This window comes from Amia ocellicauda, chromosome 7, assembly GCF_036373705.1.
Source record: "Amia ocellicauda isolate fAmiCal2 chromosome 7, fAmiCal2.hap1, whole genome shotgun sequence".
Lineage (NCBI taxonomy): Eukaryota > Metazoa > Chordata > Actinopteri > Amiiformes > Amiidae > Amia > Amia ocellicauda.
The window spans coordinates 18,278,348-18,422,526 of NC_089856.1; the positions used below are offsets into that span (position 1 = coordinate 18,278,348).

General features: G+C 41.9%; 5 protein-coding genes across 14 annotated transcripts; 4 read left to right on the forward strand and 1 right to left on the reverse strand.

The window, feature by feature from the left end:
* The first annotated feature begins 43,066 nt into the window (after positions 1-43,066).
* emc10 (ER membrane protein complex subunit 10) lies at positions 43,067-48,746 on the forward strand. 2 transcript variants are annotated; one of them, XM_066708795.1, is made up of 8 exons: positions 43,067-43,497; positions 43,835-43,892; positions 43,993-44,102; positions 44,200-44,316; positions 44,417-44,598; positions 45,509-45,602; positions 45,869-45,963; positions 48,308-48,746. In XM_066708795.1, the coding sequence occupies exons 1-7, from the start codon at positions 43,396-43,398 to the stop codon at positions 45,953-45,955; spliced, it is 750 nt and encodes a 249-aa protein (XP_066564892.1). In that variant the 5' UTR covers positions 43,067-43,395; the 3' UTR covers positions 45,956-45,963; positions 48,308-48,746. The 2 variants fall into 2 exon arrangements, with proteins under 2 accessions (XP_066564892.1, XP_066564891.1); XM_066708794.1 differs by lacking the exon at positions 45,869-45,963 and having other exon boundaries at positions 43,068-43,497.
* A 17,101-nt stretch (positions 48,747-65,847) lies between these two features.
* Positions 65,848-75,067, reverse strand: LOC136753021 (uncharacterized). Its single transcript, XM_066708797.1, has 2 exons — positions 74,637-75,067; positions 65,848-71,314 (listed from the first exon to the last, which is right to left on the reverse strand). The coding sequence occupies exon 2, from the start codon at positions 68,871-68,873 to the stop codon at positions 68,016-68,018; it is 858 nt and encodes a 285-aa protein (XP_066564894.1). The 5' UTR covers positions 68,874-71,314; positions 74,637-75,067; the 3' UTR covers positions 65,848-68,015.
* Positions 75,068-76,244: 1,177 nt separating this feature from the next.
* On the forward strand, positions 76,245-84,265 carry LOC136754052 (tripartite motif-containing protein 16). 2 transcript variants are annotated; one of them, XM_066710399.1, is made up of 5 exons: positions 76,245-76,366; positions 81,903-81,935; positions 83,205-83,261; positions 83,484-83,623; positions 83,750-84,262. In XM_066710399.1, the coding sequence occupies exons 1-5, from the start codon at positions 76,345-76,347 to the stop codon at positions 84,191-84,193; spliced, it is 696 nt and encodes a 231-aa protein (XP_066566496.1). In that variant the 5' UTR covers positions 76,245-76,344; the 3' UTR covers positions 84,194-84,262. The 2 variants fall into 2 exon arrangements, with proteins under 2 accessions (XP_066566496.1, XP_066566497.1); XM_066710400.1 differs by lacking the exon at positions 83,205-83,261 and having other exon boundaries at positions 83,750-84,265.
* A 2,496-nt stretch (positions 84,266-86,761) lies between these two features.
* med25 (mediator complex subunit 25) lies at positions 86,762-103,434 on the forward strand. Of its 5 annotated transcripts, XR_010817379.1 has the most exons (21): positions 86,762-86,970; positions 87,318-87,490; positions 87,611-87,656; positions 87,756-87,880; positions 89,986-90,084; positions 90,535-90,655; positions 90,981-91,137; positions 96,383-96,522; positions 96,606-96,681; positions 97,115-97,362; positions 97,548-97,646; positions 97,930-98,015; positions 98,160-98,217; positions 99,318-99,425; positions 100,092-100,253; positions 100,511-100,615; positions 100,794-100,877; positions 101,014-101,196; positions 101,299-101,422; positions 102,766-102,998; positions 103,185-103,434. XR_010817379.1 is itself a non-coding variant. In XM_066708798.1 (20 exons), the coding sequence occupies exons 2-20, from the start codon at positions 87,351-87,353 to the stop codon at positions 102,849-102,851; spliced, it is 2,247 nt and encodes a 748-aa protein (XP_066564895.1). In that variant the 5' UTR covers positions 86,762-86,970; positions 87,318-87,350; the 3' UTR covers positions 102,852-103,434. The 5 variants fall into 5 exon arrangements, 4 of the variants coding, with proteins under 4 accessions (XP_066564895.1, XP_066564897.1, XP_066564896.1 ...); XM_066708798.1 differs by having other exon boundaries at positions 102,766-103,434; XM_066708800.1 differs by having other exon boundaries at positions 101,302-101,422; positions 102,766-103,434.
* Positions 103,435-108,521: 5,087 nt separating this feature from the next.
* On the forward strand, positions 108,522-129,315 carry lrrc4ba (leucine rich repeat containing 4Ba). Of its 4 annotated transcripts, none has more exons than XM_066708802.1 (6): positions 108,522-108,720; positions 111,839-111,964; positions 120,249-120,850; positions 122,735-123,005; positions 123,931-124,524; positions 124,745-129,315. In XM_066708802.1, exons 3-6 carry the CDS (start codon positions 120,584-120,586, stop codon positions 126,121-126,123), a joined length of 2,511 nt encoding a protein of 836 aa, XP_066564899.1. In that variant the 5' UTR covers positions 108,522-108,720; positions 111,839-111,964; positions 120,249-120,583; the 3' UTR covers positions 126,124-129,315. The 4 variants fall into 4 exon arrangements, with proteins under 4 accessions (XP_066564899.1, XP_066564901.1, XP_066564903.1 ...); XM_066708804.1 differs by lacking the exon at positions 108,522-108,720 and adding an exon at positions 108,983-109,136; XM_066708806.1 differs by lacking the exon at positions 108,522-108,720 and adding an exon at positions 108,983-109,124 and having other exon boundaries at positions 111,843-111,964.
* Positions 129,316-144,179: the final 14,864 nt, after the last annotated feature.

Below are 144,179 nucleotides of genomic sequence, written 5' to 3' on the forward strand. Positions count from 1 at the left end.
GTGTATGCCACCTTCAACTGGTGTATTGAACTTTGGCATCATTGTCAGGGCTGTTTCAACCTTTCCATTGCAATATATGGCTGAGTCTTTGAAATCTTGTATTGTAAGACCATTCAACGCTGTTACCCGACTTAACGCTACATATGCTTGTCCTGGTGCAAATATTCTTCTGAGTGATACAACAGCTTTTTCAACTGTTAAACCTTGTACTTTGTGTACAGTACATGCCCAAGCCAATTTTAATGGAAACTGTCGTCTGACACCACCACTGTTTGTCACTTGATCTTCCTCTGGCTCAATAGGGGTACTGTTGTCTGGTATTCCTGGCACATTGTTCTTTATCCCATGCAGTTTTTGTCCAACTTTTGGATTATCAAACAGTACACATATCACAAAAGGAAAACATTCTCCTGGTCTCAAACATATATCAGAAACTGTTCCAAAGACACCATTTACTAGTCCATCCTCAACATCTATGTTTTTGAGAAGCATGACACGAGCACCTGCAGCCAAACTGACTGTTTTTGCCAAACAACTGTTCAACACTTTGTAATGATGACCATCTTTTTTTTCTAACTTGCCACTTTTTGGATTCCTGGAAAAGTCTTCAGCTTTAATATAGATAGGCTCTGGGCATATTGAATGCAGCATTGTTAGGTTATGTCTATCAACTTCTTCATTAGTTGCAAATATGTGAATCTCTTGAGATTCTTCTCCAGTTTCACAACTTTTAAGAATGGTGGCATCATTTTCATTCAATTGGTCACACTTTTTCCGGGTTCTTAATCGGTTGAGCATCTGTGCAAACTCAGGATCTGTCTGTCTCATGATTTCAGTCAGTTCTCCTACACAAAACTCATCATTCCATAGATTGACTGCCCTTGTGTCATTATACAGTGCTGTTCCTTTCACTGGTGATAGCTGATAGAAATCACCCACAGCAATGATGCTTACTTTTCCAAACAATGAATGGTCACCAGTTTGCTTAATCTGTCTTAATCTCCCATGAATATAAGAAAGAAGTTTGTGGTCTACCATCGATATTTCATCAATAATCAAAACCTAGAGATTTCCAAACTTAGACCGGAGAGTGTTTATCTTTTCCTCACCAAGTGGCTGATAGAGTCATTTTGCATCTATTCCTATTGCAAATGTACTGCATATAGTTGCAGCTCCAATATTGTATGCAGCTACCCCTGTTGGGGCTGTCAATAGAACACAAATATCATCAGGATTTGGAGCAGCACGAGCAAGAATTCTTGATGACTTGTAATACAATGCTTTTATCAAATGGCTTTTCCCGGTTCCAGCTCCACCAGTTACAAATACACGCAATGGTTCTGGATTGTCACCAAGCGATTTAGTCACACACCACTGACGGATTTTGTAGAATATCTCACACTGCTTATCATTTAAAGACCTCAGCAGATACTCAGCATCTTCCTTAGATATTGTACACTGACAGTTTTCAACCCGAGGAACAACATTCTTGTCTTTTAAAAGCAAGTCTGGAATGTCTTCATCAGTATCTGATGCATCAACTTCAGTGTTGTTTTCTGTTGATTCAACGCACTCTAACCGTTCTAATTCTGATTCAGGACAGATTTGAGCCCATGCATCTTCCAATGGACCAGTAGCTTCAAGAAGTTCCTGTGCTCTATCAATATTTTCGGCTTCCTTCTGAAATGCAGCTCTGTTGTTGTCAACTATGATTTTTACTGGTTCCACTATTTTATCTGCACACTTTACAGCACCTACTTGATAGAAATTTTCAAATGTCTCAAAGTCTGCAGGTTTAAGTTGAGAGTCTACATAATAAGGCAGGAAAAGTTGCAGTATACTTTGATAATATTTTTCTGGATCTTTAGTGGGGGATAATCTGGCATACCTCACAACTGCTGGCTGAGTTTGTGATCTTCTCTTAACATATCCGAGACCATTGTTCAATTCAACTGCTGTAGTATTTGTCTTGTTTCTTGATATTTCAGATTTTGACAGCACTCTGTATTCTGAACAAAAGCTAGCAAGGCATAGGTTGTGAAATTCTCCTCCTTTAGGTCTATTTTTATAACGATCTACTATACTTGTCATCCAAATGTTGTCTTTGTGAATGTCATCAACTTCACTTTTGTTTTGTAGAATGTGTAGTGGCAAACTCATTTTAACAGGATGTTCCCCAGTAGGAATGAACTGTACCTTACGAGATCCTTCTTTCAGCCTCATGGTGGCAACTCTATATACAGCCTCTGGAGCACTAACTTCTCTATTGTGAAGATACACACCGCCAAGTCTTTTCAGAGCATGTTTTGCATCTGCATTTCCTTCATTTGTGGCTTCTTTCTGAGCATGATCCAGTAACAAACCCATTTCTCTTGCTGCTTTTGAAATGTAGGAGATAATGTATACTACACAAGAGTAAGCATCCACAACAAACTGTATATCCATATTTGCATTCCAGCTTCTCAGCAGATCCTTATTGTACTGATTTACCCAGATATTGTTAGGGTCTCTTTTCAAAACTACACTTGTTTTCTTGGCTAATATAGCACAAGCTTTTTCAAAGATATCTTGTGATATACCAATACTGTCAAACAAAGATTCTGATGATGCAAAATGTATATCAGAATTTGATACAGCGTTCTTGATCACTTCTAAGATTGCTTTTGCGTCTTGCTTTGGTATTTGTGTTGTTTCACATTCTGTACCAGAACCCATATTCTCATCAAGTGCATCATTAGATGAACTTTGACCTTGTGCATCAGCACTACAGCTCTCACCATTTATATTCTGCTCTTCTGCTGCCAGATTCATTTCATCATTCTGTGCAGGTCTTGAAATGAAAGTCTCCTCAGATGGTGGGCGAGGGAAGTTAAATCTACAAGTGGTGCTTTTTTTCTTACAAGTCTTTGAATGGTTCGTGCTGTGCTATTGAACACTGTTAACTATATCATTCAATTCCTTATCATCGTCTGAAGATGGGATTTCACAAGTGACATATTTGTCAACAAATTCTACAACTGCTGTGTCATCATCTTTGTCAATTTGGGGTGCATCTTCAACCAAGAAAAGGCAATGGACGTGAGGAGATCCACGTTGCTGAAATTCCACTCTGTAGAAATAATCTTTAATCTTTCCAACTGGAGCTGCAGGTGACATTATAACCTGTTTTAAGAAACAGTGAAATCTGTGATCAAACATTCTGGCAGCTGTCACTGGATTATTTTTCAGTATGGCACATTTGGCACACCAGTCAAGCTCTTCAGCGCTTTGTTTACTACCTTCCTCTTTAAGGACAGTTTCTATACATTCTTTCCATCTCATGTCTGCCGAAGAAAATGAACAAAACCATGTTGGAATTCCCAGCTGTCTCAACATTGCAAACAGATCTTTTTGTGTAGCTTGCCAAAAAGGAGGTGTGCCCCGAATAGGTTTCAAAAACTTGTAACTGTGACATCCTCAAGGACCAAAGGAAAGGATCCAAGTGCAGGCTTAGATATGAAGCAGATAATCCGATAAGGGCAAAACGAGAGAGAGAGAGATAACAAGGACAATCCAAGGTCAATCGATCAGGCAAACAGGCTAGTAGGGAGATCCAAAAAGGGGTAAACGAGAGAGGGTAGCAAAAGGTCAAATACACGGTTAAGCAAACAAGAAACAAGGCTCAGAATTGATCCAAAAGAGAATGCAAGACTTCGCAAAGAAGCTAGGAAACAGAGGGGTTTAAATACTGTGTAGCAAAGAGGGTTTGAACTAGGTGAATGAATGACTAACCAATGACAGGAGAGGAGGACAGAAGAGGTGCACCTGGAAGGAAAGAATGTAGAAGAACTGGCTGAACTGGACAAAGGAAAGGAGAAGCACTAGAGTTAGTATTTGGGAGAGGGAGACCTCTGGTGGTGAACTAAGGTAGAAGCAGGGGAGACTGTGACAGTAGCGATTGACACATTGGACACAATTTGATTCACTTCTGACAAATATTGTGCATAAAAAATAAAATCAGTGTTACTAGCAAACCTACCATCGGCATTTAGTAAGTGTGTATGAAGAGATCGTGCTAATGTTATCTTTTGCTCACATTTATCATGAAAAGTAGGTCCTCCTGTAGGAAACAACACCGGAAAAGACTTTGGTCCATTACTCACATCCATAAGCAATTTTACAGGACTGTTTCCTTCTGCAGGTGCAACACACATAATGCTGTCAAAATGCTGATCAAGCACTTCTTGTGCAATATCAACAGGCTGTAAACATGTGTCCAAAAACATTCCATGATGGTTATTATCATACTCTGACTGAGCATTATTTTGCTCATCTGTATCCTCAATGTCTGGATAATTTGACAAAGTGTCATTGTCTTGGTCACTGCACTGTCCACTCTGCTGTGCACTTTTTAACAATGGGTTTACCCAATCGTGGTTGAAATGCACATCCTCATACCACATTTTATTTTTTGTCAGGTATTCTAAGGCATTTTTCACATGCTCATTGCTTACAAACTGGTATTCATAATGACCTTTATAGGTAAGCTTCCTCTTTAGTTTTACTCTGATCATCAGATCATCTGCTTCACATCTTGGAAGAACACTGGTCACTTTATCAATGCTGGATGGAACACATACAACAGGCCCATGAACTCCATTCTGTCCCCCTTTTGGTAATGCAAGCATTTTCATGAATGGAATATGTTGTGCAATGAGATGTTGTTCAAGAGAATTTAAACACTTTAATTGTGCTGGAATAGGTTCCAAGTGGAGATTATTTGCTACACTTTCTGCTGGAATTTTCCCATCAAGAAGTTTTCTGTGACATGTATAGCATATCCATAGTGTAGATGTAGGACCTTCACACAGTGAACAATCAGTAAATCACACATGAATGTAAGTATCTGTTATACACTTATTAGCAGCTGAAGCAATATGAGTACCTTTGTGTGAATAACTCTCTCTATTGCATGGAATTACTTGTTTTTCGAAAAGCCGTCGATGACAAACTGAACACACATATTCTGGCCCATGAGCAATTGCATTTCTGAAACACTGAATTACATTATCCATTTGTTTTTGTTCATTGTTCCTCTGCATTCTTGTTGCCCAATTCCTTTTTTTCAGATTTTCTCTGTGTTCTTCATCTTCTCTGTACTTTCTTACACTTCTTTCTTTTGTAGCTCTTTTGTGTTCCTCATCTTTTTCATATTTTTCGATACTGTACTCTTTCACTGCATTTCTGTGCTCCTCATCGTTGTCATATTTTTTCATACTGTACTCTTTCACTGCATTTCTGTGTTCTTCATCCTTGTCATATTTTTCGATACTGTAGTCTTTCACTGCATTTCTGTGTTCCTCATCCTTGTCATACTTTTCAATGCTGTACTCTTTCACTGCTTTTCTATGTTCCTCATCTTTTCCATACTTTTCAATACTATGTGCTTTCACCGCTTTCCTGTATTTTACATCTGCTTTGTACCTTGCCATACCTGCTTGCTTTTTCTTCTCTCTAAATTCAACATTTGTTCCATAACGCTCCCGTTCTTTTTCTGATTTGCTTTTCTTTACAACATTTTGGTCACCACTTTCAGTAGACTGTTGTGCAGCTCTTTTACATGTCCTTTCTAGAGTTTCATCTTTTGATTTACATTGATACGCATTATCATGTACCTCATTTGCTTCAAGCATCTGCCTTTTCTGTGTAGATTCACAATTATGCCAATATTTCACTTCAGACTTCTTTGTTCTTTTCCGTTTTAATGCTGTCATATCTGTGGGCTTACCGCAAGTACTTTCTTTGCACCTTTTGGCACACACACCCTGCATATCTCTGACCTTTACACATTGTACAACTTCATAATGACACTGACCACAGTTGTTTAAGTAAATTCCAGTTTCACTGAGCCCCCTTGTGGCCAATTCACTTTTAATTTGACACTTTGCATATGTTAACCATTCATTACCTGTAAATGTGTGAATATCTGTTCCAGCAGCTGCCAGTATTTCAACTTCAGTTGCCCATGTTCCCACATACTTCATTCGTGAGTTTTCCACATATTCTTTAACTGATACTTGTCCTGATCGTAAGTGTGTCAAAAAATCTGTTGCTCTTTCACTAAGGTGTTTAACAACAGCTAATCGCACTTTCCTGTGGTTATTTTCTGTACCACAAATTGCAAATGATAAAGCTCTGAAGAAACAGTTCCCATCACCTTTTATGGGTTTGTTTTGACACGGTTCACCCATTGAATTAACATGCTCACCTTGTAATACATTGCCACTGTATTCATTTTGCAGACACAACTGAGAACATAACTCATCACACTGCTGTAATGTCAGAGGAGAAAATGACAACCTACAAGGCTCAGTTTGCCCAACAATAAGTACATAATTTGATTCAGAAGTGAATGCCACATTGGAGATTGTTTTGGAGATTGTTTCCATTACATTAATACCTGTGACCTCAAATTGACCATGTTCACTTGTGTTTAGAGATGAGGCCAATCTGCAACAGTGTTCATGTACGTCACTGACAGTTTGCAAGTAAAGTACTATGCTTGTACCATTTGGCACTGCCATACCTTTAGCATTTCGTGAATGGGCATCAAATACTGCAAACTTGTCATCAGCCTTGATAACTGCAAATGTAGATGCTGAAAATGTCACAAAACATGCATCAAACTGTGCCATTGTTATCTCTAAAGCATTTTTAAATGGTACCAGGAAGTGAATATCATGATCCACATTAGTTGTGTCCATTAATCTAGTTAAGGATTCACCAGGTGTTATGGAGAACACTTTGTCAAACACATCAAGAACATTCGGCAGATCCGACACTAAAAGATAGTGATCCTGTACTGTAACTGACTTTTGTATAAACCCATACAATTAATTCCCTATGTGGAGAATGTTATCAAGATCTTGTGCTGCCCATGAAAACACATTTTTCATTTGACTGAATAGTTTTGCAGCTAAGCTGTTCACTACACATTGCCTTCCACTGTTTTCCAAACACTGAGGGTGCCCTTGATGAAACCACCCTCGTATAGAACTCACATTTGGTGGCAGTGTACACTTTTCTTGCAGTTTATCAATGTCATGTATTGCATTACCTGTCAGTTCAACTGTCCTTGATCCATTTCCCAATACAGACCTATTCAGATGATCTTCAGTTTCACATGAATTCAATTGCAATGATTTCAAATATGTGCCTTTCGGCGAATTTATTTGCATTGTTTATTTGTTCATATTTATTAGCATTATCAACAGCCATAGGCAAATTGTCCTTGCAGGGTGGCATGTTGGCCTCAGTAGGCAGCACGTTGGCCTGAGTGGGCAGCACGTTGGCCTGAGGGGACGACACGTTGGCCTCGTTCAGCAGGTCTATAAGGGCATCATAAAAATGTCCCTTCTTTACCACAGATTTTCTCCAATTTTTCTTCCTTGGCAACTGAAACACAAACACAAAAAACAAGACAGTGTTAGGAACATTATTATTCTCACCCATCACTAAAAAGCACCTACCAACAGTGCTCATTAGGCTCTATCATTGGTATAATGTGCAGTCTATGTCCACAATATCTGTTGTAAATAATCTGATCAGTATGTGAGTATTTAACCATTAAGTGTCCCAGCAATTAGCAGAGAAACATATGTCTACTAATGAAAGATTATTAAGCAGTCGTAAAGCTACTTAATCTGATAAGAACTGATTAAATTGCCCATTTTTTAATACACTGTAAATTATAAAGCTGGTGAAGCACGAAGGGAACTTCGAGCACATTAACTTCCTCTGCTATTAGGACATTTCTCAACACCGACTCCATTTTTATTCTGTTTGATACTGTACTTCCAATGCCAAAGCTGTCCACCCACCGTCTGCACAGACCGTGATGTCACGTGCAGACTCCTGCAGACTCCAGCACAAAACTGTTGTGAACGCAGCCAATAAGTAACCGAAGGACTTGACCTCTATCACATGGCTAAAACCAAACATACGGGTCACATTTGTATAGCGCAGTTTCCCGCAGTTCTGTGTAGAAAATCTGGGCAACACGAACACAACTGTTTGCTGCCATTTTGCTTAAGAACGTCTCACATGGTCATATACCTCATTACGCTACCTCCATATTATTTTGTGTATATGTTGACTGTTTCTGAAATATGACACATCCAATGTAAAATTTGATGACTTCAGGGTACTAGTCTATTAACCTCTAAACATAAATGGCACACATGACTACACCGTTAGCCAAAACACAACACAATAACATGTTCTCTGAACACAGACTTTCCTGTTTTTGCAGTTTGTGTCTACTGCTTTGCAAAATAACATATGCTATCGCAATGGTCTTAGCCCAATTGTATTTATGTATTTCACATTTGCACATTTTTCTTTGTATTCTCCCCTTCAGTCCCTGTGCAATGCAATGTTTAATTGGGTAATTTAATAAAATAATTAAAGCTCCTAGTGTCTCCACTTACAAAGTCGCCACTACCAGAACAGTGCAGGGAAGAGGACAGAGAGGAGCTATTATAGAAAAGGGATTTTGTTTTTAATCGTCACTGCTTCCTTTCTTCTTTACTCGCTGGTTGATGTGTGTGTTTTTTGATTTTATGTATTTTAATCCATTTAAAATATTTGTATTTTTCTTGATTAAAAATAAATATATTAATAATAACAAAAAACGTTTACATATGTAAACAGTTTGTCTGCCCAATCCCACAGCGCACCATGATGGCATAAATGCAGCTTTGGAGGAACCAAATACAATCTATCGAAACGTTCCAAACATCGCATCACAGTGACATCAGGTGGCCAGATGGTGCACAATAAAACCAGTGTGGCAGGCAGAGTAGAGTTGATCGAAAAATTTGTATTGATAAAACTGCAGAAGTAATACATGGTTCATTGTACCAGACAGTGGTACAAAACATCACATCCGATACTAAGCTACACTGTCAGATCAGATTTGTACATCACAAATTATTTTGCAGAAAGCATTTGTGCACTTTTGGTTATTCAATCAAAGCAAATGTGAAATAGCCTAGTAATTGATTTCCTGTTAAACTAGGAGAAACATTTGCTTAATTGCGCAAATAACAGAATGCCTATTCAAGAAAAACAATTATTGTATGTAATTATATTGGCTTGGATCTGTTACATCTACTCTAATGTTGTTTGATTTCGAATGTATACATTTGTCACAGATCGGGGATCAGAGATAGGATTTCGTATCTTTGATTTACCTGTTATTTTTGGACAAAATTTTCTAATCTCAGATCATCCGCTTGTGCTTAATTTCTCCTATGCCGCAAAGGCTGCAATGCATTTGAAATGTATCGAAACAGTATGCCGTAATGAAGTTTCATTCAAGTACCCACGTTATTTTGTCTTATTGATACAGACTTCGGAGCAGTGTGCAGAAACGCTATACTTTAAATTATTAAAAACAGATTCAAATCAGTATTTCGAGTCTGACATGAGTAGCTCACCTCCCCTCATTCTCATCCAGTCACACCCCCGCCGAGGTCTTGAGTGGTACACTATGTATATAAAACCAGTCGTCATAGGTCAATGTAATATTTGTCAAGTGAAAGGCATTACACTGGGCTATTAAACTCTAAACATCAACATTGTTCAACAAGGTTGTAAATGACATAAACTGGCCAATTTTGAAGTTTACAAATATATCGACCTAAATAAAACTGCTGCTTATTTTGTGATGTATTAAAATATTTATAGATTCTACCTTTACTCTTAAAAAGTGTTCGATTTAACCCATCCTGAGTTTCTTCAAACACTACACAGTCAATTAAACCACAACACTATACCATGTATTTCACATGATAATGTGGTCTCCACAGACACACTTGTGTTAAAAAATACACCTTATTGCATAGTATTTTCCTAAAGAACATGCCACTTTAAAATCGCTTTTGCCCTACACTACAGCTATGACGGGGTGAAAGTGCATCTTTTGTAGGGTACATCCACAATGTGAGCCCATTGAAACTTTCCACCCAAACATGCACTAAATATTTCAGCGCGACTTTGCAGAACCAGACCGACTTCAACAATGTTGTCACCTTCTGTCCACAAAGCCATTCTGACTTCATGAATGCAGAAAAGCATAAGTAAGTGTCAATTTAATTTCTCTACTTAAATCATATATTTCACCTTACATGATCAAACACATTTGGAATTATACTTTTACATTATACAATTTTCTCCAGAACCTATAACACTAACACTACCAATAGCCATTCACAATTCTCCCTTCACAACAACTATATTCTTGCAGTGGCAATATATTGATGTTATATTTCTATGCTGCATCACTGTAAAACTTTGTTGTATTACTCGCTACCTCCAATCTGTATATACACTTTTGAAACTGTTATATAATTATCTTTGTTTATACCTTAAAATACACTCAAACAAATCACAATCATTTTAATATATTACATGTTATTTCCTATATTTGTTTTACTATACACATGATAGTTCCGATATTAAAGGTAAAAAAAAACTGTAAAAGTCACATGTATATAGCACACACACACTATCATTCTATATATAGATAGATATAATGTGTGCGTGTGCTATATATATATATATATATATATATATATATATATATATATATATATATACACTCACCTAAAGGATTATTAGGAAAACCATACTAATACTGTGTTTGACCCCATTTCGCCTTCAGAACTGCCTTAATTCTACGTGGCATTGATTCAACAAGGTGCTGAAAGCATTCTTTAGAAATGTTGGCCCATATTGATAGGATAGCATCTTGCAGTTGATGGAGTTTTGTGGGATGCACATCCAGGGCACGAAGCTCCCGTTCCACCACATCCCAAAGATGCTCTATTGGGTTGAGATCTGGTGACTGTGGGGGCCAGTTTAGTACAGTGAACTCATTGTCATGTTCAAGAAACCAATTTGAAATGATTCGACCTTTGTGACATGGTGCATTATCCTGCTGGAAGTAGCCATCAGAGGATGGGTACATGGTGGTCATAAAGGGATGGACATGGTCAGAAACAATGCTCAGGTAGGCCGTGGCATTTAAACGATGCCCAATTGGCACTAAGGGGCCTAAAGTGTGCCAAGAAAACATCCCACACACCATTACACCACCACCACCAGCCTGCACAGTGGTAACAAGGCATGATGGATCCATGTTCTCATTCTGTTTACGCCAAATTCTGACTCTACCATCTGAATGTCTCAACAAAAATCGAGACTCATCAGACCAGGCAACATTTTTCCAGTCTTCAACTGTCCAATTTTGGTGAGCTTGTGCAAATTGTAGCCTCTTTTTCCTATTTGTAGTGGAGATGAGTGGTACCCGGTGGGGTCTTCTGCTGTTGTGGCCCATCCGCCTCAAGGTTGTACGTGTTGTGGCTTCACAAATGCTTTGCTGCATATCTCGGTTGTAACGAGTGGTTATTTCAGTCAAAGTTGCTCTTCTATCAGCTTGAATCAGTCGGCCCATTCTCCTCTGACCTCTAGCATCAACAAGGCATTTTCGCTCACAGGACTGCCGCATACTGGATGTTTTTCCCTTTTCACACCAGTCTTTGTAAACCCTAGAAATGGTTGTGCGTGAAAATCCCAGTAACTGAGCAGATTGTGAAATACTCAGACCGGCCCGTCTGGCACCAACAACCATGCCACGCTCAAAATTGCTTAAATCACCTTTCTTTCCCATTCAGACATTCAGTTTGGAGTTCAGGAGATTGTATTGACCAGGACCACACCCCTAAATGCATTGATGCAACTGCCATGTGATTGGTTGGTTAGATAATTGCATTAATGAGAAATTGAACAGGTGTTCCTAATAATCCTTTAGGTGAGTGTATATATATATAACAGTGAGAGACAGAATAACAACAAAAAAATCCAGAAAAACATTTAAAAAAAGTTATAAATTGATTTGCATGTTAATGAGTGAAATAAGTATTTGACCCCTTCGACTTAGTACTTGGTGGCAAAACCCTTGTTGGCAATCACAGAGGTCAGCCGTTTCTTGTAGTTGGCCACCAGGTTTGCACACATCTCAGGAGGGATTTTGTCCCACTCCTCTTTGCAGATCCTCTCCAAGTCATTAAGGTTTCGAGGCCGACGTTTGGCAACTCGAACCTTCAGCTCCCTCCACAGATTTTCTATGGGATTAAGGTCTGGAGACTGGCTAGGCCACTCCAGGACCTTAATGTGCTTCTTCTTGAGCCACTCCTTTGTTCCCTTGGTTGTGTGTTTTGGGTCATTGTCATGCTGGAATACCCATCCACAACCCATTTTTAATGCCCTGGCTGAGGGAAGGAGGTTCTCACCCAAGATTTGACGGTACATGGCCCCCTCCATCGTCCCTTTGACGCGGTGCAGTTGTCCTGTCCCCTTAGCAGAAAAACACCCCCAAAGCATAATGTTTCCACCTCCATGTTTGACGGTGGGGATGGTGTTCTTGGGGTCCTAGGCAGCATTCCTCTTCCTCCAAACACGGCGAGTTGAGTTGATGCCAAAGAGCTCGATTTTGGTCTCATCTGACCACAACACTTTCCACAAAGTTCTCCTCTGAATCATTCAGATGTTCATTGGCAAACTTCAGACGGGCCTGTACATGTGCTTTCTTGAGCAGGGGGACCTTGCTGGCACTGCAGGATTTCAGTCCTTCACAGATGTGTATGTTAAATAAAACCGTAGTGTATTAAATTGCACTAAATTGTCTCAATTCAGAGTACATGTAATTATATATGTGCCCCAACAACAGTACTGTGTGATATGGGTTCCAGCCATTCAATTTGTGCAGAACAAGACGTACATTGACTCAGATACAGTGCTGTGTTGGGGATGGGTTCATGCCATGTGATTTATGCAGACACCTGTCTGTCTTGTGCTGCAACCAATGGCAACTTCCTTTATATCTTATTGGCGAATGAAGCAGTAGAAGCAGAATTTACAAGAAAATGGGATGGTCTTACAGAAAACAAGTCTAGACTTGATCTTGGGATTGTCTTACAGATGCAGACAATGTACATTTGCAATAAGGCATATACATAAATGTACACACTGTCGATACATTTACAGATTTACATGTAATATTTTTATAATTTTTATTCAACACTATTTAATCTAAACATCTCAATTTTTATTATTAAAACAGTAAAAACTGTTTGCACTACTGACCATTATGCAAAAACATAAAACTATACAGATGCACATCATATTTCCACACATATATCTAAAATGCCTACATAAACTTGCTTAGAAGCATTACAGGCAGCACTGTGGAGTAGTGGTTAGGGCTCTGCACTGTACCCTTGAGCAAGGTTCACTTGCAATGCTCAAATAAAATATCCAGCAGTATAAATGGATACAAGTGTAAGTCACCCTGGATAAGAGTGTCTGCTAAATGACAAATAATGAAATATATGCAATATCTTGTGGATTACAAGAAGGAAAGCGACTTAATGTTTTGTTCTACCTTTTTAAAAACAGATTTACTAACACCCAACAAACCATATTGGTAAGATGCTCTACTTGATTGATAGACAGTTTCTTTGTCAAATCGTAGTCCTACCACCTGTCTGTGGGCCTTACTGAAGAGGTGCAACCACAAAAGTTTTCAGTGCCACCCAACAGACCAAAATGGCTGCTTGAATACCCAAAACACAGAACATTATATGAACCTACTGGATAGAATGCAAAACAAGAACCTATTTTAAAATTATTTTTACAAAATGTACTATTTAATCTCTGTAATAATAGTATTTGTCATTACAAAATAACCTTTATACCCTATATATAACCTTTATAACACAATGCAAGGTTATATGTGTAGAATTAAAAAGCATGTACCAGATGTTCTATTACTGTCAATACATTCTGTAGTAATCAAAAATAACAAATTTTTTAATTGTTTTTAAATAACTCCTTAAAATAATAATAACAATACAATTATTAAACCCAACTCTCTTGAAAAAGAACATTCCTTGCTCAGAGTTACATTCCCTAACTGAATACATGTTTTACATTGTTTTGAAAGGCTAAGGTTTGTACAATTGTACAAATGTACAACTCCATTATTACAGAATTTTCAGCAGAATTTGCCTTCTTCTGCACACTACTCTTCCTCCATCAGAATCCCACAGAATAAGCCACTTTTTGAAAGATATACAGAGGGAAAAATATAAGCAACTCCAAAAAAATAAAATAACAAAACAATGAGATGTCAATAACATTACATTACCTAATTAGACTGCCAGTAACTAGTGTTTTCCATTTAATTCATTTGGAACCACCTTGTTCAACAATCTCTATCGTCTATTTTTGTATTGTTTGATGTGCTACTACTGTCATGGAAGGGACAAAACTAAACTGCTTAACTTTGCCAACACAATCAGTTACCCATAGAGGCAGATTTAAAATGAAGAGAGGCAACATAGCGTTACTTCAAAAACTACAATTGGAAATGTATCAGCTAAACACAGGGCACAGGGGGATGGGGGGCACAGAAGTACACAAATCTTCACGAGAATGGCAGCAAATTATATTGTACTGTGTGTAACAAAGTCATTGAGCACATAAGGAAATCAGCAATTGATGATCATCTCAAATCAAAGCAGTACTCAAAGCAAAAGTCCTCCCAGCATGAACAAATGTTTAAATGCCATCCTTGACGACAACTATACATGAAACAGTGATTTCTGAACACAGAGAAAAGGTAAATATTGTGATTAGTATGTTAACAAATACAATCCAATAGCTTAGCTAAATCATTATCAGTGTGTTATGCATTACAGTTGATACTATATATTCCAAGCATCCCTGTGTAGATGTGTACAACCTGTGTCATCAAATGAAAATTATATTAAAGTTACCCCAACCCCCAATTTATAAACAATGTTCACAAGACATGTACAAACATTAAACATGTAGCTTATGCGTATTATATTATGCAGTCACAATAGTCTATTTTATAATAGAGATTTTAATTAAAAAATACATAGCTTTTTTATAGACAATTATATGTACAGCTTTCCCATTATTCTACTTCATAAGAACCTCCTTTACCTATACATTCCAAACACTTGTTTTCCATTTTGTTAAACCTAGTTTAATGAAGTAATCTTTTCAAAATACTCTACACATTTCACACATACATCTTAGAAAACCAAACTTCTTAAAAATACTGCTTACTAAACCAAACCTTCAGGTACTTCATACATTACATTTTACTTCCAATTATTCTTTCACTTTCAACTCATACACACCAGTGAATAAGTTGTTAGCACCAATCCTCTATTTCTCATCTACTTACCACATAAATCACACCTTTGTCTCCTTCACTTTTAACACACACTATTAATACTACAAAACTACACTCTAATATACCATACTTTTCCCCACACACTTTCTTCAACTGCAATACACATACTGACACTTGAAATATGTAAACTCCTTGTACACAACTTCCAGCTCCAACCAACCAACATTTCACCTGCAATGTGTACATTTGGTGACAGCTATACATCACCCTTATTAAAGATAAAGATAATAAATAATAAAGATAATAATAATAATAATAATAATAATAATAATAATAATAATAATAATAATAATAATACTTACTCTACTTACAGAAGCCAGGTAAAACTCTCATCAGTGGACACAGTCATCTCACGCCAAGCAGCAAATTTGATATGAAATTCACATCACGGTCAAGGCTTACCATTGTGCAGACCCTTCACTTCAAGTTTGACACCACCTTCACGCAACAACAGACGACCTGCACAATCAACCACATTATGCATAATGTGTCACTATTCCAACGTGTAAGTATATTTCTTATTGTATTCATGATCACATTTACATTACACAAATATAACATAAGAATATATAAGTAAAATGCAACCCTAGCCCTGCAGTATAACAGTTTCTGCTATTTGTGCTCTACCCTTGTATCTTACTTATATATAAATAAACTAACAACTGAAAATATTTTAATTGTAGCATTCACTTCACTAGCTGACTCAATTCTATCATAAACCATTACACTTACACATATGTGAATACCAGTGTATATAAGCACCTTACTGCAACCATAGTTTATAAAACAAACACCACTACAACTATATATCTTATTAGTAGATTACTGACACAAAAAAAAACGATTCATATTTTGTTTTATAATTGTACATTTCACATTACAAACACAACCTTCAAAAACAACCTTAATTGTAAAACACTCATTTCACTAACACAACAACACTTTTTTATCTATTTCATTATGCAATGATTCAATTACCTCAATATATTGCCTGCCTTACTGTACTAACACTAAAACAAAACTGTTTGTCTTTACAAAGCTCTTTTTCATTTTTTCATTATAGATCAATGTCATCGCAAAAATCATCGAAATTCAGACTCCAATATCCCACACCTTAAACTCAGGACAAACCCTACAAAAACACACACCATACAAATAGCAATATGGGGTAACCATATTGCCAACATACACCCCAAGAAAACATACCACTTCTACAACATTTCTGTTCGTGAATTCAATCAGAAAAAGAGCCTAACCACAACAGCAGACACAGACATCAAAGAGGTCGAAGACATTGGCAACACAGCCCAACCACTGGAAGACGACAAAACCAGACTGGTCACAGGATCCATTTTTCAAGCAACCTGCACCCGAACACATTTCTGTTTCTGTAAAAAAACACTTCCAGACATCAATACCCAGGCCAAATCAATAAAATGCTCTAATTGCAACATGAGAATAAAAACAACGAACACCCACATTCAAATACAAACACAAATAACAATCAAATCCACCACTGGCACACTGCACAAATTACAACTACCATCACACCTTTTACAGACTCTTATACCTCATTATAGCCTCCAAAACACTGATGACATTGAGGAAGACTTGCTTGACATCACAGAACACACATTCAAAATCTCCACCTTCACTGTTGTTGGAATAGTGCAAGAACAGTCCACCTCCACATCAACTGTACCACCACAATCTACAAGCTCCCACACTCTCTCTACACCATCCACAGCCACAGCTACCCTTCTCTACTACCTTCCTGTCACTGTAAACCCATCAACACACACATGTGAATCTATCCTTACCATCTCTCCATTTTCCTCCCCTCTACCATCTTCTTCTCTATCCTCATCACCACTTTTCTCTGATCACCTCTTGTCAGCACCACCATCACCTTCCACTGCCAACACACCTGACATTAACAAACATACCACAGAATAAATCCACACACTACCCCCCCAAACACACACACACACACTTTGACTTTTCACTGTCAATCCACTTCCTATAATAACACAACAATAATCATTGACGTAATTTTGATAAATAGTTATTTTTAAAATTATTGTTTTACTTTACTGTCTAATTAGGTTTACTTTCACTGTCTTATACTTACTATTTTACTCTTTATTATAACTAGTTATTTTTTATTTTTCTTTCTCTTCTCATTGTACTTCTCCCCTCTTTATAAATAATACATTGTTAAAATTGTTTCAATTGCTCTTTTCTAAAATTGTTCTATTTCACACATTTTCCATTGTCTTTATGTACTGTCACTAAACTGTTGTTCACATATATGCCACACAACATGTTGTTTGAATAACAGTTATACACTACATCACCCAGATAAGTGTAGTTGCCATTCCAAGAAGAAGATTGTTTTTTGTTAGTGTTTTGTTACTCTTTTCTCTGTAAATAAATCCTGCGCTTACAATTTAAACATTTGTGTTGTGGTCAGTCCTGTATAGGGTAACAAACCCAAATATCAACAAGCTGCTGTATCCTTTCTTACAAAATACTACATAGTACATAGTACTAGTACTACATACATCCCTGAGACACAGCTCAGCAGAGAGGTCTATTTATATTTTTGCATAACCCATATGGAATATACAGGCCATATGTCATATGCTGTATATCAGTGGTTTTCAAACCGGTCCTGGAGTACCCCCTGCCCTGCTGGTTTAAGATTAACTGAGTTCTTAATTGGAACAATTAAGTGAATCCTTAATTGACCTAACAAAGCAATATACCATTCAATTAAGTAATTAAGACCTAGGTTGGAACAAAAACCAGGAGGGCATGGGGTACTCCAGGACCAGTTTGACAGCCCATGCTGTATATCAATATTCAATGAAATGCCAATTTTGGACAATCTACACATATCAATCAATCACGTTGTTTATCAGCCAGATTGGATTGGCCACAATATGCTTTCAAACAATGTGCACATTGTAGGAATACAGTGTAACTTCTATGCACAGGAGCTGCACATAACACTGCTAAATAATGCTTAAGACAGTGAAGTAACAAATTATATAACTGAAATGTACATTATTTTCCAGTTTTTGGTAATCTCAACTTTTTTTTTAACCTCTGGCAGTTTACCACTTACCTTTCTACCATTTCAGGTTATTCACTGGACTGCACTTAAATTTCAATAAAAACTGGAAAAATGGGGGTGTTCTAAAACTTTTGACCAGATGTGTAAAAACCTTATTCTCTGAAACCACTGGTCCGACTGATACAAGATTTTGCACAGATGATCTTAGCTAGCTCCTCTATCAGATTTGTTCAAAGCAAGTTGATTGAAAAAACAAGATGGCTGCCTTGAGCCAATACAATGTCAGAGATGGTTAAATTGCATAAAGTTGCATATAATATAATGTTGAACTATAGTAGAATATCTTGAACTCAATCTTACTTGACAAATGTAGTCCCAATGTCAAAATGGTGGTCATAAATCACATGGGTAGGCGGCAATTTTAAATTTGAAAAAATATTAAAACTCATGAAACTTCATAAAATTGTACAGCCATATGTAACAAGGGCTGGTGGCCAGATTTGTTTAAGTTACACATTTTGGACAAACATCAAACGTCTTCTTCTCTAAAACCACAGGTACAATTGATGTGGAATTTTGTACACATTCCCTTGGCTAGATCCCTCATCAGATTTGTTAAAGGCAATATGATTGATGAAACGAGATGGTTGCCATGAGCCAATCAAATTGGAAGAATGTTTAAATTGCATAAGGTGTATAAATGAATAAATGGTACTATGTAGATGTGTACTTGGCCCCCTGCATTGCTGCTTGCAGCTATATTTATTATTAGGGGGCCAAGCAACGAAGTTGCTGGAACCCTATTGTAATTGTTAGGATTATTATTAGGGGGCCAAGCAACGAAGTTACTGGAACCCTATTGTAATTGTTAGGATTATTAGGCTTCCATGCACTAAGTGCTGGAAGCCTATTGTTTTTGTTAGGATTTGTATTATTATTATTATCTTTTTTTTTTTTTCCTTCTGCCAAAATTTCTAATGCCCCTAAAACGCTCATACATGCATTAAAACTCATGATACTCACAAGTGTTGTAGACACAACTTATACCTACAAATGCAGTGAAAACTACACGTATCGGTCACATGGTGCCGCCGCCGTGTTGCAATTAGTGGCGAAATTGTAAAATGCTACAAAAATCTTCTTCTCCAAAACCAACGGACACATGCATATGCCACTTCATACACATGCATACCTTATGCCCCACTATTATGCTTGTTCATCAGAAGTTGCTCGGTCTCACGCTTTGTCCGCCAGGCTGCGTTTTCTGATTCAAGCTTTGGAGCCTTATAATCCATGCCACTTATACCCACTGTGCCACAAATTGGCATGCATGACTCTACTACAGAGTACTACCAAGGTTGTTAAAGGCGAGTTGCCCCAGTGAAAGACATGTTTGCTGTGGGCCAAAAAACGTACGCACCGCTTCAGACAAGTTAAACATTTCCTGCACACTGGAATGCAGTACACACATGAAACTTTGTGGGGTACACGGTTTAGTTGTAATGTTGGATTTAACATGAATCCGCGTGCGAATATGAAAATGGCTACTACTCCATAATGATAAAGCCCAGTGCCCTAAAACTGTGGATGTATTACACAGATACTGCAATCTATCAAATGTGCAAATGGCAAGTGCCTGCGTGCAAAAACATGGCAGCCACAAGCAAATGACTGAGCACGTATGCAAAATACACGTATTTATAAAAGCATGAAATTTGACCCCAGAAAAAACCCATGAGCCATATTCAAAAACTCACCAAACTTGGCACACTAATCAATTACAATATTATGCTTGATTGTGGTGAGTTTTGTCTCCAAAGGTGACATAGTGCACTGGTACCGATACTGAAGGCCATGTCACATGCAGCATTGAATATCTATAGCATAGTTAAGCCTACGGTGCTTAAATTTTCAGTGATTGACACTAGTACAAACATCTGTCAAAGTTGAAAAAGCCAAGTTGATTGGACAAATAAACATGACTGCTATACACCAATGAAAATGACAGCCTCAACCATATACTGACATTTGTTATGTAGACCTCTACCTCCATCATGAGGACAAACTTTGAAATTGCATTCTGTATCTTCAATGCAGAAAACTTGAAACATTCAAATGTCCATAAAATGCTTATACATGCATGAAAACTCACGAAACTCACAAGTATTGTAGAAACCACTTATACCTACAATGGCCATAAAAACTGCACATGCTGGTGTCATGGTGTTGCTAAAAACTGTAATAGGAGTCTAAATTGTGAAATGCAATAGAAATCTTCTTCTCCAAAACCTAATGACACATGCATATGCCACTTCACGCACATGCATACCTTATGCCCCACTATTACGCTTGTTCATCAGAAGTTCCTCGGGGGCACGCTTTGCCTGCCATGTAGAATTCTCTGATTCCAGCTTTGCTGCCTTCTAATCCATGCCACTTATACCCACTGTGCCACAAATTGGTATGCATGACACTAGTACAGAGTGAAAAACACTGTGGGCTGTGGGCCAATGAAAAATAAACATATGCATCGCTTCAGACAAGTATCACATTACCTCTACACTGGAATGCAGTACGCACATGAAACTCAGCACCTATGTCTATGACTGTACATTGAACATAAAACCTGATAATTAAGTTTGTGAGGTACACAGTTAAGCTGCAATGTTGGATTTAACATTTGTCCGTGTGCGATAATGAAAACAGCTACTATTCTGGAACTCTGAAGCCCAGTGCCCTGAAACTTTGCATGCATTACATAGACACTGCTATCTATTACGTCTGCAAGAGACTGTGTTCAACAACATGGCAGCCACAAGAAAATGACTATGAACGAATGCAAAACACACATATTAACAAAAGCATGATATTGACCCCAGAATAACCTATCAGCAAAATTCAAAAACTCACCAAATTCTGTTACATTATGTCACTTATGACAGCAAATATTTTCAGAACTATAGCCTAATGAACTTAAATTGTCAGTGATTAAACTAGAAGAAAGATCTGTCAAAGTTGATGAAGCCAAGTTGATAGGACACAAAATCTTGCTGCTGTACACCAACCAAAATGAAAGCTTCGCATGTCAGCCACAGCATGACATTCCTTATGTAGACCTCCATCATGAGGCCAAACTTCGGAATTGAAGTCTGCATCTTGAATGACACAATGAAAACTTCACATATATGCTAGAATTAAGTGAAAAATACAATGGCACCTTTCAAAATTGATGCATGCAATCAATACATTAATATTATACTTCACTGACATTGAAATACACACTTCAAGTGACAAAATATTGAAAAACTCAAATCTATACTACATTGAATTAGAATTGAAAAGTACACATTTAATAACACATGCATTTAAACTACAAATGCCTGTTCAAATCTGAAACCTACTGATACAACATGAAAGCCTTAAAAGTTGCATGCAACTTTTAGTTATACTTGAAATCGAGCACTTCTCTCATGAACTTTGAGCACAGAGCAGAGAACAGCGAACAGAGACCACTGACCAATGGCAGTGCTCGAGTCCTGTGTTCATTTTCAGAGGTTCAGAGGTTGAAGGTTAGAGGTCGGTAGAACATGATCATGGAATGCACTTGAATGCACATAAACATGAATTAAATTGTTAGTTTCATGACTGCCTGAAGTCTGGAACCCACAGATATCACAAGATGTTGGGTTACTTTCGTGGTGATGCTCTGCCAGGCATGTACTATAGCTGTCTTTAGTTCCTGCTGGTTCTTGGGGCATTTTATTAGCATGACAACAATATTGCCAAAGAATTACATAAATTATAATCTCTAAAATACAATATTTTAAATAAAACAAATATAACCCCCCCACCCTCACACAGCCCAATTATAAACAGAACAGGTCACTTTCTATCCAATTGTATATGGACCTACCTATAATTAACTAGTAACTCTGTGCTGCATTTGCAAGGAGGATCATAATTTTAATTACAATTTATAATCTATTCATTGTTTGAAATCACTGAACCTGCTCAACTTCTATTTCTGCTAACTATAGCCACCAACCTGTGAACCTCGTCTCTGTATGCTTATTGCTCAGCTGTTTCTCTCCCTGGCTGAGCCGCTTGTTTTACCTTCTTTAGGGTTTCGGAACAATTTTCCGACTTTCTATTGGACTTGTATTGGGATGTACATTAGCTAGGCTTATAATACTGATTGGCTGCACGGATTAACTTTATTTCTAGTGAACAGCAACACACTACTAGTGCTGATGGGTCATGCAGATTGCGCTACTCTAGTCTCTGCGCTGTGAAATCTGATACAGACATGACCATAGATATATATGTGACTATGGACACGATCAACCAATCACAGCTGGCACCGCGAGCAGACGGAGCTTCTTGCAGCTTCTTGGATCTTCCTTCATATTGTATTGCGCGCAATATGGAAAAGGACCATCATTCTAATTATTGTATTAAAAAACAAAATATTGTGTGTAATTTAAAATAATAATAATTGGACCTTCAAAAGGTTCGGGGCTGGACCAAAAAGATTTGGGGCTGAAGCCCCAGAAGTCCACCCCTAATGATGCCACGGGCAAGAACTTAGAGAGCAGTGAGCGAAAACGCAATCAGCAGACGTGACCAGGAGTGACTGTACTGTGAACCTACTGTACCTCCAAGAAGTGCGGACTTTTTCTAAAGCCATATATTTCCTTCCTCTCAGGGCCCTCGCTTCAACAATTTACAGTTTAAACTACACAGCAGATATTACATGCTTACACTACTTCTCCCATGTATAGGCTCGCAGTCTTAAACTGCTCGCTACCAAGCAAAGCAGCCTTAATAAATGAGACCATAACTGACACACACATAGATGTACTCACCTTAGACAACACTATTCCATTAGTAGAAGCCTCCCTTAATGGTTTATCTTAATGCAAACGGGCCACGGTGGGGGCCTAGCCACTATGTACTGCACAGACCTGAATCTTTTGAAATTCACCAAGTAGAATTTAGACTTCATCCTCTTCAGCATATAGCTGTTTATAGGCCACCAGGCCCCTATTCAATTTTTAAGACTGAATTTGTGATCTCCTATCCAATTTAGCAATAAAATATATGGACTTTAACATACAATTTGAAATAAAGAAGACACTTTACTCGAGTTTCCTGTTCCTACTGGAGTCTGTAGGCTTTACTCATGCATGTGTAAGGACCCACACAATCACTCACTTGATCTAGTTATTACCCGTGGGGTTGAGAATCATAACTTAATAATATCACCCCAAAACCAGACGATCTCTGACAACTGCCTTATTATGTTTGAGCTGCTTGGAGTAGCAATGGACACAAAGGAGAGGAACAGAACATCTTGTTACCTAATTCCTACTGCTATTACTAAATTTACCACTCTGTTGCCTACTGGTAGCGTTATCAAAACAGGATCTGTAGATTCATTAATAAATAACTTCAACAATACACTAAGCACTGCTTTAGATATAGTAGCTCCATTAAGGACCAGAGTAATTAAACCAAAGAAACACTCACCCACTCACTGAAAACAGAATGCCATAGATATGAACGTAAATGGAGAACTACAAAACTAGAGATTTTGCACATAGCATGGAGTGACACCATAGTAAGATACAAGTAGGCCCTATCCTCTGTTAGGTCGGCATACTACTCTAATTTAATAGAGCTGCATAAGAATAACCCGTGCTTTCTTATTAACACAATAGTCACACTCACAAATTAGCAGGTAGAACCTTCAGAGGTCATCCCTCCTACTATCACCTGCAATTACTTTATGGATCATTTCAATATCATTAGAAAACAGACAGAATTGGAAATGTACACAAATCATCAGGAATTAGTCTCCTTAATTACTAAAATGAATACCACAACCTACGCACTAAACCCTATACCCACTAAGCAATCTCTGCCATGAATTATCCACCCAATACATAATATTATGAATGCTTCTTTATCCTCAGAACCCTTTTAAAATAGCTGTAATTAAACCACTTCTTAAAAAAATCCAATGCTGACCCTAATTTACTTGAATACTACCAACCTATTTCAAATCTTCCCTTCCTTTACAAGGTTCTAGAGTAAGTAGTTGCAAACAAATGCCAATCGGGCTTCGGCTCTGGTCCCAGTACTGCAACGGTCCTTAGTGCATATCACTGAAATTATTTTACTTGACTTAAGAGCAGCAAATTCAAAACAACAACAAACAACAAACAACAAACAAACAACAAATTCTTGTTGGTCTAACTCACCATGTTCTGTCCTGCATTTAATCATACCTAATAAACAAACTCCAATATGTACAGACTAATGAAAACTGCTCAAATTTAACTGAGTTTAAGTACCACAGGGCTCAGTCCTTGGACCTATACTTTTTTCATTCTACATGCTCCCTTTAGGTGATATTATTCAATGACATAACATTACATCTCATCAGAGCTACGCAGATGAGACACCATTATATTTGTCTGTAAATCTGAACAATACCATAGCTATAAAAACAAATCTAAATGTTCATCATGCACTGACAGAACTAAGTAATGATAACCTTAATTTTAGAGTGTCATCTGTGACCATAATCTATCCTTTGAATCACACATTCAGAATGTGTCAAGATCTTCCTTGCTCCAGCTTAGAAACATTGCTAAATTAAAACAATTAGAGCTATTTCCGCACTTCAGTTCAAAATGCTGCAGCAAGGATTTTACTTAAAACAACACATCACTCCAGTATTAGCGTCTCTTCACTGGCTCCCCATGTGCTACAGGATAGATTTCAAAGTTCTCTTATTAGCATTTCAAGCACTAAAGGAACTGACACCTCTCTAATTAAAAGATAATCTTATCGAATACACTCCAGGTCGGCCATTGAGATCCCAGGGTCCGGTTATTTAGAGGACCATAAAATACACAAGAAAACCACAGGTGGTAAGGCATTTACATGTACATTTCTATTTTATTCTGAGCAATAAAAAACATGCATTACATTTCTAATAAGTATTGGAGTAACCAAATTTGCCTACCTGCTGACAGATGCAGAAACCTATTAATTGTATTAGTAGTTTAAAAGAAACGCCATTTTTCAGTATTTGTACATAGTTCAGTGAAGAATATTTTTAACATAGTCATGTATTTTAATATTGCTTTTGAATTAAATAAGAATGCTGGGAGTTTTAATGGAATGTGGAAACATTTGTCTGAAGAAATTAAAATGTGACACATGGAATGTCAAAACTATTTTGAATACACTGCATGTTTTTTCAACTAAAGTAAAAAAAAAGGTCGATTTTTTAAACTTGAAATCTTTATAGCTTATGGGCTTAGGCTAGGATTAAATATAAACTTTGATCCACCCGCTAACTGAACAAATGTACCCGGTTGCGGACTTATTTTGAGAAAGATGCTACTTTCTTTGAATCAGAAAAGGAACAGCTATGATATAGGCCTACATATTTATAGGTTGCTCTTAGTGGGTGGGTCAAAGTTTTTATTTAATCGCTCATTTATTCTTTTTTGTATAACGATAACCTGCCCATTTCTATGTTGTGTGTTCAATGTCTTCCTTTTTCTGTCACTTCAGAGACCACACACCTGCATTCAGAGAAGAAAAATTGTATTTTTCCAATGCCTGGAATCATTTGAACTCAATATATTAAATAAGATAGGCCCTTGTATGCAGACAATCTGTCTTCAGAATGCACAGTAGTCTCACTACAAGAAAATGAACATTAATTTCAATGTGAAACACAAGCAAGGCTTTGACACAATAGAACAGGGATCCAAAGGCTTGTTTCATTAGTATTCCAAGACAGGGACAGGTTTCACAATGTAGAACTCATCACTGTAAGACATTTCATCAACCCATATAAGTTTTATAATGTGATGAATAAGAAGTAGCCCCACATAGTTATTGTCCGCAACTCAATGTTTTAGAAAATAGCAACATAAGAGAATCATGAGAGAATTTATTAAACTATAAGAAGAACATGCAGTCACACCAGCACACCAGAAAACTTGGTTATCAGCAGCTCACATTCCTTTCTTGCAACGTATTATCTGCAAAGTACCTTCCAATGCAACTGGCAATGTAGAGGTTAATGATTATTATTCATGAGTAATAATCATAATATTGATAAGATGGGAAGGCTTAGTTTAGAATGCCAATGAAATCACTGCTAGTTATTAGAAATGACCATTCAGACATGTTTGTAAAATGTTAAGAACCCTTGGGCATATGTCCCAGAGGGGGTATAAAAGCTTTGTTCTGTCTCAAAACTTTTGGGGAACAGTGTCATGCAAGCCTAAAATCCTTTGGGTTCTGTGTTGCTCTTTTTCGAAAGGGGGGGCTGCGGGGGATTTGACCTTTTGACCTTAAACTTGAGTTGAACTCGGGGGGGGGGGGGCTTCCTAGGGGGTGGGGGGTGCTTGTACCGCGTCACAGAATAATTACCATATTGATGGGTTCCGAAGGAATATGCAGGGTGGTGGGGGTCTTCAACTGTTTTTCAAACCCACCAAAAGATTTGTCTTTAAGCCAGACTGATTCTTTAGTAAAATAGCTATTTTTCTCTATACGTGTGAAGCTCCAAAAGAGCGCTATGTATACCCTTCAGATTCTTTAGAAAACATAGACATTTTTCCCTACGCTAGTGAAGCTCCAAAAGAGTTGTATTTAAGTCCTCCCGATTTATTTAGTAGAATAGCTATTTTTCCCTACGCGAGTGAAGCTCCAAAAGAGTTCTATTAAAGCCCTCCCGATTCTTTAGTAACATAGATACTTCTACTTAAGCGAGATCCGCGAGGCTGTCTCTTCAACAGGGCCAAAGCTGTTACCTCTTTCAAATGGACAAGGGTTATGTCAGTCTGGAGCTTTTTGAACAAGTGGGGGTGGCGAGGAGATGTCTACGTCTTTAGTAACCTCGGATCGGTGAAGAATTAGTATATTTGGGGGTGGAGTTGACAGGGCACTGAAGAAATAGCCTATCACGTTAGAGTTTGGTTTGAATAATTTAAATATTTGCGGGCGGAGTTAACAGGGCACTGGTGACAGGTGGGGTCTGTTTTCAATTTAAGAAGCGGCTCTGTTTACGTTTGAGGCCTTGGGCCCCCCTAGCCCCGGATAATGGAATGTGGCGAGAGATAGCGATCTGTAGAAGCAGTGGGGGCTGTGGACAGCTTGAGAGACACAAGATGGACTGAACTTTATAAAATCCTGAATATGAGCAAAATGAAAAGAAATGTAATACAGAAAATGTAAATTAAAACTTTCAGTAATCAGCATAATCGCAGTAAATACTACACCAACCCAAGACCAATATTTTCTTGCATTTCAGAATATATATCAAACGTATTATTTAAATAACAGATACAATGTAAAGATTGAATAAATACAATTATGAAGTTTTAAAGGTGTGTGTTTGTGTGTGTGTGTGTGTGTGTGTGTGTTCACAACAGCGTGCAATGTACATGAAATGTAACGTTACTAAGTTAAGAAATCCTTAAATATAGAAGAGTTATAGAATATATATGTTATATAAGAAGCATAGACTATATATGTAGAAACTGGGAAATTTCAATACAACTCAATAAAATCAGCATTTGTAATAATATTAGTAACCAAACATCAAATTATTTAAAATAAATATGTAATATAATCCATTCATGCATTAAGATTAAGTATGTATGTATATTTATATAATTTACACATTAGAATAGCTTGACAATATCAAGTTTGAACAGCCTTCAGTACATTTAAGTAGTATCATTCTTACAGAGGGGTGTCTGTGTGTGTGTGTGCGTGTGTGTGTGTGTGTGTGTGTGCGTGTGTGTGTGTGTGTTTACATATATACCGAGTGCAAGCTGGAGATCACGGCCCCAGGTTTCTTTTCTTTTTCTTTTTCAGATCCTAATAAGATTCAGCCCTTCCTCCACTTTGCACAGATTTGTACTAGATTGCAACTTTTATGTACATAGCTAAAGAATGATAAGTCAGGCTAAATGGTCTAAACTTTAGAAAATCCTGAATATGCACAAAAGTAAAAGAAATGTAGTACAGAAAATGTAATTGGAACTTTCAGTAATGAACATAATATCAGCAAATACCACTCCTACCCAAGACCTATATTTTCCTGTATTGTAGAATATATCAAACGTGTTATTTAAAGAAAAGGTAAATGTAAAGCTTGAATAAATACAAATATAATGTTTTAAATGTTTGTGTGTGTGTGTGTGTGTGTGTGTGTGTGTGTGTGTGTGTGTGTGTATTCACAACACCCGGTGATGTAAATGAAATGTAACGTTACTAAGTTAACATAAGAAATCCTTAGAAGAACCATAGAATATATATGTAGAAACTGTGAAATTTCAATAAAACTCAATAAAAGCAGCATTTGTAATAATATTAGTAACAAAACATCAAATTATTTTTAAATAAATATCCAATGTAATCCATTCATGCAATAAGATTAAGTAAATACACAATATGATTTAAGCAAAAATCTATGTGTGTATGTATATTTATATAATTTACACATTATAATAGCTTGGGGGTGCAGTCTGAAGACCTTAATGGTCTTGGTTGTATTGACAGTAAGACATTTGAACAGACTTCAGTACAACTAACTAGTAACTTATGTACAGACATAAAGAATGAAAACACAATTTAATAACGATAGTAAGTAAATGAAACTAAACCACACTTATTTAACTTAAGAAATACAGTATATAACCGCCATTTAACTGAGCACAGCTCTCTTTTTGCTAGTTAGATAACTCTCCACGGTCAAACAGAAGCCTTATAGTAGTAACTTTCTTAGAGAAATAAAGAATGCACCCCATGATGTTAAGAAAAAAAATAATTAAAAAATACGAAAGTAACTTTAGACATATTAAATATGTATCATTCATTAAGTATGTGTCTATTAAAACAGTAGATTTATACTTTTTCTAGAAAAATAGTCTCCAGTCTCAGCATCTCAGGGAGTGAGATCGACCCAGCAGCACATAAACAGAATAAAGACAGAGGCCAGAGGGAGCAGCAACCTTAGAGAGGACAGCGAAAGACAAGCACAGGGAGACACAGTCACACTAGAGTCACACCGGATCATGCGTGAATCCAGCAGGTCTGTAGTGAGATAGGGTTAACACAAAACAATCAGGCACAGAAAAAGAGAGATTGGCTAGAAATAGAGAAAACCGATAAAAAATAAATAGAAAATACATACATACATACATACATACATACATACATACATACATACATACATACATACATACATAAATAACCATAATAACAGGGTGAGTTATAAAGACCAAACTGACACAGTTGAATATTTGAACGTTTTATTAAGAACTTGCTTCACCGAAACAGTTCACACAGTCATCCCACTGATACCCTGACAGGATCACACTGCAGTGGAGGGGCTTCGCAAGCAGCACGTCCTGCTCTCAGCACCGCGGTGGGGGTTTGCAGGAGCGGCAACAACACAAAACAGACCCCCTAATGACTGAGAATTTATCACCAGAAAACCTGTACAAATCCAGCGGTCAGGCATTTCTACCCTGTCTGAGTAACGTGATTCAGTAACATCTCTAAATGATATTCTGTATACATTTTATGTAGTTCTTATCTGGTTGTCTGATTTTAAGTATTCCTTTTTATGGTTTTAAACCATTTTTGCAATTAAGTGATATTGTACAGATATATGAGACGCCAGATGTATTTCACTAGTTTTGCAAACTGCTTTATGAGACTCATTGTCTGTATCTAAGTAATGTACAATTGTGTTGAAACATGCACAGTGTACTGAAATACATGACATACTGATGTGATAGAATGTACTATTTCGCTACAAACGTTGAAATTTGGGAAATGCTTTATTATTATTATTATTATTATTATTATTATTTATTTATTTATTTATTTATTTATTTTTTTGGCAGACGCCCTTATCCAGGGCAACTTTCAACATCAGTGCAATATAAAATGTATTTTCTATATCAAAGTCAATTCCGGTTGTAACAAAGCACACATAGCAAACAGAAATAGTCAATACTTTATATTCAAAATACTTTGTGGGCTTATTGCATATATCGATTTTATTATTTTTTATTACACATAGGTCTCCTCAAGAGGAGTTTAAGCGCCGCTGTATGGGTTGGGGTGGGGGGGGGGGTCTGAGCTCACGCATATCCAGAAGCCTTAATGTCCTGCTCTGTTTCAAGAGCCAAGTTTAGCCATGTGGCATTCCTTTTAACTGTATGTAGTCTGGTGATAACATAAAGCTGTTTTTTATGTTTACACATAGTGACAGACTGACAGACAGACACAGCATCACCCTGAACAGATCTGTCAAATCAACAGCTAGGACCTAACAGCATATAGCTTCAGCATCTAGGGTTTAAAACAGCATCGCAGATTCTCAGTCACCCGGCCAATAGTTTACTGATTATCTTTGAAACGTGAGCAGAAACAGGACCAGCGCAATTCAGATTAATATTCTATACATTGAGCTGATGTAGCATCATTTCCTTCCTTCCCACCTTGTGTATGTTATTAACAATAAAGAAGCATTTCATAAAATAGATACCTCTCTGATTCTTATTTTGTACAAAAACATGTTCTTACCGGCTTGTGTCTCTCTCTGCTAAATCTGATTTCGCTTTACTGTACAACTCGTACCCCAAATAACGTTCAAAATAAGTAAAGTAGTTAAAAAGACAAAAGTTATGCACATCAACCTATTCGATGTGTCTCTGTATACAAATTAAAGAAGTATTGTTTTAATGACCTCCTTGACTCCTGTACACTCTGAGTCATCCAACGTTAATTTCACTTTACATTTGTATTGATTTGTATTACAAATAACTTCAATAATAACTAAACTGACCACCCACCACCGCCTGTCTGTGAGCGCACTAAAGACAAATTAAACTTTCCAAATAGTGACATTAAAAATACACTAACTTGAAAGTGTAAAGATTGCATCTAAGAGGGGTTTAAAATTAAATGATTGAGATTTAACAGATTAGTAACTGTAAGAATAAGTAGCATCTTAATGGTTACCTTGAATTCAGGACAATTCAGTTAATGAACGGGCAGGGCTATTAAGCCCTAAGTTATTAAGTTAGTTATTAAGTTATTAAGTTATTAAGTTATTAAGTTAGTGTATTTTTATTGTCACTAATTGGAAAGTTTAATTTGTCTTTAGTGCGCTCACAGACAGGCGGTGGTGGGTGGTCAGTTTAGTTATTATTGAAGTTATTTGTAATACAAATCAATACAAATGTAAAGTGAAATTAACGTTGGATGACTCAGAGTGTACAGGAGTCAAGGAGGTCATTAAAACAATACTTCTTTAATTTGTATACAGAGACACATCGAATAGGTTGATGTGCATAACTTTTGTCTTTTTAACTACTTTACTTATTTTGAACGTTATTTGGGGTACGAGTTGTACAGTAAAGCGAAATCAGATTTAGCAGAGAGAGACACAAGCCGGTAAGAACATGTTTTTGTACAAAATAAGAATCAGAGAGGTATCTATTTTATGAAATGCTTCTTTATTGTTAATAACATACACAAGGTGGGAAGGAAGGAAATGATGCTACATCAGCTCAATGTATAGAATATTAATCTGAATTGCGCTGGTCCTGTTTCTGCTCACGTTTCAAAGATAATCAGTAAACTATTGGCCGGGTGACTGAGAATCTGCGATGCTGTTTTAAACCCTAGATGCTGAAGCTATATGCTGTTAGGTCCTAGCTGTTGATTTGACAGATCTGTTCAGGGTGATGCTGTGTCTGTCTGTCAGTCTGTCACTATGTGTAAACATAAAAAACAGCTTTATGTTATCACCAGACTACATACAGTTAAAAGGAATGCCACATGGCTAAACTTGGCTCTTGAAACAGAGCAGGACATTAAGGCTTCTGGATATGCGTGAGCTCAGACCCCCCCCCCACCCCAACCCATACAGCGGCGCTTAAACTCCTCTTGAGGAGACCTATGTGTAATAAAAAATAATAAAATCGATATATGCAATAAGCCCACAAAGTATTTTGAATATAAAGTATTGACTATTTCTGTTTGCTATGTGTGCTTTGTTACAACCGGAATTGACTTTGATATAGAAAATACATTTTATATTGCACTGATGTTGAAAGTTGCCCTGGATAAGGGCGTCTGCCGAAAAAAAATAAAATAAAAATAAATAAATAAATAAATAAATAATAATAATAATAATAATAATAATAATAATAATAATAATAATAATAATAATAATAATAATAAAGCATTTCCCAAATTTCAACGTTTGTAGCGAAATAGTACATTCTATCACATCAGTATGTCATGTATTTCAGTACACTGTGCATGTTTCAACACAATTGTACATTACTTAGATACAGACAATGAGTCTCATAAAGCAGTTTGCAAAACTAGTGAAATACATCTGGCGTCTCATATATCTGTACAATATCACTTAATTGCAAAAATGGTTTAAAACCATAAAAAGGAATACTTAAAATCAGACAACCAGATAAGAACTACATAAAATGTATACAGAATATCATTTAGAGATGTTACTGAATCACGTTACTCAGACAGGGTAGAAATGCCTGACCGCTGGATTTGTACAGGTTTTCTGGTGATAAATTCTCAGTCATTAGGGGGTCTGTTTTGTGTTGTTGCCGCTCCTGCAAACCCCCACCGCGGTGCTGAGAGCAGGACGTGCTGCTTGCGAAGCCCCTCCACTGCAGTGTGATCCTGTCAGGGTATCAGTGGGATGACTGTGTGAACTGTTTCGGTGAAGCAAGTTCTTAATAAAACGTTCAAATATTCAACTGTGTCAGTTTGGTCTTTATAACTCACCCTGTTATTATGGTTATTTATGTATGTATGTATGTATGTATGTATGTATGTATGTATGTATGTATGTATGTATGTATGTATTTTCTATTTATTTTTTATCGGTTTTCTCTATTTCTAGCCAATCTCTCTTTTTCTGTGCCTGATTGTTTTGTGTTAACCCTATCTCACTACAGACCTGCTGGATTCACGCATGATCCGGTGTGACTCTAGTGTGACTGTGTCTCCCTGTGCTTGTCTTTCGCTGTCCTCTCTAAGGTTGCTGCTCCCTCTGGCCTCTGTCTTTATTCTGTTTATGTGCTGCTGGGTCGATCTCACTCCCTGAGATGCTGAGACTGGAGACTATTTTTCTAGAAAAAGTATAAATCTACTGTTTTAATAGACACATACTTAATGAATGATACATATTTAATATGTCTAAAGTTACTTTCGTATTTTTTAATTATTTTTTTTCTTAACATCATGGGGTGCATTCTTTATTTCTCTAAGAAAGTTACTACTATAAGGCTTCTGTTTGACCGTGGAGAGTTATCTAACTAGCAAAAAGAGAGCTGTGCTCAGTTAAATGGCGGTTATATACTGTATTTCTTAAGTTAAATAAGTGTGGTTTAGTTTCATTTACTTACTATCGTTATTAAATTGTGTTTTCATTCTTTATGTCTGTACATAAGTTACTAGTTAGTTGTACTGAAGTCTGTTCAAATGTCTTACTGTCAATACAACCAAGACCATTAAGGTCTTCAGACTGCACCCCCAAGCTATTATAATGTGTAAATTATATAAATATACATACACACATAGATTTTTGCTTAAATCATATTGTGTATTTACTTAATCTTATTGCATGAATGGATTACATTGGATATTTATTTAAAAATAATTTGATGTTTTGTTACTAATATTATTACAAATGCTGCTTTTATTGAGTTTTATTGAAATTTCACAGTTTCTACATATATATTCTATGGTTCTTCTAAGGATTTCTTATGTTAACTTAGTAACGTTACATTTCATTTACATCACCGGGTGTTGTGAATACACACACACACACACACACACACACACACACACACACACACACACACACAAACATTTAAAACATTATATTTGTATTTATTCAAGCTTTACATTTACCTTTTCTTTAAATAACACGTTTGATATATTCTACAATACAGGAAAATATAGGTCTTGGGTAGGAGTGGTATTTGCTGATATTATGTTCATTACTGAAAGTTCCAATTACATTTTCTGTACTACATTTCTTTTACTTTTGTGCATATTCAGGATTTTCTAAAGTTTAGACCATTTAGCCTGACTTATCATTCTTTAGCTATGTACATAAAAGTTGCAATCTAGTACAAATCTGTGCAAAGTGGAGGAAGGGCTGAATCTTATTAGGATCTGAAAAAGAAAAAGAAAAGAAACCTGGGGCCGTGATCTCCAGCTTGCACTCGGTATATATGTAAACACACACACACACACGCACACACACACACACACACACACGCACACACACACACAGACACCCCTCTGTAAGAATGATACTACTTAAATGTACTGAAGGCTGTTCAAACTTGATATTGTCAAGCTATTCTAATGTGTAAATTATATAAATATACATACATACTTAATCTTAATGCATGAATGGATTATATTACATATTTATTTTAAATAATTTGATGTTTGGTTACTAATATTATTACAAATGCTGATTTTATTGAGTTGTATTGAAATTTCCCAGTTTCTACATATATAGTCTATGCTTCTTATATAACATATATATTCTATAACTCTTCTATATTTAAGGATTTCTTAACTTAGTAACGTTACATTTCATGTACATTGCACGCTGTTGTGAACACACACACACACACACACACACACACACACACAAACACACACCTTTAAAACTTCATAATTGTATTTATTCAATCTTTACATTGTATCTGTTATTTAAATAATACGTTTGATATATATTCTGAAATGCAAGAAAATATTGGTCTTGGGTTGGTGTAGTATTTACTGCGATTATGCTGATTACTGAAAGTTTTAATTTACATTTTCTGTATTACATTTCTTTTCATTTTGCTCATATTCAGGATTTTATAAAGTTCAGTCCATCTTGTGTCTCTCAAGCTGTCCACAGCCCCCACTGCTTCTACAGATCGCTATCTCTCGCCACATTCCATTATCCGGGGCTAGGGGGGCCCAAGGCCTCAAACGTAAACAGAGCCGCTTCTTAAATTGAAAACAGACCCCACCTGTCACCAGTGCCCTGTTAACTCCGCCCGCAAATATTTAAATTATTCAAACCAAACTCTAACGTGATAGGCTATTTCTTCAGTGCCCTGTCAACTCCACCCCCAAATATACTAATTCTTCACCGATCCGAGGTTACTAAAGACGTAGACATCTCCTCGCCACCCCCACTTGCTCAAAAAGCTCCAGACTGACATAACCCTTGTCCATTTGAAAGAGGTAACAGCTTTGGCCCTGTTGAAGAGACAGCCTCGCGGATCTCGCTTAAGTAGAAGTATCTATGTTACTAAAGAATCGGGAGGACTTAAATACAACTCTTTTGGAGCTTCACTAGCGTAGGGAAAATATCTATGTTTTCTAAAGAATCTGAAGGGTATACATAGCGCTCTTTTGGAGCTTCACACGTATAGAGAAAAATAGCTATTTTACTAAAGAATCAGTCTGGCTTAAAAACAAATCTTTTGGAGGGTTTGAAAAACAGTTGAAGACCCCCACCACCCTGCACATTCCTTCGGAACCCATCAATATGGTAATTATTCTGTGACGCGGTACAAGCACCCCGCACCCCCTAGGATGCCCCCCGAGTTCCCGTGCACGTAATAAATTCTGACAAGAACTCCCGACTGCAAATCTTTCTTCCACCACATCATACTCTATTGGTATTAAATCAAGAAAATACTTGCAAGTAGGAGAGTATTTGTAAGCTGCAAATACTCTCGCAGCTCCTCTTGTTTTAGACAACTTCTAAGTTGTCTGAAAGCCTCTCGAGGTTATGTCAAAATGTGAAAATGCACGTTCAGCAAATATAATAGAAATACAGTGGTTTTGTAGGCATATCCACACACCTCAGTGGCTGTGTGTACAGTGAACATATATAATGCTTGGAACTGCAGTAAAGGTGTACACTGCAATGTTTTCCTTCATAACAGCTAGATATTAGATATTCTTTCTTGAGTAGTAGCTGGAGGAAAATATGAGCGGGATTGTACTAGACGTGCTATGGATGAAATATTAAGAGTTTACGCTAGACTTTTTTTTGACGGCAATATGGCCATTAATATTCCAGAATCCCGGTCATATAGAACAACTATCGGACATATGTTTTAAATAGCCATATAATAGCCTACATTTAAACAGCAATAAAACACAAACGCTATGATACAACAAATTTATTTTATTTAAAGTAGTCAGCAGAATGAACTCTTCACTAACTTTGCGAACTGAGCACATAGGCTACAACAATAAAATAAAACAAATTACATTAGCCATTAGTCTACATTAAATGTATGTCTCTTTGCATTCCAATTACGTCAAATGAATAACTTGAAAATAAGCTAAATGAAGAAGCAATTAGGTCTAAAAAATTAAATATTAGGCTTGTCGGTCCGAATTCCGAGTTTGCCAAATTCCCATGCTCAGCTGCTTGTGCAAAGTTGAAGTCATCCAACCCCTTGGCACAACTTGCAATTATCATCAACCTTGACACCTTTTCCTCAGTGAGGCGGCGGCTTCTCAGGGCTCTTTTTATCCTGTTCTGGGGCGAGAATCCACGCTCTGCAGGCACACTGGAATTCTGCTGGCAATCTTTCTCAGCTTTGCCCAGTCGGAATAGATTTAACCGGATTCCCTGATGACCGTTTCACAGGCTGTGTGGAATTTCAACCCGCCATACCCACGCAGTGCTGTCATCATGGGCACTGCATCTCACTGAGCTTCCGAGCTGCAAATGACCGGTGTCCGTATCCTTCGCTGTGCCAAAATGATGTGATGTCAATTTCATGCCTTATCCTTTCCTCATCCGGACACATAGGTGATTAGGTATTTTATGTGATAGTCTACAGCCTACAGAATATAATAAATATAGCCGACAATATGGGCTTTGTAATCAAATTAGTAATTCTGAAAGATTTATAATCATGTTGATTGGTGAAACACATGATTTTCTACACATCTACACATTGTTTTTGTTAGGATTTTACTTATTATTATTAGGCTTCCATGTACAAAGTGCTGGAAGCCTATTGTTTTTGTTAGAACTTTACTTATTATTATTAGGCTTCCATGTACAAAGTGCTGGAAGCCTATTGTTTCTGTTAGGATTTTTATTATTATTAGGCTTCCAGGTCCAGGATGCCTGGAAGCCTATTGTTGTAAGGATTTTTATTATTATTTTTATTTTCTTCCACCAGAATATTTTCAAATGCCTTTAACTTTTGAACCGCTTGGTGAAAACTCACCAAACTTGGTATGAGTGTAGGGGTCGATGGTATAGTCACTTGAATGCAATATGGTGGCCTAACATCACATGGTTTGGCAGCCATGTTGACTGTAGTCCAAAAAAATGGACTGTTTTCAAACATCGTTTTCTCAGGAATGGTAAACAGTTGAGTTAAGAAACTTTTTCTACATAGTGTGCTTATGTTAATACTTGATTTGGATATAACAGAAAATTGATAAATCACATGGTGTACCCACAATGTTCGATTATGCTGAAAACACTTCAGCCTCAACTCCTCATAGACCATTTGACTGGCTGATGTGTGCTTTGGTATACAGCATCTTTGGACTGTTCTCTACAAATATTCTATAAGAAAAGTTCCTACATGAAGAAATATGGAAGCAATGAGCAAATGTTTTAGACAAAAAGTCAATTTTGTCCAATTTTCTGACTGTAATGATGCACAGTCATCACTTGTGGCAGCATACATCATATTTTTCACTGAGAAAACAAGATTCAGGCGCCATCTTTGGCATGTACATCGTAAAAACTAAGAACTATCAGTCACTTGCAACAGTATTACAATGGAAAGTATCTGTTTAAACACAGAGACACTTCTGCAAGCAAATACAAATAGTGTAAACAGATTTGTTATCGTTTGTTTCACCAATAAAGAAGCCGTGGATAAAAGCGAGACAAACCGAAAGTGAAACTAAAACATACAATTACATGTGATTCACAACACACAAGTTAAATACATGAATATGAACAGTGGTACAACAGCAATGACGTTGCTGAATCTGTAGCGGTGGGTTATTGCTTTAATTTGAAAGTAATTTCAAACTGAGACCGAGTGCCACCACGAGTGCATGACTTCCTGTTTAATGTTAACGATGCAACACGGGGGGCACGACTTTGTGCTCTTTTCTCTCTCCGTGAAATCGTAACTTATGGTGACATGTTATATACTCAACTGTGCAGAATCGCTGGGTCTATTCAATAGAGTTGCTACTTTGTGTAGCGCACGCTTTTGCCGCATTGGTTTTTTTTTTAAAGTTTTTTAGCCGCTTTTTGGATTAGAGTTCAGAGTCCCTTATAGTAGTTTTGTGCTGTTTTATTAGCGTGTTGTTGTTGTTGTTTATTTGGTGTGTATGTGTATATATATATTTAGATATATAATATAATTTGTGTATTGGCCAGTTTTCTGAAGCGCCGACGGTGGAACAGTTATATCTCTGCACCCAGGCGGAGCTTTTGGAACTTGCTACTTGCTATGAAATTGAAGTTGTTAAGGGCAGCCGAAAGGCTGATGTAAAAGCTGCAATTGTCTCTGCATTGGTTGAGAAAAAGGTGTTTTCAAATGAGCATGTTGTTCAACTAACTGAACTTTTTGAACGCTTGATCAATGCAAATCTTACTGTGAATTTGGCAAAATGTGAGTTTGGGAAAGCTACTGTTACCTATCTTGGAAAAGTGGTGGGACAGGGACAAGTGAGGCCAGTAAGGGCTAAGGTGGAGGCAATTGACAATTTTCCCATCCCTACCAGTCGTAAAGATTTAAGGAGGTTTTTAGGGATGGTAGGGTACTATAGGGCCTTTTGTAACAATTTATCCAATGTTGTAACGCCTCTTGCTGATCTTTTAAGTGCTAAGGTCCGTTTTGTTTGGACCCAAAAGTGTCAGAAGGCTTTTGAGGGGGCCAAGGCTCTTTTAATAAATGCACCAGTTCTGGCTGTGCCAGATTTTTCCAAGCCTTTTAAACTGACAGTGGATGCAAATGATGCTGGTGCTGGAGCTGTTTTGCTGCAAGATGACCCATGTGGGGTTGAGCATCCTATCTGCTTCTTTTCTAATAAGTTTGATAAGCATCAAAGAAATTACATGGTTATAGAAAAAGAACCTCTCACTCTGGTTTTTGCTATTAAGCATTTTGAAATCTACTTGAGTGGGTGTAGTTCTATCTTGATTTATACTGATCATAATCCTTTAACGTTTTTGCAAAGACTTGGCCATACCAACCAAAGACTGCTGTGGTGGAGTCTCTTCTTACAGAATTTTCCTCTGGTTGTGCGGCACATTAAAGGGTGTGATAACATCATACCCTTTCTTGTGCATGACCTCCTGTTTAATGTTAAGGATGCAACACGGGGGGGCATAAATTCATGTTCTTCTCTCTCAGTGAAATCATAACTTATGGTAACATGTTATATACTCAACTGTGCAGAATCGCTGGCTCTATAAAGTAGAGTTGAAAGGGTGAACATAAAACGTTTACTGTGCAAGCTACAGTTGCAATAGTAAAAATAGGAGCTACTCGGTCAGGCGCAATAGTAAAACCTAATTGCTGCTATTTGCTCCTTAGAGATATACTTTGCTTATCCAGCTGTAAATATATATAACGCACACATCAGAAATCAACATGATAACTAAATGAAACGCCAGGTATGCAACTAAATAAGCTTAAGAAGGTAACTGCAAATTGAAGAGCAGCAACAATCTTAAGCTACTTAAATTGTTAGATTGTGTTTTAAAGTAAACAAAATTATACTTAGAGAATCAAGTGTTTACTACTATATTATGATATTAGATGTATTGAGGGTATTACTAATGTAATTCAATTGATATATTTAAATCAAATAAGTGTAGTTGGTTTCTTGAGATTGTAACTGCCTTCTACGTTAAAATATGTGACCACAAGAGGGGGAACTTGACCATGAATACTCTGCTTGTCAACATGTGTCTTCATCTGCTTAATATTTGTATGAGTCTGAAACCATACATTTCTCGACTGCAAGCACCTGGAAGCCTCAAAAGTTGCATGCAACTTCTAGTTAGGCTTCCATGCATGAAGTGCTGGAAGCCTATTGTTTTTGTTAGGATTTTTATTAGGCTTCCATGCACAAAGATAAGATGCTGTAAACACATCTTATACCTACAAATGCAGTGAAAACAACACGTGTCGGTCACATGGTGCCGCCGCCATGTTCGATTAGAGGTGAAATTGTGAAATGCTACACAAATCTTCTTCTCCAAAACTAACGGACACATGCATATGCCACTTCATACACATGCATACCTTATGCCCCACTATTACGCTTGTTCATTAGAAGTTCCCCGGGAGCACGCTTTGTCCGCCATATAGCATTCTCTGATTCCAAATTTGGTGCCTTGTAATCCATGCCACTTAACCCACTGTGCCACAAATTAGTATGCATGACACTAGTACAGAGTACTACCAAGGTTGTTAAAGGCGAGTTGCCCCAGTGAAAACCATGGGTGCTGTGGGCCAATGAAATAAAACGTATGCGTCGCTTCAGACAAGTATCACATTACCTCTTCACTGGAATGCAGTACACAGATGAAACTCAGCACCTGTGTTTATGTCTGTGCATTGAACATAAAACCTAACATAATTAAGATTGTGAGGTACACGGTTAAGCCGCAATTTTGGATTTAACATGTGTCCGCGTGCAAAAATGACAACAGCTAGTACTCCGGAACCCTAAAGCCCAGTGCCCTGAAACTTTGCATGTATTACATAGACACTGCATTCTATCACATCTGCAAGAGACAAGTGACTGTGTTCAACAACATGGCAGCCACAAGAAAATGACTGTGCATGAATCCAAAATACACATATTAACAAAAGCATGATATTGACCCCAGAATAACCTATCAGCAAAATCCTAAAACTCACCAAATTCTGTTACATTATGTCACTTATGACAGCAAATATCTTCAGATCTATAGCCTAATTAACTTAAATTGTCAGTGATTAAACTAGAAGAAAGATCTGTCAAAGTTGATGAAGCCAAGTTGATGGGACACAAAATCTTGCTGCTGTACACCAACCAAAATGAAAGCTTCGCATGTTAGCCACATCATGACATTCCTTATGTAGACCTCTACCTCCATCATGAGGCTAAACTTGGGAATTGCAGTCTGCATCTTGAATGACACAATGAAAACTTCACATATATGCTAGAATTAAGTGAAAAATACAATGGTACCTTTCAAAATTGATGCATGCAATCAATAAATTAATATTATACTTCACTGACATTGAAATATTGAAAATCTCAAATCTATACTACATTGGATTAGAATTCAAAATTACACATTTAATAACACATGCATTTTAACTACAAAATGCCTGCTCAAATCTGAAAACTACTGATACAACATGGAAGCCTTAAAAGTTGTATCAGTTGCAACAGGGTCATTTGAACGTGTGACCAACCCCCCCTTACCCCCCTCCCCCCAATGTCTGGACCTTGACTATACCTTGACCAAGAAATTTGGACCCTGACACAAAATAATTGACTACCCCTGGTGTAGAGCAATGCTACATTATGCATATTGCACTTAGGTTTCTGTAATATCGTTTTTTCATGCAATGCTCTTATTTATATTGTATTTATAATTCGTTTTATGTCACTTGTTTCTTTAATACTGTTTGTGTGGGGTTTTTGTTTCTAAAATAAAGAAAATCTCAAAGACTTACAGCTATGCACTTTCTGTGTGAGTGTATGAACACAATGATCGGTGGTGGAATTGGCTGTGATGCAAGGGGCACCAGCTAAAATCTTGCCAAGGACACCAAATTGGTCAGAGCCGGCCCTGATTCTGCCCCAGGGGTAGCGCTACACTCAGGCTGGAGTTGAGGGCAAAAACTATATACAGGCTGTGCTGGAGCTGCCACAGCTTCAAAACATCAAATGAGTGCTGTGTGACAAAAATGTGTGTTTCAACCAGAGACAGACCTCACTGCATGTGCCAGCGCCATCAAGTCACACCTGGCAAGGGAATATATAATAATACATACAAAATATTGTACATGTGTATTTCTCTGAAACCACACGTTCAATGTAGATTCGAAACCAGTGTGTGTGTGTGTGTGTGTGTGTGTATATATATATATATATATAATCTGTTGTAATTAATTTGATTAGTAACCCTTAAGTGTCCCAACAATGAGTAGGAATAAAGATTTCTACTAATGGAAGATTATTAAAGGATCGTAAAGCCACTTAATCTTCTATGAACTAGGATTGAATGGCCCATTTTCTAATTACACTGTAAAGTATTAAGCTGGTGGAGCACGAAGGGAACTTTGATTGCATTCACTTCTTCTGCGAATACGTCTGAATTCTCTCAACACCGACTCCATGTTTCTTCTGCTCGAGACTGTAGTTCCAATGCAAAAGCTGTCCACGTTCCGTCTGCGCAGACAGTGACGTCACGCGCAGACTCCCGTCTGCCATGAACGCAGCCTCTTTGGCAATGAGAGTATACGGAAACTGGATGCCAAGTAATGTCACTCTGACACCATTTGGCAGTTTGTTTTATTAAAATAACTCATTAATGCACTTACTATTGGAGACTGTAGGCTACATACTATAAGATTTTAACCAACATAAAGTTATATAACGACTACTAATCTTAACCTTGTGATATTAATACTAGACTATATTCTGTTCTACCGCAGTACAGTATGGCGGTGCCTGCTTCTCCCTTTCCCTTTCCTCCCGTACTCTGACGTAGTGTTGTAGTCCCCTTAACGTCCTGCGTGCCGAACGTACGAGCGTCGTTAAGTAACTCAACCCCGCTTCCGCAGCGCACTTTGTAAACATGGCGGCGGTCAGTGTGTCAGTGTTTCTCCAGTCGTCCGTGTTTGCCGCGGTCATCCTGCTGCTCACGACCGGGTTTGGGGAATGCAACTCGGGCAGGCGGGTGAGTGTGATGCTGAAGATTGGCGGCCTGTGTCTGTTTTTACGGTATTAAGTCGTTGTGAGACGGGTTTATCTGGTGTGAATGGGTGGATGTTTTCGGCTCCGACAGAGTTCGTCAGTTTAGTGTCTTATGTGTTTACTCTTCTATCCCTCCGTAATTCTTATAAGTCTGTGTTTGCCTATCTCTGTCTGTGTTAACAACTCGCTATCAGATTAAAAAAAAACGATACTGGCATGACTAAATTGCATCGGTGCCAAAGCAGTGACTGACAGGTCCGGTGCTCAGGAACAGGGTGATTATTATTATTGTTATCAACGTGGTTGTGGTTGTTGTTCAGGAGGTTGGCGAGACAGAGACGGGCTTCTCTATTCCCCTGGAGCACTCCTTTGAGCTGGGTGAGTTCAACACTGAGGCAGGCCTTGTGCCTCGTCTACACTGTTAATACTGCTGTTATTACTGATACTGAGTCTCTATTAATCTCTCTGTCTCTCTCAGATGACAGTCCCCGGTTCACCCATAGAGGGGCGCTGCAGTGGCGTGTGGGCAGGGAGGTTGTCTCTCTCTCTCAAACCCAACTGACGGAAGAAGAGAGGAACAAACTGAGGGTGAGAGAGAGAGGGATGGCATAGTTGTGTCCAGTCAGTCAGTGTCAATGTACTGTAGTAGTGTCCAATCAGTCAGTGTGTGTTTCTCTCCCCTCAGGATGTTGCTGCAGTAGATGGTCTGTACAGAGTCAGGATCCCATTCAGCTCCCTTCAGAGTGGACAAACGGACAGACAGACACTGGCTGAGGGATACCTGACCTCTTTCATCAGAGCGGTGAGACTGACTGGACACTACAGGACCTTAACACTGACTGGCTGGACACTACAGGACCTTAACACTGATTGACTGCTGTTGATGTCTCCCTCTCTGTCAGTGTGCTTTAGTGGAGTCTCACCTCAGTGATGTCATCACTGTGAACACAGATGTCACTGGCACGGTTATTGGCATTTCCATAGTGACACTGCCGGGATCATGTCAGGGGTCGGAGGTCGAGGATGTCGACCTGGAAGTGTTCAACACCACACTGAGCATCATGGGCCCAACTGCTGCCCCATCGTAAGTGTCCCTCCCTTCTTTAAATGTGTAGGACTCTCCTCAGAGCCTCTGGAAGTGTGTTGCACAGCCCTGGCGCATTATACTATATGATCAAACTTGTGCCATACACATTGAATTCAAAATATAAATACATATCATAAACGAAAAAACAAATGGAATACGTTTGTGTTTCGTTTTGAGTTAGCAACAGCGCTGCTGTGTGTGCATGTTTTTACACAGGGACCTGCAGGGGGGACAGGGGTGCCCATTTTATTTCCCCTGCCCTTTTTTCTCCCCCGAAGTGCTGTATATGACCTGACCCGACCCAGAACTAATTGCCCATTTTTTGGTTTGAGCCACCGCCCTTCTTGCCTCCTCTCCCACAGGCTAACTTTGAATTTAAGTATTTTTCAATTGAAACTGCTTGCCTGAGAGTTTGGCGACACTGGCACTGATACTGACAGGTGCTCACACACACTCCTGAGGCTGCCTGTCCTGGCATTCAGATCCCCACAGGTCAGCACACTTCCCTGGGAACTGGAAATTGCCAGTCTCAGTCTGGAGGCTGGGGAAGATTTCCTTTGCACAGATGGGAGCCCCTCTCTGTCTTTGGAGATTCTACTGCTTCTGATTCTGAGCCATGTGGGACTCCTTTATGGGCTCTATTGAGTTAGAGAGCTCTGCCTGGTCTTCTCACCAAGGCACTTTGACCTCTCTGTAGCTTGAGGGACTGGGAGTTGACAGGTCTGCCTGGCACCATGTCTCCTGCAGGATGATGACATCAGTGTCTCTCCCTCCCTCTCTGAACATTGGGGCTTTTCAGCCCGAACACCAGGACGCTCAGCCCTGGATGTGCTACATTGTTCAGTGACAGTTTCTCTTCCCTCTCTCTCTCTCTCTCTCTCTCTCTCCCTCCCCCCTTCCATTCCAGTCCTGAGACAGCTCTGTTCATTGAGAGGATGGAGCAGGAGCAGGAGAAAAAAGGCAAGAATCCACAGGAGCAGAAATCTTTCTTCGCCAAATATGTGAGTCTGTGTGCATCTGTACTGTAGTGGTATTTGTTTAGTCTGTTTTTGCAGTTAATGTTTAATTGACACATTGCCCTGCTGCTGTTCATTATTGAATGTGCAGTGATTGATAGGTCTGCATCTGTACTCCAGGGCTAATGTCATTGATCATCGTTGAGTTATTGACGAGTGGTCGATTGGTCTGTGTGTGTTGCAGTTCTGATGTAATTGATTTGAGTATTGGTGTGCTACAGCGATTTGATTGCTGTGTGTCTGTATTCCAGTGGTATTTAATTCTGGGAGGAGCCATCTTCCTCCTGGCCACCAGTTCCCCTCCCGCTGCAGCAGGGGGAGCCAGTGAGCAGAGCTGAGCCCACAAGTAATTGGCACACTCTCTCACTTCCTCTCACTCACTCACTATCTCTCACTTACTCACTCTTACTCTTTCACTCACCCAATTACTCAGTTCTCTCACATTGACTCTCACTCTTATTCTCAAAGATAGTTACTATATGATATACACAGTGCATTACTACACTCCCTCTGTCCCTTTCCTCACAGTGCAGTCCAGTGTTCTCTACACACACCATTTGGAGTGTGAAGCTGTAGAGCAGTGCTGCCCAAACCCAGTCCTTGAGGGCCCCTATCCGACAGGTTTTATAGGTTTTTTTTAACACCTGGAACAATTTCAGTGTGATCAATTAAGCAGGTGATTTGTAAAATGTAAAGATCTGGTGTGAAGAAAATGCACTTAAATTTTCCTTAATTGGACATGTTATTTCCCTAATTGATCAATTACTAACTACTAATTACTAATGTGGTCCCAGTCTGTAAAAATTAGCAATTTAGACTGAAGAAACTTACTGGATAGGGGCTCTCCAGGACTGTGTTTGGGCACCACTGCTGTAGAGTTTATAGGGATTCAACAGTAAATGGGAAAGAGAGAGGGAGAGGTGGAGGTTTGGGAGTGGGTGATGGTGGTGGGAGTCTTCGGACAGAGGGGGACGGGGCCAGGTGATCTACCAGTTCTGTGGGAACACAGCTCTGGGTTCGGAGGTATTAGGACCATGTCTGAATGAGAGAGGGATGGAAACGGATAGAGCAGAGGTGTCAGACTCCAGTCCTGTGGGGCCGCAGTGTCTGCTGAGTTTTGTTCCAGCCCAGCTCTCGGCTCCTTAATTTGTCTAATTAAACAATTATATTGATGAATTGAACCCTTCTCGCCAGACTCTGAAATGTTCTGTGGGTTCATTGTTTTGAGACAGACGCATTGTATTGGCTATAAAAATAAGTGTTAGATGAGCCTACCTGAGTAAATAATGACACTAATTAAGTAATTGGGACTCCTGTTGGAACAAAAACCAGCAGAAACTGCGCCCCCCCCCAGGATTGGAGTCTGACACCCCTGAGACCGAGGAAGGGAGCGAGCGAGGGAGTGAGGGATGTAGACAGACAGCGTGAGTGAATGGACCCCACTGTATCTGGCCTGTAGTTCTTTCTCTCTCCACTATGGGGAGTCTGTTGAATGAACCCATATCTGTGATACAGCCTTGGAGGGGCACAGGGTGTCTCTAAATTGGTAGTCCAGTAGGGGGATCAGCTAGATAGTATATAAAATATTAATGTTACCTTTGTGTCAGTCTAATGGGAGAGGTGGCATTGTGAATCTCTGGCCAGCTTAGTGAAGACTGGTTTGTAGGTGGTTAGGGCAAGGCACAGGCACTGCTGGAGATGCTCATTTGTGACACGATTGTGGCATTGGTATTTTATAATGTTCAATCCCAGACTTCAAGAGAAACATAAACAGGCTGTCGTTTAGGCACTGCTGTTTTTTTCTGTTGGAAAAACCTTACCTGGATAACATTTAAACTTTCTACCACAATGCCTTGCTGCTGTTTTGACAAACAGAGATGGAATAAATGCACCAATAGAAATTGAACACAATATTCAATAATCTAATTAGGTAATTATGTCCTTATTTTTAATAATCATTTAAATGCAAGATTATGCCATTCAGTATGATCAGCAAATACATTATGATGATGATGTTAGGTAGGTAGGTACGTATGTAGCCTAATATTAGCACAAATATATACAGTGCATATACCTGATTATATTTTACGTAATAAAAAATTACATTGGAACCACGAAAACAATGGAAATGCAATATGTAAAGTTGTCAATGCTAGTATTTATTCAATGCAAAATGTAAATGTATAAAGGTATAGTTTACTTCTGTTTCACTGTTTGATGATGATCTTACAGCCAGTCGCCTGCTTGCATAATGGTTTCAAACTAAAGTATTCTCTTTTCCCGGTTTCTTGTTTAAAATAAATCTAACCTGTCACAAGCTGTATGATGTCTGATTGGTTACTTGCCTTTAGAAGGCAGGACAAATATGACGCGACTGATGAATATTGTTTTAGGTCAACTGGCAGGCCTTTCTGAAAGCATTCTGGCCCACAGGCCGCCTATTGAGTACCACTGGTTTAAAGAGACTCCCAGCTGATAACAGCCTGTGAAATGAGTGTTTACAGACACAGCTGCAAATAAGATGTACAGAAACACCCCCTTGTGGAGCCTGTCATTTACAGCCCCTGTTCCTTTAACACTGCATGTTCTTACACTGAATCTGTCTTTTAACTGTACTGCATTGTACAAGTTATGCGCTGTTTTTAATTAACTTCTCCCTCTCTCCCCAACCTTCTCTCACTCTCTCTCAGTGGATGTACATTGTTCCTCTCGTCCTCTTCCTGATGATGTCAGGGGCTCAGGACCAGGCAGGAGGAGGGGCTGGAGGAGGGGCAGCCAATGGTGGAGGTCGATGAGCACCCCCCCCCACACACACGCACACACCCACACACCCCATTCCGGAACACAGCAGCGACCAATGGCTTTCAGGGTGACCATGCAGCATGGATCAGTCACAGTTTCCCTCCCTGTCCCCTCTCTTCCTCTTTCCCTCTCTCTTTACTCTCTTGCAACATCCAATCCCTCCCCCCTTCCCAGTCTCTTCTGTGTTTAGGAAGTGGAAGGCTTCTCAGGTGGTGTGATGCTCAAATCCTCCACCACAGGCTGCTATAGGAAGTAATGTCTATTACTGCAAACTTGTTTTTTTGTTTGTTTTTGCAATAAAATATAAATAAATATTTATTACAATGATGTTTTTAGTTTATCGTTTTTATGGATCTATCAGCAGCTTTAGCCACTGACAGACAAGGTGGAGACACTATAGAGACACTAGATTGGAGACTTGAGTTTATTTTAGATCCCCAAAATGCAAATTACTTCATTAATAAAATAATGGGAGGCTTTATTTACATATTATGGAATACGCTTAAAAGGTGTTGTCCTGTTAAGGATCTCTTTTAGATAAGGTACAGGGGTTTACATGACAGTGATGATGAAAGAATAGGCCACCCCCATCGGTCTAGTATGCAGAGACCTTGCAGTTAAAACTATTAATTCTGCCATGAAGAAGTTAGTAGTAGTAATAATGATAAGTAAGAATATAATAATTTATGTTATTACGATTATTGTTATGCTTAGTAGTTCTAATGATGGTAGAAGTAGTCATTACAAGACAGTCACAGGACAGGTGAGAGGCAGCCATTTTCCTAGTTCCTAGTTTCAGACAGTCTTTGCGTTCCTCATTTTGTTTGAACTTTGCCTTAATTGAAGTTAATCTTGTCTGTAGTTTGAGTTAATTTTAAGTCAATTCAGTATAGCTGCTGAGTAAATCAGTTGAATGAAAGGTGACTTAGTTAAGGAATTCTGTTCCAGGTGGAGCCAGTTAAGTGTGAATTGGTGGCAGGTAGACAAAAGGTACTTAAAGCTACTGTTTAGAGAGAGCTGCGCTGTTTCTCGGTAACAAAAAGCCAAGGAATTGACTAGGGCAGTGGTTTTCAACCCGTGTGCTGTGTCACAATGGTGTACCGTGAGATTTTTATCTGATCAAAAATATTATTTAATTTTCTATTGTCAACTTCATAAACATCTACTGTAGACTCTAAATGATATACATTTCTAAACGGAAAGGAAAGGAGAACTGCGGCAGTCGGTTTTGCGGTAGTTGTGACTGAATTCGCACCTGCGTTGAGTTGCAGTGCTATCGGTGGTACTGAAACGCAATTGATTAAATTGACAGATGTTGAATTCATTTTTATCTTGCACTCTGGTTGTCCTTTTTCTAAGTTGGACTTGTGGACGAAAGAGATTTTATAAATATTATTTAATATGTTTGTCCTTGCCCTTTTGGTAGGCTTATGAAACTGCTTAAATTAACAGTGCATGTATTTTTATCGTGTGTATTCAGTCTGCAAACAAAACATTTCAGTTGCAAAACATTTCATGAAATAGGATAAAACGGAGAGGATAGCATGTTTGATCCATGTGCTATTGTTTTTCAACAATTGTAATGCCCTTAATGTAATGTAATGTTACATTGAACCACTTAGGACCGGATTAAATCAAAACATTGACCCACCTGCTAATAGAAAACTACAAATCTGTACATGGTAGCGGTTTAATCTGGCCCTTAGTTTAATTAACTTGTTATAAGGTATTGTGAACTGAACATATTTTGCTGTTTATTTATATTTACTGTGAATAGTTTTTAGTGTCTGGTCTTGGTCTGCCTGCACTAAATAAATGATTTGTATTAATTACAAGTAATTTATTTAGTATGTCTGTCTACTTTTTTAACAAACCACTAAAGGCCACTCCTTGCACTTCACACATTTGCCCTTTTAATTACTCTATAATAGTTTTAGCAACCCGTTGCCATTCAGGTAAGAGAATACCTAGTAAATTCTTTTTTTTTTCTTCTTGTTGGTGTGCCGCAAGGTTTATGGTTTTAGCAAAGTGTGCCGTGGCATTAAAAAGGTTGGGAACCAATGGACTAGGGAACAAAAACCAAGAGACTGAAAACTAACATTTGGAAGCATGTGGCAGTGTTTGCACAATGATTGCCCTTCTGGATTAACTCATCCAGGAAGATTTAATCTGTGAACATTGTCGGCATGTTGAAATCCTATAGATTAAAGTCTGTGATTTTGAGGCTCAGCTTGCTGATCAGCGTTGTATTCGTTATATGGAAGAATTGGTCAACCAGCCTATGAGAGAGAGAGAGGGATGTGATGGAGCTGACAGAAATCCGCACCCGTCAAATGCGGATTTTAAAGCATGTGGATGTAGCGTATTTAGTTTTAGGTTGAGGGGCATTTTGTATTTGCCAGTATTACTGTAAAATCAGTTTGCTGCAGTTTTTATTAAAAAAATAAAAAAATAAGTGTTTAACACATTAAATGCTATAAATGTGAGATAGAGCTGAAAAAACATCAGCTCATAGTCCACAAATTGAATGTAATGGAGTACTTTTATTACTATTATTTCACTGTTCAAATTAACAATTGCAGGAGTCTTCAGACGTTTTGAATTAACTGTTCAGATGCAAAAGGTACTATTCAACATGGTTTCTTATGTTCTTAACATGTATCTAATACTACTATTACTAGTTATTACATGTAGTTCAGGCTAGTAGTTGTACATTACACTTCAAAAATACAAGCAGCTCTGAGCACCACAGGGAGAGTTGACATGCAGGGTTTTAACTCGTGAAGTGATGATGCATGTGCACGTTTGGCATCAGTTATGTGGTCAAGAAAAAATGCCCAGAGAAGGACAGGGTCAAACCCAAATACTTGAGAAAATGATTTGGAATTTGGAAAAATGAAAAAGCACGCCCATTCCAAATATAAATAGTATTAATCTTGTATATCCTTAAATGACCGCATTATAGAAGTGCAAGATTTAAAAGGTGAAGTAAGTTGCCGATGGACGTTTAGTTGTTAGCAATGTTGTATTTCATGTTATTGATGCGCAAAGCTTTTTTCTATTATCATTATGCTTTTGATCTTGTGGATCTGTTGTGCACCATTAGATACTTTAAATCGTGTTGTAATCCTACCTTTAAAACACTAATACAAATTATTAAAGCTGCAAGGCACAGCTACCAGTTTAATTTGAACACATTGTCACATGACAGCCATGGATTCTGTGATAGAAGTGTTTTAAGTGTTCTCATGCGTGTAAACCAGCCTTTCTGTACTAGAGCTAATTTGAGAGTGAGGTTAAAACACACCGTAGATGCCACCAACACTGAAAATGCATTCACTTTGTAGGGTGGTACAGAAAGATAAACTTCAGCCTGTCTGTTTGGTGTAGTTGTAGAATAAAAAGGAGCGAGTGCGGCACGCACTTTTTATATGAATTGGTACATTAATAAGCGGGTTTTATTACTTATTTCATACAAATACACAGCGCAAGGAAATGTTTTAAATTAATTTACACATAATTTTAAATATTTAGAATTGAGAAGCATGGGATTGAAAGAGTGGTGCCGCTCTGCCTGGCTCCACTACACCCCTGTGTCAGAGGCGGAGTTCCGCCTTAATGGATTTTAAAGTGCCGGTCGGAGCAACGCTCTGGTCTCTTGCTCTCCGACAGCATTACAGCCCTATCTGTAATTATCACGTCATCCCTTCTCTCTGTAAAATAACATCTGGACCGAACTGAGTGAATGAGCTGACTGACTTCATGCATGTGTGTGTTGCAATGCTAGACAAAAATATTTTGCTACAAATTCAAATTCGTTTGGTTTAGTAATCGACAGAGTTCGGATTTGCTAAACATGCGAAGTTCGACATCTGTGAATGCGGATTCGAACTTCGGCACAACCCTAGAGATAGATGGTGTACACCCCAAAACCTAAGAACATTGAGCCCTTAGAGCAGTAAAGTGTACAGAACTACTGGGTTACAGTAGGTTGTAACCTCAGAAAAGGGCACGCATATACCTTAGAAGAGGTGACCCAAAAGCTAGAAATGTCCAACCGGTACGAACCGCTGGACAGCGAGTTGGACAGTGATGGCTCAGAGGGTGAGGGGGGGCAGTTGAGCACCAGAGCACAATGGTGCCCACTCCCCCCAGAACAAGGAGGTAGTTCTAGAAGAACACTCGATTCTTAGAGGGGTAGATCACACAGTGTGTTCTAGTAAAAAGGAGACCCGCATGGTAAATCGCCTGCCTGGTGCTCAGGTTGCAGATCTCCCTAAACTAGTAGACGGACTACTGGCCAAAGCTGGGGTGGGGATCCACTGGTCATGGTCCACATTGGAACCAATGACATAGGAAAGGGTAGGCCAGAAGTTCTGTAAGACAAATTTAAATGGTTAGGAAAGAAACTGAAGAGCAGAACCTCCATGGTAGTTTTCTCTGAAATAATTCCAGTATCACGTGCCAGGCCAGAGAGACAGGCAGAGATTAGAAAGTTCAACACATGGATGAAATCCTGGTGTAGGGAAGAGGGCTTTAGATTTATGGGGCATTGGTCTTTTTTCTGGGATAGATGGGACCTGTACAAACTGGATGGTCTACATCTAAACAGAAGGGGGGCTAATGCATTGGGTATATGTGCAGAGTAATTGAGAATCTTTTAAACTAAGGACCAGGAGGCCAGGGAGCTCTGACAATGGGAGATGTTCTACTAAGGAAATAAATATTAAGGGAAACTGCTAGTAGGAAAGTCCTGAAATGTTTGTACCTCAATGCCAGGAGTATAAGGAACAAGATGTTAGACCTAGAAGCCAGATTTCTGGTGTGTGACTATGATGTTGTAGGAGTGACAGAAACATGGCTTACAGAAAATGATGGCGATGAATACAAGTTGAAAGGGTACACATCAGAAAGATGTTGCATTACAATGTAATCAGGTAGGGCCGGCCCTGGGCATAGGCGGAATAGGCAAATGCTATGGGCGCCATCCATCCATAGGGGCACCCGAATGAGTGAAGGTTTTTTTTTTTTTTTTCCTTTTACTATTTTTTACTAATATTATTTTAATACTATTAATTTGAAATATTAGAAAAAAGCAAAAGCCCCCACAACAACATAACTACATTTTCCGTGTTGCCCGCAGCGTCGCCCCCTCTCATAGTGACCTGATTGTGGGGGGGGCGAGTTCAGTTATCTGAAGCAGTGAGTGACACTGAACGGGAAACATGATCAATTAGCATCGGTAACCACTTCAAACAATGTCAAAAAGACCAAAGCCCTCTGGTGCCCAGGGAAGAAAAAGAAGAGAAGAGGAGGAAAAATGGGATAAGGACAGAGGTGATGTTGTGATGTGATGAATGAATAGTTTATCTTATTGCATAGTTACCATTGGAGCAGTGTTACCCTACATTCACACTGCCCGCTCGCTCAACTCACAAATCGCTCAGTCACTGGCGCACTGTCGCTGAGCCCTGCACTGTGCGCAGACTTCCCACTCGCAGGGGACAGGTCTTATTTTTAAACTAGCCAGTAGAAAAGAGAAGGCACTTCAATATGCAGAGCACATCTGCCTCCCATTGGTTGTCGCCAAACTCCGTCACTGCGCGCTCGCTGCTAATTTGCATAAAGTTTAACTTTGCTCAACTCTCCACTGTCGCTGTCGCCGGGAGATTTTGTCTCTGAGCGGAGCCCCGCCCCCTGTCGCTTGGAGTCGCCAGCTCTCATTGGAAATGAATGGCAGCGTGTCGCTCTGTCGCGCTAGCGAGCGGGCAGTGTGAACACACCTTTACTACAAGCCAGCTTTCTTTGGACGATACTAGTAACATTCGCTCATTTAAAGAGCTAGCTAGAGTCAATGTCAGTTACTTTTACCTTACATTCATTAGGGAATGTTGGAGAGACTATTCAGGTGTTTGGGGAATAACCTAACCTATAACATAATTTTGAAATACACTTTTTCTTTTAAGTGTGCTGCACGAACCATCCACTTATTTATAATTCGTTTTATGTCACTTGTTTGCTGCAAGAAAGGCAAGGCGAGTAAGGCTGTATAGCAGGGGTAGGCAGCCTGCAGGCCAAATCCGGATGGCCAGATGCTTTTGACTGGACCGCAAGAATAATTTTAATTATCTTTTCATCATATATATATATATATTTTATTTTTTTTTAAATGTAATGTTACGGAGGTTTGTTGCACTCAGTGCTTGTTATAGCGTGGAACCTAGTTGCAGCAATTCCTGGTTATTATCCAATAGGATGTCACGTATTAATATGGGATGTCCTATATAGAGCTTGTGTTCCCTTTAGTTAGTCAGTGAGTTGATTGATCACAGATTCCCAGTTCAGTGACTCTGTACACATTCTGGACTGGGGCAAGAGCGGCACTTTGTAATCGTCAAAAAAACAAAAACTGGTATTCGGTTTTCCTGATTTCTATAAATAAGCAGCTAAAATGTGCATCGTTTGTCGTGTGGACATATGTCAACCTCGCCTCTAAAATATAAAAGTGCATACACATGACCGGGGGGGTGCACGATGCCATAGCTTGTGTTCACCTAGAAACTCCTACGTCAGCGGTGGAAACAAATTATTTCCAATGCAGGCTGCATATTTCTAGCAGCGCACAAATCGAGAATTGTGCCCTCATTTTTCAACACTAATTTTGTGCAGTGCACAGTGGGACAAAGAGAAATTGTGAATACTTGAATCTAATAAGACACAAAATGCTTGAAAGTTTCTATTATGTTTATCTATATGACTACAATAATCTTTAACAAATTAAAATTGAAGTGGTCTGAAACCGTTTTAATACTAATATATAAATGTAAACATTTTATTTTTGTACTTTGTCAAATGAATGTACTAAATATAATCAACAGGGTATATTACTAATTCACAGAATGGTGTGTGTGTGTTGGAAAGGGTCATTTGAAGGTGTGACCAACCCCCCCTTACCCCTCCAATGTCTGGACCTTGACTATACCTTGACCAAGAAATTTGGACCCTGACACAAAATAATTGACTACCCCTGGTGTAGAGCAATGCTACATTTTGCATATTGCACTTAGGTTTCTGTAATATCGTTTTTTCATGCAATGCTCTTATTTATATTGTATTTATAATTTGTTTTATGTCACTTGTTTGTTTAATACTGTTTGTGTGGGGTTTTTGTTTCTAAAATAAAGAAAATCTCAAAGACATTAAGCTATGCACTTTCTGTGTGAGTGTATGAACACAATGATCAGTGGTGGAATTGGCTGTTATGCAAGGGGCACCAGCTACAATCTTGCCTAGGGCACCAAATTGGTCAGGGCTGGCCCTGTAATCAGGACTGCATTGTAGCAAGGGTGTGGCTGTTATAATGGGGGATTTCAATTTCCCAAACATAGACTGGAAAAGCCCAGTTGGGACTACAGAAGCAGAAATAGAAATGGTTGAGATGGTAAATGACTACTTTCTAACTCAATTTGTCAGGGAACCAACCAGAGAGTGTGCATGCATTGATTTTTTCAAATGACCAAGATCGACTCAGAGGGACACTAGTTAGAGAACCAATGGCAAACTGTGATCACAATATGGTTAGCTTTCAAAAAACAAGCACCAAGTCTAAAACAAGTCAAACCTTGAAGGTATGAAGCAGCACTTAGAAGAGTTAGACTGGGGCACACTGGATACAGATTCTGTTGAAAATTGATGGTTATATTTTAAGAATATACTACTTTGAAATTTGTACCATGCAAAAAGATAGAGAGAGAAAATGTATAGCACATACAAAAGGCATAGGGACGAAACAAAATACAAAGAATATATTGAACTGCAAAGAGATGTTAAGAGAGGGATCAGGAAAGTAAATAGGGAAATAAAGGAGGAAGTGAAAAGGCTAGAAATGGAACTATCTTAGAAAACGAACAAGATGTGGCAAATGTTCTAAATGAGTATTTTACAGAGGTTTTTATAGAAGAAAAAACAGATAACATGCCACAGGTTAACAATCAGTCCAGTCACACTCTAGAGAGTGGTTCTCAAACTTTTTTAACCAAGTACCACCCCATATCAAACCAAAGCATCCAAGTACCACCTACAAGTCACCTTCTCATAGAAACCACAGAAAATCTCAATGACCAACATGAGCGCACACACGCACATGCACAAATAATAAAAATAGCACTGAGCACTTTTAGTAAGGGGTGAGCCTGTTTAGCAGAGGAAAGCCTTGAAATGTTAGGGATGAGGACAGTGAGCTTCAAATGCAGATCTGGCTCAGCATTCGTTTTGTTGCGATACTTTGTCTTGATTGCAGGGAGAGCAGAGAGTAAGAAACCTTTCTTACAAAAATAGGTAGTAGCAAAAGGCATCAATAACCACACACCCTGTAATGAGAGGGCTGGGTAGTCACTCTGCCTTTGGATCCAGAAGTGCAACAGTGACAGTTGTTTATATTATGACATCAAAGTATCATCAGATGTTAACTTGAGCAACTTCTGTTGCACAGGACAGATCCTCGGGTATTCCCATGCCATCAACAGTAAAGGGGTTCCTGATCCACTTTCTTGTGGCCTCTACTGGAAAATACTCTGAGAACTGTTCTTCCAATGACAAAAGTTGCACAGCAATCACATCACAAACTGCAGCATCAAGTACAACACCATGTGTGTGCAGATGGTTCTTCAGAGTTGGGAAAGCAGAGCCTGCTTTGATTTTATTAACATAAAGCTGCAGCTTTTTCTTCATAGCAGAGATCTTGCCCTCTTTGACAATTTTTTATGTGTCTGACAAGATCACTGCTATGAAGAAAAAGCTGCAGCTTTGTGCAGTCCCATATTCAGCTCATTCAAATGTGAGAATATATCAGCCAGGTAGGCTAATTGTACCAGCCATACTGGATCATCAAAGAGACTTGCCAAAGGAGATTTCTGGTCATGCAGAAACATCTGTACCATGGAGTGCAGTTCAAAGAGCCTCCTGAGCCTCTGCCCCTTGATAACCATCTCACTTCAGTATGTGTCAAAAGCTGTACATGTTCACTGCCCATTTCATTACAAAGCACACTGAACAGACGTGAATTAATTGGTCAGGCTTTGATAAAATTCACTACTTTGAGTCTAGCGCAGATTTTAAATCCTCAGGCATTTTCTTGACTCTCAGTGCCTTGTGGTGGATGCTGCAGTGCGACCACTTCGTATCAATTCTCTTCAATAAATTAATTAATTCAGAAATAAAATATGCTCCCCTGTAGTTCTTGTTGGTAGTGGCTTACAGAACAGAAAGTCCTCATGGGACATTCCCTCAAACTCATATCTAATATAAACGTGCAAATTGGCCAAATTGGCGACATCAGTAGACTCATCGAATTGTAGTGAAAGCATCTGCTCATCTTAATGCACTCTATCAGCGTACGTCTGACATAATCTGCCATATAAATAATTCTGCGAGTAACTGTGTCATTCGAAAGGGGCACAAGGTCAAGTTGTTTAGCAGCTTTTTCTCCACACAAAATATGCATCAGCTCTTTTGCCAATGGTAAACAAAGTTCTTCACCAATAGTGTTGGGCTTACCTGCTTTAGCAATCCGCAGACTAGCATGATGCTTCTTGGGCTTTGGAAACTGGAGTAGTATTGTTCCTTATGGTGGACTTGTGCTGCTTCAGATCTTTAAGTTTCCTTTGAAAAAAATCAACAGGCTTATCCTTCAAGATCCCATGTACAGCTTCAGATGCTCTGGCTTCATGCGCTCATTGCTGAGAATCTCACAGCACACGACACACTATGGCTCTTCCTCCTTCCCAGTGTAAGTAAATTCCAGACTTAGATAATGTGGATCGTACTGCCTTGTTGCCATTTTCCGACACTTGCTAACACCAGCAGTGCTGTCTGTATTGGGTTCTGCATTAGAGCTAGTGTCGTTGACCGATTTATTATTGTCCTCATTTTCAACGTCTGTCTGATCTATCGGAGCTGGCATCAGTCCTCTTGGAGTCTTGTCCTTTCAGCCATGATATAATAGTTGATTTTTGCGAGGTATTCATTTTTTATTGTTCTATTGGCGTATGTGGTGCTAAACTGTCTCTCTGAAAGCTCGATAGTGGTATAAACACTCAAGTATTAGCACATGCAGTACCAACGTAGCTAACAGGAACTTAACAGATATAATACACATTTTTTACTAAAATAGAAAATATGAAAACCCATCTCAAGCTTTGTTAAACAAATTAAATACATTACAAATTAAGAATTGACATAGATTTTATTATTATTATTATTATTATTATTATTATTATTATTTTTTTTTTTTTTTTAATTACTAATTTTTCTGTGCACACAATAAATTACAGGGTAGTCTGGCGTACAACCTGGGGGCACTCCACATACTACCAGTGGTACGAGTACCACAGTTCGTGAACCACTGCTCTAAGAGATATCAGGATAAATGAGGAGGAGGTACTAAAGGGACTAGCAGAATTAAAAACAAACAAATCACCTGGGCCAGATGGTATATTTCCAACAGTACAGATCAATCAGTCTCACATAGATTACCTGTACAATTTTGGAAAAAATGATTAGACAGAAAATAGAGGAGCATCTTAATGAAAACCATATTCCCGGAGATACAGTGAGGGAAAAAAGTATTTGATCCCCTGCTGATTTTGTACGTTTGCCCACTGACAAAGAAATGATCAGTCTATAATTTTAATGGTAGGTGTATTTTAACACTGAGAGACAGAATAACAACAAAAAAATCCAGACAAACGCATTTCAAAAAAGTTATACATTGATTTGCATGTTAATGAGGGAAATAAGTATTTGACCCCTTCGACTTAGTACTTGGTGGCAAAACCCTTGTTGGCAATCACAGAGGTCAGACGTTTCTTGTAGTTGGCCACCAGGTTTGCACACATCTCAGGAGGGATTTTGTCCCACTCCTCTTTGCAGATCCTCTCCAAGTCATTAAGGTTTCGAGGCTGACGTTTGGCAACTCGAACCTTCAGCTCCCTCCACAGATTTTCTATGGGATTAAGGTCTGGAGACTGGCTAGGCCACTCCAGGACCTTAATGTGCTTCTTCTTGAGCCACTCCTTTGTTGCCTTGGCTGTGTGTTTTGGGTCATTGTCATGCTGGATTACCCATCCACGACTCATTTTCAATGCCCTGGCTGAGGGAAGGAGGTTCTCACCCAAGATTTGACAGTACATGGCCCTGTCCATCGTCCCTTTGAGGCGGTGCAGTTGTCCTGTCCCCTTAGCAGAAAAACACCCCCAAAGCATAATGTTTCCACCTCCATGTTTGATGGTGGGGATGGTGTTCTTGGGGTCATTCCTCCTCCTCCAAACACGGCGAGTTGAGTTGATGCCAAAGAGCTTGATTTTGGTCATCTGACCACAACACTTTCACCCAGGTCTCCTCTGAATCATTCAGATGTTGGCAAACTTCAGACGGGCCTGTACATGTGCTTTCTTGAGCAGGGGGACCTTGCGGGCGCTGCAGGATTTCAGTCCTTCACGGCATAGTGTGTTACCAATTGTTTTCTTGGTGACTATGGTCCCAGCTGCCTTGAGATCATTAACAAGATCCTCCCGTGTAGTTCTGGGCTGATTCCTCACCGCTCTCATGATCATTGAAACTCCACGAGGTGAGATTTTGCATGGAGCCCCAGACCGAGGGAGACTGACAGTTATTTTGTGTTTCTTCCATTTGCGAATTATCGCACCAACTGTTGTCACCTTCTCACCAAGCTGCTTGGTGATGGTCGTGTAGCCCATTCCAGCATTGTGTAGGTCTACAATCTTGTCTCTGACATCCTTGGACAGCTCTTTGGTCTTGGCCATGGTGGAGAGTTTGGAATCTGATTGATTGATTTCTTCTGTGGACAGGTGTCTTTTATACAGGTAACGAGCTGAGATTAGGAGCACTCCCTTTAAGAGAGTGCTCCTAATCTCAGCTCGTTCCTGTATAAAAGACACCTGGGAGCCAGAAATCTTGCTAATTGATAGGGGATCAAATACTTATTTCCCTCATTAACATGCAAATCAATTTATAATTTTTTTGAAATGCGTTTTTCTGGATTTTGTTGTTGTTATTCTGTCTCTCACTGTTAAAATACACCTGCCATTAAAATTATAGACTGATCATTTCTTTGTCAGTGGGCAAACGTACAAAATCAGCAGGGGATCAAATACTTTTTTCCCTCACTGTAGTCAACATGGGTTTAGACAAGGCAGATCATGTCTTACTAATTTATTAGAGTTTTTTTTAACATGCAACTGCAGATGTAGATCACGTGAAAGTATATGATATAGTATACTTAGATTTTCAGAAAGCTTTTGATAAGGTTCCGTACCAAAGACTGATCCTAAAATTGAAGGTACATGCAGGTAATAAAAATGTTCACTATAATTACACTATGGGAGGAATAGAACTGGAAGAAGTAACGCATGTGAAAGACCTAGGAGTTTATATGGACTCACTTTCCCCATCCAAACAATGTGGGGAAGCAATAAGAAGGCAAACAAAATGCTAGGGTATATTGTCAAAAGTGTACAATTTAAAACAAGGGAATCAATGTTAAGACTGTACAATGCATTAGACCTCATCTGGAAAACTGTGTACAGTTCTGGGCACCACACTTCAAGAAAGATATCGCTGCTGTAGAGGCTGTTCAGAGGCGGGCAACCAGACTTATTCCGGGTTTTAAGGGAATGTCCTACTCAGAGAGACTGAGGGAACTGAATCTTTTCACTCTGGAGCAGAGAAGACTATGGGGGGGATTTTAATCAAGTCTTCTAAATCATGAAAGGCATTGACCACATCAAACCAGAGGAGCTTTTCCAGATTGGCAGGGACACCTCCAAACACATCATTCATATCGAGAGGAGGAGGATTTAACTCACAGTGACAGATGCCTTGGTGTAATCTGCACACTTGGCTCAGGCAGACGAGGGAAATGTGGAAAGAGATTCTAGAAAGGTTCATTAAAACTATGATTCAGACTTTCCAATTACAACCGAATTACAGAAAAGGAGGCAAGCAAACTTCACCTGTAAACCACTACATGTCACAGTCTGGGGCTCGGCCGTCACTTCTCCAGTAGACCACTAAATCCAGGGCAGCAACAGTGTCTTGATGGGGTGCCAGTAATCTGAGCTGGAGGAACGAAGCCACTCAAGGAGGCCGAGCTTTATAAAGCAGCTCCTCTTGAAGCAACAGATGTTTGACCTGTTTGACCGTTTGACCATTTCAAACACACGATGGAACTAATGTTGGCTGCCTGCTACACTACATGAGCTTGGCTCCCACCCAGCACATAGCAGACTTCAGCAGGCTGGCTGATGACAGGCAGGGCCACACCCTGCACTGCTGGGGAGGCTCAGTTTATATATGTACCCCATGGCACAGTGGGGGGTTAGGAACACGGCGCCAGGGCTGCTCAATGGACGAGATCTAGGAGACAGTCCGTCACCGGGTGCAGGGATACAGTGACGGGGCAGGGGTGTATTATTATAATAGTGCTCAGGGGCATCACAACAAACAGACATTAAACATAAACACAAGCCTGACTCCTCTTTTAGTCCTGACAACACATCCCTCAGTACACAATTGTAACTAGTCTCTGCACACAGAAAAACACACGCAGCCTCCAGGCCAAATCCATAACCCGAGAGTCGAGTGGCAGTCCATGAAGCAAAACCCAGTGACCCATTCAATTCCAACATCCCTCTCTCACCTGCTCTTCTCTCCACCTCCATTCCTCAGTCCACTTCCTGTTCTGTTATGGAGGAATACTTGAAGTAGTTCCTCATCAGAAGGAGGTTAGTAAGCCCTGATCTACATCATCTCTTTATCTCTATTTTCATATTTTTTGACCCCCTATTGTCAAAACTATAGACACTGCAGACAGAGACTGGGACCACATGGAAGTTATTGATCAATTAAGCAATTAACTTGTTCAATTAAGGGAATTCTGGTCATTGAGGGCTGAAAAGGGTATGTAATGTCCTTCATCCCAGGGGTGGGTAACCCTGGTCATTGAGAGCCACAGGGTCTACAGGCTTTTGTTCTATCCCGATCATTATCTGCTTAATTGAACCAATTGTAGGTCTTAGTTAGGCAAAATGTCCCTGTGTTCAAGGTATCCAATGATTGGTAATTTATAGAGACCTGGAAACCCTACAGGATTGTGGCTCTCCAGAAACAGGGTTGGCCACCCTTGCTTTATACCAAATCTCTACATAACACATTTCACAAATCACCTGCTTAATTTCTCACAATGAAATGGTTCCAGGTGTTAATAAATCGAGACTTAAAGGTTACCTATAAAACCTGTTGGATAGGGGCCCTCAAGGATTGGGTTTGGGCAGCAGTGAAGAACGATGCTAGATACTGGAATGGTGAGGATGCAAATGTGGCTGTAATAGTCTTTGCTGTCATTAGTAGGAGACAGACCATAGTGTTTGGGGCTACCTGTCATATCACCTCTCACCACCTGAGGAAAGCTGAAACACACAAGTAGAAACTGACTGGCTCTCCCTGTAACAAGCAGCTCAGAGGTGTACTGCATGATACAATTAAGCAATTAACATCCTATCATGCTCTGTGGCATGTATAAAAATGCTGAGTAGGCCCAGTTGACCTTGATTTAGGATCAAGATGACAAGAGGAAAGAATCTAAGTGACTTTGAAAGAGGGGACATTATTGTCCACATTTGATGACCATGATGCTCGTGCATTACTGCGATATGTAAGGAAAAACAGAAGAGCAACTCTTTCCCAAGTGACTGAGAATGTCAATGCAGTATGTGATCAGACTGTGTCAGCAAGAACAGTTCATTGAGAACTACACAGAGAATTATAGTATATTAGGGTTGCAGTGCATAAACCCCTCATTACAAAGACAAATGCACATTTGGGAGTTCAATGGTGCAAAAACCATAGGTACTGGTCTACAGAGATGTGGAAAAAAGTGATATGGTCAGTTGAGTCATCCTTCACCATATTCTTGACAAGTGCATGTGTGGTGACACCAAGAGAGCGGTACAGGCCTGACACTGCTTGACCCCTACAGTGAGGGGGTCTGGAGGCTCTGTTATGCTGTCGGGGGCATTTTCCTGGCATGGTTTGGGTCCACTTGTCCCCTTAGAGGGAAGGGTCACTGCAAATCATTACAAAGTTATTCTGAGTGATCACCTTTATCTTATGGTGAAACATTTCTATCCTGATGGGAGTGGTCTCTTCCAGGATGACAATGTCCCCATCCACAGGGTACGATGGGTCACTGATAGCGCTTTTCCACCGACAAGGAGCCGGTGCCTAATTTGGAACGGAGCCACTTTTTCTGGCACCAAAAACTTGCTGGTCTGGAACCTAAGAACCAGTGACGTCAGGAGCCGGGGGGCGGGGTAAAGTCATCTCCACAAAAAGTTATTTGCTGGAGTGCAGCCGCCATGTTTAAAATGCCAGCAGAGATGCGAGCAGTGAGGAGAGTTTTGATTAAAAATGAGCGAAATCAGCAGCAAACAGCGGTCTCTCAGAGAGAGACACTACAGTAACAATATGGGCTCACCAGGTCACCAGGAGTGCACCTTCCGTGAAAGGAAAGACGTGTTACAGCGATATTATGATGATGGAGAGTTAATGCAGCATAGGCAGCACTGTGGAGAAGTGGTTAGGGCTCTGGACTCATGACTGGAAGGTTGTGGGATCAAATAGGCGTGGGCAGTGCTGTTGTACCCTTGAGCAAGGTACTTCACTTAGATTGCTCCAGTAAAATGCCCAGCTGTATAAATGGGTACAAATGTAAGTCGCCCTGGATAAGAGCGTCAGCTAAATGACAAAAATAATAATAATGTGACTATATAGATTGAACATTAATGTTGTTTGTTTATGAAATGATCATTATCTGGTCCGGTGTTACGCTGAATCCAGTGCCCCTACGAGTCATGTGTCCTGGGTTGGTTTGCGCATAATTAATAATTTATGAATAAATTCATTTTCTTAGCACAGGGCGAATTACACAAACCATACATATTGTACAGTAAGAGAAGATCAAATACACAATAAGCGCTGTTACAGTGATGCGCTTTGCGAGCGATCACACACCAGCAGTGCTGACAATGGATTATTATTATTATTATTATTATTATTATTATTATTATTATTATTATTATTATTGTGTATTTGTTAGCAGACGCTCTTATCCAGGGTGACTTTCAAAACATAAGAGCATTGCTGTGTGTCTGGCAACAGGGAGAATGCAACAGTGATTTGGGACCATCATCCCAGACTTCATCAATAAGCACAATTTCCCATCAAACCATTAACATCACCTGAGATCGTCCGACAGTTTATTGATCTGCCCACTACTGCACCGCAAATACCCACAAAACAGCCGCATCCATAATCAATAGGCTAGCCTATAGTCATTGTTTTTTAAACAAGAATAAAAGTAAAAATACGCCACAAAATGTGAACTGTGTGCGCGGTGACGACTCTAACTTGTATTTTTTCAATACAGTAAAAGTGTCTGAAATAGCGAATCGGTGTAAATCCTTTAATTCATCAATAAAAATAAATACAAATAAAAGGCTGAGTTATCTTTGCATATTCGTATAGTTGTATTTTTGTTTCTGCTACGTGTGATCTCGCGTTTTTTTGTTTTGACATTGTATCTGTGCTGTGTGTAGACACTTTAATGAGTTTGATTGTGATGTTAAATAGGGTTTAAAGACGCAGTCGCCTTGGTGCTGATTATTATTGCTGTGTTTCTCTTCTACTCCGTGCTTGGGAACACCCACATCCAGTGACGTCAGCGTTCGGTTCCAAAACCGGTGGAAAAGCGGGCCGGTTCCCAAAAAGATCAGCTGGTTCCCAGGCCGAGCACCGGCTCCGGCTCCAGCACCGGCTCTTTGTCGGTTGAAAAGCGCTATGAATGGTTTGATGAGTATGAAATGATGTAGATTATATGCTTATGGTCTTCACAGTCACCAGATCTCAACCCAATTGAACACGTATTTTGGACCGACATTTTAGACAGCGCTCTCCACCATCTCCACCATCTCCACCATCATCAAAACACCAAATAATACTGTTTTATTAGGTAAAGTATTTTTCATTTCAATAAATAAAAACATTCAAAATTTTAATACTTATGATTAAAACAATTTAAAATCAATTCTTAAAATCACTTAAAAAAATTAAAATCTTACAGTGATTAACTTAAACAAAATACATGAACTCAAATAAACGTGCAATAAATCAAATAAACTTGTGAATAGGACAATACTGCCAAATAAATCCATTAAACAAATAAACAATATGGTCAAATACATTTAAATTAACTGAAAATGCATCAGATAAATCATAAAACAAATAAAACCATAAAATAAAAAACAAAAACAAAACAATCTGATGCATTTAAAATTATAACCAAATGGCCAATGTATTTGACAAAAGAAAAAAACAGAACAAAACCAACCAAATACCAAAACAAAATAAGTGCATTTAAAATAAACTAATTCTTTCAAAACAATTAATTTTTTTTTTTTTTTATCATATTTTAAAAACAATCATTCGTTAAAAGTAGTTAAAAGATCTTGGACTCTGGCTCCAGCAGGGGGAGATGGCCGTCCCCAGAGGTGGGTCCCATCATGGGATCCTGAGCTCCCCCAGATATTGTATTTGCCACTTCTTGAAGGCTTCCTCCTTGCCCCTCTGATAGACCTCCAGATTGACGTAGTCCCTGACTAGTACCATGCCCCTCCGCGCGATGACGATTGGGTCCAGCTCCTGCTTGTTGAATAAACAGATGTTCCGTCCCTCCCACAGGGCCTGTTTCACTGCGCAGACGACACGCCACCAGCACCTCAGGGTTGTGGATGTAAGTCCCCTGGCTGGACCATAAAGGATCTGCTGGGCGGTCGCCCGCACAGGAACGGCAAACCTGTGGAGGAACGGAGAAAACAGGAGCCAGACCCTGCAGGCGGAGGGGCAATCCCTAAAGATATGAGCCTCCATCTCTTTCCCTAGGCAACCCTTGTAGGGGCAGATGTCATAAGGGGCTAGGCCCCTTCCGTGCATGAACACTCGGGTGGGGAGACACCGACTCACAGCCATCCAGGAGACATCTTTCTGCGTGTTTGTGAGGCAAACGTGCGTAGCGTTAGCCCAGATAAACCGGCAGGTTTCGGGAGGGAAATCTTCTATCCGGCTGGACCTCCTGGGTAGATCTCATCTGGCTACAGATGGTCTTATAATCCCAGGAGGCCATCACGACTTTATGGAGGCCTACTTTGAGTGCAAAGGCTCGGAGCGCCCTGTAGAACAGCGGGGGATCCCACGAGTGCGGCCTGGTGTTATCCATGGTGCAGAGGCTGAATGGTCTCAGCAGCCTGGATATTCTTGAACACATATGCCAGCCCCTGCGCCTTTATAAGCCGCACAACGTCCGGGACCCCCCTGCCTCCATCCAGGGTACCCTTCACCATCTGCACTCTTTTCAGCCTCTCCATTTTGCTCCCCCAGACAAACCGAAATATCATTCTGGTCACTAGTTTTGCGATGATTACTAGATGATTACTAGATGATTTGCGATGAGTATTGGGAAGAGGATGGCCTTTACGACCAGCACCTTACCAGCCATCGTCAAAGTCCTTGTGCTCCAGCCGTGGATCTTCCTTTGGACCTTGGATAAGGCCTCCTCCCAGCTCCGGGTGCCCGTGTTGGTCCCGTCGATCGTGATCCCCAGAACCTTGATGGACGGCTTCACAGGGAACACGATCGGCGGGCCCTGGCCGACAGGCCATGCCCTGGAGAGGTAGACCTCGCTCTTGGCCTTATTGACAGTGGCCCCCGTCGCCCTGCAGAAGCCGTCCAGCAGTTCCTCAACCCTGGCCACGGACGGCGCGTCCGTGCAGACCATGGCCACGTCGTCCATATAGGCCAGGGCTTTCAGTTGCTCTCCGCCGGAACCCGGGAGATGGAAACCTGTCACCCGGACGTCCCGACGGATCGCCTGCATGAACGGCTCCAGACAGAGGACGTACAGCAGGGCTGACAGGGGACAACCCTGTCGTACCCCCGACCTGACCGGAAATGGTTCGGTCAGGTGGCGGTTCACAAGGACCCTGCTGCTTAAATGATCTTCACCCACTTCCTCAGGCCAAGAGCGAGACCCATCCTCTCCATGACGAGCTGCAGGTATTCGTGGCCCACTCTGTCGAAGGCTTTCTCCTGGTCCAGACTGATTAGGACCAGGGGAAGCCCTCTCTCTTTTGAGTAGGCCACGACATCCCTGAGCAGCATGGCGTTGTCGGCCGCCGATCTCCCCTGGGCACCGCAGACCTGAGCCAGATCTTCCTTAAGCACCTCCCAAAAGATCTTATAGAATTCAGCAGGGATCCCATTGTCCCCAGTGCCCATCCCAGTGTCCTTCCAGAGTTAAGACTCTTTATCACCTGGGAGAGTTCAGTGGTGGTGATCTCTGGATCCTCCTCCACCTCCTCGTCCCCCTCATTGCGGGACTCCAACAGGGACAGAAAGTGATGGATCAGATTTTGATCCACCACCTTCTGATCGTACAACTCCCTGTAGAAGTCCCGCACCACTATCTCAACAGCCTCTGCCCTCCACCTCCTGCCCCGAGGAGTCGATCATGGAGGACATTGCAGGCCGCCTCTCCTTCGTTTTCTTAAAGAAGAAGTGGCTGCACTTCTCATCGTCCTCCATGATGCGGACCCTGGAAAGGACCTTGATCTTTTCTTGCTCCTCCCGATAGAGGGCAGCGAGACTCAGTTTGACCCGGGCCACCTCCTCAGCTGGGTCGAAGCCTCTGAGCTGTAAAAGACTCAGGCGCTGGAGGCGGGCGTTTAGATGGGAATATCTCGCCCCCCCCTCTCGAGCTTTCCGTTTCCCCAGCTGAATGAAGTAGCACTTGGTCCTTTTCTTCACCATCTCCCACCACTCTATGGTAGAATCAAAAATGTCCCTCAGGGTCCTCCACTCCTCGAGGCGTCTGCTAAATGTCTTAATAACACTAGGGTCTTCGAGCAGAGAGGTATTGAGCTTCCAGATCCCAGGCCCCGACTCCCGTGTGCTCGGAATGAGCACCTCTGTTGTCAGGAGCCTGTGGTCTGAAAAGAAGACCGCCTCCGAAGACATGGCGGTCCTCTCCAGTGGCTTACTGAGGAGGACGAGATCTATCCTGGAGAAGGAGGAGCCAGAAGAACTCACCCAGGTGAAGAAGGGGACCAGGTCCCGACCTGCGTCGCAGAGTTCAATGTCCTCCACGAACGCAGCAAGGTCCCTGCTGGATCTATCATTGCGGGGCTTACTCTGGTCTACATCCCTCAGAGCACAGTTGAAATCACCTGAAATGATAACTGGTAAGGTGCCGAACAGGAGCGGGCGTAGCTGAGGGAGAAAGAGGACTCTCTCTCTCTGGCTGGTGTGGGCATAGACATTGACCATCCTCAATACAGCCCCTTTGTATTTAAAGTCGAGGCTGGTCAACCTGCCCGCCTCTATCACCCTAATTTTTTAACAGATATAAATGGGTTTTTCAGGAGTACGGCAATCCCGTCCGCTCGGGACACGTTGGACCCCGACCAGAAAGATTCGCCTAGGGTCCAAGTGTCCCGGAGATCTTTATATTCTTTTTGTAACGGGATGCCGCACTCCTGCAAACAGATAATGTCTGCTTTTATACCAGCCAGAGAGTTTAAAACATCGGACCTCTTTTTCACCTCAGCAATGCTCCTCACATTTATAGATATAATAACTAGAGCCATAATGGCAGTGAGGGCAATTACCCGCTCCGTAACAATCATGTAAAAAACCCTCCTCTTCCCCACTTCTCTCTTCTCCCTAACCTAGCTTAGCGCTCGCACCCATCATTTCAAACATTTGCCTCACCGCTTGATCCTCTAGGAAGACTATGGGGGGGGCTCGGCTCCCGCCACCCGGTAAGGCTGGCGAAACTCCGCTGGGCTCAGGGCCCGTGGTGCTGGAGGTTCTCCCTGGTTCCCTTGCAGCCAAGGCCCGACGAGCAAGTGGCAGAGCAGAGGCCTTGTGTGTAACTGAGGAGAGGACTGGGTAGACCCCGCTAGATGTCTTTTTAACTAATGGTGGGGGAGGGGGTGGTCTCTCCCTTCCCGGCTGTCTGCTGCCGCAGGCCTCCTCTCCTAGCGCCAGTGACTCCGCCATTGCAGCCCTGAGGTCTTCTTGGCAGAAGACACTGGCGCTAACTCTCCTCTCCTGAGGACCTGCGGCTCTCCCACTACTACCTGTACCCTCCCCTGAGAGAGTCTAGGGCGTGGGGCAGGAGGGATGTTACTATTATGGGGCCTGTCTTCCACCAGGCTGCCCACTGGGGGGAGGCCCACAACTCTCCGCTCTGGACTCGGAGTGGGGCGTATAAAACTGAGAGGGAGAGGTCTCTGCAGCGGGGGGGGGAGCTGGCGGGGGGGGAGAGCTAGCAGAATTAATCCTCTTGCTCTTCGCACCCCCCCCACCCATGCTCCTCTTCTCTGTCCTTCGCCTCTTCCCCGCCACAACTGTCTACTCCCCCTCTGCCTCCACTTCCGACCCAGAGTCGGAGAGGGAGCCTATGAGACTCCTGAGGACTGTTTCCTCTCTACCCCTATCTTGGGGTATCTCCTTTGGAGGAGCCTCCACTTGATTTTCTCTCTCTCCACTACCCCCGAGGGCCCGCGCCCTATTTGCATAGGAGGAGGGACAATTCCTAAAAATGTGCCCTCCCCCACCGCACAGGTTGTAGGCCCTCTCCTGCTTGCAGGCCCTGGTCAGATGTTCTCCGCCACAGACCTTGCACTTAACAACAGTGCAGGCTGCGGCTAAATGACCCAGGGCCCCGCAGTTCCTACACAATTTAGGCATGCCATGATAGAAGACTAGCCCCCTGTTTGCTCCTAAAACTACGGTGCTCGGCAGGTGTCGTACTCCACCGATGGCGGCCACTTCCACCTGTAGGCGTACCTGCCACCGTCGAGCACCGGTCCAAACCCCATCCTCATCATTGACCCTCTTACTTTCGGAAAGGATCTCACAGTGTCTCCTCAGCCATACCTCTACATCATACTCTGCCACTGCTTCATTATAGAATTGAATTGTAACGATTTTGATTTCTCTGTCAGTCAGGGCGTCAACTACAAAGTCACTCAGGGGCATGCAATCTTTCTTTTCCCTATATATATTCCAGAAACTCTCCAGCACTTGAGGGTTCTTAAAACTCACCTCAAACACATCCCTAGGTCCAGGCAGTTTCACCACGCAGTTCAACTCAGAAGAGGTGAAGCCCAGGCCCCTCTGCAGCACGGACCTGCTAAACTCCAACCGGGTGAGGGCCGCGGTCTCGACTCCAGCCTCTCGGCTGAAGCGCACCGCATTGTGGCGCTTCACTCCAGTGGTTCGCTGGGCCATGCTGCACTTTCCTACCTGGGAAAGGGTCCAGAGGCTCTCAATCCGGAGGTTGGGGCAAGTCCACCTGGCTGGGGAGCAGCTTCCACCTCCGGGGCTCTTGCAGGGAGCGGGCCTTGCGGGGAGAAGTCCGGGCCCTGGCTGCAGGAGGCCTCCCTCAGGGACGTTCGCCGTGCAGCCTGGTCGGTCCCTGGAATCCGAGGCCTCTCCTGGATCCTGGTTGGTGACGTCAGCGGGGAGCAGTCCTGGTCAGGCCGGGCTCCGGGTAGATGGTTGGCCGGGCTTCTGGTAGGGACCCACTCCGTGAGGAGTCCACCAACTCCTCTGGCTAGGTACCTTGTCGCTCCCGGTCCGTCCCAATCTCCTCTTGCCTCGGCCTCCGGACCGCTCCAAGGACCCAGGACTCTGCAGCTCTGTCAACCAGAATCTCCCCGTCTCGTCTCGTCTGGCCTGGTGGAACAGCTCCCTGCAAACTGAAGAAAAAACACTGTCAAATACAGTTCGAAGCCCCCTGCTGGACAAAGGTTTCTCTCACAATTGGAGGGAAACCCGAGTCCAAGATGAAATGATGTAGATTATATGCTTATGGCCTTCACAGTCACCAGATCTCAACCCAATTGAACACGTATGGGAGATTTTGGACCGACGTGTTAGACAGCGCTCTCCACCACCATCATCAAAACACCAAATAAGGGAATATACTGTTTTATTGGGTTAAGTATTTTACAATCAATAATAAAAACATTCAAAACAAATTTTAATACTTATGATTAAAAAAAATTAAATCAAGTCCTAAAATCACTTAAAATCTTAATGTGATTAAAAAAACAAAATCCGTAAACTCAATTAACATGTGCATATAACAGTAAAACAAACTAGTGATTAAAGCAAAACTGCAAACCAACAAAAAAAGGTCAAATGCATTGAAAATAACTGAAAATGCACCGGACAAATCAAAAAACAAATAAAACGAAAAAAATAAAAAACAAACCAAATAAGGGAATATCTTTTTTAAGAATGGTGTTCCATCCCTCCAGTAGAGTTCCAGGCACACTGAAGCTATTCTGGCAGCTCATGGTGGCCCAACACCTTACTGAGACACTTTATGTTGGTTTTGCCTTTAATTTGTCACCCGTCTGTATATTTATGCATATATAGTTCAAAGAGATTAGACTACTCTCTCTCCCTCCCTCCCTCTCTCTCTATTAATATCTCTCTCTCTGACAGTTGAGCTTTTTAGATCTTTTTACACACAAATTACTCTCTCTCTCACTCTCTGTCCTCTCCCTCCCTCCTGTCATCCCCCCTATTCATTCACACTCTCTTCTCTTCCTGCAGCTGTTCGCACCCTGGGGTCATCCCGCACTTTTTCAGATTCACAGGGATTAAGAGACGAAGGAGAGGGATGTGTATGGATACTTGATGGGGGGGAAAGAGGGGGGGGAGAATAAAGATGATTGAAAAAGGGGAGAGATGGATTGAAGATGGATTGAAGAGGTGTGAGGGGAGTGAAGGGGAAAGAGAGACAGAAGGGGAGAGGGTGTGGGAGAAAGTGAGTAGGAGAGGGAGAGAGAGAGGGAGAGAGAGAGCGATAAACAAGGAGGCTGACAGATGGATTGGGCAATAATGGTGCAATGATGGATAGGGTTTAGGGAGGCCTGAAATTTTTGCCCTCCTGCAAAGAGAGAGGGAGAGGGAGAGGGAGGGGAGAGGGAAAGAGAGAGACAAGGGGAGACAGGGGGAAGGGGGAGAGGGAAAGAGTTGTATGACAAAGTGGACAAAAATGAAAATCCCTTAAGTCTCCCTCAATGTTCCAATGTTCCATTTTAAACATCTCATCAAATCTGCACAATGCACATATCAATGTGACACCTAATTACTATTCCATAAACCTTCAGTTCATAATCAGAACAGGTAAACAATTGGTGGCAAAGATCAAATATGGAATGGAATGGCTGATGGAACTAGAGGCATGGTTAGTAGAGAACATGACCTCTACTGCTCACAGGTCACTTAACACTTAGTTGTAGCATAACCTCCTCCTCTTATCCCAAATTAAAAGATAATACTAAGTAGAGCACCCTTTCATCAGTTCAAATGAGTATAAAATGTATACAATGAGTACCATGCATAAAATCTCACATCTCTAAGTATATTAAACATTGTAAATGTAACCATAGTAGTCCCTTATAAAGATCTATTGCGAGTGACAGACAAATGTACACTTTACATTCGAAACTGAATGTTGTATTTTGGGACATTAAAATTCAAAAATATACAGTATAACAATAGTATAACACAATGCATCCCTTAAATACAAATATTACTAACAATACTGTAACTAATGAAATAAATCCAACACACAACTTAAGTTGTACACAACTCTTTCACATTCAAGGCCTTTGCCTTCTAGACAATGCACTAGTTAGACCACATCTTGGATACTGTGTTCTGGGCTCCCCACTTCAAGAAAGATATTGCTACTGTAGAGGCAGGTCAGACAAGAGCAACCAGACTTATTCCAGGTTTGAAGGGAATGTCCTCCTCGGAGAGATTGAGGGAACTGAACCTTTTCACCCTGGAACAGAGAAGACTACGTGGGGACTTGATTCAAGTCTTCAAAATCATGAAAGGCATCGACCACATCAAACCAGAGGAGCTTTTCCAGATCAACAGAGACACACGCAGGAAATTGGGCTTCAAGGCATTCAAGATGGAAAACAGGAGAAAGTTCTTCACACAGAGAGTTGTCACAATCTGGAACAAACTCCCCAGCAATGTGGCCTAAGCTGAAAATTTGGGAACATTTAAAAATAGACTGGATAGGATCCTTGGATCACTTATGTTATTAATGGACACCAAATGAGCACGGTGGCCTCCTCTCGTTTGTAAACTTTCTTATGTTCTTATGTTCTTGTGTTCTAGACTCGCAAATCTTACACATTCATATAACATTAAATAAACTTGTTTTGAGACCTTATTTGCTCACCTGTAACACTTCCCTTGTTTCCAAAAGTGATGTGCTGTTTCAGAGAATAAGGTCACATCCGTGTAGCGCAGATTTTCATAGTTCACCAATGGGATCGGTGGATTTCTGCAGATCTGCAAAGAACTGTGGGAATCTGCACTACAAGACTGCGACCTAAAGTTAGCCAGCTTTGCCTCTTATTCAGCTGCATGATAGTGAAGACAGTCCATCCCCTTAAAGCGTCATCATTCCGCTGCTAATTGTTATGTTCCACTTGGTCCCGAAAATTGGGCTGACGAGAGCCCATTAACACAGACTGTGTGATAACTTAGCCCCCCCAAGCCCTCATGTTTCTTGTTTGGACATTTCTAGGGGACGGGGTAAACCTGGTCAACCAAGCTCAGACCTGCCTGCTAAGACTCTCCCACCAGGTCAAAGGTCACTCATTATCTATACTGGTGAGTTTGCCAAGCAGCGGATGTGAAGAGCCGCCTCTTTTGCAGGCTGTCCGCAGGGCTCTGCTGTCCGGTGCTGCACACACAGAGCATTCGCACCAGGTGCTGCCAGGATGGCCCACAGCTGAACGCACTCTTTGCCCCACCCAAAAAATGGGGGCCGGGCTAAAGAGTTTTGGGCAACAAACTGTGGCCCAACCCCCGGTGACTCAAGCGATGGGGCAATGCGAGGGTGAGTCAGCCTGCTAAGGGGGGCCCTGCACAAGGCCATGGTCAGTGGCAGCTTGTGAGACTGTGCCCCCTGCTCTCCAAGTGGCCTGCAGCAGTCCCCAACCTCTATGGGCTAAATGTTGTGGTCCCTGTCTGACATACCCCATCTTTCACCAGCGCCTGGGTGTCCTCCACTGGCCTCTTGTAGCTCCGCTGTATGTCGGCCAAGTTTGCATCATTTCGCTTCTGCGGCGTCAGTCATTTGGAGATCAGCGAACATGATGCACTTGATTCTGATTCTTGAGATTCTTTGACTTACTCATAACAGGAGCTTCTATGGCAGGGTGGTGCTCATTTCCCAGCACTCTGGCATTGTGGTTTTCAAGAACATTTCAGAGCATGATTGTACACTGATCATTCTCTGCCACAAACAGAGACTTTGACTTCATGGGAACCGGACTTCCTACGCAGGATTTGGCATCAAACAATTTAGAGTGCAGTGGGTTTGTGTTTTGTAAAAATGGCATTTTATGTGACGAGAGCCACTCTCAGTCGTGGAGAAAGTAGTGCAGGTGGTGTAGGTGTTGATGTGGCTTCAGCTCTCAAGAAGGAATACAGTGTGACTTTGAAACTTGACCCCGCCCTCCTCTCCCGGTCACCTGGCAACCCCCGAGGCAGTGTTGTTGGTTGCCGGGTAACGGGGGTGAGGTTTGTGTATCTGTATCTGCTGTTGATACGTATTGATATTAATATGGTGAGCAGCTGTCTAAAATGCAGCAGGCGCATGGGGGGGGGAGAGGAGGGAAGGATTAAACTGTTTATTTATCTTTTACTAATAATCCCCAATCAGAGGAGAAAGAGAGAAAGAGAGATTAAGTTTTTTACTGATACACTGACCGACTGACTGATACATCAGTCAGTCAGCCGGGGCTGTGCGGTATTTACAGTATATTAATGTAATTGTTGTAACTGGTCATTATCTACCTGCTGATGATAGAGACAGGAAAATGATCTAGGGGAGAGAGAGACAGAGAGGGGGGCAGAGAGAGAGGGAAAGAGAGACACAGAGAGAGTGAGTAAGTTGTAATACACTGACTGACTGGACACTATGGCCCATTAACACTTACTGAGAGAAAGGGAGAGGGTGAGAGGGGAGAAAGAGAGGTAGAGAAAAGGGGAGATATGCAGATAGGGAGCAGCAGAGATTGAGAAGGGAGGGAAGGAGGAAAGAAGGTGGGAGAGAAAGAATGAGAAAAGGGAGAGAATGAGGGAGAAATATTGAGTAAACAATCTGTCCAGTCCAGTGCTGCACACCAGATGACAACACTATATTCCAGTGAGTCTAGTCCAGTCCAGTCCGGTGAAGCCTGGTGTAGCCCAGTGCAGTACAGTGCAGTCAAGTACAGCCCACCCCAGTACAGTCCTGTATAGTCCAATACAGTCCAGTCTAATCCTGTCCAGTCCAGTCGAGTCAAGTTCAGTACAGTCCAATCCAAAACTGTCCAGTCCAGTCTACTCATTATATTTCAGTTGTCAGAGCTTCGAATTTCATAATTTCCTCCCTCCCATTCCTATACCTTCTCCACCTCTTCCTCTCCTTCTCTTCCTCTGTTTGTCTCTTGTGTTCTCAGTATTAGTGTCAATCAGTCATTTCGGGACAAGACCATTTCGTTATTAGGTCTCAAGTGACAAAATCCCTCTATGTCCCACCCCTTCACACTGTCTCTCTATCTCTGTCTCTCTATCTCCCTCCCTCTCTCCCCAGGGTTATTAAGCCCAGAGATTTCTCAGATTGACTGTCAGTCAGAAGCATAGTCCAGGGAGACAGACGAGGGAGGAGAGAGAATCACGCGAACTACACGGACACATCATGCCAGAGTTACGGAAAGCAGGTAGAACATGTGTGGTTTTAGGGTGTGTTCAAACAGAGCTGGATCCAAAAAATATGATTATGATTATGATGATGATAATGATTATTATTTATTAATATTATTATTGTGTATTTATTTATGTATTATTTATAAGAAAAAGAAAACTAAATCCACAAGTTTAATAGATTTTTATAAATAATTATATATTTATAATTTAGGTATTTTGTTTACATATGAGTATTATGATTTATTTACAAGAAAAGTGAAGTTCTACTTTAAAATCCACATATTTTATTTATTTACTTACTTCTGTACATTTTTATTATTACTAATATTATTTTCAGATGGATAGAATGACTTACTGAGTAACTGACCAATTGATACAACTCTCTCCATCTCCCTCTCCCTCTCCCTCTCTCCCTCTTACACCCTCTCTCTCTTCATAATGACATCTGAAAATGTATTGTTTATTAATTAACCTGTCAGAGAGTATGATTAGACACTACAGTCCTATTAGTCCTTTTATCCACGTTAGATAGCACTTCACAGAGTTTTATTATGCTTTTTGTGTTTTTGATTGTTTTCCTCCTTGGTCCCTTTCCCGTAGCCCTTGACTGTGACCCTACATCTTGACAGTACTTAGCTTTACCGTCCAGGATGTATGACCTCACTTACTGTACTTGCATGTGTAAATTGGAAGTTGTAAAATGTATTATATTTTGAATTGCTATGTTTTACGTTAATTGAATTTGTAATGTTTGATGCCTTTACTTAACTGTATTTTTGCACTTTGTTTTGCACTTACAGAATTGTAATTGCCCCCCCCCCATCCCCACACACACACAACCTGCCACTTTTCTTTCTCAAATTCACATTCAAATTCAAATCAAGCTTTATTGGCATGACAGGTTTGCACAAGTGTTGCCAAATCATTTACAGATATAGTAGAGAACAGAAAAACTCCAATTACAGAGTCTGCCACCCTCTCTCTCTCTCTCCTCTTCACTTCACTCCCTCCCTCTCTCTCTCTCACACTCACTCTCGCTCTCTTCCTTATGCCACTTAAATGTTAATGAACTGTGAAGTGCTTATTAAACTATCCTGGCACACAATCCTTCTCTCTCTCTCGGTCACTCAGTCTCTCTCAGAAGATCTGTATTGAAACTGCATAGTTCTTCTGCCATGAAAAACAAATTAGGATAAAACCTTATTAATGGACATTTTGTTTTATTTATATTTTATATATAGTTATATACATAGGTGAATTTCCATGTGTGTCTTACAGGTCTCTCTAATAGTTAGAGAAACTTGTACTTAATGAGAATGTTTTCAGAACAGACTCTGGTTCATTTGCGAATGGTTCCTTGTTCTTTAAATCAACTGAAGCACTTTCCCTTTGCTCTGGCTCTTCTCTCTCTGCATCCTTCTCTCTGGAAACATTGTAGTGTGCAGTCAGTCAGTGTTAATTTACTTTGGTGTCCATTTAGTCAATATTAATGTACTGTAGGGTTTAGTCAGCCATTCATTGTTAAAGTACTTTAGTGTCCAGTCAGTCTGTATGTCAATGTCAATGCAATGTAGTGTCCATTGAATCAAGCAGTGTTTGTGTACTGCAGTGTCCAGTCAGTATCTGTCAGTAACTGTCTGTTTGCCTCTCCCTCACTCCATGTCTCTCTCTCTCCGTATTTGGGATTGTTTTAGGAGTGTGTGAGGGGTGTGGGGAGGTGATTAATGGGGTGATCTGTCAGTAGGTTTGTTCAACCACACAAATCCCCCTCCCTTTCTGCCTCTCCCTCTCCCTCTCCCTCTCCCTCTCTGTATTAGTCTTTCCCAGTCTTGCTGTGTATTAGGCTGAATGACTGGACACAACAGTACAGTTTCCACGGATTAAAGCTAACCTCAAAAAGTACGAAAATTAACAACCAACCAAAAGCAGCAGTGAAATGGTTTGATGGTGAATGGAAAATCCTAAATCAACTATCAAACCATAAAACTTTGATGTATGTCTCAAATACTCTGAAACTCTTAAAATATACAAGCAAACACTTAAACAGAAAAAACTAAAACACCGCCACAAAGCACTCACAGATATTAAAACATCTATCAACGAAAACCAATTCTGAGAAACTTGCAATCAGGAAGTAAAGTAGGAACTAGCCATACAGAATGGGGACATTTGGAAAAAATACATTTATACTGAACTCCTGCAAAAAGATCTCAAATCAGAACAGCAAATAGTTCAGGAAAATCTGAAAACATTCGAATCAACAATTAAAAACAATAACAACACACTTGACAACCAAATCACCACAGAAGAATTAACAGAAAAGCTCCAAAAATATTAACCCAAAAAAGCCTGTGGCCCTGACAGCATCAGAATTGAAATGCTTAAACATAGCAACTCTGAGCTGCAGAAAGCATTGCTAACATTATTCAACCTAGTGCTGCAAGTAGGCTGCTATCCTGCCCTAAATAGCGAATCTGCCCTGACAAAGTATCTCTCCACTGTCAGAGATGCAAAGCACAGACAGATCCTGACCAAGTCCAGGTTCAGTGACCACAGCCTGGCCACACTGGCAGATCCAGCTGCCCAGAGAGGACCAGCACTATGGTCACTGTCAGACAGGAGAGCTGGAGAGAGATGCACTTTCTCTTGCACTGTAATAAATACTCCAAAACTAGGGAAATATTATTTCATAAAATAATGATTGCTATTCAATTTTTTGTGAAAATGGAAAACACAGGAAAAACTGGCAGTCCTCCTAGGGGAGGGACACACAGCCCTACTGGCTGTCCAATACATAGCTGCCTTCTCTTGTTACTTCTGTGTTTGATCATAAAAACAAAAAACTAAATGAATGTTTATGTGATTTTTGTATTTATAATTTATATTATTATTATTATTATTATTATTATTATTATTATTATTATTATTATTATTATTATTATTTGTTTTTGTCCTTTAATATATTTTATTTTCTAAAACATTGTGAAATATTTTATTTCCATATAGGTATGTAATGTTTAATAGCTTCGGCAACACTGCGAATTTGTAAGGCATGCCAATAAAGCACCATAAATTGAAACAGAGAGAGAGAGAGAGAGAGAGAGGGAGAGTGTTAATGCGATGTTGTGTTACTTTGGGGTTGCTGGTATTACCCTGGATTACTGTGTCAGTGTAATGAGATGCTAGCTGATAACTGGGAGAGAGATATTTCTGACTTTCTGTGTAAGTGTGTGTGAGTGTGTATGTGTGTACGTGTGATTGTGTGTCAGTCCATTTGTGTGTGTGTGTGTGTGTGAGAGAGAGTGAGAGAGAGTTGATCTGCTGATCAGTGCTTTCTATATGAAATACATTGTACTGCGTAACACTTCAATATATAGCTACATTTTTTTTAAGTGTTAGTCAGTACAATATATATATATATATAGTACTGACTAACACTTCAAAAATATATATATAAATGTATGTGTATGTGTATGTATGTGCGTACAGCTTAACTGTCTGATACATATTCCCTGCTCTCTCCTATCCCCTTTCTTCTCTCTCTCTCTCTCACCCCCTGTTCCATACTTCTTTCTCTTCCATTCTCTCACTCTTACCGATATTAAACAAACACACATTTTAATCTTTGGTAGAAATGTAAGAATCTCAGAACTTTTCTATCTGTTTCAAATATTTTAGTCTGTAATCTATATGTGAAAATATGTAAAGGAATATTGTCTGACTGACTGACACACTGACTGACTATCTAATTTGTTTACATGACAGAATATGTAGAATCCATTATTGTGTTTATATATTAGTGTATATTTCTACTGATTGACATCTTCACTTAAAGCACCTATAAATATGTATGTGCATTTCACCTGTCTGTCATTTGAAATTGATGTTCATGTAAAAATGTATGTATAGACCAGCTCAAAGTCACTCACACATACAGAATGTTCTGGCCATTCCCAGGGCACCAAGAGGTCACAGCTGTATTGTGTATTTCTATTTCCTGCATAACTATGCCTCTCTCTCTCTCTCTCTCTTTGTCTCAAATTCAAATTAATTTATTGGCATGACAAACAGGAACAGTGTTGCCAAAGCAGTTTTACACTGACCATAAAATAAAACTGCAATAAGAAGAATCTCAGTTTTTCATACACACACATACATACACATGTGTATACATGCAGGGATGTACAGAGGGGGAGACGGAGGCAGGGGTGGTGCATTTCGTCAGCACCCCCCCGGACCTTACTTAGTCAGCACCCCCCCTACAGACCGAAGTGCCCCTTTGTTTGTTTCAGACACTGCCCCCCACAAGGCTGTGCATTTCACTGTATGCATGTACACACAAACATATACAGTAGTAGTGATAAAATCAATAGAGTGAAAATACATTTAGTTAAAATAAATAAATAATCAATCATTGTGAAGACTAATAATTGGAACAGCAGGACTAACAGAGCAGCAGTGATAATATTCGAGGGTCCAGGGGACTTGCAGGGTGTGCCTGAGGCAGCACTGTGTTGAGCGCTCGCTGCGGGCCCTTAGGGTGAGACAGGCCGCTACATATTTTGTGTATATAGAGCAGGAAAACCAGCAAACAATGGAGTGACTGATAATTACATGGGAGGCATAGCACAGGAAGAGAAAGAGACTTATGAGTAAAATGTATAATAATAATTATTAAATATATATGTCTGTTTGTCTCTCTCTCATGCTCTGTCTCTGTCTGTCTGTCTGCTTGCATATTTTAGATATTTCATCTGTCCCTTTCTCTCTGTCTCCCTCCCTCTCCTTCTCTGTATCTCCCTCTCTCTTCTGCTCCCTCTCTATCTCCCTCCCACATTCTCTCTCTCTCTTTCTCTGTCTATCCTGGATGATTAATGAGCAGTAGTTAATCTGATAGTCAGCAACTTCAAAGTCCAGCTGGCAGATGGACTGTGAGTGAGCAAGAGAGATAGGGTGGTGAGTGGAGATGGACAGATCGAGACAGATGGTCATGGGAGAGACACAAAGACAGAGAGAGAGAGGGAGAGCGGCAGTTAATACACATATAAATACTGACTGGACAGTGCAGCACATTGGAGTCAGCACTGTGTGGACTGTAGCACCGGAACCAGACAGAACTGTGTGTATATACGTGTGTTTGTGTGTGTGTCTATATATAGTCCTGTGTGTATATATAGAACATGCCTGGAAGAATATATAGGCACCATGGATTAGGTGAATTCTACACTCACACCCTGACACACTTTCATCTCAGTAATGGAGAGGAGGGGGAAGAGGGATAGAGAGAGAGAGAGAGAGAGAGAGAGAGAGAGTGATAGAAGAAGTGAGAAAGACAAACAAAGAGACAGACCGAGAGAGAGACTGACTCTGGTGGGCGGTGATGTCAGAGTGATTTTCAGTTTCAGTAAAATCATTCACTGGATTATTCAGTCCCTTTTTCTATACATTAATTTCACTTTCCCTTTTTGCCCATCCCTCTATCTCTCATCTCTCCATCTGTGGACTGATTCTGTTCATCCTTGAAATATTTCTCTACTTGTTTTCTAACAGGAAGCAAAAAGGAGGCAGCAGCGGCACCTACTGGTAAACAATTAAACTGCACCTGTAGTAGATCAACAGTTACATTTCCCACACTGCACTGGGGTAATAACGCAGCCTACAGCCATGGTCAAGGGCAAGCAAAGGATCATGGGAGGTGTAGTCCATCTATTTGTTGTTACTGTGTATGTGTTAGTTTTCAGTCCCTGGTTGGGGACCCTGCTGCTGGTGACAAAATGATGCATACACTATTTTTTACTTTTGTATTCATAACTTGAGTGCTCAAACTAAAGACTTTTAAGGTTAAGATAAGTTTCAATAAATGTCAACAAAAACTAATGTTGATTGCATAAGTATTCAGATCCCTCAACTCAATATTTGGTGGAAGTACCTTTTGCAGCTGCAGGTCTTTTTGGGTAAGTCTCTACCAACTTTGCTTACTGGCTTGGTGTAGTTTTTGCCCATTATTCTTGGCAGATTTGCTCAAGCTCTCTCAAGATGGATTGCTTAAGAACAGCATCCATCCATTTTCAAAACCACTTATCCTGGTGAGGGTCGCAGGAAAGCCAGAGCTGACCCCAGCAGGCATAGGGTGCAAGGCAGGAATACACCCAGGATGGGACACCAGGCCATTGCTGGGCAACACACACATGGCAATTTAGCATAGCCAATTAACCTAACCTGCACGTCTTTGGACAGTGGGAGGAAAGCAGAGTACCCGGAGGAGACCCACACGGACACGGGGAGAACATGCAAACTGCACACAGACAGGTCCCCCAAGCCGAGACTCAAACCCAGGACCGCTGGCGCTGTGAGGCAGCAGCACTAACCACTGCAACACTGTGCTGCCCTTAAGAACAGCAGTTTTTGAGTATTTCCACAGATCCTCAATAGGATTCACATCAGGCCTTTGACTGGGCCACTCAAGGACAGTCACTTTCTTATTCTTTAGATCAGTGGTTCCCTACCCTGGTCCTAGAGGACCCCTTAACCTGCTGGTTTTTTGTTCCATCCAAGCTCTCAAGTACTTAATGGAACCCTTAATTGAAGCAATCATTTGCATAAATTTTACTTTGTTTTTGTTTTTGTTTTTGCTTTCAATGTTTGGAGAAGGCTGTGTATGTGACACATTAATTCCTACTTCAAAAGTGTCATGACTGCAAGCTTTAAAGCACAAAATGTGAAAACTGTGAGAGAGTCTGAATACTTTTGCAAGGCACTGTGAATCTTAATCAGTCAGTGTTAATGTACTGTAGTGTCCAGTCAGATAAACTCCCCACTTTCCTCCCTCTATGTCTCTCTCTCTCTTTCCAGCACCTCCCTATGATCCTAACGCTCCAGAACCAAAAACCAGAGCTGAGCTTCTACAGTGTAAGAATAATAATAATATGTATTTATATTATTATTATTATTATTATTATTATTATTATTATTAATAATAATAATAATAATAATAATAATAATAATAATAATAATAATAAGTATGAATGTAATTAAGTCTCTCTGTTTCTGCTCTCAGGAGTGTCTCTGAGGTCAGTATTAGGGTCTATGTTGATCTGTGTCTCTCCCCCTTCCTTTCTCTCTCTCTCTCAGACTCCTGCTCTCTATCTCTAGATGATAAGACGGCTCAGAAGTTCCTGTGGCTGTCAGACCAGAGCAAGAAAGTGACCCGCCGGACAGAGGACACCTGCCCCTATCTGGACCGGCCAGAGCGCTTCAGCCATTGTCCGCAGGTCAGTTAGAGAGTGTGTGTGCACCAGTGTCAATCAGTCTGTCAGTGTATCAGTCAGTCAATCAGTGTTTCAGTAAGTCTATTGTGTAGTATTTTGTGTACCTAAGCTATAATATAACCCCCCCAGGTGCTGTGCCAAGAGGTCCTGAGCGGGGGGCGCTACTACTGGGAGGTGCAGTGGACTGGCTGGGTGGTGGTGGGTGTAGCCTTCCTCTCCCTCAGTCGCAAGGGGGAGAATGGGACATGTGGCCTGGGGGAGAACACAAAGTCCTGGGGCTTGGGCTGGGCTGGCTCCAGCTACCACGCTTGGCACAATGGGGAGCTGACTGACGTCACTGGGGTGCCCCGGGCGTCACAGCTTGGGGTATATCTGGACCAGCCAGCTGGCCTACTGGCTTTCTACTGCCTGAAGGGAGGGGTGGAGGAGGGGGAGGCAGGGGAGGAGGCAGAGGTAGGGGTGGAGAGGGAGGCTGTGCTTCTGCACAAGTTCAAGGCCTCGTTCACAGAGCCACTGTTGCCTGGTTTCTGGGTGGGCAGTAACTCCTCCTGCACGCTGCTGAGGAGCGAGTGAGAGAGAGGGAGATGGGGAGAGTGACAAACAGGGGGAGAAAGTGAATGAGACAGGGGGTTGTTGTGGGGGTGCAGAGAAAGAGATGGAGGGAGAGAGGGAGAGGGGGGTGGGTGGTAGAGGATGGGGGAAGGAGGAGGGATGGGGAGATGAGAGGGGCAGAGGGGGAGACAGAGACAGAGAATTCAGGAGAAAGATTGAGGTAGGGGTATAGAGGGGGTTAGAGAGGGAGGGAAGGGTGTGTGTCAGTATCTACTATGGGGTTAGCAGGAAAATAATTAAAAGAGGAGAGAAAATCATACACAGAAATATGCACAGTTACATTTCATTTTGTCGTTCATCTGTGATTCAATAATATTAACTGCAATATAATAATATTAATAATAATAGTTAGTTTTGTGTGTATGTGCAGTGTAGACTTCTGTCTCTGCTGTGTTCTTGGAGTTGCTTATGTTTTGGTGTTTGCAAATTTTTGTACTATTGTGAAGTTTTGATGTTGTTGGGGAGGGGGTCCTTCTGTGATGCAGTGATATAAAGCACAATTCTAACTACAGCACTGTCTCTGAGTCTGTGTGTGTGTGTCTGGAGTAGGGTTGGCAATGCTCCGGGTTTGCTGGCTCCGGCTCCGGAGTGGATCTAGAGGTTCAGCTCCAGCTCCAGTGCAGCTCCACACTGCTGCTCCAGCTCCGGCTGCTTTTAACCAGCTCCAGCTCCGGAGCCACAAAAAACAGTGCAAACTAGGATGGGATCATTATTTATAAAGTGTTTTTTAGTTGTGCTGCTTTGCTATACATTTTCTAAGATGATAAAAGAGATAATAATATAGAAATCTGGTATTAAAGCTTCAGTGTATAACTGTTTAACAAAACCAAAATATTAATAACATAAACATCTGTTTAACTATTCAAACATGAAAAAGTAGATAGTCATACAACAAACATGCCTGTAGCAGTTAGGGTTGCCATCCGGCCAGTATTTTACTGGACTGTCCGGTATTTTTACACTACTTTGCCAAATGTTTGTGGACACGCCTTCTAATTTGTGGATTTGGCTATTTCAGCCACACTTATTGCTGACAGGTGTATAAAATCAAGCACACAGCCATGCAATCTCCTTAGACCAACACTGGCAGTAGAATGGGCCATACTGAAGAGCTACAACAAAATGGCAAGGTCCATACAGAAATGGTTTGTTAAGATCAGTGTGGAAGAACTTGACTGGCCTGCACAGAGCCCTGACCTCAACCCCATTGAAAACCTTTTGGATGAATTGGAACGCCAACTGAGAGCTAGGCCTGATCGTCCAACATCAGTGCCCGACCTCACTAATGTTCTTGTGGCTGAATGGAAGCCAATCCCCACAGCAATGTTCCAACATCTAGTGGAAAGTCTTCCCAGAAGAGTTGAGGCTGTTATAGCAGCAAAGGGGGGACCAACTACATATTAATGCCCATGATTTTGGAATGATATGTTCGACGAGTTGGTGTCCACGTTCTTTTGGCCATGTAGTGTATGTACTTTGACCCCTTGTCCAGTATTTTTGGAAGCTATCCAGTTATTTTAAGTACTGTAATCTATTGGATATGTCGTAAAAAAATGTTATCACTATTCAATTTGCCCTCAACCTCCCCCCCGGTCGTCATCAAATCGTCAAAGTCCCCCCACCAGGCATCAGGTATTTCCATATCTCAAAAGTGGCAACCCTAGTGGCAATCAAGGTACAGGGGGCATGACTCTAGCATGTGACCTTGGCAACTCCATGGCAACCATCTTTTGGACATTGGACAGTCAGGACATTTCAGATAACAGATTGCTGTAAAATGGAGAATGTAAGCAGATTTGGTTGAAATTAATGAATTTGGAGACACTTAAAACTGTAGAGTTAAAATTGACTTTCCTTCTCTTGCAAGTGGTTTAGAAGAGATGATAGAATTGGTTCTTGAACTGAGTGAGAAAATGAAGGTGTCATATAATTACAACTCATAAAAAATAAAGAATTATGTACTAATAGCTGGAGTGAGAACTTATCTTATTTTATAACCCCCAACACACAATACCCATGAAGTTACATATTTCGTTAATTCAAGGCAACTGGACTTAATATGAGTTCAGTGGATGGGGGAGAGAGTGGAGCAGCTCCATGACCTCCGCTCCGCTCCAGACTCCAGCACTACCGGCTCCAGCACCACCCTGGCTCCACAGCACAACTTACAGAAACTGTCCAGTTCTGGGTCTATGTGTTTGTTCAAGTATGTGTGGATTAGTGTGTGGTGCACAGAACCCTAAGTGCCCTCTCCGCCCCCGGCATGTTAATGGTGTGTATAGAAAATAAGTAAGAATCAATTTAAAATAAAGTATCGCATCTCTTAACATACTTGCTGAAATCTAGTGTACACAATACGCATTGACTGACTCATAGCCTGACTGTCTGGACACAGCCACAGACAAAGAGACCGAGACAACATACAACACGATAGGCTTCTCGGCGCTCGACTGCTCAAGTCTGCTCTTCTCTCCCCTTTAAACGGAAAACAATACAGTTCAAGCGGAAAGAGAAGGGAATCAGACCTAATCTGTCGATGACCGAGCGCGAAGCTGGGTATTTGCGGGGGGTGTTCAACTTACGGAGCTAGTAAACGGCGGAATCACGGACCGAGAGAGGGCAACGGAGAGGCAGAGAGACGGACAGAGGGATACATTAGCAAGAAGAGAAACGAACACGACGAGAGACGGCCTTGGAGGCCTCGCTTATTATCGTTGTTTCTACCGGCGAAGGGCTGCGTATGTATCGAAATGTAGATCTGTCTATATATACTAAATGTTAAATGTTCTTATTTTTAATGTAATTCAGGAGTTTCCTTGTAATACGTGAAGTACAATGGTGCTGTAGTAACCGTGTAAGTGCAACAGTTTTGTTCAATAGGGGTGTGTGTGCTGTAGTAGCCTATCAATCAGTGTTAATGTACTGTACTGTCCAGTTAGTCAACGTTAATAATGTACTGTAGTTTTCAGTCAGCCATCCAACCAGCCAGCCAGTGTTAATGTACTGTAGTGTCCAGACAGACAGTGTTAATGTACTGTAGTGTCCTATCAGTTTGAATGTACTCTCTCCCTCTCTGTTTTGTCAGTCAAGGACTTAGCCCCTCCCTTTCCCAGTGGAGATGGTTGTGCCCTCCATGGATGCACCCACACAGGCGGGAGCCAATCCAGTGGCAGATGTCGTGTTTGTCATCGAGGGCACAGCCAATCTGGGGCCATACTTCGAGTCGCTACGGAAACACTATATATTGCCTGCTATTGAGTGAGTGAATGTCTGCCTGCCTGCCTGCCTGCCTGCCTGCCTGCCTGCCTGCCTGCCTGCCTCCCTGCCTCCCTGCCTCCCTGCCTCCCTCTATGTAATTTTACAATCTCCCACCCTCAGGTATTTCAATGGAGGTCCCCCAGCAGAAACAGACTTTGGTGGCGATGTGAGTTCCTTTTAATTGTTTATCTCTCTCTATGTATTGCAGTGTCCAGTCAGTCATGTTCTCTGTACTGTATTAACCCTCTCTCCCTCCCTCCCTCAGTATGGAGGTACTCAGTACAGTCTAGTGGTGTTCAACACTGTCGACTGCGCCCCGGAATCTTATGTCCAGTGCCACGCCCCCACAAGCTCCGCCTATGAGCTGGTCACGTGGATCGACAGCATTCAGTAAGTACAGGGGCTACTGCTCTTCCTGTTAAAACTCTCACATGCTCATCAGACCGGGAAAATACACAACTTCCCAGCATGCCATGCTATTGGATTCGGTGCTGCATGATCACGGTAGTTTGTTTTTCTGTGTCTCCCCCACACGCCTATAGATTGGTACAGATTTAAAATAACCTGTATTTCCCAGCATGCTTCACACTCAGAGTTGGTTCTAGAGAATCATGGGAGTGGTCATGGAATCGGCTGGTTGAGCCATTGCAGCAATGTGTAGGCCTCTAAACAGACAGACAGACAGACACAGTCAGACAAGCACACACAAACAGCCCACCCCAACAAACAAACAAACGCCCGTGACACATACACACACACACACACACACACACACACACACACATATATATACACATACATTTAAAACACACACAGACTCACACATGAGGACTCATAAACTCAGACACTCACACACCGACATACCCACACACAGACACTCACCCACTCACACACACACAGTCAGACAAGCACACACAAACAGCCTCCCCAACAAACAAACACACACATACATGAATTTAAAACACGCACAGACTCACACATGAGGACTCATAAACTCAGACACCCACACACACTGGCACCCACACTAGGGTTGCCAGATTTTCAAAAGTATAACCTGGGATGTATTGAATAAATATTTATAAAACAAATTACATCACTTAAAACTGTGCTATTTGTCTAATAGTTTCCCCATATGTGTTGTGCAGATTAATTTCAGTTTCCTAACATAAAAATGTCCTACAACATCCTCATTATTTTCTCTGTAATTAAGGATCAGTTTAAATTTTAGCTAAAATATAGACCACATAGCTATTTCATGTACATGTTAGTTTTTAGTTAAATACAGGTCTCTAATGTGGAGCATTGCTTTTTTCCTAGTATTGGCCAGGACAACACTTCGAGCCACCCGCCAATTACAAACTCAATAGATGGTGGTTTCCCAGTGTAAGCGAAATAACCCCTGACTCCATCACTGCCATGTTTTTATTTTGTGGCCGGCGGGTGGGTTGAACCCAATGGATTGATTGATTGATTAGGTCCAGGGCAAAATTTTAAATTCTCATTTCAAATGTTTCAGGTCAACAGGTCAGGTCATGTTTACAAAAATAATAGATGTGTATTACTTCTTCCTTTATCACGATCCCCATTAACATTGACAATAAGTTAAGTATCACAGATATTTTCCATTATAATTTCTCTGTGGGAGAATTAAAGTGAGTTCCATTATTTAAAAGCACACGTTTGTGTTGCTTAAATCTCCTGCATAGCCATGTGTGTTAGCATATCAGTGTCGTAGCCTATATGTAGCTAACTGATTGTAACTAACTTGGAAGAACTTATTCTTACAAAAGCATTACAGTATTGTATGTAGTTACCTGTAATTAGGGTTTACCAATATAATTAAAATGTTCACTTCTTCATGTGATCGATTACATAGAAATATACATGGCATGTTTTTAAGGTTTTAAGTGAGTCTGAACTGGCGAAAGCTAAAATCCGGGAAGTTTTTGAGAGAATTGCTTTCACACAAACTCACTTTTGTGCTGACTAAGAAATCCATAGAAAAAAAGTTCATCCCGAGTGGTGATAATGACTCGTATAAAGGAAGCAGCAAATTTGAGCTAAATTAAAGGAATTAGACAGTAGACATAAAGACAATAACAATTAATATAAAAGAAAGACAAAGATAATATATCATTGCTCTTTGGTTACCTCACACTGTTTCTGATTGGATGAACGCACCCTGACACAGGAGCTTCATAAATCAAAGATCAATGGCCAGCTATCCTTGCTCCCAGCAAAGAACCAGGAGCTGCTGGGAAATGTGGTTTATTTTGCTCAAGGACCAGGTATTTTCAGTCCTGGCAATTATCCATGGAGACACTTCGGCTGTCGTCGTCGTCCCTACCAGGAGTAGGGGTGAAATTAGTGATTTTTGTCAGTCAGTCAGTGTATCAGTCGGTGTTAATATTGTTTATGTCAGTCAGTGCGCTGATGTGGCTGGTTGGTCATGTACAGCAGTGTGTCTGTTTTAATGCTCTCTCTATCTTTCCCAGATTCATGGGCGGGGGTGCGGAGAGCTGCAGTTTGATCGCAGAAGGCCTCTCTGTGGCGCTTCAGCTGTTCGATGACTTTAAGAAAATGAGAGAGCAGATGTGAGAGATGCACTGAGACTACATCACAGGAAGACACTGAGAGACTGAGACACACCGAGACACTGAGAGAGCCAGAGATACACACTGACACTACGACACAGAGACACATTGAGAGATGCTGAGAGACACTAAGACCAAGATTCTGGGCAGCAGTTTGGAGTGGCAATTAGGGCTCTATTCTGAGCGGGTTGTGGGTTCAATCCTAGGCAGTACAAACCCAGCTGTATAAATGGGTAATTGTACGTAAAACTAATGTGATATATTGTAACAATTGTAAGTCACCCTGAATAAGGCGTTTGCTGAGAAACATAATAATAATACACTGAGAACACCGAGGGTTACTGAGAGACACTAAGTGACTGGAGACCCACAGTTTATTTTTCTGATTTTGTGATATTCCCATTAAGTTTGATCTTTCTCCCTCTCTTCCTCCCTTCCTTTCTCTCTCAGAGGTCAGACCCACAAGGTATGCGTGCTGATCTGTAATTCCCCCCCATACCTCCTACCCGCCGTGGAGAGCATGAGTTATACCGGCTGCACAGCTGACAGCCTGGTGCAGATCATCAGGGATGTGAGTACACACTCTCAAATTCAAAATTCACTTTATTTGCATGACAGGAGTCCTGCAGTGTGGCCAAAGCTTTTAAAGCAAAGTGTATAAATGCCACCCTGGGAATGGGGGATGGAATATATTGTAATTTAAATAATGTATTAAAGTAATATTAACATCTATAAATTAAATATATACACCAGAATAAACCAGCCCCAGCCCTCTGTCCTCTGTAGTTCCAGGTGTGATAGTTCAGTGTGTGTGCACAGTGGGTTTACACACTTTACACGCATGTGACTGTACTGTCCTGTATGTGTTTGTTTTATATACCCCCTCTCTCTCTCAGAGGGGAATCCTGTTCTCAGTCCTGTCTCCGAGGAAGCTCCCTGCCCTCCACTCCCTATTCGACAAGGCATCACCAGGTGGTGGGGCTGACTCTGCCCACCAGGACTACAGCCAGGACCCCCGACACATGATCCTGGTCAGAGGCATCGCACTTCCTGGTGAGAGAGAAATACCAAAGAGATGGGTTGCCTTCACATTGCACAGATTTCCACAGTTCTGCACAGAAATGCAGAGATGCACATACTTCGAATGCTACTGCGTGACGTTGCTAAACCCCTTGCAGAAATACTGTTTATTTGGTTAAGTATTTTACGTTTACATTAAATAAAAACAATTCAATTTTTTAATGCTTATGATTAAAATCATTAAAATATCAGTCCTTAAAATCACTTAAAAAATTTTAAAATCTTTGTGATTTTAACAAGGAACAAAACAATTAACTTAAAAATAAACGTGCCCAAAACAACAAAACAAAATGTGATAAAAGCAAAAACTGCTCACCAACATAAAGGTCAAATACATTGAAAATAACTGAAAATGCATAGGACAAAATAAAAAACAATTAAAAAGGAAAAAATAAAAAACAAACAAAAAAGGTCCAATGCATTTTAAATTAAACCCAAAACGGTCAATGTATTTGACAAAAGAATATAACAAAACTATACCAAAAACCCTAAACAATGTGATTTAAAAACAACTAAATCTTTAAAAACAATTAAGATTCATTTTTAAAATCTTTTTTTTAAAAACAATCATCCATAAAATCTTTAAAAGATCTTGGACTCGGGCTCCAGCAGGGGGAACTGACCGTCCCGGGACGTGGGTCCCATCATGGGATCCTGAGCTCCCCCAGATCTTGTATGTGCCAGTTCTTATAGGCTTCCTCCTTGCCCCTCTGATGGACCTCCAGATTGACATAGTCTCTTACGAACACCATGCCCCTCCGCGCGATGACGATCGGGTCCAGCTCCTGCTTGTTGAACAGACAGATGTTCCGTCCCTCCCACAGTGCCTGCTTCACTGCGCAGACGACACGCCACCAGCACCTCAGGGTAGATGATGAAATTCCCCTTGCCGGACCGTACAGGATCTGCTGGGCGGTCGCCCGCGCAGGAACGGCAAACCTGTGGAGGAACGGAGAAAACAGGAGCCAGACCCTGTGGGCGGAGGGGCACTCACTAAAGATGTGAGCCTCCGTCTCCTTCCCCAGGCAACCCTTATAGGGGCAGGTGTCATAAGGAGCTATGCCCCTTCTGTGCATGAACACTCGGGTGGGGAGACACCGACTCACAGCCATCCAGGAGACATCTTTCTGCGTATTCGTGAGGCAAACGTGCGTAGCGTTAGCCCAGATAAACCGGCAGGTTTCGGGAGGGAAATCTTCTATCCGGCTGGTCTCCTGGGTAGATCTCATCTGACTACAGATGGTCTTGTAATCCCAGGAGGCCAGCACGACTTTATGGAGGCCTACTTCGAGCGCAAAGGCTCGGAGCGCCCTGTAGAACGGCGGGGGATCCCACGAGTGCGGCCTGGTGTTATCCATGGCGCAGAGGCCGAATGGTCTCAGGCTGCTGGCAAAATAAAAGCGGTTCATGAAACTCACTTTCTTGCCAGCAGCCTGGATGTTCTTGACCACATAGGCCAGCCCCTGCGCCTTTATCAGCCGCACAACGTCCGGGACCCCCCTGCCTCCATCCAGGGTACCCTTCACCATCTGCACTCTTTTCAGCCTCTCCATTTTGCTCCCCCAGACAAACCGAAATATAATTCGGGTCACTAATTTTGCGATGACCTTGTCTGGGGGGAAGATCATTCCTACGTAGAGGAGTATCGGGAAGAGGATGGCCTTTACGACCAGCACCTTACCAGCCATCGTCAAGGTCCTTGTGCTCCAGCCGTGGATCTTCCTTTGGACCTTCGCTATGGCCTCTTCCCAGCTCCGGGTGCCCGTGTTGGTCCCGTCGATCGTGATCCCCAGAACCTTGATAGACGGCTTCACAGGGAACACGGTCGGCGGGCCCCGGCCGACAGGCCATGCCCTGGAGAGGTAGACCTCGCTCTTGGCCTTGTTCACAGCGGCCCCCGTCGCCCTGCAGAAGCCGTCCAGCAGTTCCTCGACCCTGGCCACGGACGGAGCGTCCGTGCAAACCACGGCCACGTCGTCCATATAGGCCAGGGCCTTCAGTTGCTCTCCGCCGGAACCCGGGAGATGGAAACCTGTCACCCGGACGTCCCGGCGGATCGCCTGCATGAACGGCTCCAAGCAGAGGACGTACAGCAGGGCCGACAGGGGACAACCCTGCCGGACCCCCGACCTGACCGGAAATGGTTCGGTCAGGTGGCGGTTCACAAGGACCCTGCTGCTTAGGCCGCTGTAGATGATCTTGACCCACTTCCTCAGGCCAAGAGCGAGACCCATCCTCTCCATTACGAGCTGCAGGTATTCGTGGCCCACTCTGTCGAAGGCTTTCTCCTGGTCCAAGCTGATTAGGACCAGGGGAAGCCCTCTCTCGTTCGAGTAGGCCACGACATCCCTGAGCAGCATGGCGTTGTCGGCCGCCGATCTCCCCCGGGCACCACAGACCTGGTCGGGACCCACGACTTGAGGGAGTGGCCGCTGCAGCCGGAGCGTCAGTGCTTTGGCCAGTATCTTGCAGTCGGTGCACAGGAGGCTGACTGGCCGCCAGTTCCTCAGATCTTTTTGGTCTCCCTTCTTGTGAAGAAGGGAGAGGATACTCTTCTTCATCGAAGGGGCCAATCTGCCCTCTCTGTACATCGACCCCAAGACCTGGCCCAGATCTTCCTTAAGCACCTCCCAAAAGATCTTATAGAACTCAGCAGGGATCCCGTCGGGACCCGGTGTCCTTCCAGAGTTAAGACTCTTTATCACCTGGGAGAGTTCAGTGGTGGTGATCTCTGGATCCTCCTCCTCCTCCTCGTCCCCCTCATTGCGGGACTCCAACAGGGACAGAAAGTGATGGATCAGATTTTGATCCACCACCTTCTGGTCGTACAACTCCCTGTAGAAATCCCGCACCACTGTCTCAACAGCCTTTCTGCCCTCCACCTCTTGCCCCGAGGAGTCGATCATGGAGGACATTGCAGGCCGCCTCTCCTTCGTTTTCTTGAAGAAGAAGCGGCTGCATTTCTCATCGTCCTCCATGATGCGGACCCTGGAAAGGACCTTGATCTTCTCTTGCTCCTCCCGATAGAGGGCGGAGAGACTCAGTTTGACCCGGGCCACCTCCTCAGCTAGGTTGAAGCCTCTGAGCTGTAAAAGACTCAGGCGCTGGAGGCGGGCGTTTAGATGGGAATATCTCGCCCGCCTCTCACGAGCTTTCCGTTTCCCCAGCTGAATGAAGTAGCCCTTGGTTCTTTTCTTCACCATCTCCCACCACTCTATGGGAGAATCAAAAAGGTCCTTCAGGGTCCTCCACTCCTCGAGGCGTCTGCTAAAGGTCTTAATAACACGAGGGTCATCGAGCAGGGAGGTGTTGAGCTTCCAGACCCCAGGCCCCGACTCCCGTGTGCTCGGGATGAGCACCTCTGTCGTCAGGAGCCTGTGGTCTGAAAAGAAGACCGCCTCCGAAGACATGGCGGTCCTCTCCAGTGGCTTACTGAGGAGGACGAGATCTATCCTGGAGAAGGAGGAGCCAGAAGAACTCACCCAGGTGAACAAGGGGACCAGGTCCCGACCTGCGTCGCAGAGTTCAAAGTCCTCCACGAACGCAGCGAGGTCCCTGCTGGATCTATCGTTGCGGGGCTTACTCCGGTCTACATCCCTCAGAGCACAGTTGAAATCACCTGAAATGATAACTGGCAAGGTGCCGATCAGGAGCGGGCGTAGCTGAGGGAGAAAGAGGACTCTCTCTCTCTGGCTGGTGGGGGCATAGACATTGACCAGCCTCAATACAGCCCCCTTGTATTTAAAATCGAGGCTGGCCAGTCTGCCCGCCTCTATAACCTTAAATGTTTTTGCTGTTATGAAGGGGTTTTTCAGGAGTACGGCAATCCCGTCCGCTCTGGAAATCTGTGTAGAAAAGGTGCTGTGGGAGATGCTAGCTTTTGCTGTGAAACAAAGACAATGCAGAGATCAAGAGGGACACTAAAACTACTGCTGCCACCTTGTTCGTGGAGTTGAATGTCAACTTATCACAGTGAAGCCGTGAACAGATTTGTCGACATCATAGATACAGAATTCTAGATCAACACTTTAGCATTGTCAATGCTTTATTCAATTGCATCAATTATTTTAACATACATAAAGTAAATCTATGGTGCATAATAATAATGATAATGATGCTGTGACCTAAAATATTGGCAATTCCAAATTAATAAATAATAAAAGATGTCTATCAATTACATCGATTACTGCAGGGTTTGTGAAAGGTGGTTTTCGATGAGATGCATGTGACGCCAGACAGACCGCAGCCATGAGCACCGACGGTGCAGCAAGCTGTAGGATACGCAACCGATGTGAGAAGGACATGTCAACTGTAGTTCCGGCCAACCCAAGAATTGTGGGAAATGGAGCGTTCCAGAGACGATCCAATTGATGCACCTGTCTGGCCTGACAGTTACTATATGTTGCCCCCTGTCTGGCCTGGCACTGCCTGCTGCTCACTGCCTTTGAGGTTTGGCTCAGTGTTTGAGCAGGTGCATGGGATGTAGCTAAACACTGATGAGATGAGAGATTTTATGAGAAGACATTTGTGGATCATGGAGATTGTTGATTTAGATATTAGCTATAGTACATTTTTATATTAATATTAATAATCATATATTTTTCTGAAATTCTAGTGGTTTCCATGGCCACATGTGCATGTTTGTGGTTAATTATCAGGGGGATTCACATATTTTTACATCAGGTTTTCACATGACCACCAACAGGCAGGCTTGGGAACTCAATCCTCTTCATCCAGCTTGCTGTCCAGCACTGCCTACTCCCCTGCTGGGTGACGTGCTGGGTGACGTGCTCGCTGTCTAGTCCCGTGCCCTGTTCTGTGGGTACACAGAATATGGCAACCAGGCTGTGCCATTCGGTACACACCCACACTCACTTTGTCCTCCAATAAGCCTCTAATGGCTGCTGTCTGACCACTTCACAGTTCCATCTGCGATGGACTGGGTGCAGTGCCCCAGCTCATCAGCACCTCCAAAGCAGCTAGGGCCTCCATGAGAACGTCTCTCTGCCTGACACCCTGCAAATGTTGTTGTTCAAAAGTTCTGGTGTTTATGCAATTTTCATAAGCGAGCAACAGTTGCGAGCAGAGCAAGTTAGCAAGATGAATAAGAAGACAAATGGACTCAATGTCTCACTCTTACACTGACTTAAACACTGACCATTTATTTTTCTGATTTTATGTTACCATTAAGTTTGATCTTTCTCTCCCTCTCTTTCAGTGTCCTCCTCAGGGGGCTCTTCAATTGTTCCTCCAGTTCTGAAGCCAGTGCTGCCCCCCCCATCCATGTCTGTCAATCAACCTGTAATGACACCTGCCCCCCAGGCCCCTCCTCCAATCAGCAGCAGTCATCAGTATCAAGTGAGCTTCCATACTCTGTGTATCTGTACTGTAGTGTCCAGTCAGTCTGTACTGTAATAACGACTTCTCCCTCTCTCTTTCAGGTGTCCTCCTCACTCAATGCTGCCCAGGCTGCTGCCCAGATGGCGGTTGAAGCTGCCAACAGTCAGAAGAGCCGCTGTGAGTCCCTGAACTCTCACTTTTGAGCTTGTGTTCTCTTTCTGGGTCTCGCACTCATACCCTGTGTGTTTGTCACTGTAACTGTGTGTGTCTGTGTGTATATTTGTCCCGTCTCCCACTCTGTGTGCATTTTGTGTCTCTGACTTTCTCCAGGGTTTCCCCCAGATATTTGCATAGGCATAGGTTTCAGATTAATAGGTGTGGGGGGGGTGCCAGCATATTGTCGACTGGGGTGGGGGGGGATGATAATTCACAAGAATTCACTCATTTGTTTAACCATGTGGCACTGATTTTTGACCAGATGGGTTTCCCACAGCTATATTCAGGACAGATGGCCCTGAATATAGCTGTGCGAAACCGTGCTTTCTCATTCTCTCTCTCAATTCAGTTAAATTCAAAAAATGTAATATGTAATATAATGTTTTATTCTCAGTTTTAGTGAACCCTGGCACTTCTTTCAGCCAATCAGCTAGTCTGCCCCCTGTGGGTGGAGTCAAGCTTCCCCCGTCCACCCAACCTAGCCTATCAACTGTAACCACGCAGCAACAGCCCCCACCACCTCAGCAACCACAGCCTCAGGCCCCGCCCCCTGGCCAGCCACCCATTCAGCCACAGGCTCCACCCCCACAGCAGCAGTCTGTGAACAATCAGCAGCAAGCTCCGACCAGTCAGCCTGGAATGGTGAGGGATTGAACCTATCAGAGAGCAGGGCTCTGTGTCAGTACTGTACTGGATTGTCATCAATGTACTTGCATAATTATCTATATTAACAAACAATTCTCTCTGCTTTTCTCCCTCTCTACCCCTCCCTACCCCTCCCTATTCCTCACTCTCCCTACCTCTTTCCCTCCCCCTCTTTCTCCCAGCCGGTGTCTGCAGCCCCGCCCCCCACCAATCCACTTGGCTCCCAGCAGGCTGGAGGCAATAAAGTAATGGCATGGAGTGGAGTACTGGAGTGGCAGGAGGTGAGTCAGCTACAGCTCCCAGCATGCTCTGCTTCCTCAGCTCTCCCCAGCTTCCTTATGCCAGAGCCAGTGGGGGATGCTTGGAAGTGTAGTTTGTTTTTAATCTGTTTTGGTGTTGGACCCAGTTCAGTCATTTTAATGATAAGGTTGTGTGTTTCACTTTCTCTTTCTCACTCTTTCGTGAGCTTTCTTCCTCCCTCCAACTCTCTTCAATCCCTCCTTTCCACATTTCTTCCATCTCTCTCCCTCTCCCCTCTCCTCCCTCTCTCTCTCTCTTCCTCAGAAGCCAAAGTCGTCTTCCATCGATTCCAACACCAAACTCACTCGCTCACTCCCCTGCCAGGTGTATGTGAACCAAGGAGAGAATCTGTAAGTCTGTACTGTACAGGACTGTTTGCATCTGTACTAGACTATGTGGGTGTGTCTGTAGTTTACTTTGTGCGTCTGTACTGTACTGTATTGATAGAATTGAAGTTATGTTTTTTTTTTGTTTTTTTTTCTCGTTCATTTCAGAAATGCAGATCAGTGGCCCCAGAAACTCATTATGCAGCTCATTCCTCAGCAACTGCTGGTGAGTCTCTACTTCGCTCATTTCGAAGTAGAAATGGGTGAAGTATACCAAAGCTGCTGTCTGTAAAGATATAAGTGGGTGGCTTCTTTCGATGGGTATCAATTGCTCGCCCAACCAAATTAAAAGGGAAAAGCATTGTTGGTGTTCATGAGAGTCTGAATGAGTGGATGTCATATTTTTAAAAAGGTACATGCTGCAGCCATATTTGGGTTTGTGTTTCGTTCTCTGGCACACCCAACATAACATTTTGGTACTTGTTTGGATGATTTATCATTTCTTTCTGATGTTTTGCTGCTGAAGACTTACACAAAAAGATATCACAGTGAATTTGTTACAATGCTTGAGATCTGTGGTTGTGTTCACGTAGGGCAGACTTCCACTGTGCAGAGCTGCAACAATTAGCACACAAACAAAAACCTTTTCATTGTAATTAGATTGAATTCCATATGACAAGACTCATGGCCACTGAGAACTACCTTAAATGACCTTAAAGTCTTTATATTTTTTAACTATTGCCAAGTTGGTGATCCCCCTCACATATGTTACACATATTTCAGATTATAAATCTCTATATTGAAAGCTACTAAAAGTTCTTGGCTTTTGGGTAAATTGTATAACTGCACTTTTAGACTTGTAACTGAAGATACAGGCATTTGAAATGCATTAATTTGATTTCCCCATTGAACCGACTATACCGACACACATGTCTCATCATGTATTTAAAAATTCTACTAGAAAGCATCAACTGCAAATGGTTAAAAATACTGTCATAGACCATATAGAAGCGATAATATACACCTGTAAGCATACTTAATGTCAAGCCAAACTGGTTTGTTTTTGCAAATTTGTTTCATTGTAGCATGCATTTTGTCACAGGTTTAGGCCTCCTTTTCAGCTACTTATGAATGCACTTAGGCCTCTTACAACATCAATTGTGAACGGGGTCAGAAAAATACAGGACAAAATTTGAGGGTCCTCAGCCGCCCTAGTAAGTGTGAAGTGTAAGTATCAGTCAGTCAGCATAACATTAATATTGATTTCTCCCTTTTTCTCTCTGCCTGTCTCTGTGCACCTGTTTCTCTCTACCTGTCTGTGTGAAGACCACTCTGGGTCCTCTGTTCAGGAACTCCAGGATGGTTCAGTTCCAGTTCACCAACAAGGACCTGGAGTCTCTGAAGGGACTGTATCGCATCATGGCCAATGGCTTCGTGAGTCCTCTCTCTGCCTGTCTGCCTTTCCCATATGCCACCACCAGGGGAAGTCGTGCCCATTGGTTTTACAGGGCAGCGGCAGTGATCACATTTCACCACCAGATGGAGCTGGTGTCTTTCATTATCACTGTAAACCTACTGTACTGAAGTAACTGCACCAGATTTGATTTGAGTACTTCTAACTCTATCTCTATTTACTGAACTGTAGTTAATATTGCGTCTGTGTGACCATACTGTAGTGTCCAGTCATTGGTGATGGACTGTAGTGTCAAGTAGGGTTGCACAATTTTGGGAATATTCAAAGGTGGAAACTTTCCATGGGAATATATGGGAATTAGTGGGAATAAAATTGTAAATGCAGCCTATGCAAATAACCCCTACATTTCCATGTCATATGCAGACCAAAACATGCAGCTCTACTGGATTCCCATTTAAGGGGGATATTTTAACCAAAACATGCCACAAGACCTAGAATTGCCTTATGTGTATTCCCTCCCCCCAAAAAGTTCACTATTAAAAGCCAACATTTTCTGATGAAATTGGAAAATAATAAAAAAAATTCCCGGGCTTAACTTGTCATGGAACATTTCAACCCTAGTGTCCAGTCAGTCAGTGTATCAACTCCCTCCCGAGTTAGACAGTGTTTGTTGACTCCCTTCCCAGGCCGGCTGTGTGCACTTCCCCCACAGCGCCCCCTGCGAGGTGCGGGTGCTCATGCTGCTCTACTCTTCCAAGAAGAAGATCTTCATGGGCCTGATCCCCAACGACCAGAGCGGCTTCGTCAATGGCATCCGCCAGGTCATCACCAACCACAAGCAGCGCACGGTGAGCAGAATGGGCAGAGCACAAGTCTTGTCAGTCTGTCATTACTGCACATGTGATAATAGATGAGTGAGCAGAGTGTATGTAAAATCAGTGTGTGAGGAGGGTTTAATGTCCATCTCTCTCACTGTGGTACTAATCCACTCTGCCAGCTGTAAGTAAAGTAGAATCAAGTCATCGCTGACCACGGGCAATGAGTTGAGTGTCTGTCTGTCTGTCTGTCTGTCAGCCAGTGTATCAGTGTCAATGTATCGTTGCAGTTGGGTTCTGCGGCTCCGATGTCTGGTTCTGTCCCGCCAGGTCAAGGTTTCCTGAACAAACCCAGCGGACCTCTCTCCGTCCCCCATAGCAATGTGTCCCAACAGGTATGGCCTCTGTGCGTCTCTATCTCTGAATGTGTCTGTCTCTCTCTCTGTCTTTCATTCTCTTTCAGTGTCCAGTCAGTCAGTGTATCCATATTGAAGACATTTTCAGTCTATATTAACTTGTTTTTCTCTCTCTCCTTTCCTCCTTCTGTCTTTTTCTCCCTCCCCCCTCTCTCAGCTGTCCTCTCAGTCAGTGTCTGGTATCTCTCCTGCCATCACCACTGTTTCCCTCATGGAGGAGCAACAGAGACAGACTAGCCTGGTGAGTGTCTCTTTCTCTCTCTTCCTCTGTTTTTTTTTCTGTTTTTCTCTAACTTTGTCTTACAGTTAGTGTGTCAGTTAGTGTGCCAGTCCATAATCTCTAACTCTCTCTCTCTCTGTCTGTCTGTCTGTCTCAGTTACAGATGAGAGCACAACAGGCAGCCGCTGCAGCCAATCAGCAGCCGCCCGTCACTGGAGCTCCAACCAACCCCGGGGCACAAGGAGGCCAGGCCCCACCCCCTCAGGGACAGATGCTGCGGCTCACAAACCCAGGAGCCAATCCACAGCTCCGCAGTCTTCTACTTAGTCAACAGCAGCCGGTGAGATGGACTGATTGACAGACAGCCTGATGGACTGCCTGACTGACTGACTGACTGCCTGACTGACTCTCTCTCTCTCTCTCTCTCTCTCTATCTATCTAGCAGTCGGCTGTACCTCACTTACAGGGAGCAATGCTATCCCATCAGACCCTGGGACAGACCATGGTCCACCCAACCCCGGGGGGGGGGCAGCAGATGCAGGCACAGTGGAGACCCACCCTCCCAGGTAATACATCTGGAAATACATGCCCTCTCATTTCAAATTCAAATGGTGCTTTATTGGCATGACAGACATTTGTAGTTTTGCCAGAGTAATTCATAGATGCACACATCAACAGTAACAAACCTGTGTACACACTGTGGCCTTTCCTTAATTCAGGGAAGTGGGATAAGTTAGTGAATAAATATTTGCAATACATGCATATATACATACTTAAATCATACAAACCATACACCGATCAGCCATAACATCATGACCACCTGCCTAATATTGTGTAGGTCCCCCTTCTGCTGCCAAAACAGCCCTGACCCTTCGTGGCATGGACTCCACTAGACCTCTGAAGGTGTGCTGTGGTATCTGGCACCAAGACATTAGCAGCAGATCCTTTAAGTCCTGTAAGTTGCGAGGTGGGGCCTCCATGGATCGGACTTGTTTGTCCAGCACATCCCACAGATACTCGATTGGATTGAGATCTGGGGAATTTGGAGGCCAAGTCAACACCTTGAACTCATGATTCATCAGACCAGGCCACCTTCTTCCATTGCTCCGTGGTCCAGTTCTGATGCTCACGTGCCCATTGTAGGCGCTTTTGGCAGTGGACAGGGGTCAGCATGGGCACCCTGACTGGTCTGCGGCTACGCAGCCCCATACACAACAGACTGTGATGCACTGTGTTTTCTGACACCTTTCTATCAGAACCAGCATTAACTTTTTCAGCAGTTCGAGCTACAGTAGCTCATCTGTTGGATCGGACCACAAAGGCCAGCCTTCGCTCCCCACGTGCATCAATGAGCCTTGGCCGCCCATGACCCTGTCGCCAGTTCACTGCTTTTCCTTCCTTGGATCACTTTTGCTAGGTACTGACCACTGCAGACCGGGAACACGCCACAAGAGCTGCAGTTTTGGAGATGATCTTGACCCAGTCGTCTAGCCATCACAGTTTGGCCCTTGTCAAAGTCACTCAGATCCTTACACTTGCCCGTTTTTCCTGCTTCTAACACATCAACTTGGAGGACAAAATGTTCACTTGCTGCCTAATATATCCCACCCACTGACAGGCGCCATGATAACGAGATTATCAGTGTTATTCACTTCACCTGTCAGTGGTCATAATGTTATGGCTGATCGGTGTATGTATATGTACATATAAACACGGACACACGTAGACATCAAATCTAAACGATATAATTACGATAATAACAGTAACACATTTAGGACAATAGTAGCTATAACCAGAGAATCATATTCAGGATTAGGAGTAAATACATCAAATCAGAAAGATTGTTATAACAGGAATGAATACAGTTAATACAAATCCCCCTCTCTCTCTCCCTCCCTCCCTCCCTCAGGTCAGATGTTGATGCCTGGCTCTCGGCCCACAGTGCCGCAGCCCCCCAGTGCCATGGAGGAAGAAATTCTAATGGACCTCATCTGAGCTGCACCAATATAATATAGTAGATCACAAGTACAGACCATATCTTAATATCTGTACCCAACTACTACTATCCATTGGAACTATACTTCCCATCATCCCTTCTGACTAATGTCTGAGTGAGCATGCTGGGAGATGGAGTTGTTTTGGGTTGGTTCCTTTCCCTATTAGTATTTGTATATATGAATTTTCATGCCGTTGGATTAAGGCACCATTGCAGGATAGTGCTTAGTGCAACAAGTCAGAAAGGACTACATTAACCTTCAGCCCCTGAAGTCAGTTCCTCTTACAAGGCATGCTGGGAGAAGTAGTTATTTTCTTTCTTTCTTTCTTCAGCCCATGCTGCAGTCCTCTATGCTTTAGGACAAGGCCTGTGTTTGGAACCGGAAAGGACTACCTGTCCCATCAACATTGCAGTTCTTATGAGAGGGGATGCTGGGAGTTATAGTTTTGTTTCATAGTGGTAGCAGTGCTCTATCACATTTTTAAGTTTCTTATTTTTTAATATTTTGTCTTTTTTGAGTTCTTGGTGGATGTATTTCAGCTGCTGTTTTCTGATACAAAGATATTAAAGGAATGAACCTTTTTACAGTGTGTGGGAGTAACTGTTGGGGGAAGGGAAGGAGAGAGTGGCAAGTGGGGAGGGGGAGGGGAAGGGCAGAAGGTGGGAGAATGGAGGTAGGGAGGCAGATGGGAGGAGGGAGGAAGGAAGGAGGAAGGGAAGAAGCAGGGAGGGGTGAGTGAGTGGGTGGGGAGGGCGAAGGAGGGAAAATTGGAAGGGAAGGGGGAAGGAGGCAGAAGGGAGAAGGAGGGAAATGGGAGAGGATGAAAGAAATGGAGGGGGAAGGAGTGATGGAGGGAGATGTGGAGGGGAAGGAGGGAGAAGGGGAGGGGGAGGAGATAAATGGGAGAGGGTAGGAGGGAAGAAGGGAGAAGGGATGGTGGATTAGAGGAGATTGAAGGGGAGAGGGTAGGAGGGAAGAAGGGAGAAGGGATGGTGGATTAGAGGAGAATGAAGGGGAAAGGGAGAGAGTGAGAATAATGGGAGGTGATGATGGGGCTAAAGACAGAAAAGCAATAAGCAGAAGTGGTTGAAGGATGGAGAGAAGAGAAGAAAATGAGAGGGAGAGAGAGAAACTATTGTAAACACTGATGATTGACACAGGAAGTGATATCTTGCTCCAGATCCTGTCCCTAGATGGAGGAAGAGGTGGTTTATAGGTTACAGCAGCCAGCAGAAACAACGCAGGTTTCTGGACCAGAATCTCTGTCTGTTTGTTTGTTTTTCTCTCAGTGAAACTGTGAGACTGACTGATACACTGATGCACTGACTGAGTAACACACTGACTGACAGACTGACACACTGACTGATACACTGACTTTCTGACTACTACAGTACATTACAGTGAAGGAGAAGGGTGCAGAGGTAGGCTGGGTTGTGTTTTAAAAAGGGAGCGAAATGGGGAGGGCAAGGGGAAGAGAGATTCACAAACACGATGATTTTAAATGCACTCGGTGTGAAAGACGTGGAGGGAGGGAGGGATGTGGACTGCACTGTTGTGTGACTGGAAATTTAATGGAGAGAGAGAGAGTGAGGGGGGGGAGCTTGCTAATTTGTATGTAACTGTATTGAATCCCATTGCTTTGAACAATACTGAACACTGCCTAGAAAACAGGGAAGGGAGGAGGGGGAGGAGAAGGGGGAGGGTGAAAGACTGAGCGAGAAGGGAGGGGGATGGAGGTAGAGAGAGAGAAGCTGGGGACAGGGGGAAGGGGAAATGGATAGGTGAGGAGAGAGAGGGGGGGGGAGCTTGCTAATTTGTATGTAACTGTACTGAATCCCATTGCTTTGAACAATACTGAAGACTGCCTAGAAAACAGGGAAGGGAGAAGGGAGAGGAGAAGGGGGAGGGTGAAAGACTGAGTGAGAAGGGAGGGGGATGGAGGGAGAGAGAGAGAAGCTGGGGACAGGGGGAAGGGGAAATGGATAGGTGAGAGAGAGAGAATTTCTTTAGAGTATTATAACATTGTGCACATTAAACACTACAGTGGGCGGGAGAGAGCAAGGATGGGGCGTTGATAGGGGGATGGGGAGAAAGGGGAATAAGAGAGGGTATGAATGAGGGAGGAAGATATTTGGGTGTAGAGGAGAAGTGGGATAGAGGAAAGAGAGGAGGAAGTGAGAGAGAAATGGATGGAGTGAGAGAGAAATTGAAACTGTAACGGGGTCTTACTATGTCTCTGATTGGTTGGTTGAGGGGGTTTGCTGGCAGTCGATTGGTTGACTCTTGGATTGAAGGGCACCGACTGACCAGTGATTGGTTGATTGACCTTTTTGATAGTTAGTGCCTCACTTAATACAGCCATTAATAATAAATAAGCATTATTATCATTTAAACCCGAACTCGCACCCAAACAAACACAGATACACTGGCGCTGATGCTGGGGCTGGCCTAGTGTGACTAGGATTTCCTCACCCTGTAGGTCGAGACCAAGGCCTTGGCCTGGTAGCAACAGATATAGTACACTTTGGAAGATCTGTATATCTCCAGCAAAACTCACAGATCTGAGCACATTACCATTATTCCAACACTTTCACCACCTTTGTTTAACAGGTAGAAATAAAGCGGATCTGTATTTATAAAGGCAACATGTATAGCAGCGCCATTTAAAAACATGATCAAAATTGGTTGGAAGTCAACATGGGGAGTTTTGAATCTCACACACTGGCGCTGTCATACTTTTTCATTGGATGCTGAACCTTAGAAAAAAATATGACATGAATATGTGAAGGAGGGTTGACCATAGTATAGCAAACCAAATTATCATTTAGAGATATCTTTAATGAATTTCAAGATATCTTCCAATATTTCGAGATATCTCTAAACCATTTAAAGATATCTGCAAATAATTTAAATATATCTAATTTAAAAGTACATTTAGAAATCTCTAAATGATTTGAAGATATCTTTAAATGATTTGAAGATATCTTTAAATGATTTATATATATATATATATATATATATATATATATATATATATATATATATATATATGCAATTCATTTCGTGATAACTGCAATTTACTTCCTGTTCATTTAGTGATATCTGTAAATCATTTCGATATCTTCAAATCACTTCCTGTATGTAGCCCAAGATTATCACTTCCTGTTAACTTGTTCATTCATTTCTATGTAATTGAATGAGGAAACAGGAAGTTATCTCAGCCAACATACAGGAAGTCATTTGAAGATATCTCGAAATCATTTAACGATATCGTCAATTCATTTCGAGATATCTTCAAATCGTTCAGAGATATCTGCAAATCATTTAGATATGTATTTAAAAAGCTCTATAATATATATATATATATATATATATATATATATATATATATATATATAAATTGTTTGCAGATATCTCTGAATTATTTAAAGATGTGCTTAAATCATTTAGAGATGTATCTTAATGATAATATGGCTTGCCATACGTTTGTTTCTAGAGGAGCAGAGGGATACGCTCCGGAGACGTCCCGTAAAGGGTGCTGGTCAGTTTGTCAAAAGTTGCGGCTGGCGCAGAGCCTGGATCAGACAGCGTGCGCTACATGGATCGATAAAAGATCGTTGTGAAGAGAGGCGGACCATGGGGGCTCGAATCGCGTGTGTCAGGATTTGCTCCAATCCCAATCCTGCTCCCTGCCCCCACTCCCTATCTACACCGTGATACGCGATCACTTCCAATGGGGTGCAAGACTGTTCCAGTTAACACATTTCCGGTCATCAGGGAAAAGGCATCGTTTACTACGTGCAGGCTATAGTGTATTAGAAACTCGTTCCCATTTTTGTTTGCATGTCTAAAAGTATTTTACTGTTTTAAATATAATGCATTTGAATAATGGCATGGCTGTTATTTATATGATACAAAACAACAACAACAGTATAATAGGCTATATGGTTAAGTTATTTGATTGTCAATAACATCTGTAGACTGTTCCATTTGTGTGCTTTGTCTAAAAGACGTAATGTTTTATGGGATGAACGTAATTCTATGTGGGAGAAAATGTCTTCCGCAGATGTGTGCATCCATAGAAAAATATGCATACCTTTATATAAATCTAAGGAACGCCCACTTTGAAGGTTCCTTCGAATGGAGTTGTTCTATCCACAGGATTTACTATACTGGAACAGCCCTTAATATTGCCGCCGCCAAATTCCGCCATTGGAAATGCACTTCGCAGGCGTTGAAATGCATTGGAACACTGCCTCGGTCTGACACTCTCTCACATATTCACTCACATTTTCACACACCTACTCAAACACACACACGCGGTCACATTCCCACTCACACATACACTATCACATTCACACTCTGACACACATATTCATATAGACACATTCACACAAACACACAGTCACACATACATAAACACAGTTACAAACTCACACATACACAAACAGATACACACACACACACACACTCACAAACACACATTCTCACACATACTCTCACAAAAACTGTCACCCCAACGGACTGTACCGATAATACACCAGCTTTCTCTCCTGGGCTGCTCAGCACTCTAGTTCTTATGTACTTTATTACACTTTGCTTCCTTATGCTCCTGCTTACTTATTTATTGTTAGCACTTATATTGTGTCACTGTGACTTATCCAATGCCCCCCCCCCCCCCCAAAAAAAAAGTGCACCTATATGATTTAAGTGTATTATACCTGTATGTTACCTAATTGTAATCGGATGTATGCTTATTGTATTTTGTATTGATTGTATGTCTGCAGTTTTGTGATGCTTTAAAATGCTTCTTGTGCAAACTGTAAGTTGCCCTGTATAAGGCTTTTCTGTTAGTAAATAAATAATAATAAACAGAAATACACACACTCCCACTCATGCACTCAAACACAAACACACCCGCTCTCTAGCTCTCACAAACACTCTCACACAGCCAGAGACACACACAAACATACACACTCTCACACACAGTTACGCACTCACACCTGATAGACTAACCCCTATAGCACATGAATCGGTAACCGAGACGTACACAAAAGCACGACCGCTTCTATTATGCAAAAAAAGAAAAAGAAAAACACGCGCTGTACAGGTGTACGGTGGCTGTGTATCTGCGCTGGACCATTCTCTCCCTCTCTCACAAGACAAGATTATATGCAAAAGTCGTTATTATTATTATTATTATTATTATTATTATTATTATTATTATTATTAATAATAATAATAATAATAATAATAATTAATATTATTGAGTCTTTTCACTTTTTGAGAGATCGACTATAACTCACAAACGATTATTTGTATTACTCTCCGCCTTACCTTTTTCTTCTCCATCTCTCTCTCTCTCTCTCTCTCTCTCTATATATATATATATATATATATATATATGTCTTGCCATCGTCCCACTCTACATCGCAAATACACCTCTTCTCTTCCCGTCTCCGTTTCCTCGTCTCTACTCGTCTCCTTCCATCATCTTCTCTTCACTTCACCACTGCAGGCAAGACGTGTAGTACTTTGGCAACCCGTGAGAAAGAATACATTTCATACAGGGAGAGAGAGGGGGGGGGCGACTTCGACTATACGCTGACTGCCGCCGCTGGAGAGAGAGCGAGAGAGAGAGAGAGAGAGAGAGAGAGAGAGAGAGAGAGAGAGAGAGAGAGAGAGAGAGACGCTATCTCATCTCATTCTGCGAGTCTCCGGCGCTACAGCGTGTGTATGAGGATCCTAGGCGCCGATTCCATATGACTGTATAGGCTTGCAATAGGACAAATCAACCGCATGAATACGGCACTGTTTGAAATACTACGGATGGCGACCGTATCTGTCCACTGAATTATACTATACAGGTAGGTATGTGTATGCTGGGGGAGATTGTACCACACTGGAAACGCAGTATAACGAGAGAGACAGCGAGTTTGGGTACTGCATAGAATTCTATGCGTTTTTTTGTGTGTGTGAGAGAAAGTGTGTGTGTGTGTGTGTGAGAGAGAGAGAGAGAGAGAGAGAGAGAGAGAGAGAGAGAGAGAGAGAGAGAGAGAGAGAGAGAGAGAGAGAGAGAGAGAGAGAGAGAGAGAGAGAGAGAGAGAGACCGTGTTTTCGCGTTTTCATACGGCTCGTTCGTTTGGCTATACGGATAGAGCGGTTGTGTGTGTGTGTGTGTGTGTGTGAGAGAGAGAGAGAGAGGGAGATAGAGAGAGAGACCGAGACCGAGACAACGCTTGGAGATTGAGGGAACGCGGTACTGGATGCGGTAGGAAGAGACGTGCGTGTGTGTGCGCATTAGGTGTTAAATCAGAATCATTTTAATAATCATCATCATCATTTTATTATTATTAATAATAATACATGATTATGGTCATATTAATCACTAGGACGTCGGTGGTAGCGACATCGATGAATTAATTAATTAATCAGTCTAATAGACTACTAAATCAAATAAATATATAATGTCAATTTTGGAATTTAATAATGGGCCATTTCCAATTCGTCTCGTCTTCATCCTCCTCTCATCCATTCTAAAACCTTAGCTCTGTTCAACGCAAGAATACAGGGAGAAAGAGGAGGGGAGGGGGGAGAGAAGGAGAGCGAGAAAATAATTGGTAGGGTTTATATCGGTAATCGACGTGTACAGCGAACATACTCTAGCTGACGGATGAAACAGCGTACATTATTAAAGGGTTTCTTCCCCGTTTTTTTTTTACACACACACACACACACACACTCTCAACACTTCGATTTCGTTTATTTATTTATTTCTAAAAGCAGTGAGTGTGCTTGCCGTTGCGTTATGTTTGTTGTGTTGCTGTGTTATGTTGTATCGTGTTGTAGTGTTGCGGGCGTTTCGAGCCACTTGTCCCTCATTCATGTATTCATTCGTTTTAATCATTTCAGAGGTGTAGCCTAGGTGCAGCTAATTAGCTAGTAGTGTCATTATGTCGACGTGTGGTTGTTGGGGGAAATAAAAGTGGAAATATGTAGTTATTTGTTCCGTGTATTCATTTTATTTTTTTATTACAAATTTTGGTGTACTTTTATTATTTTTAGTAGTAGTAGTCTTAGTATTATCAGTAGCCTATTATTGGTATCAATTTGTCAAGATTGTTTTTCTTTAAGCTCAGCTTTCCCCAAACGTATTTTACACTATGTATGTACTACCTAGACGTGTATATATATATATATATATATATATATATATATATTGGGCACGTATGTATGTATGTATGTATGTATGTATGTATGTATGTATATATATATATATATATATATATGGGACAGCTGATCTTTATATATATATTGTCCAACAGTTATTCAAAATCGTTAGTATTATTATGGGGGTAGAGAGAGAGAGAGAGAGAGAGAGAGAGAGAGAGAGAGAGAGAGGGCGGGGGGGGGGGGCAAGGGTGAGTGTGGACGTACCCCCAAACGATGTCCAAATGACGGATCCTTGTGCCTTTTTCATGTTTAAATGATGCGTTTTTTATCTCGAAAATGTCGTGTGCATTTGGGCCTGTGTGTATGTTTCCATTAACCACATCTCTCTTTCAGAAAACATAGAAAGAAAAAAAGAGAGATGTATTTATAAATTTGTCGCTGCGGCCTACAAGATCCCAGCAGCCTTCTGATTGGGTTTGGGGGTTTGGTGGAGCAGAGGGTGGGGGTGAAGAGGCGGGGGTTACCCCCTCCATTCGACGCTAATTATCGTAAATTATATGACTTGTTTTAATGTAGACAAATCCCCCCATCTTGACTTAACCTATATCGTACTCGAATAAACTATTGTGATACGATATTAACGGGTAATTTAAAGGCAATTAGCATATAACTTGGGTCACATAAAATATTTTTAAATTGTAATATTTATATAAAGACCCTATTGTCGTGTAATGCCGGATTATTGTGTTCGGGCACTCAACTAATTATTATTACTTCTACTACTAATTTCAATCAGGGGCCTATACCATGTTTTCATGTACGCCACTAACAACACTGCATTGTAGAAATACTGCGTGTCCACATTGATGTAACTAGGGTGGACATACTGGAGTATTCGTATTAAAGATAAATAAACAAACAAACAAATCAATAAATTATAAATATTAATAATTCATTATCGAATAATAATAAAACAGCCCGACTAGCCTTACTACAACCAATTTAACTATTCAAAGAATGTTTGGCCGAACGCTTCAGATCCCGAAGCTACAGCCCCTGTTTGAAATTAAAAATGTAACAAGTCCTAAACCTTGAACACCAGCTTGGACATTTGGTGGCCAACCTGTGACGTCCTACCCGTGTCGTCCTTTTCTCTGACTTTCCCATGCACGTCTGGTAGCTCTGAAAACGCCTTAATTTTAAATAAAACCTGAACACAATAACTTTATTTATTCTTGCTCACTAACTGTGCAATACTTTACACCGGGTTAGTCTGTTAATTTCTCTTTCTCGATTCAGAAAGCTTCCCCGGAAATTCAGACAGACTCTTCTAGTTCTGCAGATGTACATTTTTGAACCGACTTCAGTTTTTGCCTATATTTACTCGACCATTAAAACTGGGGGCCAAGTTTTACGATATTACTCACCTGCACGCTAAAAAACGTAACAATTATACGAATAATAACAATAATCATGTTTTTATAGCGTATTGATTGCCTGACGCCGTACTTGGCACATTTGTCATTTAACTGAAGATCAATTTATTTTTAATCACTTCTATGAAATATTCTTCATCATCACAATTGGGAATTGGGTGTATAAATAGGAAACATAAAATATGCTCTTTTATTAATATTATTATGATTATTATAATCTTCATCGTCATCATCAAATCACGTAATAGTATTAATAAAACACAATAGATTACGTATAGTTGCAACAGAGCAAGCAGTTATTTGTTATTTATTTTTCTAATGCTTGTTACTTGTTTATGTATTTGTTTGTGTGGGATTTGGTGCACCACCAACCCAGGAAGGAGGCCTTTTGGACCCCAGACCGCAGTGTCGGGTGATGGACCAGTCGAACTCGGCACGGTGTCGAGCGGGGCTCAGCTGGACTCGGAGGCCCGCCGCCGCTGCGGAGGACAGACTCAAAATGGTGAGTGAGTGGTTACCACGGCAACCGGCCTGCGCTTCCATTTCATAGCGTGGGAGAGAGAGAGAGAGAGAGAGAGAGAGAGAGAGAGAGAGAGAGAGAGAGAGAGAGAGGAGACTGCAGACAGGAGAGAGAGAGGGAGAGGGAGAGGGGGATGGGGAAGAGGAAGGGAACTGAGCAGGAGATGGAGGTGTGCACTGCTGCTGTTTCCAGTCAGTTTTCTCTGCGGATCGCACGCGTGTTCAGATAGGTTGATTATTCGTTTATTCGTCTTCTGCGAAACATTGATACGATCAATGATACCGATCAGTACTACCGCTGATTGATCAATACTGACTGACTAGGTCAAGGTATCAGTCAGTCAAGTCAGTGTGTCAGTCAGTGATTCAGTCAGTCAGTCAGTGTGTCAGTCAGTTAGTCAGTCAGTCAGTGAGTCAATCAGTCAATAATTGAGTGTGTCAAATCAGTTAGTCAGTCAATGAGCCAATCAGTCAGTGATTCAGTCAGTTAGTCAGTGTGTCAGTCAGTCAAGGTTTCAGTGTGCCAGTCAGTCAGCGTGTCAGTCAGTCAGTGTGTCAGTCAGTCTGTCAGCATATCAGTCAATGATTCAGTTAGTCAATGATTCAGTCAGTCAGTCAATGATTCAGTCAGTCAGTCAGTCAGTCAGTCAGCATATCAGTCAGTCAGTGTGTGAGTCAGTCAGTCAGTCAGTCAGTCAATGATTCAGTCAGTCAGTGTATCAGTAAGTCAGTGTAAAAGTAAATCAATCAGTCTGAGTATCAGTCAGTCAGTCAGTGTTAGTAACATAACACTGCACAATACTATACTGTATGCTACTACACTGTACTGTACTGCATGATACTGTATTGTATACTTAACTGTACTGCACCACACCGGACTGTACTGTATTATACCATACAGTATTGCACTGCCGTGTACTACACTATGCAGTACTGTATTATGCTATACTGTACTGTACTTTACTGTACTGTATACTACACTTTACTGTACTTTACTATACTCTATTTGACTACACTGTACTGTATTGCAATACTCTACTGTACTGCAGGTATATAGGAAGAGAATGGAGGGTGGTAGATGGAGACTGTGTAAGAACAATGAGGGAAGAAGAGAGTAAGGGAGGGATGGAGGGAGGGGAATTAAAACCATGAGAATAGGACTGACAGAAGCAGTGGCAGTAGCATATGCACCATATTTGCAGTCATGGTCCTGGCAACTACACCTCCCATAGTGCACCTGGGAAATTCACCTCAACATTAATATTGAGACATGGCTGCAATGCCTTCTGATCAGTGTAGTCAACATCAAATCCAGAACGCACTGTACTGTACTGTGGTGTCCAGTCAGTCAGACAGTGTTAATGTAGTGTCCAGTCAGTCAGTCAGTCAGTCAATGTTACTGTAGTGTCCATTCAGTCAATCAGTGTTAATCTACTGTAGTGTCAAGTCAGTTTAATATAGGGTCCAAGGTTCCTCTTTTGCTTTCTATGGGGTTGTCAGTATTTAAAGTTGTGACCCATTTTGGGGTCAAGATTCATATGCAGTTATTTTGAATGGGGTCACAGTCCAAAGAGGGATTGTTTTTCAAATTTCCACATTTCGAACTGTAACACACAGGTTGATTAACTTATTTGAGGCCTAGAGGTCAAATCAACCTGTATTGTGCTGGATTCAAATATCATTCTGAGTCATCATGCTTAGGTTCAAAGGTGCAAGGTTCCAAAGGTCATGGAAGGATGTATTAGATGGGGCAAAGTTCAGGAAATGCTGGCTATGGATAGTTTCAAGTTTCATAGTCTGTGTTGGGTCAAAAGTTAGGAGATTCTCTGACTGCTTGACTGATTCTCTGACTGACTGACACACCGACTGACTGATACATGGTTGACTGACTGAATCTTTGAGATTGTCTCTTTTAATTTAGTTCTTGAGTATCTCAAATATTGATTAGCAAGTAAGTTCTTACACTTTTCCATTGTGGAGTAGGACTGTACTGCAGCCACCATGTCGCTGAGCTGAACTCAAGTCCCCATACCCAATGGACTACAAATATGGCAAATCCACCCTCACCTGTGTTATTCACAAAGTCATTGACAGCAACTAATTCAGTGTGTCAGTCAGTCAGTGTGTCAGTGTGTAAGTCAGTCAGTGTATCAAACAGTGTGTCAATCAGTCAGTCAGTAAGTCAGTGTATCAGTAAGTGTAGACATAATCAGACAGAGGATGAGTCTTCCTTTTCTCCTTATCTATCTCTTTCTCCATCATCCCTCACTTGCACTCTGTCTATTGCTATGGATAGATTGAGCGTGATTTTGAAATAGAGGGACAGAGAAAAAGAGGGAGAGGGAGACTGGGGGCACTGGAGAGTGGGAGGAATACAGCTGGAGAGAGGGAAAGAGAGAGAGAGATTCTGAGAATATTGTCATGGCAACTTACTTTGGTAAGATGTGAATTGAGGCAGAGAGAGAAAAGCTTAAGAGACATGCTAACTGACAGACTGACTGGACACTACAACACATTGACACTGCACTCAGAGAGAGACGGAGAGGAAGATGGAAAGAAAGATGGAGGGAGAGGGAGAGGAGGTTGGAGGGAGCAGATACAGACACACGGACTCACTAGTGAGTCTGGACGTTAAACTACTTGATCACTCTTCTCAGGCTATTATCAAGGGGCCTGGGACAGAGTCTCTTTAAACACTGTCAGTTCACACTTATTCTGGACTGTACTGGACTGCTTTATGGTATGCACTGGTCTGTATTGTACTGGACTGGACTGTATTGTACTGGACTAGCTGAATGTATTGCATATTGTAGGACTGTAATGACTGACTGTTTGTACTGCACTGGACTGTATTTTATTTGACTGGTCTGTACGAGGTTGGTCTGTACAGTCTATCACAGAAGGAGAGAGAGCGATGCTCAAACACAGCAGCCCACAACTGTAGAAGGCTGTGCTTAAATTGTTCAGCATGGTCCTCAGTACTGGTTACTTCCCTGACATCTGGAACCAGGGGCTGATCACCCCAATTTATAAGAGTGGAGACAAATTCGATGCTAACAACTACCGGGGCCACTGTGTGAGCAGCAACCTGGGGAAGGTGTTCTGCAGTATCATTATCGCCCGGATACTGTCCTTCCTTACCGAGCACAGTGTCCTGAGTAAGAGTCAGATTGGCTTCCTCCCAAAACACTGCACTACAGATCATATTTACACCCTACACACGCTCATAGACAAACACGTCCACCAAAAAAGTAAAGGCAAATTCTTTGCCTGTTTCACTGATTTCAAAAAGGCATTCGATTCCATTTGGCACGAGGGACTTTATTACAGAATTCTTCAAAGTGGTGTAGGGGGTAAAGTCTATGATATTATAAAATCAATGCACACAGAAAACAAATGTGCAGTAAAAATTGGTAATAAAAGAACAGAGTTCTTCACCCAGGGGCGTGGAGTGAGGCAGGGCTGCAGTCTGAGTCCAACACTGTTCAACATCTACATCAATGAGTTGGCAATGGTGTTGGAGCGGTCTGATGCTCCTGGCCTCACCCTAAATGACACAGAAATCAAGTTCCTGCTCTATGCAGATGACCTAGTCCTGCTGTTGCCCACAGAACAGGGTCTTCAGCAGAACCTGACACTGCTAGAGCAGTACTGTCAGTCCTGGGCCCTGGCAGTAAACATGAAGAAGACAAAGATCATGATCTTTCAAAAAAAGGCCAGACCTCAGGGAAACAAATAACACTCTAGGCAACACTACCCTAGAACACACCTCAGACTACACTTACCTGGGCCTGACTATCAGTGGGTCAAGGGGCTTTAACCTAGCAGTGAAGGCACTCAAAGAAAAAGCAAGAACAGCTTTCTGAACCATCAGACATTAATATTCCAGTCAAAATCTGGCTCAAACTAATTGACAGTGTGATCCAGCCCATTGCGCTGTACAGTAGTTAGGTATGGGGTCCACTCAGTCAACAGGACTACACTAGGTGGGACAAACATCCAATCAAAACCCTGCATGCTGAATTCTATAAAAACATACGGCAGGTGCACAGGAACACACCAAACCATGCCTGCAGGGCAAAATTAGGCCATTACCCAACTCTCATCAACATCAAGAAAAGAGCACTCAAATTCTGGATGCACCTAAAGAAAAGTGAGTCAGACTCACTCCAGTAAAAGCCCCTTCAAACCCAAGAGCTCAGCCCTGAAAAGAGTCCCCTGAGTCAGCTGGCCCTGAAGCTCACGGCACTGACCCCCGCTAATACTGCGAACAGAGACCAGCCTCAGGTCAGCACTGCTTACCTGCCCCCAATCAGAGTCAACCAAATTATAAAGATAACCAACACCTCCTATCTGGAACATTGGAACAATGAAACTAAATCCCGAAGTAAACTGGATTGCTATCGGGCCCTAAACAGAGAATACACCCTGGCAGAGTATCTTTTCACTGTCAGAGACACGAAGCAGAGACGGATCCTGACCAAGTACAGGCTCAGTGACCACAGCCTGGCCATAGAGATGGGCTGACACAGGCAGAGCTGGCTGCCCAGAGAGGAGTGGCGCTGTGGTCACTGCGAGACAGGAGCGCTCAAGACAGAGATACACTTCCTCCTCCACTGCAGTAAATATAGCCAAATTAGGGAAATATTCTTTAATAAATTCATAAATATTATAACATATTTTTCAGAATTAATAAATGAAAACAAAATAGCTATCCTCCTGGGAGAGGGACACACAGCCCCCCTGGCCGCCCAAGATGTAGCCACCTGTCACAGCCTGAGGGGCTCACCGTGAAAACATACATGAGCACAGCTGTAAACTTGTTAGTTATAAATAAATAAAGTAAATGTACATGTATATTAAGATTTTATTTATAAATTATATTGTACATTTTCCCTTATTATTTTTCTTATCTTTTCTTATTTTTTAACTGTATGTATGTAATATTGACTGCTTTGGCAACACTGCACACCTGTTTGTCATGCCAATAAAGAGAGAGAGAGAGAGAGAGAGAGAGAGAGAGAGAGAGAGAGAACGCAGGTGACAGAGGGGAATGGACCTAAAATGAGAGAGATGGAGGAATGGAGACAGAGGGGAGATGTAAGGAGAGAGAGGGGGAAGGAGTGATGGAGTACATTTCCTTATGTCATTAATTGCTCATTAACAGATATAATTAAGTGTTGCTCAATTTAATTAGTGGATGTCTCATAAAACAGAAAGGATGTGAGGAGTGTCTCTTATGCCTCGGTTTCACTGGCTTAAGCGTCCCTGCCGTGCCATGCCTTGCCGTGCCGGACGCGTCCCAGAGCTTTTATTGCAAAAGCAGGCTGCTGTGAAGTCCGTCCCTCTTACGGGAGGAGCAGCGACTGTGGGTTTGGTTTGTGTATGTGTTAAAAACAGACAGGAAACACTACGAGCGATACAGCCTGACGTGGAAAGAACTTATGTGTCTATTTTATTCTTTGTGCTTTACATAATTGTAAACAGCGTAATAAATACACGTTTCTGTTAAGATATTAGGAAGAGCTAAACGTGTATAGACAACATTATATTCAGACAAGCATGTTCCCATAAGAATATGTTTCCATGTGCAACAATAATACTAAATTGCAAATATGTATTGTTATTATTATCGTCATCATTTGTGCTAGTATATACAGTGGGGGAAAAAAGTATTTGATCCCCTGCTGATTTTGTACGTTTGCCCACTGACAAAGAAATGATCAGTCTATAATTGTAATGGTAGGTGTATTTTAACAGTGAGAGACAGAATAACAACAAAAAAATCCAGAAAAATGCATTTCAAAAAAGTTATATATTGATTTGCATGTTAATGAGGGAAATAAGTATTTGACCCCTTCGACTTAGTACTTGGTGGCAAAACCCTTGTTGGCAATCACAGAGGTCAGACGTTTCTTGTAGTTGGCCACCAGGTTTGCACACATCTCAGGAGGGATTTTGTCCCACTCCTCTTTGCAGATCCTCTCCAAGTCATTAAGGTTTCGAGGCTGACGTTTGGCAACTCAAACCTTCAGCTCCCTCCACAGCTTTTCTATGGGATTAGGGTTTTTGAGACTGGCTAGGCCACTCCAGGACCTTAATGTGCTTCTTCTTGAGCCACTCCTTTGTTGCCTTGGCTGTGTGTTTTGGGTCATTGTCATGCTGGAATACCCATCCACGACCCATTTTCAATGCCCTGGCTGAGGGAAGGAGGTTCTCACCCAAGATTTGACGGTACATGGCCCCGTCCATCGTCCCTTTGATGCGTTGCAGTTGTCCTGTCCCCTTAGCAGAAAAACACCCCCAAAGCATAATGTTTCCACCTCCATGTTTGACGGTGGGGATGGTGTTCTTGGGGTCATTCCTCCTCCTCCAAACACGGTGAGTTGAGTTGATGCCAAAGAGCTTGATTTTGGTCTCATCTGACCACAACACTTTCACCCAGTTCTCCTCTGAATCATTCAGATGTTCATTGGCAAACTTCAGACGGGCCTGTACATGTGCTTTCTTGAGCAGGGGGGCCTTGTGGGCGCTGCAGGATTTCAGTCCTTCATGGCATAGTGTTTTACCAATTGTTTTCTTGGTGATTATGGTCCCAGCTGCCTTGAGATCATTAACAAGATCCTCCCGTGTAGTTCTGGGCTGATTCCTCACCGTTCTCATGATCATTGAAACTCCACGAGGTGAGATCTTGCATGGAGTCCCAGACCGAGGGAGACTGACAGTTATTTTGTGTTTCTTCCATTTGTGAATAATCGCACCAACTGTTGTCACCTTCTCACCAAGCTGCTTGGCGATGGTCTTGTAGCCCATTCCAGCCTTGTGTAGGTCTACAATCTTGTCCCTGAGATCCTTGGACAGCTCTTTGGTCTTGGCAATGGTGGAGAGTTTGGAATCTGATTGATTGATTGCTTCTGTGGACATGTGTCTTTTATACAGGTAACGAGCTGAGATTAGGAGCACTCCCTTTAAGAGAGTGCTCCTAATCTCAGCTCGTTACCTGTATAAAAGACACCTGGGAGCCAGAAATCTTGCTGATTGATAGGGGATCAAATACTTATTTCTCTCATTAACATGCAAATCAATTTATAACTTTTTTGAAATGCATTTGTCTGGATTTTTTTGTTGTTATTCTGTCTCTCACTGTTAAAATACACCTATAATTAAAATTTTAGACTGATAATTTCTTTGTCAGTGGGCAAACATACAAAATCAGCAGGGGATCAAATACTTTTTTCTCTCACTGTATGTATTTTAAATGGCACAGCGTGACTCCCTTAATTTATTACTCTTACTACAGCTTTGTAACTGCAAACAATACTTTTTTTTGTATTATTTATAATTTATTTATCAGACGTCCTTAACCAGGGCAATTTACAGTTGAAACAAAATACACAAGTTTCGCGATTAATCATCCAACTACAATATAGCAGGTTATAATTGAACTAAAGTGTGTGCGTCTCAGTCATGGCATTTATGGACGCATTTAGTAAACCAGTCCTTAATGTTTTAGAGGGAAACCCAGATCTGCTGTAGTTATTTATTAATTAATTTAACTTGTAAATAGGCACACATTAACTTAATTGTGTTCGCATTCTTATTGATTGTCTCTGCGGATTGTCCTGCACACCATTCACAAAACCACACCCTGAAACATCGTCCAGCTGTTCATAAAATATTAATACAATCGGCTGCTACCAATCTGATTATTATCCTTCAGTTTATTTTTAACTAATCATGGCACTGCACCGGTCCTGTGAAATCCTGTGAAGTTTTTAATACACTCAGATATTAACTGTAAGCAGTCACTGTTTCTGTACGTGGATTTCACTCCATGCTGCTAATAAAACTGTAATTTCTTCGTGATCGCACACGGCACTTGAGATTATATCTTCCGATATAATGTATTTGATCTCTTCCCTGTGTCTACAAGTCAAGCACACACCTCAACTCCTAAAGCGCTTACGGACACGTCTAGCCCCAGATTGTTAACTGTCCACAAAACACGGACACGTCCAGACGCTTAGCCCATGGAAACACCCGTTTAAGCGTCCGCCGGTGGAAACGGGGCATTATACTCTCTCCTAATTTTCTGTTTCTCTATTCGAGTACAGTGTTTTTGTACTGTAGTGTCCAGTCAGTCAGTGTGTCACTACAATCTACTACTCTGTTATTAATCAATATTAACATCTCTCCCTCTCTTCCTCTCTGCCCCCCTCTCCTTCTCCCCTTTCTCTGTCTCCCTCTCCCTCTCCCTCCCTTTGCAGTAAGGAGCCTGCTCTTCTAACCTCTCTGACGATAGAACTCGACGAACGAACAGCAGAGAGGCACACTGACTTTTTTTTTTAACGAAAAATAATTTCCTTTGGAGAGAAAGAGAGGGCGAGAGGGAGAGGGAGGTAGAGGGAGAGAGGGAATACGGCAAAAGGATTTTCCCCCCCAGTTCTACATAGTCAAAACTACACAAGGCGCTCATCAAATCCCATTTAATTAATTTGTTTTGCAATTAATTAATCAATTAACCTTCAGACCACCACCAGCCCCCTCTGAACTGTTACCCAGCTTCCGTCCTTGGGAGTGCAAAGGTCATGAGACAGCTGCCATGCTTGTCGCCACGGTGACCGGCCTCTCCAGCCCCTCCGCCCTCCGCCTCCTTGTGGTCCTGCTACTGTGGATCCTCCCCCCGTCGCCGTGGCGAGGCGGGGGCAGGGGTGGGACAGTGGGCGGAGCTGCCTCCCCTTGTCCCGCCCTCTGTAGCTGCTCCAATCAGGCAAGCCGAGTTATTTGCACCCGGCGGAACCTGGAGGAGGTGCCTGAGAGCATTTCTGTCAACACCAGATACCTCAACCTGCAGGAGAACGCCATACAGGTACACCTGAGCACACCTGAGAACACTCGTGTACTGCTATTGTAGACACTGTCAGCACCTGGTATTTCAAGATGCAGACAGCATTTTCAGGTACACTCCAGAACACCCCTGAGCACACTTGTGTACCGTGTATAGACACTGTCAAAACCAGATACCTCAGCACCATACAGGTACATACAGTGCTGTGAAAAAGTATTTGTCCCCTTCCTGCTTTCCTCAATTTTTGCATATTTGTCACACTGAATTGTTTCAGATCTCCATACAAAATGTAATATAAGATGAACAGAACCCAAGTAAACACAAAATTCAGTTTTTAAATGATAATTTTATTTATTTAAGGAAAAAGTTATCCAACACCAACTGGTCCTGTCTGAAAAGATAATTGCCCCCTTAGTTACTCAATCAACCCTTTTACCAAATTTAAATGATCATTGGATTAAATTAGAGCAAGCACAGCCAGGCTTGATTACTGCCAGCCCTGTTGAATCTAAACATGACTTATATAAGACCTTACCATCGATGTGAAGTTGGCTACAAGGTCTCAACAAGCAGCACACTATGCCGCGATCAAAAGAAATTCACAAATAGATGAGAAAAAAAGTTGTCAAGATATATCAGTCTGGAAAGGGTTACAAAGCCATTTCCAAGGCTCTGGGACTCCAGCGAACCACAGTGAGAGCCATTGTCTCCAAATGGAGAAAACTTGGAACAGTGGTGAATCTTCCCAGGAGTGGCCGGCCTACCAAAATGTCTCCAAGAGCGCAGCGATGACTCATCCAGGAAGTCACAAAAACACCCAGGACAACATCTAAAGAACTGCAGGCCTCTCTAGCCTCAGATGAGGTCAGCATTCATGATTTGACAATAAGAAAGAGACTGGGCAAAAATGGAATTCATGGGAGAATTGCAAGACGCAAACCACTGCTGACAAAGTGAAACATTAGTGCTCGTCTCACATTTGCAAAAAGCACATTGATGACCCCCAAGCCTTTTGGGATAATGTTCTGTGGACAGACGAGTCAAAAGTGGAACTTTTTGGAAGACACGGGTCCCGTTATGTCTAGCGTAAAGCAAACACAGCATTTCACAATAAAAGCATCATACCAACAGTCAAACATGGTGGTGGTAGTGTGATGGTGTGGGGATGCTTTGCTGCCTCAGGGCCTGGAAGACTTCATCATAGAAGGAATCATGAATTCTGCTCTCTACCAGAAAATTCTGAAGGAGAATGTCCGGTCATCAGTCCGTGATCTGAAGCTGAAGTGTAATTGGGTAATGCAGCAGGACAATGATCCGAAACACAAGAGTAAGTCCACCTCAGAATGGCTCAAAATAAACAAAATTTGGGTTTTAGAGTGGCCTAGTCCTGACTTGAACCCCATCGAGATGCTGTGGCAGGACCTTAAATGAGCAGTTCATGCTCGAAAACCCTCCAATGTCACTGAATTACAGCAATTCTTCAAAGAAGAGTGGGCCACAATTCCTCCACAGTGAAAGACTGATCTCCAATTATAGGAAGTGTGTGGTTGCAGTTGTTGCTGCAAAAGGTGGCGCAAGCAGTTATTAAGTTCACACAGGGCCAGTTGGTGTTGGATAACTTTTTTCCTTAAATAAAAAAAAATATCATTTAAAAACTGAATTTTGTGTTTACTTGGGTTCTCTTCGTCTTATATTACATTTTGTATGGAGATCTGAAACCATTCAGTGTGAAAAATATGCAAAAATGGAGGAAATCAGGAAGAGGTCAAATACTTTTAACGGCACTGTATAGACAAATCTGAACTCACCTGTGTATCAGTCAGTCAGTCAGTCAGTATTCAATATCAACACACCAACTCTAAGCTCTTCCCCTACTCCTCCCCCTCTCCCCCTCTCCCTCTCCAGGTGATCAAGTCGGACACCTTCAAGCATTTGCGCCACTTGGAGATCCTGCAGCTCTCCAAGAACCACATCCGGCAGGTGGAGGTGGGCGCGTTCAACGGGCTGCCCAACCTCAACACTCTGGAGCTGTTTGACAACCGGCTGACCCTGGTGCCCTCACAGGCCTTCGAGTACCTGAGCAAGCTGCGTGAGCTGTGGCTTCGCAACAACCCCATCGAGACACTGCCCGGCTACGCCTTCCACCGTGTGCCCTCTCTGCGGAGGCTGGACCTGGGTGAGGGCACGGGGGGAGCGCAGTCATTCAGGCAGGATGTGTGCCAACAAGTCAGTCAGCCAGTCAGTCAGTGTGTCAGTCTGTAGGGCCCTATGAATTCCGTTTTATCATTTTTACTTTTCTGATTTCTGATTTGTCATATGGGGTGGGGGGGAGTGAGAGCAAAAGAGCTTGTGTTTTACTATAGGTTTTTGTATATATTTTTTTGACAGTCAAGCATGTCTTAAGCATAAATATAGCTGTGGGAAAACTTGAAACATTATGTTTAAGGTTTGGGCAGTAGGACTTAATTTCTCAAAAGAACCTGCTGGATTTAAAATGCCTGTTTAAACATCAAAGTCAGAGCTTCCAACATTTTCATAGCAACGAACTTATTAGCAACGTCGTTGCTAGGATTGATATGCCACTGACCTAACATACCCTGCTCAACTGCTCTGACTTCTGCAAATACCTAGAAACAGTTGAAAAATCTTAACTGCTGTCGAGAGCATGACTTAATTGTCGACATGTGAGTGAAGGTCGCTTTGACATAGCAGAAGCTATACGGTTATAACTTATTAGTTAAGTGATAATGGTAGCTACAATAAGAAGTGTGAAATGACACGAGAGGCGACGCTTTTTACAGTGATTTACAGGTTGTGTATGGTGGCTGAAATGTGCTAAAATATTTTTTTCATGCATTGCCATGATGTGTGTTTCTCAAAGCCTCTTGTTATACAAACACTGTGTTATTTCAATGTATTGTTTTAAAATATATACATATAATGTTTGTTTAAACTGACTTTCTTGTTATGTGTTTGAGTGCTTAGATTCAGTTTTCTCCCCTGAATTCTGCGATTCCGTCTGTGTTCTCTGCAAAGTGGATTTCATAGGGCTCTAAGGATGTCAGTGTCTGTACTCTGACTGTATTAACCCCTCCCCCCAGGCGAGCTGAAGAAGCTGGACTACATCTCAGAGGCAGCCTTCGAGGGCCTCATCAATCTGCGCTACCTGAACCTGGGCATGTGCGGCCTGAAGGACATCCCCAACCTTACACCCCTGCTGCGGTTGGAGGAGCTGGAACTCTCGGGCAACCGGCTGGAGATTATCCGGCCCGGCTCCTTCCAGGGCCTGGTGTCGCTCCGCAAACTGTGGCTCATGCACGCCCAGGTGGCCGTGATCGAGCGCAATGCCTTCGACGACCTCAAGAGCCTGGAAGAGCTCAACCTGTCTCACAATTCCCTGCACTCGCTGCCCCATGACCTCTTCACCCCGCTGCACCGCCTGGAGCGCGTGCACCTCAACCACAACCCCTGGGTGTGCAACTGCGACGTGCTCTGGCTCAGCTGGTGGCTCAAGGAGACGGTGCCCAGCAACACCACCTGCTGCGCCCGCTGCCATGCCCCCCCTGCGCTCAAGGGGCGCTACATCGGCGAGCTGGACCAGAGCCACTTCACCTGCTATGCGCCTGTCATTGTGGAGCCGCCCACTGACCTGAATGTGACCGAGGGCATGGCTGCTGAGCTGAAGTGTCGCACAGGTAAGGCAGGGACAGGTGGCAGGTGATGGGTGGGGCAGGGGCGGGGGCAGCAGCGGCGGGCGAGGGCATGTTGTAATTGTTGTTGTTATTTATGATACATTTAACTGGATAGTCAGTCAGTGTATCAGTCAGTCAGTCAGTGTGTCAGTCAGTCAGTGTGTCCATCATTGCATCAGTCAGTGTATTGGTCAGTCACACCCTCTTTCCCCCTCCTTCGCAGGCACCTCCATGACCTCGGTGAACTGGCTGACCCCCAATGGCACGCTGATGACCCATGGCTCGTACCGTGTGCGCATCTCTGTCCTGCACGACGGCACACTCAACTTTACCAACGTCACCGTGCAGGACACTGGCCAATACACTTGCATGGTCACCAACTCGGCTGGCAACACCACGGCCACCGCAGTGCTCAATGTCTCTGCCGCCGATGCCTCCAACAGCTACAGCTACTTCACCACAGTGACGGTGGAGACAGTGGAGTCCGTAGGGGGTGGCGGGGGGCCAGGTGGGGAGGAGAACTCAGCCCGGCAGGACTTCAATGAGACTTTCGTGGGGGGGTACGTGGGGCCCACGGTGGCAGGTGGGGGCTGGGGCGGCGGCGGGGGCAGCGGGGGTGTGGTGGTGGGGCCCACACTGGCCACCACCTCCTCCTCGGCCCTCTCCCACTCCCCCGCTGCCGCCTCGGCCTCGGCCTCCTCCTCACGCTCGCCCCGCTCCACTGAGAGGGCCTTCACCGTGCCTGTCACCGAAATATCCGAAAACGTGTCCGGCTTGGACGACGTCATGAAGACGACCAAGATCATCATTGGCTGCTTCGTCGCCATCACCTTCATGGCTGCCGTCATGCTGGTGGTCTTCTACAAGCTGCGCAAACAGCACCAGCTGCACAAGCACCATGGCCCAGCCCGTGCCATCGAGATCATCAACGTGGAGGACGAGCTTGGGGGTGGCGGGGGTGGCGGCGGGGGTGGGGTAGGTGGGGGCGTTAGTGGTGGGGGCGGTGGGGGCATCTCGGGGGGCTCCACCGTCCACTCGGGGGGGCTTCTGCGGCTGCACCACCCCGAGATCGTCACTCTACCCAGCCTGGGCCGGCCCGAGCACCTCAACCACTACTACAAAGCGCACCACTTCAACAACAATGTGATGATGGCCATGGGGTTGGGTGGGGGGGGGGGGGGTGGTATCCTGAACAACAACAACAACCCCCCCTCTGTCTCCTGCCCCCCAGCCACCTCCTCCTCTGCCTCCTCTCTGGCCGCCTCTGCTCTCACTTCCTGTCCAAACCCTGCCACTTCCTCCGGCCTGGGCCAATCACAGCAGCAGCCCTCCCTCTCTGGCCCTCTGTCTCCCCCTACCTCCTCCTCCTCCCTCACTCTTGCCAACAGCAGCCACACCTCCTCTCTCGCACCTCCCTCTTCCTCCGCTAATGCCTCTGCCTCCTCCTCCGCCCCTCTGCCTCTCCCCCTTCCTCTGCCCCTCCCTCCCATGGGCCTGCACTCCTCCCTGAAGGGGCTCATGAGCCACAGTCACAAGCAGGGCATCGAGCCCCTGCTGTTCAGGAGTGGCTCCAAGGAGAATGTGCAAGAGACGCAAATATGAGAGAGAGAGAGAGGGGAAAGGAAGGATTGGAGGGAGAGGGAGAGAGGGAGACGAGAGACACCAAACAGAAAATGGATTGCGGATTGCCGGCCTGGATAGAGAGAGAGAGAGAGAGAGAGACAGAGAGAGAGACAGAGTGGCCAATTTAATTTTTATTTGATTTTATCTTTTTATTTTGTGTGCTTTTTGTTGCTTTCTGTCTCTCCCCCCTCCCACCTTCCTCTATCGCTATCTCTGTCACCCCCCCCTTCCTTTCCCCTCTCTGTCTCTCTCTGATACACTGACTGACACTGACTTGACTGATACACTGACTGACTGGACATCACAGTACAATACCACTGTACAGAGAGAGAGAGAGACAGACTGCAGTACCAAAGGAAATATTACACCATCATATCATATCAGAAGCAAACAGGAGGAGGAGGAAGAAGGTAAAGATACAGTACAGTACAGACACACATAGTACAGTACAGACACACATGGTACAGACACACAGTACGGTACAGACATACACAGTACAATGTTAACTCTTGACCTGTGCACCCCTCTCTCTCTCTCTGTGTGAAGTGGGCATTTCTCTGAAGAGGGGGAAGAGGGGGGAGTTGTCCAGCAGCAGCAGGAGCGACCAACAAACAAGAATGAGATAGAGACAAATTTCCAGAAGAAAAATAATTAAAAAAACTAAACGAGAAAAAAGGGAAAAAAACAATAAAGGGGGGAATTAAAAAAAAATCTGAAAGAAGTGAGAAGAAGAGAGCATCAAAATGACGGATGGAATTGTGAAGAATGGACAGCAGAGGGGACAGAGGGACAGGATGGAGGGACAGCCCAGTGGAATTTCACGGCGGACCTGATTCTAAATATAATCTATTTTTGTTGTGGGGGAGAGTGGGGGACAGCTGCCTACTGCAGACATTGAAATCTATTGTACAGACTCTGCGTTCCGGGGCCCAGTGCTTGGCAGCCCCGTCCACTGAGACAAACTTTCTAACTGTCATTTCTGAAGAGAACTGATTGTTGTCATTTTCTTCTTTTTTGTTTCGCTTTGCGCCAATCGATTGATTTTAATTGCGGGCTTGGGGGGGACCTTGTTGATTCTGCTGGGAGGGAGGGTGGGAGAGAGGGAGGGATGGAGAGAGACAGAGAAAGGGTAAGAGAATGGGTAAGCTTTGCGAGGAGACTGTTAGAGTTGTGTTTTTTTGGATAATAATAATAATAATAATAATAATAATAATAATAATAATAATAATAATAATAATAATAATAATAATATTCCTTTGTAGAGTTGTACCATTGAAGCTGACACACTGACTGACCGATTAACACACTGACCAACTGACACACTGACTGACTGACACACTGACTGACTTACTGGCACACTGACTGACACACTGCCTGACTGACTGACTGACTGACTGAGTGACTCTTTATTTGAAATGTTTGAAATCCAGTTCTAGAGTTATCTATAATAATATGAATAACAAATATTACAGCAATTAGAGCAACTCTCTTTTTCCCTCTCTCCCTCTTTCTCCCTCTCTCCTTCTTTCTCCCTATCTCCCCCCTCTATCTCACTCTCTTCCCTTCTGCAGATAATCAAATTATATTATTTTATATTGTAATCAAAGTCAAGAGACAGCAGGGAGAAGAGAATATACCGTTATATTAAAATTATTCAGCTGCAATTTAAGGAATATTTCCTCAGTATTTATTTATTTATATTTTTTCTGATATTTTAAATTTTTGTATATATTTTAGGAAATTCTCATTAAATTCATTAATTCATTATTATTATTATTATTATTATTATTATTAATATTAATAATCATAATAATAATATAATGTATCCTATAAGTCGTCTTAATAATGGCATCTGCCAATAAGTAAATAATAATAATTATTATTATTATTATTATTATTATTATTATTATTATTATTATTATTATGACAGTGAGCTGCAGTTCCCCTGTCTGCCTGAAGAGAGAGAGGGTGCTGTTTTCCACTTACATTATTATTATTATTATTATTATTATTATTATTATTATTACTAGTTATTATTAGTATTATTATTAATTAATTAATTAATTAATTAATTAATGAGAGGCAGATGGAGAGATCCCCTGGGAGACAAGCTGACAGCAGGAAATGGAAGGACCACAATGTGACAAATAGAGGCAAGAGAGAGAGGGGTGTTGGGAGGAGCTTTGGTTTGATATTTTCTTTTTTTAATTCCCTGTTTCTTGTTCCCTTTTTTATATTGTGTTACTATTACTGTCATTATTACTATTATCATTATTATTATTGTTATATTGAGAGGCTGTGGCTATATTAAAGACAGTGATTGGCTCAGAATTTGTGACATGCAGGAGGAGCAGCTGTGGGAGGGTGCGTGACTGACATTACGTGAAATTACAGCAGCTGCAGACTAATTCAATGGACATTGAAAAAATTACACAATAGAATTTTTGATATTATTATTATTTGTATTATCCTTATCCTTATTATCCTTATAATAGAGGATCCTTATCTTCTATGGTTACAGCTCTATTCTACTGTAATATACTGTTACTACAGCCCCCTATTGTAACATCACTATTTTACAGTACCGTACTGTTACTACAGCCCCGTATTGTAACAGCACTGTTCTACTACACTGTTACTACTGCCCCCTACTGTAACAGTACTGTACTACTACTGTACTGTTACTACTGCTCCATATTGTACAATGTGGAGAAAGGGATGGGGTAGGAGAGAGTGAGGACCAAGAATTAATAAGAGAGAAAAAGGCAAGGGAGAGAGAGAGAGAACTGTCAAGGGTATGTAAGACATCTTTCTCCCTCCCCCTCTCTATCTCTCTCTGTCCCTCTCTCTTTTTCTAATCAATAATGTCAATGTGTGAATTATAGATAGATATCCAGCTCAAGGTATTATTATTATTATTATTATTATTATTATTATTATTATTATTATTATTATTTATAGAGAGACAATTTTTTCTTTTCCCTTGCGAGAGACAGAGACAGAGAGAGAGAAGTTGACTGGCTATCTCTCTCCTCTCTCTTGCTATACCCACCCCCCAATCCCAAGAGACAGAGAGAGAGGAGAGAGATAGCCAGACTGTCCACTTCCCTACTCTCTCTCTCTCCCTGTTTCTCTCTCTCTCTCCATATATAAATATATATGTTTAAAATATCAGAATCTATGTTATAAGATTTTTATGTTTTCCTTAACTGTTTTACTTCTGGGATTTTACAATAGAAAAGGAAAAGGTGGAAAAATAAATAAATAAATATATATGCATATATATATATATATATATATATATATATATATATATATATATATATATATATATATATATATATATATATATATATATACACACACACACATATTATACGTATATGTAGGGGGGGGTGGAGTGAGAGAGGGAGGGATGAGGGTTTGGATGGAAATGTGCCAAATGTGCAGAGTGCCAAACTGCAGTGACAGGACTCTACAGAATAAACACAATCTTGTTGTTTTGTACAAAATACATGTAACACACAATGCCTCTGTGTGTGTGTGTGTGTGTGTGTGTGAATGAGAGTGTATGTATATGAGTGTCTGTGTGTGTGTGAGGGAGGTGTCAGTACGTATGTTTGTGTGTCAATCAATCGGTCCATTTATTTTTAGTTTTAGTTCACTTTATTTGGTTTTGTAAGAATCATTTGAGAGTTTTTGACATGTGTTTGGCAACAGTGCTAGTGATCAGACAGACAGACAAACAGAGACCACAGAATGACACAGAGGAAGAGAGACACACAGACCACATACTGACACAGACAGCCAGACAGAGAGACAACTAGACAGAGCCCACAGACTGACACAAACAGACAGACCTAGAGAAAGAGATACACAAGACAGATAGACAGAGACCACAGACTGACACAGAGACAGACACAGAATGACACTGATAGAGTGAGACACAAACAGACTGACACAATGACAGAAAGAAACACAATAATTAACATTAACAACAAACAGACAAATACAGAGGGACTCACAAACACACACAGATAGACACACAGAGAGACACAGATACACACAGAGAGAATCACACACAGACAGACACAGACACTAGAGAGCGAGTTATTAATGATTATTTTTTACATCTGAAAGGTCAATTCTTGCAGATGGATGGAATCTCAATACCTCTCTCCCTCTTTCCCTCTCTCTCTGCAGTAGAACAGGAAAACAAGGCTGATTAAGGAGTAACCTTGGTGACGATGAACATCTCAGCCATCCCATAATAACCTCAGGCTCCACTACACACACATACATACACATCTCACACATCTCTCTATCTCCTTCTGAATCTGAGTGTCTAAAATTTACATAGAATAGAAAATTGTGCTTGTGTACTTACTACAGATAGTCAGTCAGTGTGTCAGTCAGTCAGTGTATCAGTCACACCGACTGCCGACTGCCTTGTCAGTCATTTACTGTAGAAATACTGTACTGTAGGCAGACACTGTAGAGACACTAGAGACACTATAGGCACTGTAGAGACACTAGACAGAGACATCTTTGCTTAATGAACGAGGGGATGGAGAGACAGAAGAGACAGCAGCTCACAGAGATCGATGGATGCCTATTAAAAGAACAGATCTTTTTGCTTGTGGGCAGAGAGAGGGAAGGTGGGGGGGAGAGGGGGACAGAGGAATAAATATTCAGTCAGAGAGCACTGAGGGTGCATTAGTATTATTCACACATTCCTCTCTCTCCCTCTCTCTCTTTCTGTCTCCCCTCCCCTGTTCTCCCCCTCCCCGCTCTTTCTCTCTAGCGCTGCAGCGTTACCATGGTGACAAAGATGTCTGGGAATACCTCTGTCCTTCAGAGAGAGCGAGAAAGAGGGAGGGGGTTCAATACAGTACACACTCACGCTCTGACTGAGCGACTGACTGACTGACTGGACACTACGGTACAACAGCCACTGAGGGAGAGGGAGAGGGTGAAGAGGGAAGGAAAGTAGGAATCCTTATCTATCTATCAGTCTGTTTATCTCTGTGTGTCCTAATCTGTTAATCTCAAAATAAAATATATCACTCTATCTTAATCTATATAAGCATCTCTCGCCCTCCCTCCCTCTCTCCCTCTCTCCCTGTTGCATGCATCTCCATTTTTGCAGACTAGGCTGTTGTTTCCATGACAACCTGTAGCCGAAAATAGCCCCCCTTTCTCTCTCCCACCCTCCTTCTTCTCTAGGTTTCTCCCTCCTCTCTCCATCATTTCCTCTTTCCCCCCCTCTCTCTTCCTGTCCTCTACCCTCCTCCCTCTCTCTCAATGCTGTGTTAATGTACTGTAGTGTTCAGTCAGTCAGTCAGTATGTCTGTATTAACTCTCTCTCTCTCTCTCCCTCTCTCCCACTTGCTCGCTCAGTAAAGATTCTGTTAAAATTCTTTCATTGTCTGATTGGTTGCTTGCATTGCCATGGAAACCATTTGAAACCATGGAAACTGTTTGAACAGAGACCAGCTTGTCTCCCTCTCTCCCTCTCTCCCCCTCTCTCTCTGAGTCCCTCTCTCTCCCTCTTTCTCTCTGTTGGTCTCTCTCCTTCTCCCCCACCCTGTCTCCATCGCTCTCTTTCTCTCTCTGTCTCCCTCCTTTCCTCTGTCTCGCTGTGAGCTACAGACTGGGCTGAGAGAGAGACAGAGGGAAAGGAAGAGAGAAGTAGAGTGTGATGACTGGACACTACAGTACATTCACACTGACTGGACATTGCAAAACATGAACACTGCCTGACAGTCTGACTGAACACTACAGCACATTAACACTGACTGAGAGAGAGAGAGAGAGAGAGAGCAGTGCTGTAATTTCTCTCTGGGTTAATAACAGGGTTCAATATCCACACAGAGATGACAACAACACATACCTAACAGAGAGGGGGGTTGTACAGTACAGACTGACTACACAGAGAGAGGGAGAGGTAGGAGACACTGACTGATTAAGTGACTAGGCACTACAGTACTCTAACTCTGCACTGAGAGAGGGTTGGGGATAATATAGACTATGGATAATAATAATACAAAGCAATAATAATAATATGAATAATAATATGAATATGAATAAAGTGGGAAAAGAGTGCACTATCCGTCTGCTCAGGCCAATAAATGAACTGCAGTTCACTGTCACAGACAGAGTTTGTGTGCGCTTGTCTTGTGTGATACATTCACACAGTCTCAAACAAACACAAACACTCAGTCTCAAACACACATTCACACACACACAGAAACACAGACACTCACACTCACAGACACAGGGTCTCTTCACACACACTCACTCACACTCAAACACATACATACCCTTACTATCTCTCTCTCTCACACACACTCACACAAACAGGGTCTCTCTCACACACACTCAAACACGTACACACCCTCTCTCTCTCTCTCTCACTCACACACACACAACCACTCTCACACACAATCACTCTCACGCACACACACAGGGTCTCTCTCACACACTCACTCACATACAACACCCTCTCACACACACGCAGACACTAACGCACACAATCTGTGCCTCTTAGGCACACCTCGCCACCCAGTCATTAGAGCTTGTTGACTGTAGATTTGCTGTTCTTTGTCATTACTATTATTTTACACATCTCTCTCACAGACACACATATATATGTATATAAATGGGCTTGTTTTCTGTGTATCTCGTTGCTCCTGCAGTGTAATTGCAGCCAAGAGATGATTACCCTAGACTATGTAACGTCTTCAGAAACGGGAAATATAATTTTAAGTGTCTGAACCTTTTTTCTCTGGCAAGTCTCTATAATTGGTACTTTCGCCCGAGTCAATCCCGATTTGGGCGGGACGCTTGGGCACTATATATACCAATGTAGTCGCTTTCGGAGTCTCCTAACAGCCGTTGTAACTACTGCATTACAGTTTTTCTTGATTGCTAAGACACTTTTAATGAAACTGGGGTCAACTTGATCTCCGTCTTAACCTAATGAGCAATTAGGCAATGAGCAGTATTCATTTTTGCTAAACACAAAGTCATTTTTCATTGCTTTCACACATAATGAAAATGTTAAGCACAGTTTTGCAAAACAGTAAACACAACTCTCTACAAAAGCCACAAAACTCAGCTGAGTAAATCATGTCAAACAAAATTAAAACATTTGTCACATCTACTACAAATTACTCTCATGAATGTAAACCTCTTCTGCAGTTCTTATTCATGCATAAAAGAGCCCACATTTGAGCTGTTTGCAAGGATGGACCAAGTAAGAGGCTGAGGGCGAGGGCAAGGACAAAGGAGAGGTAGAGCTGCCCATAAGGAAGAGGGGATCAGATGTGTGGTGGTGGAGTAGCTCAAAGGGGAATACAAAGAGCTAATGTTTCAGATTACATTTGTGCCACAATTATTGACCATTTTTTCAATTATGAACTTTCCATGAGAGAGGCTGCAACTCCCCATACATTACTGTAATTTATGTGAGTGAAGCCGCCTTCAACCTTTCAAATGTAAGGAGTGGAGGGAGGAAGCCTCACTGGAGTGCCACTGTGAATGTGCGAAGGGGTACACACATCACCATGTGTGCTGCTCTCTACAGCGGTTCTTTACTACATCCCTACAACTGGCACATACAATATAGAACGTCTCCTCACAATTCTTGATGCACCAGAGAGTGGTTCCACCAGACGAGAGAGGGCAGGTGAGACCTGGCATGTCCTGCTTCTTCATCATATGGGACAATGTTGCTTTCCACCTCTCCCATCTGGGTACTGAATGGTTTGCAGCCCACCCAGGAATGGTGATGCAATGTCTCCCACCATATTCTCCTTTTTTCAATCCAGTCGAGGAATTCTTCTCTGCTTGGAGGTGGAAAGTTCATGATTTCTGTCCACATGACCAGATGTCCCTCCTAGATGCAATGAATGCCAGTTGTCTGGAAATCACTGCAGAGGACATCCAAGCGTGGATGTGCCATGCAAGGAGATTTGTTCCTCACTGCATTGCGAAGGAAAGCATCCAGTGTGATTTTGATGAAAACATTTGACCTGATCAACAACAACAAATGAACTGACTGTGGTGTAGTCTATTTGTGTTGCCTGTCTTGACATTGTTTTGTTTGATTGATTTGTCAGCTTGGAGTATTTTATTTGTATTTTCGCTATCTAGATCATCATTGTATCTGTAAAGGACAAAATGTCAAATATAGCCTGTTGGTTTTGGATATTCCTGCTCTTGAGTGACATTCTTTCTGCATTGATCATATTTAGTAAAAATCATTTTAGGAAAAAATAATACAGTGCATGCTCTGATAACATGTTTACTTTTATGGTACATACTATAATTATAGTATAAACAAATGGCACAGACATGTCAAAGTGGGTTAACCATGTTAGGGTATATTGATAGTTGTAATTAGTATTTATTGTGCTATTATGTAATGAATGATTGAAATACCTTTGCATTAGATAACAAGTTGTGTGTTTTGATGGAGGTAGTTGATTTTGTGTCAAGTATTTAATGTTTTGAGAGTTGTAGTGCATTTTGTAAATGAAATGTGTCATTTTGGCCAACGTGTTTCAGTTTGGGGCTGTGTGTTAATTGTTTTGAAAAGGTGAATTCTGTTTGGACAAATGTGCTCAAGCAATCGAGAAAAACTGTAAACATTGTATTGTATGCTATTGTACGGCATTGGACCGACAGTGTTATTTTACCGCTGCTGGCACACCAAGCGATATTACCACACTATTGGTACCTCAATCACGGCACCGATGAGGAGGACATTCCAAAACGGAGAGGGAGGACAGAGAGAGAGAGGGACAGGGAAAGACACAGACGGGGAGAGAGAGACAGAGAGAGAGAGTAGGAGCTGTAGCAATAGTAGTGGCTACCAGTAGCAACAGAGGTAAAGGTAATTGTAACAACAGTAGTATCTCCTGTCCTTCCAACAGTCACGGAGAGAGTGAGAGAATGAGAGAGAGAGAGAGAGAGAGAGAGAGAGAGAGAGAAGGAGAAACGGGGGGAGGACAGGAGAGAGGTCAATGTTGGGGTGTCTGTGGCTTTGGGGGAGTGTCCTCCTCCTCATCATCACCTGTCAATCAAAACAGGGTCAAACCCTGAAATTTGTGATAGTAATAAGTTTGTATTATTAAAATTATTATTATTATTATTGCTATTGACAGTATTAATAATAATAATAATAATAATAATAATAATAATAATAATAATATTATTATCTTTAGTATTATTGTTATTATTATTATTATGAATAGTGGTAGTTTTTAATTGTGCAAAATTATTTTTGTGTCTGTACTTTACTGTGTGTGTGTCTGCAGGTGTATCATCATGGTGACCGCTCTCCAATTGGGTCTTACTCCACTGACCCCCACGGTGACTCCGTGTGGAAGTAGGGATACAGTCAGCTGACTGAGGTATTGACCTACTGATTCACAGACTCTCTGACTTATAGACTGACCATCTGTCTGTGTTTTTTTGTGTCTGTCTGTTTGACTGACTGTTTTTGTGTGTTTCTGTCTGTTTCTCTGTGCGTTATTCTTGTGTGTTTGTCATTTGGGGGGCTGCCTGTCTCTCTGTGTCCATGTGTTGATCTGTGTCTCTTTCTCTCTGCCTCTCTGTCCCTCTGTAGTTGGGGATGTAGCAACAGTTTGAACTGGGAAAATTCTTAAAACAACGCTATACTGGATTTAATAGTGAAGAATACAACAGCAAAGAGTTGACTGAGTGTGTGTGTGAGTATTTGTTTGTGAGTGTGTTTCTGTCTGTGTGAGTGTGTAATTTTTTATATTTGTGTGTGTATGTGTGAGTGAGTATATCTCGCTCATTCTCAGCTAACTGATAATTATAACCATAATTATCTCTCTGTGTATTTACACTTTCCTCTCCATCTGCCTCTCCCTCCCTCACTTCACTCCATCACCACCTTACTCCTCCTCAGCCCTCTTGTTCTCTTCCTCTATCACTCTCCCCTTCTGATCCCCTTCCCTCCCTCTCTCCCGCTATCTCTCTCTCTCCCCCCTCCTGACTCAGCTGCTCTGTAATCGCTCATCACCTGAACACTCAGTCGCTCTAATTAAACACAAGCGGTAATGAGCTAATGAACTTCACACAGACCGACAGACTGATGGAGAGAGAGAGTCAGTCAGTGAATCTGTCAGTCAGTGTGTCAATCAGTCAGTCAGTCAATCGGTCAGTATGTCAGTCAATCTTCTTACCCTATCTCTCAGTCAGCTCTATGTGTGCAGTACAGACTATGACCGCACCCTCATGAGTGCCCAGGCCAACCTTGCTGGCCTCTACCCCCACAAACCTCCCCTACCAATCACATAGGGGTTACCATGGCAACCCATCCCTGTGCACAGTGTGCCCAAATACATGGACAGGGTGAGTATCTGTCTGTCTGTACTGTACTGTATTGTGTGTCTGCACTGTACTGTACAGTTTTTATACTGTATTATGTGTCTGTTTGTGTTGGTAGTGTACTGTGTGGAACTATACTGTACTCTAATACTGTACTCTCTGTCTCTTTCAGTTGTTGAAGACCCCCAGCAGGCCCTGCCCCAGGTTCAGAGAGCTGATGGCTGAAACTCTTCGCACAGAAGAGTACCAGAGTATTCTGAAGACATACAGTGTCTGTGAGAGTGTGTGTGTTTGTGTGTGTGCGCGTGTGTGTGCGTGTGCATGTGTGTGTGTTTCTCTCTCTGTCTTCCTCTGGGTGTCTGTCTCTTTCTCTCCCTCCTGCACTCTCTCGCTCAGTGTACAGTGTTGGTTTTGTCTACTCTCAGTGTTTCAGTTAAGGCTTATATCTTGTCCAATTGCACCTCCTTTCACTGCTGTGGACAATACAGGAACTGCAGGTGGCAACACTGCAACTGATACCTGCTTTCTCTCCCTCTCCCTCTCCTTCTCTTTCTCTTTTGTTACTGTTTTTAGGTTTTCAAAGCTTTTTTAGTTATTCCACACTGAGTTGTGAAAGTTGAAATGTTCAAGCAAGGCCTCTGTTGGGAAAGGGGGTTGGGGGGGAAAGCTATCATTTTAACCTGCTGTTAGCCTGTTAGCAGGAGAGAAAGAGTTCAGCTACAGTTTTGGGATGTGGGGACCGTGCAGATTTGCAGCGTGAGCAGTGCACTGGGACTGTCACCAAAAGCACCAATGAATCAATGAAGCCCTGGATAGCACCCTGCAGTCCACACTGGGCTGGGCTGGGGGAGGAACTGCTTTGTGAGGGAGGTGGCAGTCTACAGAGGTATAGTCTGGCACAGGGGCTGCTGCCACTCAGCTGCAGGAGGGCAGTGCTCGCCCTGCTGTTGCAGAGGCCCCCCTACCCTGCCAGCGGAGCTCACCCAGAGCAGGTGGGGCTGCAGTACCAGGGCGTGCACCTGGCAGACAAGGCCTACGAGAAGAGGAACTGGGAGGGGGTGCTAAAAGGGGTTTAGGAAAGTTGGGCTGCTGCCCCCACTGTCCTACAGAGGCTGGGTGCTCACTGTCACCAGCCTACTAGCCTTCACACTGTGGCTCTGGCCATCTCTTTGCTGCAGGGGCAGGGAGAAGTAGCTGGAGGCTTCTGGAACTGTTGGAGGGGCACCTCCTCCCCATTTTGCCGGCCCCTTCCCCAGACTGCTACAGTGGCCTACTCAGACAAGACTTGGAGAGCCAGGCTGAGGTTGGAGGAGAACACCATGCACACCTGGAGCCCCCTGCACGAGACCCCCCATTCGATTTTAGTCTTTTCCCAGCTAACAGGGAACATCCTGGGAACTTTAGGGAATGTTCTATTTAGATCCCAGAAGTAACATTCACTCTGGGACGTTTTTAAAATGTTCTGCAAACATACTCAATGTTATAAACAGGTATGCTTTAGGTCCTTACTTGACATTACAAAGCGGACCTGCACAGGTCCCCCAGTGGTCAGAGGAGGACTTTCTGATTGCATGACATTTAGAAACATTCAGGTTTGGTCCCATTTTGGTTTCTGTTATGACTTTACAATCCTGACATTCACAGGACTTTATGAAATGTCCCCCTTTGGTTCCCTATTGGTTATGGCAGGACGTTATAATTAGGACATTCACCTGACTTTATGAAATGTGCCCTTATGGTTTCCTATTGGTTATGGCAGGATGTTATAATCAGGACATTAGGAACGTTCTATATTGGGACCCATTTTGTTGTTATAGGACGTTTTATTCAGGACATTCACAGGACTTTAGGAAATGTTGGTTTCCTACTGGTTATGGCAGGATGTTATAATCAGGACATTCACAGGACTTTAAGAAATGTCTCCTTATGGTTTCTTATTGGTTATGGAGGGACGTTACAATCAGGACATTCACAGGACTTTATGAAATGTCCCCTTATGGTTTCCTATTGGTTTTTCTCAGGATGTTACAATCAGGACATTCACAAGACTTTGGAAACCAAAGGGGACATTTCCTAATTAGTTATGGCAGGACATTATAATGAGGACATTCACAGGACATTAGCGTTGTTCTTGTTTGCTTTTAGTGGTAGGATGTTATCATTAGGACAATTTAACAGGCTTTACAGTCAAACACAGTAGAGGTGCAAGATAACAGAATGAAGTCTCAAACAATAATTAAAAAGCAGCACACTCTTAAAAGGTGTCAATGAACTGCCTTTTTTAAAAAAATTTGTACTGTTCTCCGAGGTCCACTTATAATGTTATCAAGATTTTTACATCAAAAAACATCATAATTTAGAAGTAATAGGCTATTTTCTGTCCTGTTTTGACCTCACTCATCGGAACACACCGTTCGAATATGCGTGGCGGATTGTATACTCGGAAGTAATCCCCCACTGGTATGATTGGCTAACAGTTTTGCATATTTAAACATTTTCAACTCCCCCGTCAGTACACGTGTGGAATTGTTTTGAAAATTTCCGATGTTGAGAAATGGCAGCTGGTGAAATTCAGCCAAACATGTTTGATCCAGAGTCTGATCCCGAATCAGAAGACAACGGAGCTGCACCTCAAATGGCAAGGATACTACCGCCTGCGACAGCGTGGTAAATAATCACATTTATTTATATTTATACTTTATGTATTTGTGAGGTAGTTAGCCTATTACATTATATTAAAGTTTAGCCGAAGACGCTACAGAAAGCGGTTTGTGTCGTTATGTTGTTAACATTTATGCATATTACACGTTTTACATTTCATTGGTTGTTGCATATAAAGTTTAGATATATTAACGCCTATCTGACAAAGGATAATTCGCGCTGCTTCGTGTAAACTAAGTATAAATTAATGTTCTATCGTTTGTCAAGCTGTCGTTCATATATTTATCGTTTGGTTTCTGCATAGACCTGCGTTTGCCTCTATCGTTATTTACCTACTATATGCGTTATTCGGTGGGCGGGGCTAAGCAGGCAGTAATGTAGAAGCAGGCGTTGATCTTCTTCTGCAGAGGCGGGGTTTAGCCACACTATTACGTAATAAAGTGGCACATGCCAAATCCTGTCGTTTTTGCAGATTGGCTTCAATATAAGCTGTTTTTAGACTAACGAGAAAGACCCCTTTAAATCATTACAATATGAAATCAATTAATTTCAATTAGGCAAGAAACCCACCAACGTTTCGCCCAATAAGCCTTCATCAGAGTGTAGTGAATCTGAGATCATGCAGCAGATATGCCTTATATCAAATGCATTCAATGGGTAATAATGTTATTCAATTAGCTGCCAAGAATGGGTTTATTGAGTTTTAGTTTTTTCTGTTATTAATTAGCAATCATGTAACTACAATTGACATTCCTCATATCATCTTAATTATCAATGTGAAGCCCCTCCAGCTGCTCGATGGGGGAGAGACAAGAACGTGGGAACGCAAATGAGTAGTGCATAAAAAGCAAGTTTATTCCAAAATAGGGTGGTGTTCAAGCAGGGAAACAAAAATCACAGTCAGCAAAAATAAGTCCAAACAAACTATGTGGAAAAAAAAAAAAAATCAGGACTCTCTGCAACTAAAAGCTAAATGTAACTGAAAATACCATCAACTAAACAGCTACATACTTCAGTCTTAACAGAAACCAGGATAGTATATATACTAGAAGTCTCTCTACTGAAGCATCCAGCACCCTTATATTGGTGCTTGCTGGCAGGCTGACTCCTCCCACAGTTCAAACCAACAAAGAAAACTATTAAATAAAATTAATAATAAAATAGTCAACCTAAACCCATAACTTAACTTCGTGTTTCCCATAAAATTCCCCAAACAATAAGAAGTATTTCAATTCCGCCCCAATATCCCAGATTCCACTGTTGATCAATATACTCCCCCCCATAGATAAAAACTTGCCCTTGCCTGCCCCTTTAAATATCATGCCATTAGCGGCCTGCACCCCTTTAATTCAACCAAAATGGCAATGCACACAGACATGCATGTCACTCCCGTAATCCAAACAATACAAGGTTTGTACAGGATTTAACAAAGATCTTAACACAACTAAACTTAATGAAATGACCAATTGCCCTTATCAAAAGGAGATGTCTAAGCTGTAATATCACATAGTAAACCGAGAACTGAAAACCAGTTTAAGCCTTATATTTACTTTTAAACATGTTAAAAGAAATCTATTTGACTAACAATTACAGGAACAGTCTTACACTATTAATACTGGTTTTGTTGATTACTGGTGATCATACAGTGAGTGAAGGTCAGGAGCGCAGTGACAGACAGAAATTACTAATAAGGTGATCTAGATTTGTACCTGTTCGGCAGGTGCTTGCCAGTACACCTGAGGAGAACTGTGAGGGACAAGAGGGGGAACCTCACCATTAATTGAAAAGATCGGACAAGCAAAACAATGGGAAAAACTGCATCACGTAATGTGACTTCCAAAAAAATTAAAAAGTAAAACTAATGTTTTCTTTAAAAAATAAAATAAATTAAAATGATTGTGTATTTCAATTATTTTGTAAATAATAAGCTGTGTTTATAGGGATAGAAATTATCACATTGAGCATGGGTTAAATAATAGTGCTATGTATCTTTTTCTACTCCTTTTTAATGTATGCATATGGCTGAATGCAGTATGTTACTATAATTTGTACAAGAATTTGTTATTAATTGCCATATATACGGGTTATAACAGTATATTCTGTATTTCCAAAAAGCATTAAGGCAACTAGGAAATGTGGTAGAGTTACAGAAATTGACAGGCAAATACGAATGCTAACAGTTTACATTTTTTATTATTTATATATATTTTAAAAGCCAACAGTAAAAATGGCATCCAATATCCTGCAGTAGTGCTAGGGCAACATTTAGGGAACCTGTAATACACATCCTCTAAAAGTATTGGTAATGGCACAGGGATGTCATAGAAAAGACACAGAAGACATTCCAAGAAACATTTAGGAACCCTACACAATAATGTCCTGGTAAAAAGCAGCTCTTGAGCATTTACAAGTTGCCACAGAGAGCAACAGGAAAGTACAGATGAGAGGCAGCCATCTTGTTTTTTGACTAGTTTCAGACCAGTCTTAGCATTGCTCATTTTGTTTTAAGTTTGCCTTAATTGACGTTAGCATTGTCTGTAGTTTGCCTAAATTGAAGTCAGTTCAGTTAAGCTGCTGAGTTGGTGAAAGTAAACAGGTTGTAGAAGGGAGATTTTGTCTAGGACTAGCAGGAATTCTGTTGCAGGAGGAGCCAGGTGTGGCCAGTTAGGTGTGAATTGGGGGTAGGTAGACAAAAGCTACTTAAAGCAGCTGTTGAGATCAAGAGGCATGAGGTAAAGACCAAGAGGTAAACAGCTGTGCTGTTTCTCGGTCACAAACGTTAAACAGTTGACTAGGCAACAGGAACCAAGGGACTTTTAAAAACAAAAAAACAAACTAACATTTAGAAGCATGTGGCCACTACAGTGTCAGGTTTGCAGAATGATTGCCTTGCTGGATGAACTCATCCAAGAAGGTTTCATTTGTGAGCATTGTCGATAGGTTGAAATCCTAGAGATCAAGGTTCGTGATCTTGAGGCTCAGCTTGTTGATCTGTGCTGTATTAGCGATATAGAAGAATTGGTCAATCAGCCCATGAAAGAGATGGTGTGCACGCCAAAACCTAGGAGAGTTGAGACCTCAGAGCAGGACAGCGTAGAGAACTGCTGGGTTACAGTAGGTCGTAACCGCAGAACAGGGTGTGCACAACCCCTAGAGACACCTCAAGAATTGCCCAACAGGTTCCAACTGCTGGACCCTGAGTTGGACAGTGACACCTTAGAGGGTGAGGGGGGGCAGTTGAGCAACAGAGCACCATGGTGCCCACTCCCCTCCAGAAGAGGGAGGTAGTTATAGTAGGAGACTCAATTCTTAGAGGCGTAGATCACACAGTGTGTTCTAGTGACGAGGAGACCCGCATGGTATCTTGCCTGCCTGGTGCTCAGGTTGCAGATATCCCTAAACTAGTAGACGGGCTACTGGCCAAAGCCGGGGGCAATCCACTGGTAATGGTCCACATTGGAACCAATGACATAGGAAAAGGTAGGACAGAGGTTCTGCAAGACAAATTTAAAGAGTTAGGAACAAAACTAAAGAGCAGAAACTCCACGGTAGTTTTCTCCGAAATACTTCGGTACCACATGCATGGCCAGGGAGACGGGCAGAGATTAGAAGGTTTAACACGTGGTTGAAATCTTGGTGTAGGGAAGAGGGGTTTAGGTTTATGGAGCATTGGTCCTTCTTCTGGGATAGATGGGACCTGTACAAACCAGACAGTCTACATCTAAACAGAAGGGGGGCTAATGCACTGGGAGAGCATATGTGCAGAGAAATTGACAATCATTTAAACTAGGGACCAGGGGGGCAGGGAGCTCTGACAATGGGAGATATTCCTCTAAGGAAAGAAAACCAAGGGAAACTGCTAGTAGGAAAGTCCTGCAATGTCTGTACCTCAATGCCAGGAGTATAAGGAACAAGATGTTGGACTAGCCACAACGCTAGCATGTGATTATGATGTTGTAGGAGTGACAGGAACATGGCTTACAGAAAACGATGGGGATAAATACAAGTTGGAAGGATACACACAGTTTAGGAGAGACAGGCAAAATCAAAGAGGAGGTGGGGTAGCATTATATGTGAAAAATGACATTGAGGCAGAAGAACTCATATTAGATCCCAGTAACGGAACAAAATCTTTGTGGGTGAAACTTTTGGACAAGAGATGTGGAGGATTAGTGGTAGGAGTGTGTTACAGACCACCCAACTCAGATATTCAGCAAGATGTTGCATTGTACAGTGTAATCATGACTGCATGTAGAAAGGATGTGGCTGTTATAATGGGGGATTTCAATTTCCCAAACATAGACTGGGAAAGCCTGGTTGGGACTACAGAAGCAGAAATAGAAATGGTTGAGATGGTAAATGACTGCTTTCTAACTCAATTTGTCAGGGAACCAACCAGGGAGAGTGCATGCATTGACTTGATCTTTTCAAATGACCAAGACATAGTCAGAAGGACACTAGTTAGAGAACCAATGGCAAATTGTGATCACAACAAGGTTTTCTTTGAGGCATTCTTTCAAAAAACAAGGCCCAAGTCTAAAACAATGGTCTATAATTTCAGAAAAGCAAACCTTGAAGGTATGAGGTGGCACTTAGAAGAAGTAGACTGGAGCACATTGGATACAGAGTCAGTTGAAAATGGATGGTTATGTTTTAAGAATATACTACTTGAGGCTCAGGAGAAATTTGTACCAAAACATAGCAAATTGAGGACCAAAAAACAGTGGCCAAAATGGTTTAATAGAGGTATGCAAAAAAATATCAAGAGGAAGAAAATGTTGTATAGTGCATACAAAAGGGAGATTAAAGAAAATACATAGAATATGTTGAGCTGCAAAGAGATCTTAAGAAAGGGATCAGAAAAGCAAAGAGGGAAATAGAAAGAAACATAGCTCTTGGAGCTAAAGCTAATGCAAAGAGATTTTTTTCAATACTATAACAGCAAGAGGTCAATAAGGGAGGAAGTGAAACTGCTAAAGGGCAAAAATGGAAGGATCTTGGAAAACTAA

Coding starts and splice junctions, on each gene's coding strand:
- lrrc4ba (XM_066708802.1), top strand. CDS start 120,584: ATGCTTGTCGCCACGGTGACCGGCCTCTCCAGCCCCTCCGCCCTCCGC. Junction 123,006..123,930: donor TCTGCGGAGGCTGGACCTGG/GTGAGGGCACGG, acceptor CCCTCCCCCCAG/GCGAGCTGAAGAAGCTGGAC. Junction 124,525..124,744: donor TGAGCTGAAGTGTCGCACAG/GTAAGGCAGGGA, acceptor CCTCCTTCGCAG/GCACCTCCATGACCTCGGTG.
- emc10 (XM_066708794.1), top strand. CDS start 43,396: ATGGCGGCGGTCAGTGTGTCAGTGTTTCTCCAGTCGTCCGTGTTTGCC. Junction 44,103..44,199: donor AAGAGAGGAACAAACTGAGG/GTGAGAGAGAGA, acceptor CTCTCCCCTCAG/GATGTTGCTGCAGTAGATGG. Junction 45,603..48,307: donor AATCTTTCTTCGCCAAATAT/GTGAGTCTGTGT, acceptor ACTCTCTCTCAG/TGGATGTACATTGTTCCTCT.
- LOC136753021 (XM_066708797.1), bottom strand. CDS start 68,873: ATGGTCAATGTCTATGCCCACACCAGCCAGAGAGAGAGAGTCCTCTTT.
- LOC136754052 (XM_066710399.1), top strand. CDS start 76,345: ATGCCAGAGTTACGGAAAGCAG. Junction 76,367..81,902: donor GCCAGAGTTACGGAAAGCAG/GTAGAACATGTG, acceptor GTTTTCTAACAG/GAAGCAAAAAGGAGGCAGCA. Junction 83,624..83,749: donor GCTTCAGCCATTGTCCGCAG/GTCAGTTAGAGA, acceptor TAACCCCCCCAG/GTGCTGTGCCAAGAGGTCCT.
- med25 (XM_066708798.1), top strand. CDS start 87,351: ATGGTTGTGCCCTCCATGGATGCACCCACACAGGCGGGAGCCAATCCA. Junction 87,657..87,755: donor AAACAGACTTTGGTGGCGAT/GTGAGTTCCTTT, acceptor TCCCTCCCTCAG/TATGGAGGTACTCAGTACAG. Junction 96,523..96,605: donor GCAGCAGTCATCAGTATCAA/GTGAGCTTCCAT, acceptor TCTCTCTTTCAG/GTGTCCTCCTCACTCAATGC.